At 41.8% G+C, this 144,179-nt stretch overlaps 1 protein-coding gene and 1 pseudogene across 3 annotated transcripts; one reads left to right on the forward strand and one right to left on the reverse strand.

The window, feature by feature from the left end:
- Window positions 1-19,864: 19,864 nt before the first annotated feature.
- On the reverse strand, window positions 19,865-33,403 carry LOC309549265 (eukaryotic translation initiation factor 1-like; annotated as a pseudogene). Its single transcript has 2 exons — window positions 33,269-33,403; window positions 19,865-20,243 (listed from the first exon to the last, which is right to left on the reverse strand). The product of its transcript is annotated as a eukaryotic translation initiation factor 1-like (transcript).
- A 4,140-nt stretch (window positions 33,404-37,543) lies between these two features.
- Window positions 37,544-102,616, forward strand: MSR1 (macrophage scavenger receptor 1). Of its 2 annotated transcripts, XM_082262264.1 has the most exons (10): window positions 37,544-37,590; window positions 38,223-38,341; window positions 40,177-40,284; window positions 44,597-44,943; window positions 47,934-48,120; window positions 57,632-57,694; window positions 59,568-59,627; window positions 60,023-60,115; window positions 96,735-96,917; window positions 102,273-102,616. In XM_082262264.1, exons 2-10 carry the CDS (start codon window positions 38,233-38,235, stop codon window positions 102,404-102,406), a joined length of 1,284 nt encoding a protein of 427 aa, XP_082118390.1. In that variant the 5' UTR covers window positions 37,544-37,590; window positions 38,223-38,232; the 3' UTR covers window positions 102,407-102,616. The 2 variants fall into 2 exon arrangements, with proteins under 2 accessions (XP_082118390.1, XP_082118391.1); XM_082262265.1 differs by lacking the exon at window positions 40,177-40,284.
- The last annotated feature ends 41,563 nt before the right edge of the window (window positions 102,617-144,179 follow it).

The following is a 144,179-nucleotide window of genomic DNA, read 5'->3' on the forward strand; positions in this document are numbered from 1 at the left end:
TGTTTGGAGGGCCTCGTGTGATTTGTACCCCTATGAGTTTTCTTATGTGTTTTTTTTTTCCATTTCTTTGCAGCCTCTTCTGCTCTTTGCCACCACCACCACCACCACCACCACTGTGTTTGTGCCATTAGGTAAGTGTTTGGAGGGCCTCGTGTGATTTGTACCCCTATGAGTTTTCTTATGTGTTTTTTTTTTCCATTTCTTTGCAGCCTCTTCTGCTCTTTGCCACCACCACCACCACCACCACCACCACCACCACTGTGTTTGTGCCATTAGGTAAGTGTTTGGAGGGCCTCGTGTGATTTGTACCCCTATGAGTTTTCTTATGTGTTTTTTTTTCCATTTCTTTGCAGCCTCTTCTGCTCTTTGCCACCACCACCACCACCACCACCACCACCACTGTGTTTGTGCCATTAGGTAAGTGTTTGGAGGGCCTCGTGTGATTTGTACCCCTATGAGTTTTCTTATGTGTTTTTTTTTTCCATTTCTTTGCAGCCTCTTCTGCTCTTTGCCACCACCACCACCACCACCACCACCACCACCACCACCACTGTGTTTGTGCCATTAGGTAAGTGTTTGGAGGGCCTCGTGTGATTTGTACCCCTATGAGTTTTCTTATGTGTTTTTTTTTTCCATTTCTTTGCAGCCTCTTCTGCTCTTTGCCACCACCACCACCACCACCACCACCACCACCACTGTGTTTGTGCCATTAGGTAAGTGTTTGGAGGGCCTCGTGTGATTTGTACCCCTATGAGTTTTCTTATGTGTTTTTTTTTCCATTTCTTTGCAGCCTCTTCTGCTCTTTGCCACCACCACCACCACCACCACCACCACTGTGTTTGTGCCATTAGGTAAGTGTTTGGAGGGCCTCGTGTGATTTGTACCCCTATGCGTTTTCTTATGTGTTTTTTTTTTACATTTCTTTGCAACCTCTTCTGCTTTTTTTGCCACCACCACCACTGTGTTTGTGCCATTAGGTAAGTGTTTGGAGGGCCTCGTGTGATTTGTACCCCTATGAGTTTTCTTATGTGTTTTTTTTTTCCATTTCTTTGCAGCCTCTTCTGCTCTTTGCCACCACCACCACCACCACCACCACCACCACCACCACCACCACCACCACTGTGTTTGTGCCATTAGGTAAGTGTTTGGAGGGCCTCGTGTGATTTGTACCCCTATGAGTTTTCTTATGTGTTTTTTTTTTCCATTTCTTTGCAGCCTCTTCTGCTCTTTGCCACCACCACCACCACCACCACCACCACCACCACCACTGTGTTTGTGCCATTAGGTAAGTGTTTGGAGGGCCTCGTGTGATTTGTACCCCTATGCGTTTTCTTATGTGTTTTTTTTTTACATTTCTTTGCAACCTCTTCTGCTTTTTTTGCCACCACCACCACCACCACCGTGTTTGTGCCATTAGGTAAGTGTTTGGAGGGCCTCGTGTGATTTGTACCCATATGCGTTTTCTTATGTGTTTTTTTTTTTCCTTTTCTTTGCAGCCTCTTCTGCTCTTTGCCCACTACTACCACCACCACCACGACCAAGTCTGTTTGTGCCATTAGGTAAGTGTGTTCTGTAACTGTTCACTAATTATACTGTATATGAAGAGCAATCTGCAAATCCTGTTTTTTCTGTTTTCTCTTTTGTCATTTCAGATTTAGGAGTTTGGGGCTCTTTGCTGCTGCTGGACAGCCAGATTCTCTGCCCACCTCGTGCTCCCATGGCCCCACCCACTGGAAGGATGAGAAGGGGCAGGGTGGCCAGGGGGGCCAGGGGGGCCAGGGGGGGCAGGGGGGGCAGGGGGGGCAGGGTGGGCAGATCGTCTGGCTCTGGTGTGAGGGAGGCTCCAGCTGTATCCATGAGGGAGTCCACCATCCCCATCCCGGAGGAGGAAGCCGGGGGAGGTGTTAACACACCAAGTGGACAAGCTGGCTCTTCTGACAGTAGTCCTGGAGCGGGTCCGTCCACCAGAGTCAGCTTGTCCACATTACCCCGGCTTCCCCGTTTCACCCACAATCAGTGCTGTGCCCTGGTCCACGCCTATATGGCCAGATATCAGGCGATACATGGGACCAGGGCCGCGTCTTACTCAGTAACAGAGAAGAACAGATTGTGGGATGAAATCCGGGATGCTGTAAATGCACTGGGTGAAGCACCTCGCCACCGTGACAGTGTGCGGAAGAAGGTCAACGACATCTGTGGGTCCGTTCGGAAGAAGCTAATTGCATGGGCTGCGGAGGGTCTTTATGACCGTCAAGGTCGGCTGGATGAACGTGCACGAAGTTCTCTCTGGGATTATCAATTACCTTTCTTGAACATCATAGGACCCGATACCATCTTTCCCAGAGAGGACTTAGATTCGGATGCTTTGCACCGAGGTAGGATATTATCTTGGATGTCAATTGTGTGAGTTGTTTGGAAAAGATTAACTACTATCCTATGTGTGACATTAAGAGAATGTGATACTTGCCCTTCCAATTGTCCTTTTTTTTTTTTCCCCAACCTGCAATTTGTTCATCTGTAGCACGGATCTCAGCCCCTCCACAGCCCATGCAGCTTGGCGAACCAGACGGACTCACAGGTGTTGACATCAGTGCTGACCCTCCTCCTGGTAGGTCCAATATCATACTGTGCCAAACAATGTAGATGTTTTTTTTTTGCCAAGATAGCTCATATTGCTATGTCCTTTACAGAAGATCCGCAGCAGGGAACACACCCAGTGCAGCTAGGCCTGGAGGAAGGTGTTGGTATGTCTAGTCAAATAATGTTTTTTTGAATCTTATTAACCCCATTAACACACATGTTTTTTCTTAGGAAAGAGTGTTGCCTTTTAGATGTTTACCCTGCAAAACACAGTTGACAGCATTAATGGGTGCCGTCATTAGTAGGCAGACCAAGCCTTCTTAACCTTTGGGAGGGTTTAGCAAGTGTCCTATGAGCCCAGGAAAGCACTTTTGAATGTTTGGCCTCAATGCTTCATTCATGAAGCTAGGAGGGCAATCTGGCCATAATCATTACTGACTAAGGTTATGTACTAAACATGTTTTTTTTTTTTTGTTTTTAAAAGAACATCAGGCCCCTCTTGACGTTGCAGCTGGAGTTGGATCAGGAGCTGGCGACGATTCTGCATCCAGTGCTGTGGTATGTGATATAAGGGAACAAGGTGCACATGTAACATTTCAATGGTAGCATTGATTTTGGACTAGATGTGGCTTACATTGTGTGTGTTAAATTAGTGCTATGACATTCTGACGATGCACCAGCACAACAAGAGTTCTATCTTGAACATCAGGGAATTATGTTATAATTTGGTGTTCCACTAATGTTCCAAAAACATCCAGGATCTTTAAAGTCCGGCCCGTCTTTGATTTTCCAGGTCCAAATTCATGGGTATCGTTTGGTTGGGTTGTCCTGTAGCCGATTGATGGCAAGATTTTAGACAACATACGTAGATGTATAAAGTCATTGGTGTAGTAACAGATTTACCAAAAGCATAAACAACCTACCACACCAGGGTTAATTGGGAACACCTTCATGTTGAATCTTTTTTGCCTTTGTCATATTAGTCACACCAATATAATATGTACCCATTATCAGAAGTGTTGCTAGCTTGGATAATCTTACAATGAACAAGTACTCATTAGAAGCACATCAAACTTTTCAACGTTCTGCTTGGGGTGTTAAGTTGTCAAACTAATCTGAAATATTTAGTCATGATGTTTGATAATGATTTGGTCTATTTCTTCTGCTTTCAGGTAGCCTTAGATGCAGAGGGATTGTCACCTACCCAACTTCGTCCATCTATGCTGGATGTAGCCGAGAGGCTGCTTGATGAGTATCAGGTCCAAAATTAGTTAAGGAGGCGTACTCAGCAATCTACTGAGGCAGTACGTCTGCTCGGGCTCATACAGGAATCTGTAGCAACAATGGTACAGGTTCACCAGGATATGTTACAGGTTCAACAGGATATGCGTAACAGCTTGGTAAGTTTAGCAGACCAGCATCAACGGGATCGGCAAAGTGTTGACACTCAGGTGCTGGCCACACGCCAATGCCTGTTTGGATCTGAAGATGCCCCATTGGCAGAGCCCTCCCAAACATCTCACTCACCTGCCACTGCAGGTTGTGGTAGTGGGAGGGTAATGCCAGTGTTGGCCACTTGTCAGGCAGCTGGGGATGGGACAATTCCTCCTGTAGCCACTCCTAGCACTTCACACTCCGTTCGGACTCCCACACCCCTCAATGAGCAATCCTCCTGCACAACCTCAATGCGCACTGGTTCCACAGTACCCCTTCCACCTGACTACATTCCCTCCACACCTTTATCACTTCACTCCTCCCCAGGCCGTTCTTCTTTTTTGTCACCAATGCGACATGTCGTTTGCCCCCGCACCGTGGACCACAACAAACAATCAACCACCACTCCCCACACATCTTCACAACCCTTGCACCACCAGCAGCATCAAATAGCCTTGGAGCAGCAACGATCCCATCTCATGGTAATGGCACACGTTGCCCAAATGCTTAGGCTGACCCCAGAGCAGATGACACTATTGGCCGAACATCTTCTGTCTGGGACATTTCCAACGTTCAACACCCTGCATCATCAGCAGCCTCAGACAGAAGATATGATCCTAATGGGCCACTTGAGCACAACTCTACAGTTAACCCCAGACCAGATGGAACTCTTGGCACACCATTTGATGGCAGGAAACTTAACAATGCTCACCACACTGCTTCAGGCACGACCACCAACTTGATTTTTTGTATTTTTGTTTAATTTGGTTTAGTTTTGTTAATGATTTACATTGGCCAATTTTTTGGGCCATTTTTTTTTTTTAATTTGAGGGTGGCACAATATGATTTATTATAGTGCTTCTTTTGGGGATGAAATAAAATTTTATGCAAAATGATTAGTTTGTGTTTGCTCTTTGGTTTTTTAGGAGTGTTGGTGGCCAAGTAATGGCCCTGGTTAATGTAGGCATTTATACACACGTGCTTCTCTATCTCCAAACATATGATTTCATGTAAATTTAGATAACTCAATGTTCACATAACGACCCAAGAAAAGGTCTCCCTTCAAATGTAGCTTCAAAACAAGTCTCAAGGCTAACATAAACCAAAGCCAACATACTAACAATTACAGACCACACCACTCAAGTAAACAAATACAACACAAAAGACATTCGATGTGTACACCAAAAAGAAAACTTGGGTAATAAAATAAATGTTTTAATAACACATGTGGGTGTCTACCAACTGTAGCGTACAAAAAATATATTACAATATATAATAGAATGAACTAAATTGCCAATGTAACATTTGTGTTGCAAAGAGCAACATACTTAAATTTAATTTAGATAAACATTTTAAACATTTTTTATGTTTTGACATCATTTTTTGGAAGGTTTTCCCAAAAACAATTCTTTTTTGTAAACATTTTTGGTTTTTTCCGTTGCCATAAAAACAACAAGGCTTATTTGTAAACATTTGTGGTTTTGTCCGTTGCCATAAAAACAACAAGGCTTATTTGTAAACATTTGTGGTTTTGTCCGTTGCCATAAAAACAACAAGGCTTTTTTGTAAACATTTGTGGTTTTGTCGGTTGCCATAAAAACAACAAGGCTTATTTGTAAACATTTGTGGTTTTGTCCGTTGCCATAAAAACAACAAGGCTTATTTGTAAACATTTGTGGTTTTGTCGGTTGCCATAAAAACAACAAGGCTTTTTTGTAAACATTTGTGGTTTTGTCGGTTGCCATAAAAACAACAAGGCTTATTTGTAAACATTTGTGGTTTTGTCCGTTGCCATAAAAACAACAAGGCTTTTTTGTAAACATTTGTGGTTTAGTTTGTTACCAAAAACAACAAGGCTTTTTTGTAAACATTTTTGGTTTTTTCCGTTGCCATAAAAACAACAAGGCTTATTTGTAAACATTTTTGGTTTTGTCGGTTGCCATAAAAACAACAAGGCTTATTTGTAAACATTTGTGGTTTTGTCCGTTGCCATAAAAACAACAAGGCTTATTTGTAAACATTTGTGGTTTTGTCCGTTGCCATAAAAACAACAAGGCTTTTTTGTAAACATTTGTGGTTTTGTCGGTTGCCATAAAAACAACAAGGCTTATTTGTAAACATTTGTGGTTTTGTCCGTTGCCATAAAAACAACAAGGCTTTTTTGTAAACATTTGTGGTTTTGTCCGTTGCCATAAAAACAACAAGGCTTTTTTGTAAACATTTTTGGTTTAGTTTGTTACCAAAAACAACAAGGCTTTTTTGTAAACATTTTTGGTTTAGTTTGTTACCAAAAACAACAAGGCTTTTTTGTAAACATTTTTGGTTTAGTTTGTTACCAAAAACAACAAGGCTTTTTTGTAAACATTTTTGGTTTAGTTTGTTACCAAAAACAACAAGGCTTTTTTGTAAACATTTTTGGTTTAGTTTGTTACCAAAAACAACAAGGCTTTTTTGTAAACATTTTTGGTTTTGTCGGTTGCCATAAAAACAACAAGGCTTTTTTGTAAACATTTTTTTTTTGGTTGCCAAAAACAAGGCTTTTTTTGTTTTTTTTGGTTTTTTTTGGTTCCCAAAAAAAGGGTTTTTTATAAATTTTTATATTTTTTTTGGTTGCCAAAAACAAGGCTTTTTTTGTTTTTTTTGTTTTTTTGGGTCCCAAAAAAAGGGTTTTTTTTAAATTTTTATATTTTTTTTGGTTGCCAAAAACAAGGCTTTTTTTGTTTTTTTTGGTTTTTTTGGGTCCCAAAAAAAGGGTTTTTTATAAATTTTTATATTTTTTTTGGTTGCCAAAAACAAGGCTTTTTATTTATTTTTATTTTTTTTGGGTCCCAAAAAAAGGGTTTTTTTTTAAACTGTTTTTGATTTTTTTGTTAGATTTTTGTTTATAATGGGCAACAATTACAAATGTGACATTTCTTTGTGTTGCAACGTGCAACATAAGTAAACAAACAACAAAAAAAAAATACTAGGATCTTTTTAAAGGTGTGACATTCCTAACGAATGGCTCCTTAGGGTCTGGATCCACGCCACAAAGGTGTTCCAAATATAGAATTCGGTCTCCGCACCACCTCATATAATCCAGGAGGACCTCGTAGGTGAGGTGGGTGTGCCCTGGGTAGAAAAAAACATGACAATTAGTTTTAGGCAAAATTATCCAAACAAGGATTGTAATTAATGTGCCTCAACAAATATGCTTAGGAGTCTATTGGTTGGCTTTTATCAACACTCTGAAGCAAATATGCTAAATTGCTGTTGTAAACCTTAAACTCAAACTTTCACAGCAAATTGTTCAAAAGGTTACATAAGATGGCTTGGAATGTTAGTAGCAGTTCCACCAAAGCTAAGTAAAATGCTTTTCTGCATGTAAACACAAGCAATCATTTTGAAGAATGTAAGGTGTTTTGGGTTCAATTGGTCAACACGATACATGTGCACACATTTATCTCTATCACCATTGGAATCTGTGGAGCGTTCTCTCTCACTCTTACTGTCTATAGATTGAACCTGACACATAGTAGAGACTCACCCTTAGGAATTTTGAGGGCCAGTTCTGGACGGAGCAGATGTGTCTGCTCCCCTGATCTCCTTTCCGCCATCCCAGCTGTGTTAAGTGAGAAGAAAAAGTTTATCAACAAATGGACTCACGCTAACTGTAGGTTACGCAGTCATGAAAACGCTCTAACACCCACTCATTACCCCTCCACATTTCCCTGAAAGTTTTATTTAGACATTGATATGGTGGTGATGCAGATTTGTACAGTGCAAGCGTCATTCTTCTGGGTGAAGCTTGTAGCGTTAAGGATACGTACTCCCTGCTTTTGTGCTGATTGTGTTTTTCTGATGTTTTTGGTGCCTCAGCCCTGCCTGTTCTAAGTGTTGGAAACATATCATTTTGGGAGGGCTGCGGAAAACTAATCAGGTTAGACTTACACTCTCTAGGTTTTTGGGGACAAGAGAAATAACAATCCTCCTTTTTACATGGCCCCTGTACACACCTCTAGGCACCTCCCTCCTGTTGTTTGACCCCACAGCAGGCAGCTTGCTATGGAGGCACATGAGATGAAGCCAAGCACCCTGTGCCTGTTCAGGCACTAGGCTGTGAGCCAGCCTTGCCCCCCTCCCTTCCAATGGTCTCAATGATTAGGAGTGACAGCATCAGGAGGCAATATTGGCATGCTGTCACCTCAGTTAAGGAGGAGGGGGAGTCTGTTCCAGACAAGTATTAGTGCAAAAATTTGGACCGTAAAAAATGGTCCCAGTAAGTCTTAGGGGGAATATGCACACCGATCACTTGGAATACTAATGCATAGAATGCATTCACATAAAGAACCCGCTGCCTTTAGAACAACTTGAAGCCTGAGCGGGGACATACACAGTTAGCATTTCTCCACTTACTAAGTAGACACATTACTGGAAAAGCACACAACTTACCATCATCAGGTTTTTTTGGGGCCCCTGAAGTGGATGGCGTGGCTGGCTCTGGAGAAACTGCACAAAAAGAACACAAATTGTGAACTGGAATGTGGTACATTACCGAGGAAGAGTATTTATGAAAGATTGACAAACACACATTTTCAGTGTTGACTAAATCAGGACATGATTAAATTACATTGTCCCCTAAAAATTTACAAGTACAAAGCACACCATTTCCAATGTAGAGAAACTAACACCAATTTAGAATAGGGTGGCTTGAGATAACTTACAAAAGATAACATGTCCTGTAAAGCTCCCCAAAACCACCTTTCAAACATGAAGGTTAAGCAAGAGTGTTTCATGACCAACCTTCCTGTCACATATAGCAAAACTACACTTGCTTTGACTCCAACTTAGATTATCCTAGATACACATCATCCTAGCACACACAATTCATGTGAGAATCTAATTTTAGGTACTTACAGACTAGTTCAGGGGAGCCTGGAGTGGGGGAGGATGGGGGAGACCCTACATGGGGGGATGGTGTCCCTTCATGGGGGGATGGCGTTGTATCTCCTAGAAACACAAAGACACAAATACAATCCTTGAACAAAAGCTATTTGATAAAGGCACACAGAAAGTAGTCTGGAAACATTGAAGGTAGTAGTTACAGTGGACTGGGTAAGCAGTGGCCCCTCTTCCCCAGTCCTCCACAACAAACATCCTCAATGTCAGCTGCTACAAAACCCCAATGTCAAAATATATATATTACAGCCCTTATATTTACCAGGACACATTGAACACACAAACACATGTAGAATACTTACTTCCCCTTTGAGGAGAGCCCAGGTCCTCATCCGAGTCGGACCAATTGGCCTCTTCTTGGCCAACAGTTTGTTCCTGGCCCGGATCCAGGCGACTTGGCCCTGCCTGAGGCTCCTCTCTTGCTGAAGTTACATCAACCACAAAAGAAAACAAAACAAACAATCATTCCTCCAAGTTCGACCTAATACACAACACACCAGCACATCCACATTACTTACAGGGGGCCTGAGAAGGCTGAGCCTCCACATCCTGATCACTGGTTTCTAAAATAAAAGAAAAACATTATATATTATTTATGGACACAAATAGGCAGTAACCTCTCATCATGCTAGCACCATACTCAATGCCCCTACAATTCAGAACATAGAAGTGCACTTACACCAATGAGATGCATTGACCATGTTTTAAAACAGGAGGGCACCATGCAAATTAAGCGGGCGCCTAAGGCCTCGCACCTACAGGGGCCTTGCGGCCAGTGGCGGAGCACCAACATTTCGAAGGGCGCAGTCAGGGAAATCTCCCAAGTAAAAGATTGCTTTCAATCCTCGGATCAAAAAGTTGCAGCAGTGTGCTGCAGTCCCTTCACTGCGTCTGCCAGGTGTCTGTTGTCCGCTGACACTTACTCCTCCTTCTCTGCCTGGGGATTGGCCGTCTGATCATGTTATCCTAAGATGTGGAGGAATCGGTAGGTGTGTACCTGCACCAGTAGGAAGTGACTGGCCGGTCAACTCACTCTGCTATCATCAGTTGTTGCTCTGGGAGGAGAGCTCCGCCCTGGACCCGGAACATACAGGTAACCAGGGCCAGACTTGATATTTTGCAGGCTGGTCATAGATTTGTTGTGTCCACTATGCAAAGTGGTTGAGTAGCCCCAGGGAATTTGGAAGAGTCTGAAAATGGTTGGTGGAGGAGGAGGAGAAGAAGGCCCTGGGTGGCTGGGGGACAAGGAGAGGGCCCCTGGGGGTTTTCTAGAGGAGGAAAGATCCACAATGACGCCAGAGTCAATTGCCAAGGAAGAGAGTGGAGCTGAGCAAGTCCTGCCTATCTGACATGAAAGCCAAACATGGTGTAGATGGAGCCCTTTGCCCTACACAATGACAGCACCAGAGGTGGAAGGTGAGTGGTAGCGGGTCTTTGACATTATAGAGCATATGGACTCTGTCCATTATTGGTAGTTTTGTTTGGAGTTGTCCTTTAGATGTTTAACTGTGTTGTTTTTGACCCGAGCTGTGAGGGACTGAGGTATGACAGCCCACTATGCTGAGACTTATAGTGCCCTAGAATGTTGAGGACTGAGGAATCCTTAGTCCCTAACAGAGGGCACTACAAGTCTTAGCATAGCAGGCAGTATTTCCTCATTCCCCTACAGAGAGGATTACAAGTCCAAGCAGGTAGCCTTCTGCAGTGGGACTTGTTGTGCCCTTGACTGTGGTGGACTGAGGAAGGGAAGTGTAAGAGGGTCTCTGTAAGCTCAGATGTATGGGGGAGCTTTGGGGAACACAGAGTTCCCTTTTACACCAGAGTCCCCAGCTTCCCCCCTCAAATAATGGTTCCCAAACTCTCCTTATATCAGAGTCTTCACACTTCCCTCTTACAGTGTAGTAAGTCTGGAGACTCCGATGTAAAGGGGGCTCTGTAAAATGTGATTAGAGATTAGAAATTTCTAACATTTTTATTTTCTACTTACGATCCACAATTTTCAGCTGCTCAAATGGCTCGCTGCCTCTGACTGCATATTGGAGTGTGGCCGTCCTCCTCCTCCCCTTCTTCACCAAAAGCACAAGAGGGTGCCGTCCGTCCGCTTTGGCTAGAAGCAGAAGAAAAATAAAAAACATAAAAAATACGAATGTACATAGTAGTATTAAAGGTTGTGAAGAGACACTTGATGGAGGTAGGAAAGGTAGGAGCGAGAGGGAGGGGGGGGGGGGTGTTGGTATTAGTGTTGTTGCATAGCTAAACACATGTCCACCTACCCAAAAAATTGTAACCTATCTGGTCACATGTAATGTATATTTTTACTTACCGGAGATTTGCTCCACAGCCTTTAGCAGGAGCTTGGGTGAGCGCCTTTTGGCATCACTCCAGGCCCGCTGCAGATCCACTATCTCAGGCAGAAACTGAAATCTCCGCTGCAGCCTCATCCGGAGACGACACATCATCTTGTGCTTTTGGTGAAGATGCGTATAAACTTTATCATACCCCCAGAGGAGGAGGAGCTGTGGAAAGAGCAGTGTATGTTTGAGTCCAAGTATGTCCAAAATAGTACAGTCTTCAAATAACATGCTAGGTCGTCTTTGAGATATTGTAGAACAAAGAATTCCATTTCTGGTGATACATATACATCGATGTCCAAATCTACCTCCATGACATAGGTTGCCCCACACTGGTGATTTCCTCTACATGATATAGCCATTTTCTCAATTGGCCTTTCATGACACACCCAGGGCCGCCATCAGGGGGGGACAGGCAGTCACTGTATTTACAACCTTATTGCTGTCCATTTAGCAGGGTGCAAGTAACTTTACACACATGTAGCATAGGTATCAACTTTTGTCACCATGTTAAAAGGACAGCAGTATGGGTAGCATTACAGTGACTGTTATTAGTCCAGGCTCACTAAACTAGCCAATGCTTGGAAAAGCAAGCCATGCAGATTGCTTTTCAGGTCCCTTTTAACACGAGCTGTCTGATTGGGTGTGGCTGTTAATTTTTGACGCAGACCTGATAAGCCCCTCAATTCTCCTTTATGGAGTGTTATATGTAAATGGGATTGCTTCATTTGAGATGCAGATTTAAACTGTGTATGGCCAGGCTGAAGGTACCCAAGTTGATTGGTCGATCACCTGGAGGACAACGTACAACCAGTCTGTCAGATTTTACACGCACTTATCGCTAGCATCTCTTGTAGCCACTAGCAATAATCACTGTGTTTTCCTGGCAGGGGCAGCACCAGGAGAACACAATGGCTCCGCAGGAGGGTTTCCCCTGTCTGTGTTGATGGTGGAATCAAGGCAAAATGTTTTTCCTGCAAGCCACGGGACAAACAAAGATAGTTTTTTAATGAATCCATGATTTTGCCAAAATGGAAAAAAAAAGATGTTTGCTTTGTATATTCTTAAGTTTGCTACATAACTAGAACATGTAACAGTGTTATATCATTGCAGGAGATTTCCCTTCACTTCCTGTCTTGGTGTCACCAGGACAGGAAGTGAGGGAATCTCCCGTGGGGATACAGCCAGCAATTCTTTCCTTTTATATATACTATGGACATTATAAGGCAACAATTGCAAGCTATTTCCCCACAGTGATATTCCCCTCACTTCCTGTCTTGGTGACACTAAGACAGGAAGTGAGGGAAAATCTCATGCAATGATATCACCCTACTAGAAATTGTAGTTCCGTCTAAAAAGTATACATAAAGTAAGCACTTGGTTTCCAAAGTGGCAAAATTATGGAGGAGTTAAAACCCCATAGTGTGATCGGGTAATCTGACGGTGTGTTCCTACACTCCTCAATGTGTCTGTTCATTAAGCTGTGCTGAATTATCCTTGATTCACAATTCCTGCAAGAGTTGCACATGGTATGTGGGAGATGCAAATTTAAGGTGGCATAATTATCCACACAATCACACATAATCCTTTTTAAAGGTCACCAGCAGAATTTAATGGCATAGTGGTTCACAGCAGTGCCATCATATTCCAGTTAGATCTGTAAATTAACAAAGCAATGTGATCTGGGGGTGTATTTAACTTGCAATGGACACCCCCATTCATTATCATATGGCAGTGTGAGATGGGTGTGTTGGGAATGTGATCCATTGAGACAAGTGATTATACACTCATGTGTTTCTTTTAGAGGTGATTTGTTCAAGGCAATCCTTTGAAGACATGACCATTCCAGATTTTTGTGATCACTGATTCCATCTCAGGTGAACCAATTAGCTGCTGTGTGCAGATCCAGCTTATGATGGTAAGAGTGTCAGACAAGACAAACGGGGCCGAGCTTGCAGTGTGTATGGATGTATGTAAGGCAATAATTTTTGGCATTATGCATTTAGGGAATATAATGTTTCTAATCTTGCATATATGAAAAGGGTCAATACATTTGTCTTTATCTAGATAGATTCCAAAGCGTCAGAGCAATCTGTCACAGATAATTGGGTTTCATTTTGTGTAAAAGTTGAAACGAATCAAATCTATCTATATACAGGCATAGCCCACTTTAAGTACACAATGGGACCAGGGCATGTATGGAAACTGAAAATGTACTTAAAGTGAAGCAATCCCTTTTTTCTTTTCTCGATGCATGAAAATACACCAGCTCCATTGTAAATTTTGGCCACATTGACATAGCCTTACTCCCAAACCATGTGGGAGCATGTTAAGGGGATCCAGGACTATGACATGATAGATTACCTAGGCAAGCTGGCCAGCCACAAAATGGATATGGTGTAGTCCTGGGTACCTGGGTACCCTGTCGTTGCTCCCTAAGTTTGTTATCCCTGTCACTTATGGTTTGTGAGCAGTGTCATGGCAAGCTGAACAAGCTGTGTCCTTACTCACGATTGTATATAAAGTGAGTGTACTTAAAGCAGGGTATGCCTATCTATATCTATATAGAAAGTTCAGAGATGTGAACCTGTTCCCTATTATATACACTAATATATGGTATATAACATATTCTATAATGTATCTAATGTATATATATTGTATATAATATATACATAGTATATATATTGTCTAATATATATATTTTGTATAATATATATTTTTTAGATACACATACATACATATATATATATATATATATACATATAATATATATATATATATATATACATATAATATATATATATATATATATATATATATACATATAATATATATATATATATATATATATATATACATATAATATATATATATATATATATATATATATATATATACATATATATATATATATATATATATACATATAATATATATATATATATATATATATATATATATATATATATATATATACATATATATATATATACATATATACACATATATATATATATACACACATACATATATATATATATATATATATATATATAGGGAACAGGTTCACATCTAGGAAGTTTCTATAACAGGAAGCTTCTAGATCACGTCTAATAGGCAGAAAGTGCATGCGCAGATCAGCAGACCAAAAGTTTCTTGCACACCCGCTAGATAAGCGACCCACCCAGCCACCATCCCCCATCCCCCATCCCGCACCCTGCACATTCACACCCCCTCCTTACCTTACACACAAATGCCACTATTTCGGCTGTAAACAGTGCAGGAGCCATGATGCACACTTACGACAGGGCCTGGACAATTTCCGGAAACGTGTGCACGCACCAAAAGTTTCGTTTCCGGTTTCATGTATAAATGTGAGAACGCGGTTTTGTATATTCGCGAATTCGCGAATAGTGAACATACACAACCATTAAGCAGATTTAACTTAGAAAAAGAAATACAAATACATACATTTGTGGACACCAGAAAACTTTATTTAGACACATGAAGACATTTTAAAAAAAAAATTGGAAACATGCTGTTTATTACATTTGTATTTTTCAAACCAAAACAACCTTTGTACAACATTTAGACCATATACATCGACAAAGAGCCCATAATCAACAGATGCATGTGCAGATTGACAGAATTATGTTAACAGCAATAAATACTTACAGAGAGTCAACACACAACACAGCCAAATCTCACCTCCATAAATAACAAAGGGCCAAAAATGTTACCCATAAAACATGTGACACACAAATATATTGGACCTCTTCGTAGGTCAAATCTTTCCTGATGTCTGAGTGAGCTATATATAATCCAAGCAAACACACCCAGAATGGTAACGCCCAGTCCAAAAATTAACTGTGTGTATCCTGTGTGTTTTGGAGCATGCTCAGTTGCCAAAACAAGGGAAATAGAAATGAGGAATAGAAATGTATGTAGGTGTGTATAGTATATGTGAATTGAAAAAATTCTCTCTTGAAGTTTGCTAGTCATTATTTAGAATGTTTAGATACAGGAATACATACATATATATACAATTACGTGAGAGAGAGAGAAATATATATTTAGGGAAACAATTGAAACACACCTTTTGGGATTTGAGAAGTGAGATTGTGACGATTGAACAGATATGTAAGCCAACAATCTGACTCATCACTCATGAACATCCCTAAATTTGGCGTGGCAATTATATCAGGCGTTCTTATGTGCATTTTGGCTGGCGTTTTCACAGGCGTTTTGACATGCATTTTTTGGGCAGGCATTGTTATATGAAATCACCTACAAAAGCCCCAAAAACAGACCACAAACACGTACATGTGAACGTAGCCCGTTTGGGGGCGTTTGAGGGGGATTTGTCCAGCTCAAGGATCAGCTCCCAAAACAGGCAAAAAATCCAATCCTATTCAGTTCAATGGCCCCTGTTCCCATGTGAGCATTTTGACGGCATGAGGAAAACACCCAACGCTCACTGAGAAATAGCACAATGATTAGGGAGTCTGCCTTCCTGCTGTAGGTTTGTAAGTTCGAATCCGGAAGGTGCCCTCTGTATGGGCAACACTTGGATATCTCCAATCCTCCAAATGTTGACATCATTAATTTTGTTCATGTTTGAAAAAGGCATGTGTATCAGCAAACTTTTAATCCAAAGACATGAACAAAATACAAAAGATGCCCCATAAAGTCAATATGTAGCAATATTGTGAGCTAAAGCTCTATTTGTTTGTTGGGCATACTTTGCTAATTAGCCAAGTATAAGGGATATATATATATATATACCTTCAGTTAAATGTGTAGTAAAATGGTAACACTTGGCCATACCCATATGGAAGAAAAGGTAGTATTTGCAATATATTTCTAAAAACATTCTTTGGAAACACATAAAATATTGTCAAAATTGTGACATTTCCTTGATATGTGTGAAATGCTAATAATCTTTCTTTGAAATATGTTTTACATCTATTTTTTTTCTATCTGACGACCAATTCCCCAATGTAATATTTTGTGGGTTTTTTCAGAGAATGTGGAGGTTCTATATAAACACTGTAGATTTGACTGCTATGATTTCGGAGTTAGCAGGAAAGGTGTATGGAATGTGATGGTGTTTACTAAAGGATCCCTTGTTGGAAGTGTGCATGTTTTTCCAATTCCGCCGGTTTTTGCCATTTTCTATGGGCGAGACAGTGGATTTGCAAGCGGTATTCAAAAAAAAATTGACCCAAAATCGCGCTGGCGAAATTTTTTGAGCCAATTTGACGTTGCGCATGCGCACATTCGCGAGTTCGCAGCTCGCGGCTGGAGGAGCTGTTTAACCTTTCCACACTTTCGCAGATATCTCTCTTTCTAAGTCAGTTTTTGAGATTTTTTAAACGCAAGTCATCTCCAAATTGACTTCCACACCTTCCACAGTGATTTGGGATTTTTGGGGGTACAGGGGAAATTTTGGCTAAACTTTAGTCGAGCTTTTAGCTGGCGTGGTTTTAAGTCGCGCTCTGACCATATTGCATCTTAATGAATCTCACACTAGGCGCTATTTTCCGCCCGCCGTTCTTTGAATGCCAATTTCAGACTTAAATAATCGCCGCTTCGCAAAATCACGCCGAAACGCCAATTCGCCGTACTATGAATCAGGCCCACATTCTCAGAGTGTTGTCTCTCTTTCTCCTGAGTGGAAATGGATCTAATATTAGCATCAACCTGCATGGGTTCAGGAGTGTTAGGCTGGCCATACACTATACAATTTTCTTATTCAATTTCCTTTAGATTTACCTTAAACTATGTAGTGCAAGGGCCTGCCTGATTGCATACAAATTGAAAATGTTTAGATTTGACCCTACATTACATGGTTTTGGTAAATCTAAAGGAAAGTTGAACAAGAAAATTGTATAGTGTATGGCCAGCCTTAGATTCTGGAAAAACTTTTGGATCCCTCTGACCAAACTGACTAGCATGCCACCATTACTTACAGACATTCTCAGTCTCTCCTTCCTCCTTTCTGTAAGTCTCTGATAGATTCAGATGCATAATTGGATGAAAGCCTTGAGATTATTAGGACTCTCCACTCTGGCGAACTCATCTTTTACATGCTCAGAGAGCACTTGGCAGAACTGATTTTTTTGCGCTGCTGCGTTGCAGGTGGTATCTGTGATCCGACATCTGAATTCTGCTGTGTACTCAGCAACAGAGTGCCTACCCTGCCACAAACTTTGCAACTTTGCTTCAGCAGTAGCACAGCGGCTGGGATCGTCAAAAACTACATCCACATTATCTATGTGAAAAAAAATTTGTGCACACAGTAAAGGTAGGGTGCTCCAACCAAAAAGTGCTATGTAGTAAAGTGCCAAAAAAGTCTTCCATCAATAATCCTGGCTACAATGCCAAGAATTCAGCTACAGTTGAGTCTAATTATTCATTAAACAGCTGTCCAGCAGACAGTTGATTATAAAAGGGTGTTACTTAACAAAGAAAACCCCTTCCCATTTCATGCTGTCAGCAATGGCACTACATGCAAGAGAAATGTCACAAGGCCTAAGAAGAAAGGCGAAGGCTACAAGAAGATCAGCAAAGCTTTACTTGTCAGTCAGAATATTGTAGCAAAAGTGATACAAAAATTTAACAAAGATGGAAAGGCAACCATCCCGCAGAGACATCCAGGCCATCCATGGAAGTTAACACCTTGACAGGAGCATCTTCTGATTAGAAGGGTTGAAAAAAATCGTCTTGCAAGTTTACTGCAGTTAGCTAAAGAAGTAGAAAACCAAACTGGGGTGATTGCTTCCAGTGACACAATACGACATACACTGCAGAGGAATGACATGCATCGGTGTCGGCCACGAAGGAAGCCTCTCCTAAAGCCCATCCACAAAAAAGGCTCCCTAAAATTTGCCAGGCCCAAGCTGAGAAAGAACAGGACTACTGGGACTCTGTACTCTGGAATGATGAGACCAAGATAAATGTTTTTGGAACTGATGGCTTCAAAACTGTATGGTGTTGCAAAGGTGAGGAGTACAAAGATAAATGCACGATGCATACAGTGCAACAAGGGGGTGTCAGTGTCCTTCTGTGGGGCTGAATGAGTGCTACTGGTGCCAGGGAGCTGCTTTTCATTGATGGTATCATAAATTCACAGATGTACTGTTCTATATTGAAAGAGAAGATGCTACCATCACTCCGTGCCCTTGGTTGTCATGCACTTTTCCAACATGACAATGATCCAAAACACACATCTGAAGCCACTTGCATTTCTGAAGAAGAATAGGGTGAAAGTGATTCAGTGGCCAATTATGTCTCCTGATTTGAACCCAATCGAACAGCTATGGGGAATTCTGAAGAGACAAGTTGAGCATCACTCTCCAGCCATCATCCAGGCTCAAAAAGAGGTAATTCTTGAAGAAAAGAAAACGATAGATGTTTCAAGATGTAGCCAACTTGTTCATTCTATTCCTAGAAGTCTTGGTTCTGTCCTTACAAATTATGGTGGTCATACAAAATACTAGATGTAGTAGTTATTGTTGTGGGGTGTATTTATTTTTGCATCAACTAATTTAAATAAAACTGAAGATGTTGTAATATAAGTTATATTATTAAACTTACTTTCATGTAATGAGCTAAACAAATGTTCTATAAAACTCTGATTTGTAAAAATTTTGGAAATCCTACTTGTGTTTATTGAGATGTTGATTAAAATCTTATTTTTCAAAGGGGTGTATTTATTTATGCTGAGCATTGTATATGTCAATTGTAGGGGGAGAAGGGGAGAGTTAGATTTTCCATTTCATGGATTCAGAGGAGGAGAAATAAATCCAGACTGACCAAAGATATCATTAAATACACTGATCCACACTATTAGTAGAATCATGGACATTTTCCAGAAATAAAGTGTCAGTTGTCTTGCATCAGTTAAGAACTATATTAGAAGTCATGCTTTTTGGAAGCTTTTCATATCTGGGATAATAGATATAAAAGATTTAAAGACTTGCCATCAATTTTGGGTTATATAAATACCAGTAAAATAGTGGGTAATTGTCCATGCTGTGATTACAATTTTCAGTGACTAACTTTTTTTTCCCACCTGCCTCAACGAGTCCTGGCCACCAATGATCCTACCATTGGCCCAACCCATCCCCCCCTGACCACCCCTCATAGCCCATGGCCACCGCAGACCCGCAGACCCAGAGATGCTCCCACCTAGCTGTCCAGCCATCACAACCCGGCACCCGTCAAATTTACTCAAATCCCCACACTTGCCCACTTCTTCCTGTCCTTAACACCCCAACTCTTAGGGACTACATACCCACACACCGGCCACTACATCCCACCCACCTTCAAATGACAATGCAGCAAGATAATCAATGTCATTCACTCTACCTGTCAGTGGTCACAATGCCATGGCCGATCAGCATTTGTAACATAAAGCTACAAAACAGGACTGGCTCACAATGACTAAAAGGTTTAAATAAGTTGTTCAAGTTCTTTAAAGAGGTAGATTATTCACAAGATAGTTAAACTTGTGACAATGGTTAGATCTTAATATTGCTACTCATTACAGAAAGAAATCATTGAAAAAGGTAAAAGCTGAGGTTACTTCTTGAACAATAAAATCCATGAATTTTCAGTTGATCTTCATTGGCCAGACCAACCTCCCTAACGGACTGCCAAGCATTCTTGTGCTGGTCACCTTGAAGATGGATCACATCTCCATATTCTGGGTGTTCAACAACAGTACCATTGCAATCTAATTTCTTCTTGAAAGCTTTACCTAGTTTCTTTTTGTCGCAGTCATCTGCAAAGCCTTTCACAGTTGTGATAGTCTTCCTGTCATTTCTTTGCTGGATTCTTATATGGACAGAATCCTCTGTCCTAGCTGGGAGACAGTCATCACCTTTACTTGCATCAGCAAAAGGGGTAGAAGGAGTTGAGGTTCTGGATAGCTGACTTATGTTAATATGGGAATTTCTTGGTGGGAACGGAGGGGGACTCCGGATTTAAACAAGTTAACAACTTGTGTAACACGTATTGACCAGTATGTTGTCAAGACTAAAGAATTTATACAAGATACCCAAGTAAACATCAACCTGCTTATGTCTTCTATATTGTTAAGAATTTGCAGAAAAAATGTATAATAGGCCCCAGACCCCAATACGGGTCTAGATCCTTCAGAGATAACGTTTTTCTATGTGTTTGACTTTTTTTTTTACTGTAGTTGCAGGTCAGCAGAGAGGGTTCTTGTGTTTTAAACTCCCTTACATCCATTTCAGCAGCTGCAAGTGCCAGGTTTCTCCAGAGATGATATGCTCTCCCTTCATTTAAGGCTTCCCAGCAAATGGTCCCTGTAGTCAAAATCCCAAAAGAAATAACTTGAATATTATCACATTCCCAGCCCTCACCACTGGGCTACACCCCCACCCCTGGGCTACACCTGGCTGATAAATGTTCATAACAGATATTGCCAACCCCTTTGACACAGACTACTGAGACAGGCTTAACATTACATAAAAGCCCAGAGCAAAAATGATCAAGGCAACAGGTGTGTAAAAGTACAGCTCCTAATAATATGCATTAAGCAAATCCCAAAGCATATCTTCTTTGCTACTTTGCATTGCATTTGTAAAATTACTGATAAACACAGTGGTGACAACTGCAAAGATAGCAGATCAAAGAAGAAGGCCATGGTAAACATTATCTGCACTTTACCAAAAAAGTCATATAGATGGATACAATAAAATGAATAACAATATAGTGCCAGAAGATGGAGACCTTTGGTCAGCAAGCACCCAACAGTATGCAGCACTTTACATACTCTATAATCACATCAGCTGGTGTCCTTAGGGTCCTTATCTCACATGTATACATACAAGTACATACTAGAACCAATTTAGACAGGAGCCAATTAAGCTACCATTAGGGAACCTAGAGGAAACCCCTAGAAACACAGGGAGAACATGCAAACTCAATGTGACTTTATTTACCAATCTGTAGAACAGTAAACAGATACATTCATTTGTATGTCCATTTTCATTGAACATATTATTTTAAATATAAACACTAGAAAGCAGATGGCCATGTTGCAGCAATTTCTACAATTAACAAATAATACAAAAAACAAAGTAATGTCACATTAAAAAGCTTTGGTTAGAAAACAAAAATCATCTTCAAGTCACTTGCTTATATTACAAAAATGTTGTACCTACATTATCTCCACTCAATCCTAACTAAACACACTTTTTGCTGGGTAAATGCTTTAAAAAATAAAAATAAAAAATTACAGGTTTATACATACCTGCTCTGTGTAATGGAATTGCACAGAACAGCTTCGGACCTCCACTTCTCAGGTCCCCTGCTGGTGCTCCTTGCTCCTCCCCTCCACTGAGTGGCCCCATAGAAAGCTGCTTTCTATGGGAGCACTTATGCGGGCTTGCTTACAAGCCTCTCACTGCCTGAGTCTATTGACACAGATAGAGGTACTCTGCCCTGCCTCTTGCTCCCTTATCACTTGCTTTGGTTGAGAGCAGCAGGAGCCAATGGTTCTCACTACGTCAGGAAAGCCAGAGAGACCAGGAAATGAGGGGAGAGAAGTGCTGCAGATGGGCACAGGGCTTGATTAAATGAGGGTTCAGTATGAAATAAGGGGAGGGGGGTTAGGGGGGGGGGGCTGAATCCTAAGTATTTTTTGATTTAATGCAAGGTATGAAGTAAGGTAAAAAAAATGCTTAGGTTTTATAATCACTTTAATTTACAAAATTGCTTACACTGTATATCAGTTTTTTCCACAAAAGTGTTCTGCTTTAGTAACTCATATTAGTACTAGTAGGGTTAATAGATTTACAGAAGTTAGCATTTCTGTAAATACATGTATCATCAACATTTAGAAATGGCAGAAGTCACAGGTCATTGCATAATATGCACAGTGGTTTATATTATTAACAATAAGCACATAATTTCTCGGCTGACTAAATTAGATTTTTATAACCAAAGGAGGAACTTATACTTGAAGTTTATTTTCATATGGAGTTGACGAGGAAACAAGAAGACACAGTTTGCACTTCAAATTGTATTACACAATAAATGTATGTATTATACCAGCAGCATCTAGGTAGTGTTCAGGGGCCTTATTGTAAAAATAAAATTGTTTGTTTTTGTATATTCAGCATTATTCTGAAGAATTCCACAGCACAGAGAAGATGATTTACTCAAGAGGAAATTTTCATCCTCAAGCAGGCGCTGTGGGCTTTTCTTTTTAATAGTAAGTCACCTGAACATGATTATTTTTTTAACTTAAATAAAGTAATACAAATTACTAATTTTCTAAAGTATATCTGACCCCTATTAACTAAATAAAACACAACATATTGCAGTTAGGTAGTTAGTATAGTAATGAAAAGAACTTTTATACAACTGTTACTTGTAAGTAACAGAATTCCGTTGATAGCAGCCTCTTGTAATACCTAGAACAACAGAATAGAAAAGGGGGGACCAATGCTTGAAGCAAGCCAGGCACTGCTGCAGTGCACATACTGCATAAGGACATATTTGTGAAGAGTGAGAGATTCCATGTCAAGCACAGAGGGCTATACTGTATGTGGATATATATGGAAAAAAAGAAAGAAAACACACATACTGCCCGGTCTTTCCAGGCAACACAATTAGCTAGTGACCTCTTGCTACATCCTGTCTCGATAAGTGGGATCTCTGAGTCTTTGGCATATGGACTCATCACAGATGGCCACAAAAACTATCCTCCAGGTATTTGCTACATTATAATTCCTCAGACAGGACATAAGACTGGTAATATATGCTGCTTCTCTCAGTGTAGTCAATTTCCTCTATTTAAATGTATATGTATCTGCTTGCCTGAAGTGTGCCTTTTGGACTGCTTACCCACACCCACAGACCTGTCAGATTGAGACCAGTTGCTATGTCCTTGCAGCTTCTGCCTCTTTATAGACTTGAATAGACTGCCTGCACGGTGCCACCTGGCGGCTCAAGCAGCATATACACCAAGCCCATTCAAAGACTGAGGCTCTCAGTATCAATGTGAATGTGGCTTTAGGATTGAAAGGGCTAAAAGAAAATGAAAACTAAAATATCCTGGTAAAGAAAAGTTTAACTAAAAAGTTATCACTTGGTTTCAAGCGTCCTCTTTTCATTGGATCCCACCATTTTTTTTCCTATTTTGTGTTCAGTGCAACGAGAGAATGGTCAGTTTTGGATAGCTGCTCAAAGCACGTGATGGTTCTCAGTACTACTCAGGTGATTACAGGATATGTAAGCTTCAATTCTTACTTTGCACTATAAAGAGAATTTGGAGGTTTTTACTTTTACTGCTGGAAGATTGAATGTAGCAGGAAATGACTCCTCTCAGCTCTAACCCAACCATTTTGTTTACTCAGTAGACACCTTTGTAAAGACATTTCTTAGTGCCAATATCTCCAGCAAACATTGTCCATCCACCCTACATTTTATGGTACCCCCCCCCTCCCTATGTCTATACTATGTTGTCTAGCAGCTACACCATCCACAGTAGAGTCTCTAGTGGCCCCCTTTTAACCAGCTACTGCATGGTTTCCATTCTTAGGCGATTTTCTACTACAAGAATACAATATCACATATCAGACAGCTTCCAGTTGCTTGAAATATATATATTTTTTAAACAACAAAGAGCCATAAGCCATGTCAAAATAAGAAAAAATGTACAGTTCGAAAAATGTGTTATATGGTTATGGTTATTAGGGGAAGCATCATACGTTTGTTAGGATGGCAACATACCAGACCCTGATTTAGGTTTTACCTTTAGAACGTTATGCATTCTCTGCAGAGATGTCTATAATATAGGATTTAAACATGCAGAGAGAGTAATGTTACAGCTCATCTATTTTACCCACATAAGACCAATTATTACCTTGTAAATAATTTAGTTTAATTTAAAAATATATGTTGAAATTCTAAAGCAGATGACTAAAAATAGGTTTATGTGTATGTACAGCTATATTTTCAGCAAGATAATTTTATGTATAAAAATGTTGGTTGCTTTAGATTTGTTTAGGTTCTATTTTGAGATTCAGTTGCTCATTTGTAGGATTAATACAGAATTTCTTCCTTTTTCTGCCAGGACTACATTAAAAGACTAATAAAATATGCTTTCAGTAATAGTAAGAATAGTTTAAAGAAGATGAATGCTATTTCATTTTTTACATATAGATATAAAAGGATTCAGCTTCAGTACATAGTCTTTATTTCTAAGAAGTTTCTATATTTGCTAGTAATATCCCTGAACTGAAATAGAGGGATGTTAACCATTTGAGTCCCCAGGCCTTTTACACCATAAACCCCCTCTCCCCTCTCAGAGCATTTTTTTCATTTTGATACCTTGCTTCCACACATTATATCTTAGGTTTTGTAGCCTACCCTAACGTATCATACATGTTTTTTTTTTTTTTTTTTTTCAGGACAGATGGGATTTTAACTTTGTAGCAAATTTGGATACATATACTTTTGCATTGCATTTTCCTGTAATTTTCCCCAATAAAACAGTTGTTTAATGTGTGCGCCAGCATATATTTACCCTAAAATATAATCAACAAAATCTGCTGATTGAAATGTTGGGAATAATTTATTTTTCTATTTTTTACACTTTTCCCTTTTAACTATTTTTTTGTTTCATTTTTTTTCAGGGTGGGTCTGGACAGTGGAGATCAGCAAGCAATAGGTCACTATAGCAGTGATCCACTGCTGCAGAGAGGGTAAAATGTTGGCGCATAACACATACCTAAATAGCATCACCATAGGACATAAAGTCCATGCATAGTCACTAAGCAGTTCAGTAAATGGAGATAAAATAAGCTGCGGATAACACCAAGGGCTGGAGAGCAGAGAGAAGTCAACTCTGTAATGCAAAAGTAAAAGAAAAAGCGGAGCGCCTCTAAGTGTAATAGGTTTAATAATCCACAATAGGACAGATGACAAATACTTGCTCACATTTAGAACAATGAAATAAAAGCTCATCTGAAATAGTGGCAATCCGATAATGGGAGTCAGAATCCAGGTATATCAAGTCCACGTCAGTAGTTAAGAGGAGGAAGCGATGTCTCTCCATATCACCGTTTATAGAGGATGCATATCCTCTATAAACTAAAATTTATAATGTAACATTTATTATTCATCGATTTATTTATACATGGTTTTATGTATGTATTTTTTATGCATATATATATATGCATATTTGTAGTACGTGACCCTATGTTGGTGTCTTTAGTGTCATCACTTTGTCATCACTTTAGAAATTAAAGGCAATTGGAACTCCTGGATGTGCGGCCGTTTCTTTTCTTATAAGCTCAGAGCTGGACTTCCACTATCACTGACAGTTGTCTCTTCTAGTGCCAGTGCCAGCAGGGTCCCTAGGAGCTACTGAGACTGACTGTTTTTTTTTCCCAGACAGCTCGTTAAAATGGCAACTGGGACTCAAGTGTTTAAAGGATAAGTTCACCACTTTTCACCAACAGATCACTGCCACCCCTTATCAGCTGCATGTTTTTCCTGTGCAATCAGTGAATATCGTTCTCACTAAAAACACAGCCATAGATTGTTTACTTGGCAGAGTGTGTGGGAGCTAGAAATAAGACAACAGCCTATTGGGATAGAGCTGTAAAATTGGAAACAGGAGAAGGGTGTCCTGGGTTCTGTAAAGCTCACCATACACTGTACAATCTAAATGTGCAATCTCCTTTAGATCTACCATCAACTATGTAGTGCAAAGACCTGCCTGATTGGATTTGGATAGATGGTGACTTCTCCTGTTATATAGTTTTGGTAAATCTAAAGGAAATTGTACTGAGATTGTACAATCAGATTGTATAAGTATATGGTGAGCTTTACAGAACCCAGGACATGAAAATGTAAGTAATGACCTCTTACCGTAAAGGAAGGACCATATAAAGCTCAAAAAAATAAAAATGTTCAATCCATAAAGTGCTCCAAGTGCTTGTCACCACCATGATATTAATCCATGCCAAGTAGCTAAATCAGCCTCTTACCAAACAATATGGACCATTAAAATAAAATGGTTAAGAGCGCTTGTTACAATGAGTCTCCTCATGCTGCTTGTCTTCTTATTACTCCGATGTCAACCAGTTACCAAAAGCATCAGCAGATAGTGTCAGATGTAGGCTTACAGGGGACATCATCAAGCTATGTGGCTGCTGGGATATCAGCGTTCAGAGACTGCCTGCTTGGAAACAACTCTTGGGATGTTTAAGCAATATTGTAACGGAGACCTTGTAAGTGCAATTCTATTATTAAAGAGGCATTGCTTTAACATATTACACTTTAAAGTTTGTCTTTGTTGCTTTACATTCTGAAACTGGTTGACGTTGGAGTAATGGGAAGACAAGCAGCATGAGGAGACTCTGATTGTAACAATAGCTTTTTACCACTTTATTGTAGTGGTCCATATTGTTTGGTAAGAGGCTGATTTAGCTAACTGCCATGGAGTGATATCACGGTGGTGATAATCACTTGGAGCACTTCATGGATTGAACACTTTTGTTTTATTAAGCTTTATATGGTCCTTACTTTAGGGTAAGAGGCCATTACTTCCACTTTTACTTCCACATGGGATTATATATTCTTCATCATGTTGGAGATTTTACACAATTAATTAACTTTTCTACATTATTTTTGCACTTTATGCATTGGGATTTTTTATTTATTGAGTTTTTTTATACACAATACATTTGTAGATGTATTATTGTTACATATTTATTTAGTGCCACACTATTTTTATTGATTTTTCTACAAATTTGATATCACAGATTTTTGTATAGGCAGCTTTGTCCTGGTATTTGTTCCCCCCCAGCTCAGAATTATCTTTGTTTTATAGAACCCAAGGCATACTTCCCCTGATTAAATTTTAGGGCCGGTTCACACTGGTGTGATGCGGGAAACCTTGCGAATCCAGTGCGGGTTCCTGCATCGCACCTGAATCACCGGCAGTTCACACTGCCCTCTGTGAACCACTGACATCCCTTATTGTGAATTAATGACACCCCTTTTTGTGAAATGGTGAAAATCAAACATACGCAAAAATGGAAATATCCAAATTTCTCAAAAAATCTAGAGGTTTTCATTGTTCCCTTACAGCTTTCAGAGTTAGTTTAAGACTCCCCAAACCATTTATTTCTGAAAGCACATGATCTGTAGAATGAAGGTGCTACTTATTTAGCTCTGAAGACGTCTAGCCAATGACAAAACGCGTTAGCTGGAACGCACGTCGTGAAGTCATACGGGCTTAGTGGAACGCAAGCTGGAACTACCGCTCTCCACTTGCAGCTCACGTGTATGACGGCGGTTTTTTGCTTGTTTTTATGGAGAATATTCACGTTTGCCTCACCGTTTGATACCATTTGTTTTTATTGAGCCTTCCTGATGTTTTTTACCTGTTTTTTATCACCTCACTGGGATTGTATTTGTTGGAGTGACCGGGGTTGTGTGTAATATTAAACCATTTCCAAATACTACTGCACTATCTGTTTTTTTTTTTATTCCTTTTATTATACACCCGTGATTGGAGGTGACCCAACAGGAGGATTACCATTCCAAGAAGGAGCAATTGTGTCTGAAGGAGATATACCTGCTTTGCAGACTACTAGCAGTAAGAGTGGTACTGCAGAGGGATAGCTCTATTCGCCAGGAGGGGACGCATTCGGACCTGGAGAGGGTCTTTTAAGCACGATTGGTCTTAATGTCGTATGGCATGTAGGACCCACATTTTCTGGTGAGTTTGAAATTTATCTATTTTCCACGGTGAAGGGATACCTGGAAAGAAACAAAGAAGCACCTGCACTTTAATTAATTTGGACTGATTTTTTCACTTAGAAGTCACATTTTGGTGGATGACACTTTACTATGGACTGTTTATTATAATTCATCAACTGTTTTTGTGCACATGAACTTTAGTTACTATTGATTCATTTTTTCAGATATTGTCATTTATCACATTACGGAGCACAGTATTAATTTTATATTTTATATATATTTTTTTATTTAATTAGCACTATATTCTAATATCCACAGTAAGTTTTTTTATATTGTGTTTTTATATTGTCATCTTTATTTCACTATTGTGGTTGATATACTTTAGCAAGCGCTATAGTTAATCACCATTCCCTGATTACTATATCTCATCGTCAGCACTAGCACTTTACTATAGCAGCTGCAATTTATTTATTCACTTTACCTATTTATTATATATTTTTACTATATTATCACTAGGTCCTCAAACACCTTTATAGGTCCCCTCATTTGGCGCGTGTAATATACCTTGTATATTTTTTTCTGCTACTTATTTAACGCCCTGCAATATTTGCACAAATGTTTATCAAACCATATATTTGCTAAAAATTCTCTAAATTAATTTTCAGCAGATATAAACACAGTATATTTCACAAAATTCCTGCTAAATTTCTACTAAACATAAAAGCTTAACCTGTATTGAGTTAATAAATAACAAATATTTGTAATTTTAAATTACGCCTTTGTGCAAAATGGTGAAAATTGAACGTACGCAAATTTCTCTAAAAATTTTAAGGTTTTCATTGTTGCCTTACAGCTTTCAGAGTTTGTTAAAGACCCCCAAACTCTATATTTCCTGAAAGCATAGGACCAGTAGAATAAAAAGAAGGTGCTACTGATTTTTAAGGCCCCACAATATTTGTGCAAATGTTTACCAAATTAATATTTTCCAAAAAATACTCTAAAATAATTTATAGCAGAAACAAATACAAAAAACTGAACATACACAAAACTATAAAAAAACAAATTTCTCAAAAAATCTGAAGGTATTCATTTTCAGCTTTCAGAGTTTTTAAAAGACCCCCCAAACTATTAATTTTCTGAAATCAAAGGGCCAGTAGAATAAATGGAAAATGCTACTGATTTTTAAGGACCTGCGATATTTGTGCAAATGATTGCCAAAACAATATTTTTGCTAAAAATGCACTAAAATCAATATTAGCATATACACACACAGCATGAGCTTCGAGTCGAATGTAAGTTCGACTTGAACATTGGCTGTTCGCTTGTTCGGCGAATGGTGAACAAATGGGCTTCTTCGCGGGATTTTCGATTTCCCGCATTATCATGGACTCTGACCTCTGATTCCAATTAATCACCCGCTGACCAAGGGATTTGAACCCACAAGCATCTCAAGTGCAAGCCTGGTATGCTACCACCTATGCCACCGTCAAGCCTGCTTAGGCTGAACAAACTCTCCCTAACTTCTATCTCATCCACTGTGTTTAAGCATTACTAAAATCACTGCATTTTTGCATTGGTTAATGTCCACCAGGGCAGTACCCAGGTGCCCATACACTTTTTGGGTCAATAACTAGCATTTAAGCCTTTAAAATTAGGACTTTTGATTTTTATGTTCGTGTCCCATAGACTTTAACCACTTGCCGACCAGTCACGTTGACTGTACTGCGGCAAAGTGGCTCGTTATCGTCTAGCGACGTAGAGCTACGTCGCTGGACTCCTCCCCTTATGGGCGGCGCACGCGCGCCGCCGGAGGCTCGCTCCCGCTGTTTTAAGTCACAGCGGGAGTCGGGCCAGGGGAGGAGCGGCGGTGATCACCGCCGCTCTTCCCTGATCATCTGGGAATCGAGTGTGGAGATCCGCCCGCTTGTGTAAACAAAGCGGGCGGATCTCCTAAGTGACAGGCAGGGTCAGATTGCAGGGTTCAGCATAGCTGAACCTGCGATCTGTCCCTGTGTCACTCAGTCACCTCCCCCCACACATGTCAGTAAGCACCAGACATACATTAACCCCTCCCTCTCCAATAAAATTAACCCCTTCCCTGCCAGTGTCATTTTTACAATAACACTGCATATTTATAGCACTGATTACTGTAGTAATGTCACTGGTACACCCAAAAGTGTAAAAAATGTCAGTCAAGGGTCCGATATTTCCACTGCAATGTCGCAGTCCCGCAAAACAATCGTAGATCGCCGCCATTACTCATTAAAATAAAAAACCCCAAAAATGACAGAAATCTTTCCCTTAGTTAGTAAATGCAATAACTTTTGCGCAAACCAATCAAAATACGCTTATTGAAATTTTTTTTACCAAAAATATGTAGTAGAAAACAAATTGGCCAAAAATGATAAAAAATTTTGATTTTTACATTTTTTTGGGGAGGGGGAATTTCATATAAAAAAAATGTGAAAAATATTGTTATTTTTTCAAAATTTTCGCTATTTTTTTGTTTATAGCGCAAAAAGTAAAAATCGCACAGGTGATCAAATACCACCAAAAGAAAGCTCTGTTTGTGGGGAAAAAAGGATGTAAATTTCGTTTGGGTATGGCGTTGCATGATTGCGCAATTGTCAGTTAAATTTGCACAGTGCCGAATCGCAAAAAGTGGCCTGGACGTAAGACAGCAAAATCCTCCGGTGGTAAAGTGGTTAATGGAGTTTGCATGTTCGCTAGAACATTTCCCCTGTTTGAGATGTTCTGGTGCAAACCGAACAGGGGGGTGTTTGGCTCATCACTGCTTATAAATATAAAAGATAAACCTGTTTTGAGTTAATAAATAGCAAATATTTGAACATTTTAAATTGTGCCTTTTTGAGAAATAGTGAAAATTTGACATACGCAAAAAAAAAAAAAAAAATTCTCTAAAAACCTGGAAGTTTTCCTTTTTCTTTTTTTTAATAAATCTTTATTGAATTTCAAACAATAAACAACATACAAATACACAAGTATATAAGTAAAATATAAATGTACATATACATAAAGGAGAAAAAAAACAACAGGAAAAAAAAAAAAAAGGGGGGGAAGGGGGTAATATCCAGTGTGTATCTTATACTTTTTATGTATATTTCAAACATGTCCTAGGCAATTGATTATAATATGTATTGGCGACGGGGAGATAATATAATACGTATTTACAATATATATTTCTCATTAATATCCAAAGCAAGTTTCCCTAAGCTTGAGGGTAATCCTTTTACTCTGAGTATAGATTATTCTTATATTCTCTCCATTTAGCCCATATTTTTTTTACCCCTATCTACCTGTCCCCTTGAGATGTACGTAAGGTCCTCCATCAGTGCCACAGAGTCAACCTTGCGGCACCACTGGCGGAAAGAGGGCGGTTCCGGGTTTCCCCATTTGGCTGGTATCAAAGCTTTCGCCGCATTAAGTAAATGTGGTAGGATAGATTGTTTATATGATTTTAGGGACTGTGTGGTACAATGAAATAGAACTGTCCATGGGTCTCTCGATAGATAGGAGCCCGTAACCTTCGTAATAGCGTCCAAAATAGTTTCCCAATGTACTTTAATAATTGGACACTGCCACCATATATGTGCATGTGTTGCCACCTGGCCACATTTTCTCCAACAGAGTGGTGATTGTAGTGGGAACATAGCGTGCAATTTTGATGGCAAATAATGCCATTTTGTTAGCAATTTATAGTTTACTTCTGCTGTTTTAGTTGAAAGGGATGAAGACACAGCCAGCTGGAGAATCCTAGTTCTCTGATTGTCTGACAAGGGTAAAACAAAATAATTTTCCCATTTTGCCAAATATCTCGGATAGTCTGGATAGTTCATGCCCAGCAAACCTTTATAAAAAACAGATATAGCATGCCAGAGTGGTTGCTGTGCATGTAATATCGTTTCAACAGGGTTAAGATCTGATATTTCACGTATAGGTTGTGGGAGAGAGCCCAGGAAACTCACCAGTTGGCCATATCTCCATTCATCCATCTGTGTAGCTTCCTGTGGGTAAATAATTTCTCTAAGTGTTTTAATTTGATTCTCTTTAAAGACATGATATATACAAAGCTCCTCTCCTGGCTTCCACTGTCTAAAACCCTTATCCATAAGGCCTGGAATAAACAAGGCATGGCCTGTTATCGGCATAAGGGGTGAGTTATAAGCCCACTTAAATTTTTTATGTATTGAATCCCATATAGCCAATGTGGAAATAGTAATTGGAGATACTGTAGTCTGAAATTACCTATATTTATTTGGAATCCATGGGGATCTAGATAAATCTACCCCACTTAAATCTCGTTCAATCTCCACCCAAAGTTTAAGATTGTTTGTTTTAACAAAATCCGCTATTCTAGCTAGTGCTACTGCCTGGTAATATAGTTTCAATTGGGGGGAGGGCAAAGCCCCCTTTTGTTTTAACAAGGTAGAGGGTCGTTTTAGCGACTCGGGGTTGTTTGCCTTTCCGGCAACATCTGGAAGACAAACAGAATTCGAGGCAATATAGACATTTTAATTATATTGATTTTGCCCAACCACGAGTGTGGAATAGATGACCACCGTTGGAGTAAATCTTTTATTCCATTTAACAATGGAATATAGTTATATCTATACAACATTGAAACTCTGGGGGTGAGGAAAAACACCCAGATATTTCAAACTTTTTGTTTGCCAACGGAAAGCAAAATATGATCTAATTTGAATAAAATCTGAAGGGGGCATGTTTACATTCATTATTTCAGACTTATTCATATTGATCTTAAAGTTAGAAACCTGCTGATAGTCTGATAATGCTGAAATTAAGTTAGGTAAGGAAACGAGAGGATTTTGGATGAAAAAAAGAATATCATCCGCGTAGGCGGCATATTTATGTGTAAACTGTCCTATTTGAACCCCTTGGATATCTACATTGTTTCTAATTGTGGCCAGAAAAGGTTCTAGAGACAAAACAAATAATAATGGGGACAGAGGACAACCCTGTCGGGTTCCGTTATATAAATGAAAAGTATCGCTAACTGAGCCATTCATTTTTACCCGGGCTGTTGGAAAGGAATATAGTGCAAATATCCTATTCAGCATCCTAGTTCCAAGTCCCAGGTGTTGAAGAGTAGCATTTAAGTAATCCCAGTCCACCCTATCAAACGCCTTCTCAGCATCTGTTGAGAGGAGTAGGGTGGACTGGGAGCTTACCTTAACATAGTAGATCAGGGAGACAGCTCTTAATGCATTGTCTCGAGCTTCTCGTCCCTGTACAAAACCTGATTGCTCGGGTGAGACCCATTTGGGTATCAGAGGCATAAGGCGATTGGCTAAAACCTTCGCCATTAACTTAACAAGGAGATAGGGCGATAACTAGTACAACATGAAGGGTCCTTCTCAGGTTTTGGCAAAACCACGATGTGGGCCTCAAGTGTTTCCTTCCAAAGCTGAGGGTGGACAGATACAGAGTTAGCATATGCAGTTAAATAAGGGAGAAGAATTGAACCAAATGTCTTATAATAATTTATAGTGAAACCATCCGGTCCCAGGGCTTTCCCCATTGGTGTAGATCTCAAAGCCAACACAAATTCTGATATATTAAGATCTTCCTCCAATACCGAAAGCACCCGAGCAGGTAGTTTCGGGAGTTTAGCCAGGGTCAGATAAGAATTAATTTTGTCAAGTCTGGCTTCCTTTGAGATGTGGAACAAACCCCCTTGTACATTGTATAGATCTGCATAGTATTCCTGAAAGACCTTGGCAATCTCCGGGGTGGAATGTACCCAGGTGCCCGCCCGCGTCTTGACCCGGGGTATAAAAGAGGTAGTGTGTTTAGACTGCAAAGAACGGGCCAACTGCCTACCGGGCTTATCTCCCCATTCATATATTCCGAGATCTTATGTGCATGGTTCTTTACCTCCAGATCAAGGAACGACCGGAGTTCATCTCTTTTATTTTCCAGTGCCTCTAGGTGTTTAGCCAATAAAGAGAGTTTATGTTGTGTTTCCAAAATTTTAATCTCAGACAATAGCTTTTCCATTTGTTGAGACCTTTCTTTTTTTTTTCCGAGCCCCCAGCTCTAGTAGTTGACCCCTTATGCTAGCCTTATGGGCTTCCCACACCACTGAAGTTGGTAAATCATCTCCAGTATTTTCTTTAAAATATTGTGTCAAAAGAGAGGATATTGAAGCCACATCCGTTGGGTTTGCCAAAAGTGAATCATTCAATCGCCACTGATATTGTTTTGAGTTAATAAATAACAAATATTTGTACATTTTAAATTGTGCTTTTTTGAGAAATAGTGAAAATTGGACATACGCAAAAAACAAAAAATTCTCTAAAAACCTGGAAGTTTTCCTTTTTCACTTACAGCTTTTAGAGTTTATAAAAGGCCCTCCAAACCATATATTTTCAAAAAAGTACAAGGCCAGCAGAATAGAAAAAAGGTTCTACTGATTTTTAAGGCACCGCAATATTTGCGCAAATGTTTATCAAACCAATTTTTTCACAAAAATTACACTAAAATCATTCATAGTGGATTCATACATGGCAAAATGTACAAAATTCCTACTGAATATAAAAGTTAAAACTGTTTTGAGTTAATAAATAATAAATATTTGTACATTTTAAATTGCACCTTTTTGTGAAATGGTAAAAACTGAATGTATGCAAAACTGTACATAAAGAAAAACAATTTACTCTAAAAATTCAGAGGTTATCAATTTTCACTTACAGCTTTTAGTTTTTGAAAAGTCTCCTCAGGTTTGGTTCACACTGATGCGATACGGGAAACCCTGTGAATCCAGTGCGGGTTCCTGCATCATACCTGAATCGCCGACAGTTCACACTGCCCTCTGTGAACTGCTGCGGGTGTCAATAAAAAGTTAATGACAGCCCCCAGAATGGTTTACAGATCGCAGTGCGAACTGTGAATTCAGACAGGAATCTAATTGCATCGGTGTGATTACCCATGCAATCAAATTCTGGTGCAGTAAAAAAAAAAGGGTCCTGCACGAGTTTGGTCCGAATGTGATGCAAATTCACCCATCCAGTTTGTATGGCTATATTTGCATCGCGCAGACATCGCATGTGATCTGCACAGCAATGCGGTGCGAATCGCATGCGATGTCTGGCATTGCACCAGTGTGAACCGGCCCTCAAACCAGACATTTTCTAAAAGCACATGACCTGTAGATTAAAAAAAATGCTAATGATTTTTTGGGCCCCACAATTATTGTGCAAGTGTTAATCATATCGCTATTTTCACAAAAAATACACTAAAATCATTATTAGTGCCCATAAACACAACATAACTTGCAAAATTCCTACTAAGTTACTACTAAAGCATTGTTCACATGTGACATACTAAAGTGTATGCCCATAGAGGGCCATATTTACCCGCACAGGGATGCACAGGTGTTCTGTGCATCCCTGTACAGGCAGTCCCATTTATGTCAACTGGGATGCAATGGCTGCACAGGCATAGCTGCTGTTCCCAATCTGACATCTGACATGTGTGGGTGCACAACCCTGAACGCAGACAGTGTGAGCTCAGGGACATGCCAGCTGACCTACATGGATGTCAAAGTGGGAGCGGTAGCTCTGTTCGTGCAGTTACTACATCCCAAATGAATTCAATAGGACTGCCTGCGCAGAGATGCATGAAACACCTGTTCATCCCTCTTAAGGTACGCTGTGTATGCCCAGTGTGAACAAGGCCTTAGGCCCCTTTCATACAAGCAGACCGATCGGGTCTGCCTGTCTGTTTTTAAAGCGAGTTCAATTGGACCACCCATTATTTTTTATAGAGAGGCTGATGTAAATGGACATGTTTCCATTTACACCTGTCTGCATCCGATCCGATCTGGTCCACTTAAAACAGACAGATGGGGATCCCATTCTCCATCCATCTAGCATATCGGATTGGATGGAAATGGACAGGTGGTCAGTTTCCATCTGACCACCCTATAGAGAACAGTGGGCTGTGTCTGTGTCCGTTCTGCATTAGCGGAGCAGATGTGGACCTGTTATTCGCCTGCTCAGTGGGGATCAGCAGAGAGATCCCCCGCTGAGCGGGTGGATCTGCTTGACAGAGTCTGCTCCATTTTTTATTTAGTTATTTATTTTTTACTTTTTACATTTATATACAGTATATATATATATATATATATATATATTTTTTTTTTTTTTTTAGGGGAGTTGTGGCGGGGTTCTTTGGTGAGATACCAGAGGTCTAAACAGACCCCCATATATTTTTTTAAGACAGAGAAAGGGACTTAAGAAAGTCCCTTTCTCTGCAGCACTTTACATGAATGAATGAGGAGTCTGTATAGAGACTCCTCATTCATTCATAAACTGACAGTCTGACATAGTAAACTCTTGGTTTACTATAATCAGCCGATCAGCTGTCGGTGGACAGAGAAGCAGGACCAGGACAAGGGGTGGGCAGGAGGAGGTGTTGCCCTGGGCACTGTGATATCATGTGAAGTGAGGGGGCAGTGTGAGGAGATTGAGGTGGGAGGGGATATGTGTTGGGAGGAGGAATTTGGGGGGCAGGAGGAGGAGAAGATACTGCATAGGAGCCAACAGTAGCGAGGGCTGCCTCAGTCCACTGTACTACACATGTTTACCAAGCCCCCCCAAGCCCCAGCTTAACCTACCCCCTGTCCACCCCCCCTCCCCCCACTAAGCCTGAAAGCTCGCCGGAGTGCCAGTCAGCAGCTGCAGGTGGCGAGAGGGAAAGGGAGGGATGCTGCCAGAGGGATGGATGGATCCGGGGTGCGGGGGGCGGTACAGGGGGGGACTCAGCCTGGCAGGGGGGACATGCTGAGATCCCTTCTAAGCACCTGCAGCACCTGAAGCCGGTGAAAGTGGCTAGAGGTAGCTGCTGGGATTGGGTTCGCTGGGGGGGGGGGGAGGTGGGATCGGGTGCCTAATAACTCTAAACAGTGGATTGTAATCTGCTGATCAGAGTTAGAGAATTGTTCAACAGAGTCTGCTGAATAATTCTGTTATAAGTTCATTGTCATTGAAGTGACCGTGAGCTTATAGGAGAGCAAGAAATGAGGTCCGTATGGCGTAGGGACCTGGCCAGCTGCAAGCAGTGCTGTAGGTCCGTACGCTGTACGGACCAGGCTGTAAAAGGGTTAACCTTGTTTTTTTCTGCAAACATAAGTTGCTTATCAGTCTTTGGGTTTTTCAATACATTCTGAGTCCTGACCTGCATCAAATATACAGCCAGTAAAGTCAAAACTCTTGATATTTTATTTGTTTACGGCCAGTAAAGAAAGTGAGAGATCGCCACTCAGAGTCCACATTTTTCTTTTAGTGTGGAATTTGAAGGCAATCCTTTATATAATGAACGTGCTTGTAATTTGCTTACATAGTAAATGTATAGACCACAAATGCTCTGTCATATGACAATATGAGTCATCCTTCTGTTATAAAGGAAAGAAGTCCCATTTAAAATCCTAGTTTCATATGGAAGTCTGAGAACGTTTCTTCACCGCTTCATCCTATTTCAGCGTGAAATAAAGGTGAGACTACTAAAAATTGGAAAAAGTTTTATCTTAGCTTCTATGCATCTAAATATGCAACAAAAAAGCTGTAGGAACTTTTTATTCTTTTAATTTTCATTTAATTCAGGATACTCACACAGCTTTAGTGCAAATTTTAAATTACCTATACACTTATATACTATATACTTATAACAGCAATGACAGACAATGTTGTATCAAAAGAGAGCCATTCATATTTATTGTGTGGTCAGTGCCTTACTTAATAAATGTTTCTATAGAGTTTACTTTCCTCATTAAAGGAATGGGATGCAGAGAGCTAATTAAATAGCCACAGCTAGCAGGAGTTCAAAGTGTAGAGTACAGTAATGGCAATGAAAAATACCTAATTTACATTCCCTTAAAATGGTAAACCTACAGTCCTCATTTTGTAATTCTGTAAGTTCACTGTAGTTCTTTTCATACCCTTTTCATACTGAGTTCTTTGCAGTGCTTCACAGAACATTTTGATATTCAATTTTTCAATATTTAGGCAATCCACAAACAAAACACAACATTTTCTGCTGAATCAATGTGATATTATAGGTAGACAGCATAATACTTCTGGAATATGCAACCACACAATACTTGTAAATTGTGTTATATTTTACAGTGATCTATATGGCAAGGTGGTCAAAAACACCTGAAAATAATGAAAACGTTACTTGCTTTGATCCAATTGAGGATCAGCAGTTGGATAATGTGTCACAGAAGTCCCTTCTTCCATCTGGTAAATATTTGTACTGTTTTAACATAATATAGTCTTCTTGAGTTTTAACATTATCAGTTGTTACATAGTTGGTGAGGTTGAAAAAAAGACTTCAGTCCATCCAGTTCAACCCATAATGTGTGTGCGTGTGTTTTTACTGCTAGCCGTACATTGTATACCTCTGAATGCTGTGGTCTTTAAGGTGCCCATCTAATAGTTTTTTGAAGCTATCGATGCACCCTGCAGATACCACTGCTTGTGGAAGAGTATTCCACATCCCTCCCGCTCTGACAGTAAAGAACCCTTTACGTAGTTTAAGGTTAAACCACTTTTCTTCTAGTTTTAGTGAGTGGCCACGTGTCTTATTGTATTCCCTTTCTCTGAAAAGTTTGTTCCTTATGCTATGGTCACCAGTACAGTATTTGTATATTGATATCATATCCCCTTTCAAATGTCTCTTCTCCAGAGAGAATACATTCAATGGTTGCAGCCTTTCCTCATAGCTTATGTCCTCCATTCTCCGAATTATCTGTGTTGCACTTCTCTGGACTCTCTCTAGTTCTAGCACATCCTTTCTGAGGACCTGTGCCCAGAACTGGACGGCATGTTCAAGATGTGGCCGGACCAGAGTCTTATAAAGTGGGAGAATAATCTCTTTATTTCTAGACCTAGTTGTAAACTAGATCTAAACACTATCTGTCTTAACAAAGGGTTATAGTTCTAGAAGCTGGGCTTTTGGGATTGTATATTAACCACTTAAGCCCCGGAGGATTTGGCTGCTCAATGACCAGGCCCTATTTTACGATTCGGCACTGCGTGAATTTAACGGACAATTGCGCGGTCGTGCGATGCTGTATCCAAAAAAAATTGGCGTCCTTTTTTTCCCACAAACAGAGCTTTCTTTTGGTGGAATTTGATCACCTGTGCGATTTTTATTTTTTGCGCTATAAACAAAAAAATAGCGACAATTTTGAAAAAATAACAATATTTTCAAATTTTTTTATATGAAATTCTCAAAAAAAAAAGTAAAAATCAAATTTTTTTAACATTTTAGGCCAATTTGTTATCTGCTACATATTTTTGGTAAAAAAAATCACAATAAGCGTATTTTGATTGGTTTGCGCAAATGTTATTGCGTTTACTAAATACGGGAAAGATTTATGTCATTTTTATTGTTTTCTTTTTAACTAGTGTGTTTTTACTCTGTGATGATCTAAGGGAGAATGACAGATGGCTGTGTTTACATCACCCGTCTGTCTTTCTCCCTCTGCTGCGGGAGTTCATAAATGACCGGCGGCCATCGGAGCCGCCGGTCACACGTGCTAGCTCACCAGGGAACGAGCGGGGATGGGAGCTTTGCCCAGCAGCGGCAGAGTGCCGCAGTATATGTAAGGTGGGCGGGGGTCAAGTGGTTAATATGGGAACAATCTTCAGAATAAGGCAGGCCATACACTGTGTGAATTTCTGTCCTGCAACCATGGGCTGCAACACAAACAGTGCTGACAGGGGAATCCCTCCTGCCTAGCAATTGTCTGTTCCTGGGGAGGGGCAAGCCATTCCCGATGGGAGAAGACAGTGATTATAACTAGCAGCTATAACAGCTACTAGCGGTAATCGCAGTAGAATCCAGCAGGCTGGTTACCCAAGCTAATCGATAGATCAACTTGGTACATTCAGCCTGCCCATCAACGGTTCAAATTCTTTCAAACCGGCCGAGATTTGAGCCGTGTGTTTGGCCAGCCTAACTTGCAGTCTGCCCATAGGCCTTTCATATGTATATATATATATATATATATATATATATATATATATATATAAATATAATTTTACACTACATTGTTTTTTTTTTATTTCAGGTATAACTACATCAAGAAATGAAAGGAAACTGACGTTTGCAATTGCTGCCATTGTTTTACTTTATATCATTGTACTTGGTCTTCTAGTAGCTACTCTCAGGCTAAAAGGTACAGTGCAGACATAACTACAGAAAAAAACATTAAAATTCCTTGCTGATTATTCCAATTAAAGCTTAAAGTAGAATTCCAGTTACAGCCTAACTAGCCTTAAACATGCTCCACCTAACACCTATGATAACTAACCTGTTAAAAAAGATATATATACTTACCTTTTTTCAGTTTGCTCAAATCACATGATCCCCCGTGTCAGCCAGTGGTGGTTGTAGTAGAGAGCAGGAAAGACAACAATGGCTGCACCATAGGAGCCTATGAGTGATGTCATTAGTCCCAGCTTTCACAGTTGGTTGGGCACTCTCTCCCCTGAAGCAACAACTTTCTGACACGGGGGATCGTGTGACTGGACTGGAGCAGGCTGGATATAGGTAAGTATATAATGTACACCTTTTTCTACACAGGTTAGTTAGTATAGGAGTTGGGAGGAGGGAAGGCTTTATCTGGAATTCTACTTTAAGATTTGTGTGCAGGCAATATTTGCCAATGCCTAGGGTGATGTTACAGTAATGACCTAGGTCATATTCTAAATAGTGAAAATAGAGAAATAAATAAGCCAGATTATAGTCATACATATAAAACACTTTAGGGACAGTCCTGACAAAGAACATGTAGATTTGCATTCTGCACCACAAACTAAAAAGACAGAATTCTCTTGGCTGGGCAAATATATGATTTCTTGGTAATTGCGGACATATTGCTTCCAGCCAACCCTATGCTTGTTTTATAAGCAGGCAGTAGATGTGGCATCATAAAGCAAACACTATTTTGGAAAGCCTGTACATGTAGCACCTGCTGCCTGCACACAGGGACTGAGCTGTGTAGAGGCTTTCTATCTCAGCAAACTTTGCTTCTTGCGCTCATAAACTTCTTTATAACTCAACACATCAGCAGCTGCTCCGAATTTCTTCACAACCTCCTATTAATTTTCTTCACCTGGATTGTCATTCCTATTCTCCTCAGTAAATCCGTTGTAACCGCTCTGGCTGCATTCTACCGCACATTTGCTCTTTTTCATCAGAATCCAGCACACTGGCAGTGATTTATTATCCCTTTTCTCCATCTGGTTACTGGCATTTGCTATTTTCAGTTGGCTGTCTATAAATTGTCTATCCCAAGTGTGGAAACACTAATCTCTATCTAAATGAATTAGTCACAGCCACTCTGACTCTGCCATGTCTGCTTGTCACATAGTCAAGCAGTGGGGTGGTATTATCTACTGTTTGTGGTGGATCTAACCATTTATGTTAGTCAGAAGTGGCTAGATACAATTGCATAGATTGGCCAACAGTCTCCTGTACAACTTGTTACTACTGCATGCACTGCAGTAGCTTAAAACTTTCTTCTTAAAGTTCACCTGTGCCCAGACTATGGACATGAAACTATTTCCATATTCTTAATGAACAGTAAAAGAGGTATAAAAAAGAAATCCCTGACCTCTTTAGCTGCTTTTAATGTGAAGTAATTCATTCTTTACCCTGCCAGAATTCTGTTTTTATAGAAAAACCTGCAAAGTATTGTGAAGTGCCCCGTTTGTCCTGTCATATGTTATATGCTTACCTGTCTCTCCCTACTTTTCTGATCATCCCTGGGAATAATCATATGGAAAGTGATCAGCTGCAATCATTTCTGAGTTCAGCACTATCATTCACTGATGTCTGCTGCTGTGGGTGAAATGTATTGAGCATAGAGTTGACTTCAGGGGTCTAATAGACCTCAGAGGTTTCTTTAAAGAGAACCTTTAACCTGTAGTGATGAGCTGAACATACCTGGGTTTGGTCCAGGGCAGTTTCAGCGAAAACATATTCAGGAGCTGAATCTAACCCCATTGGGGTTGATTTATTAAGGGCAAATAGATTGTGTACTCTGCAAGTGCAGTTGCTTCAGAGCTAAGTAAATGAGGGAAAGCTCTACTGACATCATCCAATCATGTGAAAGCAAAAATGCCTTTTTTGTTATTTGCCTTGCATGTGATTGGGTATTCTTTGTGAGATTTTACCTTATTTACTATGCTTTGGAGCAAATGCACTAGCAGAGTGCCACTGCATTTGCAAAGTGCACAGTCTATTTACCATTACTAAATCAATACCATGCTGCCATCATTGTCAAACAAATAGCATTGGGAGGAGGGGGGATTGTTACTGCCTTGGGGGACATGTATAAAAACTACACTTAAATTCCATTTGGTGGGGAGGACCAGTTTTAGCAATGCCTAACCACTTCCCGACCACCCGCTGCCTTTTTACTGCGGCAGGGTGGCTCTCCTGCGCAAACCAACGTAGGTCTACGTCGGTCACGCGCAGGAAGCTAGGGGAAGCCGATGCATGTGTCCGACGGCTCCGATTGCCGCCTGACACCCGCGATCATTCCCCACTGAGAGAAAAGGACGGTCAGCTGTTGTAAACACAGCTGACTGTTCTTCTACCTGGAATGGTCATAGAGCCCATGCGATCCTTCTATATAGGATCACATGTCTCTATGGTCATTTCAGAAGCCATGCCCCCCCCCCCCCCCCCCCACAGTTAGAATCACTGCCCTAGGCTCACATTTGCTTCAGAGCTTAGTAAATGAGGGAAAGCTCTACTGACATCATCCAATCATGTGAAAGCAAAAATGCCTTTTTTTTTTAGCATTGGTAGGAGGGGGGATGGTTACTGCCTTGGGGGACATGTATAAAAACTACACTTAAATTCCATTTGGTGGAGAGGACCAGTTTTAGTAATGCTTAAAGTGAAACTTTAAAATGCTAAATTCCTTGAAAACATCTGTGAAGATTAAGAAAAAAATGTGTTTTAGAGCCGGTACACACTATTACGACTTGCCGAAGTCGGAGCGACCTAATGTGAACGGGGTCTAAAAGGCTGAGCAGGTCTTATTTGTAAACAGAGCAGCCAGGCATTCTTTTCATCTGTACCAGAAACTTATTCTAGATAAGGATCTGATATAGATGTTAATCAGGGACCCCCACAAAAAAGTGGCATTGAGTTCTCCCTAATTCCCTTCAGGTCTGGTATGAGTTTTAAGAGGGACCCCCACAAAAAAAAGAGGTCCCCTCTAAAATCCACACAAGTACTTTCACATGACATTCGTCAAGTCATTAAATGTACTGAGAATTTTCATACGACTGTTCTACTAGTGTATCGCCAGCTTAAGGGGTACATAATACTCCACTTATTCACAAACAAAATGTAAAGTAAAAGAAAGACAAGTATTTTAAGAAAAGAAAAGCAAAAACAGTCCCACACTGTAAATCCACTGTTAAACATGTCATCCATGTCAATCACAATTCCTGCTGCAACCCGCCCTCCTGAAATAAAAAGACCCATGACGGTTCCCGACGCTTCAATCCCACTGAATGACAGCAACATTTTTTCAGATAGTAACAAGGAGAAATACCCCCTTTTTATGCCAGACCTCCAGTTTCACCAGCAGAAGGTTTGGCCAATTTGTGTGCATGTTGGCAGAACAGACTGGGTTTGAGCCAAATTCATATAAGACCAGAACCCAAAGCTTATCCCTATTAGTTACTGATAGAGCTTGTGAGCCTAGCTGCTGAGAGGAGGACTGCAGAGCTTTTTCTGTGAACTTTGAGGATTAATTACTCTACTCCACAGCTACAGTGGCCAGTGGAGCTTGTTTTAAAACATATTTACTGATTGCTACTAACAGAAATAAAACCAATAACAATCAATATGTTAATGTCCAGTGTCTATTTCGAAGCAGAACTTCTTAATAACTTTTTATATTCCTGTAGCGGCCAGCCCACATTGACCAGACCGGTCAGCTCAGTTAGCTACCTATGTGTAGGATGACCATTAAATTCACCACCCTGTAGTTCTTTAGGAAAATCCAGGTTGTAGATTTGGATAGTGTTGACAGGGATTACCTCAGCTCTCCTTGCCCAGCTTGCTGAGCAATCCTTTATAATTAAAAGGGAGGTTTATGCCCACTCACATGGCCTTTGCTGTCTCTTAAAAGCCAGCCCACAGACTGCCTTCATGATGGGCAGATGAAGGGGGTATTTTCTGCAATAATACATTTTTGCCCAACGATCACCTTTAACACCAAGATGTAGTTTTCAGCATTTTAAGTTCTTTTTCAGGTGACAATGAATATAAGACCACTCTATTCTAAAAATAGTAACTTAACGCATCTCTGATTGAAACAAAGTTATTTTAGCTATCTGGTTCCTTTCACTCTGTTTTTGGAATTTTTTCGTAATAACCAGTTTCTGGACGAAGATACCTGCGACTGGAAGTCTACACGTGAAATTTATAAATTATGTATTACTTTCTAATCTCTTTTGAAGGTCAGATCTCCCAGTTTGAAAAATACAAACACGTTTGCAAGGAAAAGCATGAAGGAGAAGATGGCAAAGAATCAGAAACAGGAAGCCTCCATGATTACTCCATTATTTTGAGCCAGCTTATACAAAACCTCTCTGACTGTAAATCACAAAATTCATTGAACTCAGCAAAACTGCAATCTCTAAATAAAATATTAAATGAGAGCATATCACAGAGTCAGGAAAAGGACAAACGCATGCAGGACATACAAAAAACACTGGGACACTTAACCACTACACTGGATGACAGCGACATGAAAATGGATTATATAAACATGACATTTTCTGAAAAGGTTCATATTCTTAAGGAGGTAAGAGCATTTGAGGACTAATTTAAAATGTTTAAGAACATTTTTTAAGAAAAAACATAAAACCTTGAATATATGAAGTGGATTTACAGGAATTATTCAAATATTCATTTTGGAAAATTAGTTTCCTCCTTCAAGGGACTCTGTTGTTTAAATTAAAAGCTGCTACTGTTATAATTTGCAGACACCTAGAGGTACCCACCAATACCTTTAGCAGTCTCTCAACTCTTCCTTTCATGGCCGAATATCAGCTCATTTTTACAGGCAAAGCTTGCCTTGCCCTACCTATCGTTTGTACATGCATAATGGCCAGCGAGGCTACTCATCATAGTGGTGAGCCAGTAAGAATGAGTCTGGGGTTTGGGAATAGTGGCAAGCTCCAATCTTACCCAAAAGAATCAGAACATTGCCTTTTAGAACTGGCCAGGATACTAGACTCATTGTCTGCTATACACTAAATATAACCACTATAGGTAGAATATATAACTCTTATTAATAAAGAGCAGCAAAAAAGTTTTTACCTAGGCATACCTAGAGAAGGAATCAAGTGGATTTTGGTCAAATTTGCTCATTACACTTACATCTAACATCTCTGAGTTCTTCAGCATTAAGTTTATATTGTGGAAAGCAACAACCAAATCAAATACACCTATATTAGAAAATTAACAACCCTTATTATGATTTAAAACATAGCGTAATTTGCTTAAACATGACTTAAATTGATATGTACATGTAAAAAACCAATCCAATTTTATAAACATTTATGGGTGCTTTTACAATACAATGTTATTAACATTCATGGATGTATTTACTTGCACAATTGTAAATGTTAAAAGCAAGTCTGACACAAAATTGAACTTTATATTTTAGGATTAGTGGTCCTTGAAATTATAGCATGTATTTCCAGATTATTATATTACTGGAGGAACCACCAACCCAGATTTCACCATCACTCCCCACCAAGCTGACAACTGCAATATGGGGTATACGTTGTAAATCTATGTTTAAAGTGAAATTCTTGCTAAAAGTTTGGAGTTAAAATTTCACCCTTTATTGGTTAACTTATGTTTTTAAATCAGCAAGCTTTTGGGACAACCTAGATCCCTTATTAAGGCTTGGATGAAGCTAACACAGTACAATACTCTATTACAACTGCAATGTTTAAAACAGTATTTCTCAACCATTTTTCAGTCAAGGCACCCTTTAAAATTATAGATATATTTCAAGGCACCCTTTAAAATTATGGATAGTCCTAAGGCAACCCATTTTAAAATGTAAAAAACGATTCTAATAGCTTAACATAATGCACCAACTTCCACACATGTAGGACACCCAGCGTTAGAGGTGACTTATTCTTCCAAAGCAAATACACTTTTGCGCACTGGTACTGACTAGTATTCCAATGTTTCTTTTCTCCCTCAGTTTTTCTCCATCAGCCAGCTAATGTCACCCCAGTGCTGAGGGACAGGGGCACAGGAGGGTCAAACAAGGATGCTGTGGAGGCAACAGACATCCTCCTTATTAACTGATGTCATTGGTTGTTAGAATGCCAGTGTCTAGAAAGTCGTAATGGTGCATGATGAAAACTTGTGGCTTTGTGTAACTAAAAGGCAGGCTTGATCCACCTGCTGGCTTCTATACAATTTTTGATACATTTTTAGGCATTTTGCCAAGGCATCCCTAAAGAAACTTCAAGGCACCCCAGGGTGCCTGGGCATCCTGGTTGAAAAAGACTGGTTAACAATATACTTTTAGGAAAACATATAGAACTTGATATAACCTTCAGGCAGCCCTAAAGAAACTTTAAGGCACCCCAGGGTGCCTGGGAACCCTGGTTCAAAAAGGCTGATTTATATAGAATTTGATATAACCTTCAGGCAGCTGCATTGATATCCCATTACAGTATGCATATACTACTATAGCTTGCGTTTTGTAAATTAATATATAACACTAGCTTATGTGAAATAGATACCATCAAAAATATTTATGCATTCTCATGTTCCCTTTTGCATATACAGCTTAGGTGTATTCATAAGGAGTTTTTTTTTGTGTTTTTTTTCAACATTCAGCTTGTTTTTATGGGGGAACTGGGGAGACATGGATGTGTCTAGGAAACACTCTCCTATTTACTCCCAGCATGCTGCATGGCCTTAGGATTCTGTGGACATGGCTGGGCACCATAATCAATAGGTATGGGATCTATAGTCTGGAATGCACAGCTAGATGACTGTGAAGGTCCACATTTATCCAGCTGATGATATATCTGGTAGTATTCACATTCTACTGGACTTATTCTGTAGTGTTTAAGATATGTTGCTGCTTATCAATGCAGCATCTTTGTTTCTAATGTTACATTGTATGGTATATGTATAGTATTATGGTAACATTAGAACTGACGAAACTGCTTGCATAAGCAACATGCCCAGTTAAATGTGACTAACTACTGCTAGCTTTATAGCTATAACAGAATGGATCATGACAGTTTTTTTTTTGCTCAGTCTGACCTCATAAGAAACAGTGCCACTCCAAGTGACTGTGTGTATACACATGGTGACTCCAACTACTGTGAGGTGCAGGCATCCAGAGGGCCAGTCTGGCCCATATCACACACTTACAATAAGAAAGGTAAAACAGCACACAATCTGCCCGGTAATACAAATGTAAAAACTGATTTCAGTTAGTCTACTCCAATGCCTCGGGCCTTTGATGCATTTCATCTGACTAAGTCTTTGGGAGGGTGAAACAAGTCAGAGGGGCATGGAATAAGAGGAGGCCAGCTGAGACCGGTTTTTACACTTCTGGACGGATTGATTGTGTGGTTTCTCCTTACTTATTGTAAGGTTATTTTGCTCATTATCTAAAGAGAAATACATGGAACTTCATTTCAGTATCCATACTTGTTCAGAAATCCCATCTACAGTATTTAAAGATATATAAACTTAACATACTTTATAAAACAACTTTTAAAACTCCTTTATCAATTCTTCCAAAAGGAAATTGGTCAACAGTATACATACTTTCAGAATGCATCATCAGATATTAACATTGTTAAACAGCAGTTTATGACAATACAACAAGAAATGAAAGAGGAAGTGAAAACACTGAATCAGATCACCAATGATCTTCAGTTAAAGGACTGGGAGCAATCTCTTACACTGAAAAACCTAACAACAATTCAAGGTAAATACATTTACAAGTCTAATTTATTTAGAGCACTGTCCATTTATAAAAACTCAGGCTATAAGTACTGTGTAAAAAAAAGAACTTCAGCAGATCATCTATAGGGTAGATCAATTCTACCAGCTGGAGCTGGAGAGAGTCCAGAGAAGGGCAACTAAACTAATTAGAGGATTGGAGGACCTTAATTATGAAGAGCGTCTGCAATCGCTTGATTTATTCTCCCTGGAGAAGAGGCACCTGAGGGGGGACATGATAGCAATTTATAAATATCTCAATGGTGATCTCAGCATAGAAAAAAATCTATTCAGTCGAAAGGATTGCATGAGGACTCGGGGGGCATACAATACGATTGGAGGAGACGTGTTTTAACCTCACGCAACGTGGGGGGTTCTTTACTGTTAGGGCAACAAGATTATGGAATTCTCTACCACAAGAGGTGGTTTCTGCGGGAAGTATGGTGGCTTTCAAAAGACTCTTAGACATACATCTCAAGGAGAAAAACATTAAGGGATATGAGAGATGATTACGGCCACACACACTTACACAGGTTGAACTGGATGGACTATTGTCTTTATTCAACCTCACCTACTATGTAACTATGTAAATTCATACATAGTGGTGAACTACTGTATTAGGGCTAGGAGTTAATTAAAGTGTATCTACAGTAAACCCCCAAGATTACATTTTATATATAACAGTCTTTACATGTTGTAATTGCATTATTTATTCTTTATGGATTTTTTCTCCTTTCCTTCCACCTGGTGATCCTGACAGTAACACACTTCCTGTCCTAGGGTGACAATGCTTAGCTACTTCATGATATCTATGGAGGAGCAGCATCATCACTCTAGGACAAGAAGTGTTTTCTGTATTCCGCTGAGAGAAATGGGCAGGTATGATGACACTACTAACTAATAAAAGTCAGCTGAGGCAGAGAGCACAGGAAGTAATGAGCTCACTTGATTTTTAGCAGTATAAACAGGTATCCTTGCACTTGTTGAACAGATGGAACAAAATGCTTTCAATAGTATATTTAATAAACCAAAAGGGGACAAGTAAGAGAAGTTCATTTTTAGGGTTTACACTTAAGGAATTGGTTAAATTGGAGCAAAAGTCCCACAAAAAACAATAAGTTAGAGTTTACTGGCAAAGGAGACATGCAACGTTTACTGTCTACAGCCCTGCCTCATTCCTGGCATTTGTAATATACAGAAAACAGACCTAGGTAGTATTAATGACATAATCTAGTGTGCTTTTGAAGTAGTTACATGATCAGTAGCTAAACAGCGGCTAAAGAGGAACATTGCTGCACCCAGAAGCAGCAGAAGAAGAGATTGCAGTGGTGGGTGGTGACCAGTCACTGTTGAAGCGCAGCGTAAGGCAAGTATAGTAAAATGTGCAAGTATACTGTACTTTGAGCAGGGCCAGTTTTAAAGAAATTGGGGCCCTAGGCAAGAATCAATTTAGGGTCTTGGCTGGAATATTGCAGGCTTTCTGACAGGACCCACTTCATAGTGTACAACATACTCTGCTTCTTTTTTGCTTTATAATTTATATCACCTAACAGTTAAACAGACATTTGAATGAATTGAATACTATACTGTATCTTAATATGATTTGGAATACTACACTACAAGAGCATTATTTAATGAGAAAGGACAGGAGAGAAAGGAAAACAGAAGTGGTGAAAATTTGGAGAAGGAACAAATATACATAGCACATGACCAATTAAAAAGCATGTTATACATTATATTGTTTAGAAGTAAACAAGAAGTTTTAGTTTAAAACTGATTGTCACTATATATTTCTTGCATATATTTTCTCTTTATTATTTGCATATATTGTGTGGAGAAGGTGGTGGACATTAATTAGGGGTCCCTAAACTTTTAAAACAAAAATTCAAATTACTGTCTGTCATAATGCTTGGGTGATGGACTGTGGTCAGTGACAGTAAAATAATGCCATGAATTGATAATCAGTGGGAGTAATAAATGCTTTTGCATCAGCGTTCATTGGAAGTAAAACATGCCTTTATGTCAGTTGTCCGTGGGAGTAAAAAATGCCCATGCATTAGTGGTCAACGGCAGTAAAACCTGCTCCAGCATCAGTTGGAGAAAAACATGCTCCAGCACCAGTGGAAGTAAGAAATGCCCCAGTGTTAGTGGACAGTGGGAATAAAAAAAGCCCCAATGTCAGTAATCAGTGGGAGTAATAAATGCTCTGGTGTCAGTAGGAGTAAAATTTCCTGGTCTCCCATGTGTCAGTGGTAGGATTAGTGTCATGTGATAGTGGGTAATGGTGCCCTATCATTGGTATTTGGTGGCTGGGACTATACAGGCACCATCCGGAAGGAGATTTATCTAGCCAATATTGCCAGTTACATTGTTAAGTGCTATAACACTTTGCATTCCAGCTACCGCAAGCGCCACTGCCTCTCTCCATACAGTGTCTTCCCTCTGTTCAACTTGCAACGAGAAAAGCCTTTTCATTGCAGAGGCTCATCTACAGCAATCAACTTACTCACAGACCATAGTTTGAGGACAACTGTTTTTAATTAAACAAACCATAGAAAGTGGAGTATTTTTTGGGGGTAAAAAGTCGAAAGAAACATTTAAGAGGAAAATCTGTTTTTGGATTTATTATAATTATGACAGTTTTCATCACATTTGCACTTAGGGGTTTTGAGGAGCAATAATACTAATACTAATAACAATAATAATAATACTTTGCTGCACTAATACCTGCATTTTACACACATCATATTATATACACACAAGCATATACTGTTTACAATTTGCACCACCACACAAACATGCACACAATCGGTACATTACCACACACAACACTGCATTAAATACATAAAGCTGCATTTGCACGGGTGTTTGGTCATGGTGAAAATCCCAGTCTGACAGCTGTGATCATATAGTCCTTACATTTCAATGACAGGCTGTTGGTGGCCACAACTATGTGTGAGGGCCCACACAGTCAGCGATTACCTGCAGCGATCACAGCTGGATGCACTTCAGTTAATTGCTGGCTGTGCGAACAACCACAAAAAGCTATGGCCACTGACAGCCTGACATTGCAGTGTACAGGATGGGAGGCGGCACCCATCCATTTCCAGCTGTGAAACCCAAAAGCAGTGATCCATAACTTGCGCGGATGCAACCTAAATATACATACAATCTGCACAGTACACACAATTTGCAATACATACATAAACATACACACAATCTGCACATTACACACAAACACGTGGTTTTAACATTACAATCATACACACAACACTGCATTATATTCATAAACAATCAAAGAATGTACACATACACACAAGCTGCACATTGCACACAAATAAACACATGATTCAAATGTTACAAACATAGTTACATAGTTAGTGAGGTTGAAAATAGACATCAGTCTACCCAGTTCAACCTATGATGAGTGTGTGTGTGTATAAGTGTTTATTTCAATAGTACATTGTATACCAGTGTTAATTTTGGCAGCAAATTTCAATTTAGTTTTAGTCTTAGTCTTAGGACTAAAATGGCATTTTAGTTTTAGTCCTATTTTAGTCTTCTGCAAGTGTTTTAGTTTTAGTCGTATTTAGTCGACTAAAACTCCAGTATATTTTAGTCGACTAAAACGCCCTACATTTTAGTCGACTAAAACTCATTTTAGTCATCTATAATCAAATGGGTGTAGTTCAATTGTAATTTGTAATGCATTATTTAAGCATTTCTCTACAATTTCCAAACTCATTATATACTACTGCTGGTCCTGGAGTGAAAAATCTAATATGTTATTATTTATGCTTTGAGCATGCACCAGTGTTAATTTTTGGCAGCAAATTTCGATTTAGTTTTAGTTATAGTCTTTTGACTAAAATGCCATTTTAGTTTTAGTCGTATTTTAGTCTTAAGACTAAAATACCATTTTAGTTTTAGTCGTATTTTAGTCATCTGAATTGTGTTAGTCGACGAAAAAGTTTTAGTCGGTTTTAGTCGACGAAATTAACACTGTTGTATACCCCTGTATGTCGTGGTCATTATGGTGCCCATCTAATCGTTTTTTGAATCTATCGATGCTTCTTGCTGATACCACTGCTCGTGGAAGAGAATTCCACATCCTTATTGCTCTGACAGTAAAGAACCCTTTACACAGTTTAAGGTTAAACTAGTAAATGGCCGCGTGTCTTTATAAATTCCCTTTTGCTGATACTTTTGTTCCCTATATTAGGGTCGCCAGTACGGTATTTGTACATTGATATCATTGATATTATATCCTCTCTCAAGCGTCTCCTCTCCAGAGAGAATAAGTTCAATGCTTGTAGTTTTTCCTCATAGCTAAAGTCATCCAGTCCCTTTATGAGCTTTGTTGCCCTTCTCTGGACTCTATCCAGTTCCAGCACATCTTTCCTAACTGGACGGTATACTTAAGATGCGGCTGGACCAGAGTCTTGTAGAGTGGGAGAATTATCGTTTTATCTCTGGAGTGAATCCCCTTTTTAATACATGCCAGTTTTCTGTTGGCTTTATAAAACAGGAAAAAATCCACTCTAGGTCAAGCAAAAGAACAAAAAGGTAAGCAACCACCTAACCAACTATGATACCAGTTGTTAATGGTCAAAATAAAGAAGAAGTAGGGCTAAATCGTAATAGTGCAATCATGTGTAGCACCCTCCTCATAGTCAGGTGCTAGGTTCAAAGCATTTTATGCTCCATCTGCTCATCAGGGGAGCCTGATCTATTAGGTTGCCTGTTGCATGTTCCCAGGTGTGATTCACTAAGTCTGAGGGAGTGTCCCCACTGCATCCAATAGGGGAGCAGGTTGGACAGTGGAGGAAACTTGGCCAGAGACACATTGGCTTTTGTGGGAGTCCCAGTGGGAGGGCACTCTTGCAGTGCATCCTGGGATTGCTCAGAAAAGCTGAGGGGACATGTGACAGGCCGTCTTTGGCAGGAAGCAGAGTCCCTGGAGGAGGTGGATGGCTGTCTCTCCTCCTGTCGCATGAGGAAGGTGGTCATAGGGAGTTGGCCTAGTGAACCAGATGTGCAGCTGAGCTGCAGAGGATCCTGTAAAGCTGACAGTATAGCTACTGGCAGAGTCTTCCGGGAAAAACAGTGTCCATGAGTACCAGGGGACTTGCCAAAGGATCTGCCCAGGAAGGGGACCACTCCAGTGAAGTCAGAAGATAAAGGGACAGCTCACAGAGTGTGTCAGAGTAAAGGGTGTAAAACCCTGAAGAGTAGGGAAAAAGGGGGTGCCAAGTAGGACCCTGAAGAGTGATTCACAGTACAGGGCAGTTACCTTAATTCTACTTCACTTTAGTGGCATGGTGAAGTAGCGGCCTTGCCGCATCCATATATAATAAGTCCCAGTAATAATTGTGCATAGTTTGTTTAGTTGGAGTATCCCACTCATCCCTTCTCCTATCCCAGTTCTCAAATAAAACAACAAAAAAAACAAAACCCCTAGACTGTTTTCTGACTGGCCCAAGGGAACCCATAACCAGCAGCAGGAACTCATAACCAGCAGCAGATGCTTTCCCCAATATAAGATGGCGTGGGGTGTATCGGCGTCCTACCGCTCCGTGAGCACGTCGTGTGACGAAAAACTAGTAGGGTGGGGCAAGAATGACGATCAACACTGCAACTCAGTAGTGCCTCGCATTCGAGGCTTGGAGACATAGCCGGAGTGAAGGAGATATATGCGAATAACTCTTGTGTCAGGTTGACACACAGAAATGTGAGTGTATTGCATTTATGTTCTAACAAACTATTGGAGTTTTTTACGGAATCACACTATTGGAATTTTTCCTTCTGCTTTCTTCATCCTTACCTTGTATTACCCTGAGAATAAAACGTCCATGGAGAATGTGGGAAGAGCCACTTTTGAAATTTAGACGACTTGCTGGAAATTTTATCTAATATTTAAGCGCAATTGCTGGTTTATAATTTTACCAGCTTCTCATCTGGTCAGTTAGTTAGGGGGATACGGTGGATGGAGCAAATTGGGTGTTTTTGCACAAGTGGTCACGGAAGATTTTGTATTGATTGAACCAATCAGCTTATACTTTGGCACCTTTTTCACTTGGGACTTTATGCACGGACTTTTTAAGTATATTTTTTATATCACTATATGAATTTATGAATTATTGCTGTTCATATGAATTTTATATTCATTTTATGATAGGTTGGCAATTTAAAATATATATATATTTTTTTTTTTTTGCATTAGCACTTTTTCAGCCCTGTACCCTTTGCACTTAGCACCTTTGGGAAGGAGTTTCCAATTTTTACATTTTATTCTTCTCAGATATTTGGTTTTTCATGTGATACACAGGCATTTGGATATATTTTTGAATTAGCACTTTTTGGCACTCAGCACTTTTGTGCAGGATTTCTCATTTTATATATTTTTTTTTACACCATTCCTATTATTATGTTCATGGGAATATAGTTTCTATATATTTTGTTTTCACACGGAACATTGGATTTAGTCAATTAGAGAAGGAAACTAACGGGGGCTGATCATTTTATTTTTCTATTACTGGTAACCTGCATGCTGCCACTTATACATATTAGATTATGTAGCTGTATGGAGCTATGTGCAGGTTGTTTTGTAAAGCACCGGGATGTACATGGACGTATGCCGCGACTGTAGATAGTGCTTTATGCAACCGCTGATGCATACCTTTGTTCAGCTGCATCTTCAAAGTGATGACTATTGGTGGCTGTCCGCAGCAGCTTTGGGTCCTGGAAAAATATATTTTCAGACTATGGATGCTGTACAACCCCTACAGTTACTGCATGTGCATAAGTCCTATAAAGGAAAAAAGACCAAAAATTAAAAAAAAAAACCTTTATAAATTCTATATGTGTTGTATTTTATAACAGGTGGGGGTTTGTCGTGCTTCTTTTAGGGCTCATTCATTCCAAGTGCATTGATCTACACTACTCACTGCAGGGACGCTAGAGAACAATTGTTCTCCATGTGCTCTGTTCACACCAAGTGCATTAGTGTGTGCTGCATAAAAATGAACTTGCACATTCTATGTGTTCCATATCAAACACTTTTCCAGATGCCAAAAATCCACACCACCCTTTATGTCATGTTTTAAACAGTAAACACTTACCGGGACATGCTGGCGATGCCAGTCAGATGCACCCACATACACTCATATGATATGGCATTGCCTGTCCCTACAATTGTATTGCTTGGGGGTCCTGGACTTCATTACCAAATTGACTACCATTCCTGTACCACCTAGGGTCAAGGTTTGCATTCTGGGACTTGGTAATGCGTTGGCTCACTCTACAGCAGCTTGCACCTTGTTGGGTCTCCTACTTTTTTAATGCGAGAAAGTTAATAGTGTTACGGTGGAGAGGTGATAGGGCCCCTACTTTAAATATGTGGAAAGCGTTAGTGAACTCTGTAATACCACTATATAAAGAAGCCTACATCAATAGGGGGTGCCCTCAAAAATTCACCAAATTTTGGAGTAATTGGGAGGCAGGTGACAGCAGGGCTGACTGTGATGATATTGTGACTGCTGTACATTAATCCATTTTATTCTTGTTGTTGTGGTTGGGGGAATGCCAGGCCACCTTTTCTTGAACTCTTTCTTTTAAAACTCACTGATTGTCCTTACTCTGATGTTCTTTCATCTTGTGGAGCACACAATTGACCTCCTTAAGGCAGAAGAATTTGCAAAAAAAACAGTAAACATTTTGATGTGTTGTAGCAACGCATCGTAGAGCATGAGCACAACATATACCAACGAGCAAGAATTATGGTGCACTGGTGTAAACAGGTCCTTACCCATGACAAGACTGACAAAGCAAAGTAGCCTAAGGTAGAGAAGGAGAGCACCTGAGCAATTCACTGATTGGCTTAGAAAAACCCTCTTTCATCCCCCTGGAGTGTTAAGCCAGGTTAATTTAAAAGCAGCTAACTTTTATTTGCACTCCATGATCACTGTGAGGATCCATCCTTAAATGTCACTCTGAGAGCAACCGTAGGTCTCTCAAAGGTATACACGTGCAGTGTTCACACCTGTGATTGGACATCACAGCAATGGCAAGGCACAAAGCCGCTCTGACTCTAAGCCTTTTGTCTGTGACCTACGCTGTCTAATGACAGTGGAATCACAGATATTGGCAGAGTGCCTGGCTCGCAAATCCCTTCTGTATTAAATAACTATTTTAAACATGGTATAAGAACAGGTTGGGAGGCGCAGTGCTTCTTTTTTCTCCCACGTATCCACATTGAACACCATTTGGCAAGTAGCTTAAAAGTCAAAACAGCTTCCATTGCATTCCAATTCATTGCAAACACATGAATAGTAATATTAATACCAAACTATAATAATTGTGGCAGGATGAGCCCGTGCCACTGTTTAATATGGTGGTTTATGCCAGATTTTTTAAGAAGCAAGCCCACTAATGGCACAGATGTTTGCTCCCTTCATTTAGGAGTCAGAATTAGAGCTCCTCCAGAGGGGGTCAGTGTGTGAAGGGAGCAGTGAGAGGTGCAAGGTGCAGGAGGAACAAAGCAGCAGGGAGCTGCCAGGAAAGACACAGAGCAGAGGTACAGCATCTGTGCATGAACACTGGGATGCATTTATTGGTCAACAGGACCAAAAGGTACTAATGGTCAGGTGGACCAAAAGGTATTATTCGGAGCAGTAAAGCTGACAAGAGAGCCAAGAGGCTAAAAGTTATGTTTGGTTTGTATTGATTATGAAAACCCGTTGCGTGGAAGGGCATACTTGTATCAACTTTTGACGTTCTTTCGAATAAAATTGGGAAGAAAAGCCCTGAAAACTACTTGGTGTGGAGTAAACTCAATGTTTTAGCACTACCACTGAGCTACAAAACCCCAACTTATCACAATATGTCCAAAAAAAAAAAAAAAAGTAATGTGTCAAAATTGAAACCTGGAGTACAGCACGTTATAATCCCGGGCTAGTAAGAATTATTTTAAACAAACAGATCTTAAAGGGTATCTCCACTTTCATGGGGAAAAAAATGCATATGAAGAAAAAACAATATAGCATATACAATTGAGACACAAATCATACTGTAATTGAAATCTTGGGGTTATTCAATAGGATCATCGTATCTAACATCCTTTCAGACAAGGAAAGTCACTTACATAAACACCCGAAGGATCGCAAAGTTTCCCCATTAACTTCCTTACAGAGATAATGAACTAGTTATCACCTAAGTAACCAATTCTGATTCTGGAATTTTAATGAAAAACAACCCTGGCTTAAAGCTGTTATGTGAACTTGCCCTGTCAGGTGATGTTAATCAAAAAGCCAGGTCAGAAACTACTAGGACCTTCTTGCAAACCTGCTAGATAGTAGCATCATGAAAAAGTATTTGATCTCATTTGTTATTAGTTGTTATTTGATATCTGTGCATGAATACGAAGCATGTTCAGCAGTTGTACCAATTTATTTCAGCTATCCCTTTTGTTATTTAAACTGCTGAATTTTATATTCTAGGTCCTCCTGGTCCCAAAGGAGAAAAGGGTGACAATGGCTTAGCAGGAATAATTGGAAGACCAGGTACATTTTTATGTGATGTTTTTGGAATGTTTAAGATTCAAATACTTCAGCACAGTTGGGAATTTCAAAGAAAGTTTTGTCTGTTCTGCATTAGTTACTAAAACCTTACAATGTCCTGGGGCCAGCTTGAAGCACACCTGTCTAGACAGATTCATAGGAGCGGTCTTCTTTTGGTCTCCTTCTGATATAATTTGTTGCTTGAATCTGGCTTCAGTACTTGGAGTCACTGGTCTGGAATATACTGTATATGCAGCAAATAAGGCCCTGTTCACACTTGTATTAGAAACACAGTAGGGTTGAGGTATGATTGCCACCTCATCCCTTTAAAAACAAATAATATTAATTACACGGGTGGCGAGGCTAATTTGATGCAGATAAGACAATAACTGTGTTTAATTACCACCCTTATCAGCCACAGAATCTGTGTAATTAATATGTGTTCGGTTTTAAAGGGATAAGGTGGTAAACCTAGTTTGGGGCATGATTTTGCCGCTCCCTGAATGCCTAGTAAAATAGCCTACAATGGATATAATGGAGAGCAGACAAAGCTGTTCACATTTGAAAAACATGTAGCGTTTGCCTTGCTTTGAATTTCCATGTGGCAAAAATAAAGCTACATGTTGAGTCTGGGGGGAGTTGAAGGTTGTCAATTCCTTCTGTTCAAGTCTATGATAATGCACATTTTTTACCATGCTTTAAACATGCATTAAATGCATCAAAAAAAGGCATGTTAAAGCAATATGTGTGTTGGTTTGCGTTTGTGTCAGCATTGGAATTTTAGACTGGTTAACATACAGTAAACTACACAATTTAGCAGCTCAGTGACCTCAATGTGGTAATTGCTATCACATGCAACTGCTAAGCAAATAAAAGTTTTTGAGAACCAGAATGAAGTATTGCGCAACAAATTATAGTTATCCAGATCAGTATATATCCTATTCTCTTATATGAATACATGAATGAGAGTAATTCATTAGAATTCTCAAAGCTATAAAAAAATTGTAACTACTGCAAGTGTTATTTTCTTACTTAAAGTAAGGTACACTAAAATGTTCAATTATATCAGCTATTGAAACGGACTGGACTCTAAAAGTTGACGTCCAAGCAGAAGTCATAAATTCATGCAGCTCCGTATTTATCAGTGTATCATTAAATTTATTTATTTATTTTCTATATGAAATTTGACTTGTTAGGAGCCATTTGCTGGTCTTGTACTGTAGAGCTCAGACGTGAAGCAGCACAAGGAACCGATAAATTGTATTGTACAGCTCAAATGCTTACAAAGGGAATGGGCGAGGGAACACAGAGGCTGATTTACTAAAGGATCTGAAAATGTTCATACAATTAATTATGTGAAGATTTACTTCAATTAACCAATCCTGCCAGATGATTTTTTTTTTTAACATTGTTCAGTGAATGAGCTGAAGCAGACTTCAGCCATTCAAACGTGTGTGGTAAAAACTACACCTAAAGTGCATATAAAAAATTGATATAATGTAAGTCCATATATAACATAAAAAGTCCTGAATACAAAGTGCATCAACAGATCATATATGAGTGAATAATAGGTGAATAAAGTCCCATACACCCCGACAAGAAAACTGAAATGGTGCAGTCTCTAAAGGATGACTCTTCCACATAAAAGCTCCCTTCACCACATGGACACCCAGTGTGTGGGAATGCTTACCAGAAGGCAAGACCCCTTGTGCAAACAAGTATTATAATGTTTTTCCCCAAAAAGTTAAGTTAAGCTAAGGTAAGATTCGCTTTGCAAATTAAATAGCCTAAACTCAATTAGTAAACCAACCCATTGATTTCTATTTTTACTTGATATTTAAACTTAGAAAATATGCTTATTTTATTGTATTTCCAGGACTTCCAGGACCCGCCGGAACAAGAGGACCGCAAGGTTATGCAGGAAGGGCAACTAAAGGTAGAAGCTGTAATGTCATGTTACAGAATAGTTTAGGAAGAAAGAAAGAGAGAGAGGGAAAGAAAGAAAGAGGGAAAGAAAGAAAGAAAGAGGGAAAGAGGGAAAGAAAGAAAGAAAGAAAGAAAGAAAGAAAGAAAGAAAGAAAGAAAGAAAGAAAGAAAGAAAGAAAGAAAGAAAGAAAGAAAGAAAGAAAGAAAGAAAGAAAGAAAGAAAGAAAGAGAGAAAGAGAGAAAGAAAGAAAGAAAGAAAGAGAGAGAGAGAGAAAGAAAGAAAGAAAGTGATACACAAACAACTCATGGTTTTGCATGGGACTGAGCCTTTGTTCCTATACCACTGTCAATTAAACATCACCTCAATCTATTAACAAAATATTAAAACTATTACATTTCTTAAAGGTGAACCAGGTGCCAAAGGTGAAAAAGGACAAAAGGGAGAAAAAGGAGAAGGAAATTCTGCAACTGTGGCTTCTACAACTCCTAGTAAATCTGGTTTGTGACATTCTATTACATGACAAGTCTATTTTTTTCTTCTACCATTTTTAGTAAAGCAAAATGAAGCTATGAATTTCAGAACAGTGTGAGATGTAACAGTATACAAATTGGAATACAGACCACATTTTCAGTTCTCTCTTCTACTGCACTTAGATTCACCAATCATAATGACAAGTCTGACCACAATATGGGGAAACTAAGACCATTGCTGAATTATTTACTAAGGTGGTAAAATGTGCAAAAAAATGATAAACAAAATGCAGTAATCCACAGCAACTATAATGTATGGTACTCAGCCTAGATTCTAGATGACAGGACTTTGATAAAAGTACATTACTATCGTTGCTGGTAAAATTTACTTTTTGTAAAACGTTCTTAATAGGATGTTTGTTATATTCAATCAAGTACAATATATAGATATCCTGAAGGACTTCACTTAAGTTGTTGTACTTTTTTGGTTATATTAATTTCCTGGTGTTGTGGTAAAAAGAAACATCCTAAAGCCCATCTCCAGGAAGCTTGAAAGTTATCCTTTGCAGTGGGGCTGCTTTAACCGCTACTTTAGTCAGGGGAGAGAAAAGCCCCCCACACACAGGCTGAATGTCAGGAGACATTGGCCAGTAAAAAAACAAAAAAAAAAACAAAGGTTAAGAAAGGACCACACATCGATGCTGTCCCTAATATGAGTGTGTAAGTGGCAACCTTAGCCTGGACTTCAGGCAGGCTATGCCCCCAACGCGTTTCATCTGGTCCCTTGGAGCTTACTCATGGGGGTGGAGATCCCAGGCACATGGGGAATATTTATTTATTTATTTTTTTTTATATTTCTTTATTAAAGTTTTATAAATACAAAGGTAAAAATGTGGTACAAATCATTTCCTTTTTCACATGATGTAAACATTTTATCCCCTCTAGGACCCCCCTACCCCCACCCCCCCACCCAAATCCCCCTACCCCATTTCCTTCTCTATCTTGTATCTAACGACCTTTCCAACTTTCTTTAAACTTTTGCCATGTCTCCCAAATTTCAATCCTGTTCTCATATCGTTCTTCTCCCCACACTTTTAAATATTCCAACTTTCTAGTTTTTTCTACTCGCATAAGCCATTCTTTATGTGATGGAGGTTCTATCTCATTCCAATTTCTGGGGATTAAACTTTTTGCTGCGTTTAAGAGATGTGGAATCAGTGATTTTTTATATTGTTTTATTGATAGTTGGGTCCCATGGAATAGGCAGACCCAAGGATCTTCCATTATTTCTATATTGGTAATTTTTTTAATTGTAGCTAATACATCCTGACAATATTTTCTAATTTTTGGGCATTTCCACCAAATGTGAGTCATTGTACCGATTTCTTGACAGCCCCTCCAGCAATTTTTTGAATTCTCCCCATGGTAATTCCCAACTTTGTCTGGGGTATTATACCATCGGGAGACCAGTTTATAATTAGTTTCTGCCGTACTCATGTCAATGGCGGAGCTGTGGATCAGTTTCAGACTTTTTTCCCATTGGAACCCTTGGCTATGTGCACCCAGTTCTTTTTCCCACTTTTCTGCGAATGGAGGTACCGCCAGCCTCTCCCCCTCATTAAGAATTTTATAAATATTAGAGACATTGTTACGCATTTTCTCCGATATACATATCTGTTCCATCGGCAATAATTCTTTTATCCCTCTAATCGGCTGAGGAAGGGAGTCCTCAACTTGTACTGGAGGTGGAGGCGAGATGGTAGGTCTTATTCCTTGGTTGGGAACATGTGGTTTCAGTAGCGACACGTGAAAGATGGGGTGTATTTTAAGATCTGCCGGTAAGGTGAGTTGAACTGCAGCTCTCCCAATGAGCTTCTCAATTGGGAAAGGTCCTAGAAACAAAGGCCCAAGCTTTTTACTGGGGATCTTTAACCTTAAGTTTTTCGTAGATAGCCAAACAAGATCCCCAATAGCATATTGAGGAGAAGGTCTTCTACGGAGGTCGTAGTACCTTTTTTGTTGGCTATGAGCATGTGAGATGGTGGTGTTAAGTAAGCCCAGAGAGTCTTTTATTTGGGTAAGATAGTCAGAGGCTACTGGGTTACTTTATGGCAGGATGCGTGGTGGAAGAAGTGTGGGATGAAACCCATAGTTTAGGTAGAATGGACTTTGCTTAGTATTACTGTGGGTTGCGTTATTGTAAGCAAATTCTGCCAGAGGGAGGAGGTCCACCCAATCATCCTGTAGGTATGAGGTGTAGCAACGCAAATATTGTTCAATGCACTGGTTGACTCTTTCAGTTTGTCCATTGGTCTGAGGGTGGTAGGGAGAAGTAAGTTTTCGCTCAATTCGTAGTATATGACATAGAGCTTGCCAAAACTTGGAGATGAACTGTGAACCTCGGTCAGATAAAAGAGTCTTTGGAATTCCATGTAGCTTGAACACATGTTTCACTAGTAATTCCGCTGTTTCCTTAGATGAAGGTAGTCTGCGAATAGAAATGAAATGTGCCATCTTTGTCAGATGGTCCACTGACACTAGAATGGTAGTAAATTCTTTGGAAGGTGGTAATTCTACTATAAAGTCTAAGGACACAACTTCCCATGGAACTTTGGGTATTGATAGACTGCAAAGTAGACCAGATGGTTTTGTAGTGTCAATTTTGGACCTTGCACAGATGTCACATGAGGAAACAAATTTTTGTACAGACGTCTTCATATCAGGCCACCAAAATTGCCTGGTGAGCAAATTGAATGTCTTAGTCATACCCATATGTCCTGCCATAGGTACGTCATGTGATAATTCCAAGATCTTGGTACGCATACCAGGAGGTATGTAGAGTTTGTCGTTAAAGTAGAGGAAGCCTTCTGCATCAGCACTTAGTTGTGGTGGTGGTGAATCCAGTCCTATACTGTGCAGTATCTCTTCCTTCAAGGAACGAACAACACCAATAATATGGTCATGGGGTATTATAGGAAGTGAAGGGATTTCGGCGCAGTTATCTTCGGTTAGCCGTGATAGCGCATCCACTTTTTTGTTTTTGTCTGCAGGCGTGTAGGTCACTAGGAAGTTGAATCTTAGGAAGAATAATGACCAACGTACCTGCCGGTGGGAAAGAGTCTTTTTGGTCTGAAGGTATTGGAGATTCTTATGATCTGTATATATGAGTATTGGCAATCGAGTACCTTCAAGTAAATGTCGCCAATTTTCTAGTGCCAGTTTTATGGCAAGCAACTCTTTTTCACCCACTGGGTAATTCACCTCTGGGCTACTTAGTGATTTAGAGAAAAAAGCAACTGGGTGGAGTGGTGAAGTATTCGTTGGTCGTTGGGAAAGAACTGCTCCTACAGCCATATTTGACGCATCTACCTCCAGGATGTATTGGAGGGATGGGTCTGGATGGCGTAGTATGGGAGCAGAAGTGAAGCTTGATTTTAACAAGCGGAAAGCTTTATTTGCTTCTTCAGACCATTTGAATGGTTTCTTTACACTTGTAAGTTGTGTGAGCGGTCTCACAATAGAAGAGAAGTTCTTGATGAACTTCCTATAGAAGTTTGAAAATCCAAGGAATCGTTGTAATGCCTTACGAGTTGTTGGTACAGGCCAATCCAGTATACACGATATCTTGCTCATATCCATCTTGATACCGTTCTTAGATATGATGTATCCTAGGAATAGTACTTCTTCCTTATGAAATAGGCATTTTTTCAATTTTACGTATAAATTGTGTGCGAGTAATCTGGATAGCTCAAGTCTTACATGTCTTACATGTTCGGACAAGGACTGAGAATAAATGAGTATATCATCCAGATATACCACAACACAAACATCAAGTAAGTCTCTGAAGATGTCATTTATGAATCGCTGAAATGCTGCGGGAGCATTACACAACCCAAAAGGCATCACTAGATATTAGAATAATCCGTATCTGGTTCTGAATGCCGTCTTCCACTCATCCCCATTACGGATTCGGATGAGGTTGTATGCCCCTTTTAGGTCCAATTTTGAAAAGTAGGTAGCTCCGCGCACTTGTTCAATGAGTTCGGGAATGAGAGGTAAAGGATAGCGATCCTTTATCGTAATGGTATTTAATTGCCTATAGTCAATAATAGGCCTGAGACTTAAATCCTTATTGCGGACAAAGAAAAGTCCTGCAGCTGTGGAAGAAGTAGAGGGTCTAATAAACCCTTTCGCTAAATTCTCATCCAAGTATTCCTTGAGATGAGAAAGTTCATCCTGAGAAAGAAGATAAACATGACCGGAAGGTAGTTTACTATTAGGGAGTAGATCAATAGAACAATCGTAGTCCCTATGGGGAGGCAATACTTGAGCATTTTTCTCAAGGAAGACTTCTGATACATCCTGATAACATGGTGGTGGTGAAATTTCATCTGACACCATGGACAGGATTTTTTTAAATGATTGGAGGTTACACGTGGTCTCGCAGTAGTGAGAGGGGAAGGTTAGAGTCCGTGTTTTCCAATCAATGGTTGGTTGATGTATGTGTAACCAGGGAAGTCCCCAAATAATGGGAAAATGTGGTGAAGGTAATACATCAAAAGTGGTGGTCTCGGCATGAGACTCGTTAGCAGTAGCAAGGAGTGCTTGTGTCTGATTGGTAATTGGACCAGAAGATAGCGGAATACCGTTAATAAAACTAACAGAGACAGGTTTAGATTTTGAAATAATAGGTATTTTATTTAAAGCAACAAAACTAGTGTCAATGTAGTTCCCACAAGATCCTGTGTCGATCATAGCCTTGGTGGTGATCCTATTGTGGTCCCACTGTAAGGTCAAATGAATAAAAAGATAGGGATTAGAAAAAGAAGTCGTTAATCCCCCCAGCAAGACATGTGAACACTCACCCTCTTTTTTGCGGACAAGGGGACAGACGCTTATCAAATGATCCGGGGAGGCGCAGTACATGCAGAGATTTTCAGATCTTCTCCTGGCTCGTTCAGTAGACGATAATGGTGGGCGTATGGTTCCTACCTCCATAGGAGTAGGGTCAACGGGCGAAACCCGAGAAGGATTGGATAATGGTACTCCCATTTTCTCAGCCTTTCTTTCTCGCAGTCGCCTGTCAATATTGATGCTGAGTTGTATTAAGGCATCCAAAGTGCCAGGTAAATCCGCTCGGGCGAGCTCGTCTTTAAAGGCTTCTGATAACCCGAGTCTGAACTGGGTTCGCAAAGATGCATCATTCCACCCTGAATCAAGGGTCCATCTTTTGAACTCTGCTACGAAGTCTTCAACAGGTCTCCTTCCTTTTTTTAAAAGCCCTCAATTGGCTGTCAGCAGTACTCTGCCTATTTGGGTCTTCATATAAGCTAGCGAGTTCTGCTAGGAATAAAGGATAGGAGTTAAGAAGAGGGTCATTTTTCTCAAAGAGAGAGTCTGCCCAAGCCCGTGGATCACCCGACAAATATGAGATAGTGGTGCAGACTTTAATTTGGTCTGTAGTGTAAGTACGAGGTTTTAAATTAAAAAGCAATTGACACGCGTTTTTAAATTCACAAAATTTTTTCCGATCACCTGTAAACACTAGAGGAGGGTTTATTTTGGGCTCACGAGGTTGAGCAGCAGTGAGCTGTGAAACACGGGCTATCTGCTGTCTCAAAGTCTGATTTTCATTTTTCACTTCGGCAAGGGAAAGGATTAATGCATCTACCTTTTGTGTTAGTTGTATCACATGAGTGGCTAATTCTGCTGAATCTATTTTTTTTTCTGGCTCATGCAATGTGTAACGCTCCGGCGTTTGTTTAGTGAACTAGATTTGCAGCTGCAGAATTTCCACTCGGTAGTCGTGTAGAGATGTGTTGAATCACCATATCCAACTCTCCAGACTCATCATTGTGGCCCAGCCTGCCTCAGCATGCAAATATACAGACACTTAGATAAGATGATCCTGGAGTGATAGGTTGTATACGATAGTATAGAGGTGATGTGCTGAAAGGACAGGCGTGAGTAGTGATAGCAATGATAGGCACTCAAATAGTAATGTTCAGGAGTGTTAGCAGATGGTGATAGATAGTATGCAGATAGGTTAGCAATCATGTACAAATAACAGGTGGTAGGGGACAGCAGATGAAGTGTACAGGAATTGCTAACTCAGTGCAAGGATATAGATGGTAGTAGACTCAAGAGCTAGCAATCTATGTAACAGTGCAGATGATAGAAATAGTAATGCATAGATAGCAACAGTCTTTATTATGCAAGAGTAGATAGTGTAAGTTGATAGGAAGGAATCCCCTGTGGGGTACTTATCACTAGTTGGTTTAGAGAGATGAGGGGTCCAGTAATGAGATAAGGATCAGGTAGCGAGATACAGGATCAGTAGCGAGATACAGGATCAAGTAGCGAGACTCCGGTCTATCCAGATACTGGGGAAATAGCTGGAGGCTTCGGCAGCGTCAGACAAGGCTGTATAGCAAGCGGTTTGCACGAACACCTTGTGAGTGAAAGCCGGCGATTGAAATAGCCACTCAGAGCAGCGTCTAGTGATGACGTCATGCGGCTTAAAGAGATAGGCAGGTATATGCGTTCCACCTAGCTGAAAAGGTGGGACGCAATGCGGAAGAAATGGGCTGGAAGGGTACCGAAGGTACCAGAATCTTACACTGCTGAGCTCTGATTACCGTGGTTAGTTTACGTGCCTCCATCATCCGCAGCTCTCCTCTCTCCCCCTCCCTCCCTGCCTGTCAGCTCCTGTGTGTGAGCTGTCTCCATTGCTTCCTCCTGCCGCTATTAGTGATAATGTAAACTGTAAAAAAAGTCACTGCCAGCCCTCTCTTTTATGCAGCCCTAATGGACAGTGTAAGCCTGCAAATACTTTTTTCAGACTCCCGTCTGCTCTCTTCCCCAATCTACGGAGTACTGTGGGGTGGGGGATCTCGGTCCCTCCCACTGTTCCCCGTAGATGGAGTAGTCGGAAGTCAGGTGGGCGACCTGAAGAGATCTGAAAAAAGGTTATTTAGAGGCATTGTTTTCAGCAAACACTTACACTGTGCATTATGGCTGCCTAAAAGAGAGGAACTAGCAGTGACACATTTTTAAATGTTACAAACACTATATTGTCAAAAGTATTGGGTCGCCTGCCTTTACTTACACATGAACTTTAATGGCATCCCAGTCTTAGTCTGTAGGGTTCAATATTGAGTTGGCCCACCCTTTGCAGCTATAACAACTTCAACTCTTCTGGGAAGGTTGTCAACAAGGTTTAGGAGTGTATCTATGGGAATGTTTGACAATTCTTCCAGAAGCGCATTTGTCAGGTCAGGCACTAATGTTGGACGAGAAGGCCTGGCTTGCAGTCTCTGCTCTAATTCATCCCAAAGGTGCTCTACAGTGTAACAGTGTAAATTTGCTGACCCCTCAAATTAACTCAATACACAGCCATTAATGTCTGAACTGATGGCAACAAAAGTGAGTACACCCCTAAATTAAACTGTCCAAATTGGGCCCAATTAGCCATTTTACCTCCCCGGTGTCATGTAACTAGTTAGTATTACAAGGTCTCAGGTTTAATAGGGGGAGCAGGTGTGTTAAATTTGGTGTTATTGCTCTCACTCTCTTATATTTGGTCACTGGAAGTTCAACATGGCACCTCATGGCAAAAAGACTCTCTGAGGATCTGAAAAAAAGAATTGGTGCTCTACATAAACATGACCTAGGCTATAAGAAGATTGCCAAGACCCTGAAACTGAGCTGCAGCACAGTGGCCAATACCATACAGCGATGTAACAAGACAGGTTCAACTCAGAACAGTCCTCGCCATGGTCGACAAAAGAAGTTGAGTGCACTGGCTCAGCGTCAAATCCAGTGGTTATCTTTGGGAAATAGACGTGTGAGTGCTGCCAGCATTGCTGCAGAAGTTGAAGGGGTAGGGGGTCGGCCTGTCAGTGCTCAGACCATGCACCACACACTGCATCAAATTGGTCTGCATGGCTGTTTTCCCAGAAGGAAGCCTCTTCTAAAGATGATGCACAAGAAAGCCCGCAAAAAGTTTGTTGAAGACTAAGGAGATGGATTACTGGAACCGTGTCCTGTGGTCTGATGAGACCAAGATAAACTTATTTGGTTCAGATGGTATCAAGCGTGTGTGGCAACAACCAGGTGAGGATTGCAAAGACAAGTGTGTCCTGCCTACAGTCAAGCATGGTGGTGGGAGTGTCATAGTCTGGGGCTGCATGAGTGCTGCTGGCACTGGGGAGCTACAGTTCATTGAGAGAACCATGAATGCAAACATTTACTGTGACATACTGAAGCAGAGCATGATCACCTCCCTTAAGAGACTGGGCCACAGGTGAGTATTCCAACATGATAACGACCCCAAACACACTTTCAAGATGACCACTGCCTTGCTAAAGAAGCTAAGGGTAAAAATGATGGACTGGGCAAGCATGTCTCCAGACCTAAACCCTATTGAGCATCTGTGGGGCATCTTCAAATGGAAGGCGGAGGTGCGTAAGGTCTCTAACACCCAACAGCTACGTGATGTCATCATGGAGGAGTGGAAGAGGACTCCAGTGGCAACCTGTGAAGCTCTGGTGAGGGTTAAGGCAGTGTTGGAAAATAATGGTGGCCACACAAAATATTGACACTTTGGCCCCAATTTGGACATTATCACTTAGGGGTGTTCTCACTTTTTTTGCCAGTGGTTTAGACATTAGTTGGCTGTGTGTTGAGTTATTTTGAGAGGACACATTTTGAGGGGACAGCAAATTTACACCGTTATAGAAGCTGTACACTCACACTTACAAAAATGTGAGGGGTGTACTCTTTTTTGTGAGATACTGTGTATGTGTATATATATATATATATATATATATATATATATATATATATATATATATAAAAAATCAATTAGGTTCCCCAATGGTTCACCCGGGGAGCCAATGCTTGCCACGGTAGGTCTACCCTGAATAGGAACATCATTTTTGTGTGTTTTGGGTAAATTATAAAATATTAGTGTCACAGAGTAGAAAGGATTTAAATTTCTGGCTTCTGGATGGTTCAGGATTCTAATGGATACTGCTTCATCTACTATGAATATTAAGCGTTGTTTGTAATTCTGGGTGGGGTCTGAAGGTATGCAAGTATAACTATCTGTGTCTGAAAGTTGTCTAAATGCCTTATTGAGGGAATTAAGTATACCCACTGCCCCTCCCTTGTCAGGGTTTTTTTTTTTTTGTAACAAAAGTGTTTATGGATGCTGTTAATGGACATAACTAGGGCCAGGGATCACATTCTACAGGCTTTTGAAAGGTGTCTAGTTGTTTGCCCCTAGTTTGTATTGGGTAAAAGTCTGACTTACATTAGGAGGGAGTGGTAAAGCGATCTGGAAATTCGAATTCCTGAATATCCACAGGTGTCCAGTGTACTCAGGTTGTGGATAAGGCAAAAATCTTGAAAGTCAAATTCAGTGGAGGGAGGCTAATGACTGTGAGGTCAAAGTGTTCAAAAAAGAGGAAGATTCTGAGTCTGAGTTTAAAAAATGTTCCTTGAAGGTGAGTTGACGAGCAAAATTGTTCACATCAACTAAAGTGGAGAGGTTGGTGCAAAGTTGAGACCTCGGGATAGGACATCTAACGTTTCTTTGGATAATGTCTGGCTGGAAAGGTTCAGGACATTAGAAATTTTGGGAGGGTTGATCAAACCAGAATGGGGATGTTATTTTGCCTTTCCTTATTTTTTTTTCTTTTGTTTGGATTGTTGTGGAGTTTGAGGTTGCTTGGATTGTTGTGGAGGTTGACTCGTTGTTGAGGTTGAAGGAGCAGAGGTTTCTCCTTCGGTGTCAGAAAAGCTTACCCTTTTGTGTGTACTAGTGTTAGCTGACGGTGTTCTTAAGATGGAGTGTCTTGACCCTTTTAATTTCTTTCTTTTAAAATGTTGGTTATGGGTTGTCCATCTGTACACAGTCCCCTCTGCGTAATCCGACTTGTCCCTTACAGTATGTCCAAGGTATTTATGAGCTGTCTGGTAGGTGGCAAAGCCTGTCCAGGTCTTGCTGTGTAGAATTAATTTATGCTTCTGGACATTCCAAACAGGTCTCCTTGAATTAACTAAAATCCTCATCAAACCTTTAGAGGGTTCAGCGAGAATGCTAGTCCATTGTACCCTGAATTCCAGGTTCTCCACTTCAAATGAGGGGAATTTTCTAATTCCTAATCCTATTGGAATTCTATTCTCCTTGAGGTATTCCCCCATCAGCTATGACTAAGCACCAGTAAGGCTTTGAAACGCGTCAGCTGCAGCTCATTCCTGTACCTTCTGTTGCTGTATGGACTGTTTATAAAATCCAATAAAGGTGATTGCATTGGAGTACGGCTGTCCAGATGTTTTCATTCACACAGTCCTCCAGATATGTTGAGGTTGTCAGTAAAAAGATTCCCAATTTAAGTTGGTGTGCATGAATAATATACTGTATAAAAATAATAAAGAGAGTTAAAAGATAAACGTCAGTGCTGCAAATTTATAACGAATAATCAATGTAAGTAGTTCAAGTATTTACCAAAAAAAGTTTTAGAAAGCTTCTGTTTAATTTTACACAGGTGCAACTTGTTTTGTCAGTTAGTGAAAACTCTGTGGATGGCCGTTGTGTTTCATAAAGCATGCAACAAGTGTGTTTAAGTGGCTGAGAAAAATGACAAGGGACTGTGTTTAGTGAATCACTGAATATTGTGTTGTAGATTTAGTAAGATAGCCAATTAATGAAACATACCTCGATACGGGGGGCCGGATTTAAAGAAACTGCAGCTTCAAACATCTATGACGTGTTTCAGTTTCGCCGCGTTCAAATCAATTAACTGGCGCTGCGGCGAATTGGCGAGTAAAACAGCAATAATGAATTCCGCCGTCAGCGGGATTCACTTACGATCGCGGCTTCGCCAATTCGCAAACTTATGTCTTCCTGCTTATAGCAGTTTCACATAGCGATGTGGGCTAGTGGATTAGTGCACACATCACATGTCTGTAATTCATCTCCCTCTGCTGTAGGTTCGAGGCTTACCATCTCCACCTACTTTTTTTATTTTCTTTTTTTGTTTATATTGCTAAAATGGAACGGATTACATCATATATATTGCTAAATAATGTTACACTCAGAAGCGCTTGCAAGCTTACACCATTTTAAGTGTTTTTTTGATCTTGTCTGTGTGTCGAATCGATCTTATGAAGGAAAGTACCAAAGGCAAGTGACCAAACCCCTACCCTACTTCAGGGCAAGATGAAACCTCACAATTTTACCATGGTCTTCTTCCCACATTCCATACAATGTTTAGTTCTTTAGCTATATGTGCTTTTTAGCCTTAACACACTCCATTTTTTCCACCATACAGCTTTATTCTGCACAATAGCTAAGTGCTTTGCAACTTCACTGCAGTTCACAACGTCATGGGTTCAAATCACATCACTACACTTGGGATCTCTTTTCACTCTCATTTTTTTAAACAGTTTTTTTAAACTATCTTGAATTTGGGGGGGGGAGGGGGGTGTCCTACCCAAATTTCAAGCACATCAATGGAAACAACACAATTTTGATTTTATGAGTGTGGTCCTAGTTTTATCGAGATGCAATTCTTTACATATTTACCATGGTTCTTACAATTTCTTGACCAATAAACATAGGTGTCTGATATTGGACTCTCTCCATATTTCAACAACACAGGCCCTCATAGTCCAACACTACATTTGCCTCACACCTCAACACAACACTGTCACATCCCTACTCTACATTACAACCCCTCACATCACCAGTACAAGCAGCATGCAAAGTGCAAAACTCCGGCCTTGGCAGCTTAATGGGCCATACACTAACAATTTGTCTAGACTTTTTCCTGTAGACTTAACCAAACCATATAATAGAAGCTCAAACCTCAACACTTTCAATTTGGATGCAATCAGGCAGGCCCTTGCACTACATAGAAAATGTCAATCGGAAGGATAAAGTCTTCTCTAAATCTTACAGTGTGGATGGCCCTTTTGTCTGTAGGCACCCACACAAAACAAAAAAACACATGTTCAATTCTAATGTATTTATTTATTTGAGAATGACAGCAGAAGGAGGGATGCAGCAAAAGAATATTGTCACTCTCCAGTCCGTGTGCCTTTACAGCGCCAGACCACGATCTTTGCTCCATGGCTACGGGATTCTGATGTCTTCCACAACTTCCGGCAGAGTTCAGAATCCATTCTGCACCTCTACCAGCTCATAGGGGACAGGCATGGCAAGGTTGCTGGGCAGCTTCCAAGCCACTTTCGAAGTTCCAGGGTGTTCATGTTGGTCATTGGCCATGTGCCTTACCAAATATCCACTGACCACAAAAGAAAATGAGTGGAGTCCATCAAGGTGGGTTTCTACCACCTACACCCGCAAGCAGTACCACTCCTGGAAAAATAAAACAAAGGATAAGACATTTCATTATGAAAATCACATCTTAATGCCTGTTTGCTTCATTCTGAACTTCATTTAATTTCGACATCACGAGTGAAATAACACATTTTATGCCAACTTACACAAACCAGAAATCATTAATGTAAACATTTGAATACACACCTGTGACGCCAGACAGCCCATCACCACAGGCTTCCCATGGTACGTGCCATGATTCCAAGATGTTGATGTTCTGGAAAATTACAACACCATAAGATACCAAGCAGCCGTTCATGTTATCAATAACTACACAGGTGGCATAGACACAAATAAACACCTGCCAGCTCTTCTCAGCCCTTTACACTATTCACAATACCAACATGTTTATGGTTAGAGGTGCATGTTTTTGCTCAAGTAACACAATTTTACCAATGTTGACTACACTTTATCTACAATGGCAAGTGTCATTGGCAGATGATAATCACCCTCTGTCTCCCTGTGAGTGGCACCTCTGCTAACTAGCTAATTAATACACATGCCCTATCTTGACCGGTTACAGTACTTACATGTAAAGTGGCTAGCAACCAGGGTATTCCGGGTGGCCATACCGGCAGCGGTGCTCCGCCGCCTGGGGGCCGCCGGCTGACGGACCTCTGGCTCCCTCTCCTCCGTCAGCTCCCAAGAATCATCCCGGGCAACGCACATGTTGTGCAACACGCAGCACGCCAGGATGATCTTGGAAGCCTTTGTAGGAGAGTACAGGAGTTCACCCCCAGGCCGGGCCAAGCAGAGAAACCGGGACTTGAGAAGACCTATGGTCAACTCAATGATACTCCGGCTTCTCCGCAAGGCCCTGTTGTAATTCCTCTCTGCTGGGCCCTGGGGGTACCTGATTGGAGCCATCAGCCACGTCAGCTGCGGGTAACCAGCATCCCCTGAAAAATAAGAAAAATATACATTAGTTATTCATATCATGTGACTTTAGATGACTCCTCAAAATGGGAGACAATTAGGCATTTTACTAAACAACCTGCTCGTCTGTTTGCAAAAAATCATATGAAACATCTCAACTCTGTCTAACTGCCTAAATCACTAATACAAATGGGAAAAAGGACACACAAAGTGGTGGGTTTCTCTTGCAAGTTACAACTTGGCCCCTATTCTGTTCCTATTACATTAGCCTAGGTCTTACTTCTGGAATACATCTGCAACTAGAGTGAGGAAACCAATATTGACTCACTTATGCAAAGTACTTTGGGGATATGGCAATACCATTGGAATCATTTGTAGGTTTTCTTTGGGTGGCTAGAGGACACCATTTACACATTGGTTAACCACCTTCATTGGACTCAAAGACAACTTTGCAAATCTTTCTTTTGTGAGCTGCTAAGCTGCTGATCTGGTTGTGTGTGAACAGCCTGACAACTAATAACACATCCATTTTAGGTAGGCTTTGCTTAAATCAGGGTGTACACCGATGTAGCTTATTCCTATGTCTATGTAATCTTACAGTTTATGTTGTTAAGACAAAATACTTTACCAATAAGCCACCCTTCGGGCATTTGTCCACTTTCAAACACCTCGTACAGAGTACTTGTTCTTAACATACTGGAATCATGGCACGACCCTGGGTGACCAGTGTTGACACTCATGATGCGCTGTTTGGCGTCACACACTAATTGGACGTTCACAGAGTGGTACTGCTTGCGGTTCCGGTATTCACTTTCGTGGCTCCTTGGGGGCCTAATGGCTATGTGGGTGCCATCGATTGCCCCTAGGATTTGCGGCATGTGTGCCCGCCGGTAGAAACCCAACTTGACTTCATTCCACTCATTTTCATTCTGTGGCCAGTGGATAAAATTGGGCACTATATCCACTATGGCATTAATGACCAACATGAACACCCTTGAAACTGTGGGCTGGCTAATGCCCATGATACTTCCCGAAGTGGCTTGGAAGCTGCCACGCCCTAAAATATACAAAGTGGCCAGCAATCTGGCCATGCCGGGCACCGCATGGCCGCGCTGTGTGTCCGGGTCAATTTTCTCTGCTATGAGCTGGTAGAGGTGTAGAATAGTTCCTCGCTCGAGCCGGAACTTCCTCCTGACATCAGAATCCCGCAGCTTGTCCAAATAGATCCTTGGAGCAAAAATGCGTGGCTGGCGAGGTAAGGGCACACGGACTGGAGGTGCTGCTGCTGAAGGTGCTGCTGCTGCTGCTGCTGCAGCTTCCCCACCTTCTGCTGCCTCCTGTGCCAGGGCCTCCTCAAACAAGGCACCAATAAATGCCAGCATTGCACCATCTAATGCGTCTGGGATATCGTCCTCCATTTTGAACGCGCAAATTCGCGAATGCGCAGATATATATAGAAACGGCCGCTAATTATCACACCTGTGAGCCAGCTATAAAAGGAGCACATGGCCAATATGGCTGCTGGATGTTATAGATCGATGTTTCTTATGTGCTAGCAAGACCCTGTGACCCACAACCTACATTATCTGGAGGTAAGACAATTGTATCTCTCTCTCCCAAAAAAAAGGAAGGAGACAATTTGTACTTATCTTGGGTGTGCTTAAGTTGTCTATGGTGAATCCCCTCCAACCCACAATAGCTTGGGAACCCCTCAAGTGTCTTTTAATCATTGGCAGTTGGCCCCATGTGCATGTGGTTTGGACATGTGTTTTCTCATGTTTGTTAAAGGTGTGCAGTCTAGATTTGGCATCTAAACCTGCCCCCTTACCTTCCCAGCTTCCAAAGACACCATTTTTGCTTTCCTGATAACTGTAATTTATTATGTGCACGTATGTAGGTCATGCGATTTCTCATGTATGTTTAATGTTTGCAGCCTCCTTTTGCCTATAAAGGATTACACCACCACCACCACCACCACCACTGTGTTTGTGACATTAGGTAAGTGTTTGGAGGGCCTCGTGTGATTTGTACCCCTATGCGTTTTCTTATGTGTTTTTTTTTTACATTTCTTTGCAGCCTCTTCTGCTCTTTAACACCACCACCACCACCACCACCACCACTGTGTTTGTGCCATTAGGTAAGTGTTTGGAGGGCCTCGTGTGATTTGTACCCCTATGAGTTTTCTTATGTGTATTTTTTGTACATTTCTTTGCAGCCTCTTCTGCTCTTTGCCACCACCACCACCACCACCACCACCACCACTGTGTTTGTGCCATTAGGTAAGTGTTTGGAGGGCCTCGTGTGATTTGTACCCCTATGAGTTTTCTTATGTGTTTTTTTTTTACATTTCTTTGCAGCCTCTTCTGCTCTTTGCCACCACCACCACCACCACCACCACTACTGTGTTTGTGCCATTAGGTAAGTGTTTGGAGGGCCTCGTGTGATTTGTACCCCTATGAGTTTTCTTATGTGTTTTTTTTTTACATTTCTTTGCAGCCTCTTCTGCTCTTTGCCACCACCACCACCACCACCACCACCACCACCACCACCACCACTGTGTTTGTGACATTAGGTAAGTGTTTGGAGGGCCTCGTGTGATTTGTACCCCTATGCGTTTTCTTATGTGTTTTTTTTTTACATTTCTTTGCAGCCTCTTCTGCTCTTTGCCACCACCACCACCACCACCACCACTGTGTTTGTGCCATTAGGTAAGTGTTTGGAGGGCCTCGTGTGATTTGTACCCCTATGCGTTTTCTTATGTGTTTTTTTTTTACATTTCTTTGCAGCCTCTTCTGCTCTTTGCCACCACCACCACCACCACCACCACCACCACCACTGTGTTTGTGCCATTAGGTAAGTGTTTGGAGGGCCTCGTGTGATTTGTACCCCTATGAGTTTTCTTATGTGTTTTTTTTTTACATTTCTTTGCAGCCTCTTCTGCTCTTTGCCACCACCACCACCACCACCACCACCACCACCACCACCACCACCACTGTGTTTGTGCCATTAGGTAAGTGTTTGGAGGGCCTCGTGTGATTTGTACCCCTATGCGTTTTCTTATGTGTTTTTTTTTTACATTTCTTTGCAGCCTCTTCTGCTCTTTGCCACCACCACCACCACCACCACCACTGTGTTTGTGCCATTAGGTAAGTGTTTGGAGGGCCTCGTGTGATTTGTACCCCTATGAGTTTTCTTATGTGTTTTTTTTTTACATTTCTTTGCAGCCTCTTCTGCTCTTTGCCACCACCACCACCACCACCACTGTGTTTGTGCCATTAGGTAAGTGTTTGGAGGGCCTCGTGTGATTTGTACCCCTATGCGTTTTCTTATGTGTTTTTTTTTTACATTTCTTTGCAGCCTCTTCTGCTCTTTGCCACCACCACCACCACCACCACCACTGTGTTTGTGCCATTAGGTAAGTGTTTGGAGGGCCTCGTGTGATTTGTACCCCTATGAGTTTTCTTATGTGTTTTTTTTTTACATTTCTTTGCAGCCTCTTCTGCTCTTTGCCACCACCACCACCACCACCACCACTACTGTGTTTGTGCCATTAGGTAAGTGTTTGGAGGGCCTCGTGTGATTTGTACCCCTATGAGTTTTCTTATGTGTTTTTTTTTTACATTTCTTTGCAGCCTCTTCTGCTCTTTGCCACCACCACCACCACCACCACCACTACTGTGTTTGTGCCATTAGGTAAGTGTTTGGAGGGCCTCGTGTGATTTGTACCCCTATGCGTTTTCTTATGTGTTTTTTTTTTACATTTCTTTGCAGCCTCTTCTGCTCTTTGCCACCACCACCACCACCACCACCACCACTGTGTTTGTGACATTAGGTAAGTGTTTGGAGGGCCTCGTGTGATTTGTACCCCTATGCGTTTTCTTATGTGTTTTTTTTTTACATTTCTTTGCAGCCTCTTCTGCTCTTTGCCACCACCACCACCACCACCACCACTGTGTTTGTGCCATTAGGTAAGTGTTTGGAGGGCCTCGTGTGATTTGTACCCCTATGCGTTTTCTTATGTGTTTTTTTTTTACATTTCTTTGCAGCCTCTTCTGCTCTTTGCCACCACCACCACCACCACCACCACTGTGTTTGTGCCATTAGGTAAGTGTTTGGAGGGCCTCGTGTGATTTGTACCCCTATGAGTTTTCTTATGTGTTTTTTTTTTACATTTCTTTGCAGCCTCTTCTGCTCTTTGCCACCACCACCACCACCACCACCACCACCACCACCACCACCACCACCACTGTGTTTGTGCCATTAGGTAAGTGTTTGGAGGGCCTCGTGTGATTTGTACCCCTATGCGTTTTCTTATGTGTTTTTTTTTTACATTTCTTTGCAGCCTCTTCTGCTCTTTGCCACCACCACCACCACCACCACCACTGTGTTTGTGCCATTAGGTAAGTGTTTGGAGGGCCTCGTGTGATTTGTACCCCTATGAGTTTTCTTATGTGTTTTTTTTTTACATTTCTTTGCAGCCTCTTCTGCTCTTTGCCACCACCACCACCACCACCACCACCACCACCACCACCACTGTGTTTGTGCCATTAGGTAAGTGTTTGGAGGGCCTCGTGTGATTTGTACCCCTATGCGTTTTCTTATGTGTTTTTTTTTTACATTTCTTTGCAGCCTCTTCTGCTCTTTGCCACCACCACCACCACCACCACCACTGTGTTTGTGCCATTAGGTAAGTGTTTGGAGGGCCTCGTGTGATTTGTACCCCTATGAGTTTTCTTATGTGTTTTTTTTTTACATTTCTTTGCAGCCTCTTCTGCTCTTTGCCACCACCACCACCACCACCACCACTGTGTTTGTGCCATTAGGTAAGTGTTTGGAGGGCCTCGTGTGATTTGTACCCCTATGCGTTTTCTTATGTGTTTTTTTTTTACATTTCTTTGCAGCCTCTTCTGCTCTTTGCCACCACCACCACCACCACCACCACTGTGTTTGTGCCATTAGGTAAGTGTTTGGAGGGCCTCGTGTGATTTGTACCCCTATGCGTTTTCTTATGTGTTTTTTTTGTACATTTCTTTGCAACCTCTTCTGCTTTTTTTGCCACCACCACCACCACCACCGTGTTTGTGCCATTAGGTAAGTGTTTGGAGGGCCTCGTGTGATTTGTACCCATATGCGTTTTCTTATGTGTTTTTTTTTTTTCCTTTTCTTTGCAGCCTCTTCTGCTCTTTGCCCACTACTACCACCACCACCACGACCAAGTCTGTTTGTGCCATTAGGTAAGTGTGTTCTGTAACTGTTCACTAATTATACTGTATATGAAGAGCAATCTGCAAATCCTGTTTTTTCTGTTTTCTCTTTTGTCATTTCAGATTTAGGAGTTTGGGGCTCTTTGCTGCTGCTGGACAGCCAGATTCTCTGCCCACCTCGTGCTCCCATGGCCCCACCCACTGGAAGGATGAGAAGGGCCAGGGGGGCCAGGGGGGCCAGGGGGGCCAGGGGGGCCAGGGGGGGCAGGGGGGGCAGGGTGGGCAGATCGTCTGGCTCTGGTGTGAGGGAGGCTCCAGCTGTATCCATGAGGGAGTCCACCATCCCCATCCCGGAGGAGGAAGCCGGGGGAGGTGTTAACACACCAAGTGGACAAGCTGGCTCTTCTGACAGTAGTCCTGGAGCGGGTCCGTCCACCAGAGTCAGCTTGTCCACATTAACCCGGCTTCCCCGTTTCACCCACAATCAGTGCTGTGCCCTGGTCCACGCCTATATGGCCAGATATCAGGCGATACATGGGACCAGGGCCGCGTCTTACTCAGTAACAGAGAAGAACAGATTGTGGGATGAAATCCGGGATGCTGTAAATGCACTGGGTGAAGCACCTCGCCACCGTGACAGTGTGCGGAAGAAGGTCAACGACATCTGTGGGTCCGTTCGGAAGAAGCTAATTGCATGGGCTGCGGAGGGTCTTTATGACCGTCAAGGTCGGCTGGATGAACGTGCACGAAGTTCTCTCTGGGATTATCAATTACCTTTCTTGAACATCATAGGACCCGATACCATCTTTCCCAGAGAGGACTTAGATTCGGATGCTTTGCACCGAGGTAGGATATTATCTTGGATGTCAATTGTGTGAGTTGTTTGGAAAAGATTAACTACTATCCTATGTGTGACATTAAGAGAATGTGATACTTGCCCTTCCAATTGTCCTTTTTTTGTTTTCCCCAACCTGCAATTTGTTCATCTGTAGCACGGATCTCAGCCCCTCCACAGCCCATGCAGCTTGGCGAACCAGACGGACTCACAGGTGTTGACATCAGTGCTGACCCTCCTCCTGGTAGGTCCAATATCATACTGTGCCAAACAATGTAGATGTTTTTTTTTGGCCAAGATAGCTCATATTGCTATGTCCTTTACAGAAGATCCGCAGCAGGGAACACACCCAGTGCAGCTAGGCCTGGAGGAAGGTGTTGGTATGTCTAGTCAAATAATGTTTTTTTGAATCTTATTAACCCCATTAACACACATGTTTTTTCTTAGGAAAGAGTGTTGCCTTTTAGATGTTTACCCTGCAAAACACAGTTGACAGCATTAATGGGTGCCGTCATTAGTAGGCAGACCAAGCCTTCTTAACCTTTGGGAGGGTTTAGCAAGTGTCCTATGAGCCCAGGAAAGCACTTTTGAATGTTTGGCCTCAATGCTTCATTCATGAAGCTAGGAGGGCAATCTGGCCATAATCATTACTGACTAAGGTTATGTACTAAACATGTTTTTTTTTTTTTTTTTTAAAAGAACATCAGGCCCCTCTTGACGTTGCAGCTGGAGTTGGATCAGGAGCTGGCGACGATTCTGCATCCAGTGCTGTGGTATGTGATATAAGGGAACAAGGTGCACATGTAACATTTCAATGGTAGCATTGATTTTGGACTAGATGTGGCTTACATTGTGTGTGTTAAATTAGTGCTATGACATTCTGACGATGCACCAGCACAACAAGAGTTCTATCTTGAACATCAGGGAATTATGTTATAATTTGGTGTGCCACTAATGTTCCAAAAACATCCAGGATCTTTAAAGTCCGGCCCGTCTTTGATTTTCCAGGTCCAAATTCATGGGTATCGTTTGGTTGGGTTGTCCTCTAGCCGATTGATGGCAAGATTTTAGACAACATACGTAGATGTATAAAGTCATTGGTGTAGTAACAGATTTACCAAAAGCATAAACAACCTACCACACCAGGGTTAATTGGGAACACCTTCATGTTGAATCTTTTTTGCCTTTGTCATATTAGTCCTACCAATATAATATGTACCCATTATCAGAAGTGTTGCTAGCTTGGATAATCTTACAATGAACAAGTACTCATTAGAAGCACATCAAACTTTTCAACGTTCTGCTTGGGGTGTTAAGTTGTCAAACTAATCTGAAATATTTAGTCATGATGTTTGATAATGATTTGGTCTATTTCTTCTGCTTTCAGGTAGCCTTAGATGCAGAGGGATTGTCACCTACCCAACTTCGTCCATCTATGCTGGATGTAGCCGAGAGGCTGCTTGATGAGTATCAGGTCCAAAATGAGTTAAGGAGGCGTACTCAGCAATCTACTGAGGCAGTACGTCTGCTCGGGCTCATACAGGAATCTGTAGCAACAATGGTACAGGTTCACCAGGATATGTTACAGGTTCAACAGGATATGCGTAACAGCTTGGTAAGTTTAGCAGACCAGCATCAACGGGATCGGCAAAGTGTTGACACTCAGGTGCTGGCCACACGCCAATGCCTGTTTGGATCTGAAGATGCCCCATTGGCAGAGCCCTCCCAAACATCTCACTCACCTGCCACTGCAGGTTGTGGTAGTGGGAGGGTAATGCCAGTGTTGGCCACTTGTCAGGCAGCTGGGGATGGGACAATTCCTCCTGTAGCCACTCCTAGCACTTCACACTCCGTTCGGACTCCCACACCCCTCAATGAGCAATCCTCCTGCACAACCTCAATGCGCACTGGTTCCACAGTACCCCTTCCACCTGACTACATTCCCTCCACACCTTTATCACTTCACTCCTCCCCAGGCCGTTCTTCTTTTTTGTCACCAATGCGACATGTCGTTTGCCCCCGCACCGTGGACCACAACAACCAATCAACCACCACTCCCCACACATCTTCACAACCCTTGCACCACCAGCAGCATCAAATAGCCTTGGAGCAGCAACGATCCCATCTCATGGTAATGGCACACGTTACCCAAATTCTTAGGCTGAGCACAGAGCAGATGGGACTATTGGCACAAGATCTTCAGTCTGGGACATTTCCAGGGTTCAACACCCTGCATCAGCAGCAGCCTCAGACACAAGATCTGATTCTAATGGGCCACTTTACCAGAACTCTAAGGCTAACCCCAGAGCAGATGGGACTATTGGCCCACCATTTGATGGCAGGAACCTTTCCATTGCTCACCACACTGCTTCAGTCACCACCACCACCACCAACTTAATTTCTTTTTTTTTTTTTTTTTTGGTTTTGTTAATGATTGTTACATTGGCCAATTTGTGGGGCCATTTTTTTTTTAAATTTGAGGGTGGCACAATATGATTTCTTATAGTGCTTTTTTTGGGGATGAAATAAAATTTTATGCAAAATGATTAGTTTGTGTTTGCTCTTTGGTTTTTTAGGAGTGTTGGTGGCCAAGTAATGGCCCTGGTTAATGTAGGCATTTATACACACGTGCTTCTCGATCTCCAAACATATGATTTCATGTAAATTTAGATAACTCAATGTTCACATAACGACCCAAGAAAAGGTCTCCCTTCAAATGTAGCTTCAAAACAAGTCTCAAGGCTAACATAAACCAAAGCCAACATACTAACAATTACAGACCACACCACTCAAGTAAACAAATACAACACAAAAGACATTCGATGTGTACACCAAAAAGAAAACTTGGGTAATAAAATAAATGTTTTAATAACACATGTGGGTGTCTACCAACTGTAGCGTACAAAAAATATATTACAATATATAATAGAATGAACTAAATTGCCAATGTAACATTTGTGTTGCAAAGAGCAACATACTTAAATTTAATTTAGATAAACATTTTAAACATTTTTTATGTTTTGACATCATTTTTTGGAAGGTTTTCACAAAAACAATTCTTTTTTGTAAACATTTGTGGTTTTTTCCGTTGCCATAAAAACAACAAGGCTTATTTGTAAACATTTTTGGTTTTGTCGGTTGCCATAAAAACAACAAGGCTTATTTGTAAACATTTGTGGTTTAGTTTGTTACCAAAAACAACAAGGCTTTTTTGTAAACATTTTTGGTTTAGTTTGTTACCAAAAACAACAAGGCTTTTTTGTAAACATTTTTGGTTTAGTTTGTTACCAAAAACAACAAGGCTTTTTTGTAAACATTTTTGGTTTAGTTTGTTACCAAAAACAACAAGGCTTTTTTGTAAACATTTTTGGTTTTGTCGGTTGCCATAAAAACAACAAGGCTTTTTTGTAAACATTTTTGGTTTTGTCGGTTGCCATAAAAACAACAAGGCTTTTTTGTAAACATTTTTGGTTTAGTTTGTTACCAAAAACAACAAGGCTTTTTTGTAAACATTTTTGGTTTTGTCGGTTGCCATAAAAACAACAAGGCTTTTTTGTAAACATTTTTGGTTTTGTCGGTTGCCATAAAAACAACAAGGCTTTTTTGTAAACATTTGTGGTTTTGTCCGTTGCCATAAAAACAACAAGGCTTTTTTGTAAACATTTGTGGTTTTGTCCGTTGCCATAAAAACAACAAGGCTTTTTTGTAAACATTTTTGGTTTTGTCCGTTGCCATAAAAACAACAAGGCTTTTTTGTAAACATTTTTGGTTTTGTCCGTTGCCATAAAAACAACAAGGCTTATTTGTAAACATTTGTGGTTTTGTCCGTTGCCATAAAAACAACAAGGCTTTTTTGTAAACATTTTTGGTTTTGTCCGTTGCCATAAAAACAACAAGGCTTTTTTGTAAACATTTTTGGTTTTGTCGGTTGCCATAAAAACAACAAGGCTTTTTTGTAAACATTTGTGGTTTTGTCGGTTGCCATAAAAACAACAAGGCTTTTTTGTAAACATTTGTGGTTTTGTCCGTTGCCATAAAAACAACAAGGCTTTTTTGTAAACATTTTTGGTTTTGTCCGTTGCCATAAAAACAACAAGGCTTTTTTGTAAACATTTGTGGTTTTGTCCGTTGCCATAAAAACAACAAGGCTTTTTTGTAAACATTTTTGGTTTAGTTTGTTACCAAAAACAACAAGGCTTTTTTGTAAACATTTTTGGTTTTGTCCGTTGCCATAAAAACAACAAGGCTTTTTTGTAAACATTTTTGGTTTTGTCCGTTGCCATAAAAACAACAAGGCTTATTTGTAAACATTTGTGGTTTTGTCCGTTGCCATAAAAACAACAAGGCTTTTTTGTAAACATTTTTGGTTTTGTCCGTTGCCATAAAAACAACAAGGCTTTTTTGTAAACATTTTTGGTTTTGTCCGTTGCCATAAAAACAACAAGGCTTTTTTGTAAACATTTTTGGTTTTGTCGGTTGCCATAAAAACAACAAGGCTTTTTTGTAAACATTTGTGGTTTTGTCGGTTGCCATAAAAACAACAAGGCTTTTTTGTAAACATTTGTGGTTTTGTCCGTTGCCATAAAAACAACAAGGCTTTTTTGTAAACATTTTTGGTTTTGTCCGTTGCCATAAAAACAACAAGGCTTTTTTGTAAACATTTGTGGTTTTGTCGGTTGCCATAAAAACAACAAGGCTTTTTTGTAAACATTTTTGGTTTAGTTTGTTACCAAAAACAACAAGGCTTTTTTGTAAACATTTTTGGTTTTGTCCGTTGCCATAAAAACAACAAGGCTTTTTTGTAAACATTTTTTTTTTGGTTGCCAAAAACAAGGCTTTTTTTGTTTTTTTTTTTTTTTTGGGTCCCCAAAAAAAGGGTTTTTTATAAATTTTTATATTTTTTTTGGTTGCCAAAAACAAGGCTTTTTTTGTTTTTTTTTTTTTTTGGGTCCCCAAAAAAAGGGTTTTTTATAAATTTTTATATTTTTTTTGGTTGCCAAAAACAAGGCTTTTTTTGTTTTTTTTTTTTTTTTTGGGTCCCCAAAAAAAGGGTTTTTTATAAATTTTTATATTTTTTTTGGTTGCCAAAAACAAGGCTTTTTTTGTTTTTTTTTTTTTTTTGGGTCCCCAAAAAAAGGGTTTTTTATAAATTTTTATATTTTTTTTGGTTGCCAAAAACAAGGCTTTTTTTGTTTTTTTTTTTTTTGGGTCCCCAAAAAAAGGGTTTTTTATAAATTTTTATATTTTTTTTGGTTGCCAAAAACAAGGCTTTTTTTGTTTTTTTTTTTTTTTTGGGTCCCCAAAAAAAGGGTTTTTTATAAATTTTTATATTTTTTTTGGTTGCCAAAAACAAGGCTTTTTTTGTTTTTTTTTTTTTTTGGGTCCCAAAAAAAGGGTTTTTTTTTTAAACTGTTTTTGATTTTTTTGTTAGATTTTTGTTTATAATGGGCAACAATTACAAATGTGACATTTCTTTGTGTTGCAACGTGCAACATAAGTAAACAAACCACAAAAAAAAAAATACTAGGATCTTTTTAAAGGTGTGACATTCCTAACGAATGGCTCCTTAGGGTCTGGATCCACGCCACAAAGGTGTTCCAAATATAGAATTCGGTCTCCGCACCACCTCATATAATCCAGGAGGACCTCGTAGGTGAGGTGGGTGTGCCCTGGGTAGAAAAAAACATGACAATTAGTTTTAGGCAAAATGATCCAAACAAGGATTGTAATTAATGTGCCTCAACAAATATGCTTAGGAGTCTATTGGTTGGCTTTTATCAACACTCTGAAGCAAATATGCTAAATTGCTGTTGTAAACCTTAAACTCAAACTTTCACAGCAAATTGTTCAAAAGGTTACATAAGATGGCTTGGAATGTTAGTAGCAGTTCCACCAAAGCTAAGTAAAATGCTTTTCTGCATGTAAACACAAGCAATCATTTTGAAGAATGTAAGGTGTTTTGGGTTCAATTGGTCAACACGATACATGTGCACACATTTATCTCTATCACCATTGGAATCTGTGGAGCGTTCTCTCTCACTCTTACTGTCTATAGATTGAACCTGACACATAGTAGAGACTCACCCTTAGGAATTTTGAGGGCCAGTTCTGGACGGAGCAGATGTGTCTGCTCCCCTGATCTCCTTTCCGCCATCCCAGCTGTGTTAAGAGAGAAGAAAAAGTTTATCAACAAATGGACTCACGCTAACTGTAGGTTACGCAGTCATGAAAACGCTCTAACACCCACTCATTACCCCTCCACATTTCCCTGAAAGTTTTATTTAGACATTGATATGGTGGTGATGCAGATTTGTACAGTGCAAGCGTCATTCTTCTGGGTGAAGCTTGTAGCGTTAAGGATACGTACTCCCTGCTTTTGTGCTGATTGTGTTTTTCTGATGTTTTTGGTGCCTCAGCCCTGCCTGTTCTAAGTGTTGGAAACATATCATTTTGGGAGGGCTGCGGAAAACTAATCAGGTTAGACTTACACTCTCTAGGTTTTTGGGGACAAGAGAAATAACAATCCTCCTTTTTACATGGCCCCTGTACACATCTCTAGGCACCTCCCTCCTGTTGTTTGACCCCACAGCAGGCAGCTTGCTATGGAGGCACATGAGATGAAGCCAAGCACCCTGTGCCTGTTCAGGCACTAGGCTGTGAGCCAGCCTTGCCCCCCTCCCTTCCAATGGTCTCAATGATTAGGAGTGACAGCATCAGGAGGCAATATTGGCATGCTGTCACCTCAGTTAAGGAGGAGGGGGAGTCTGTTCCAGACAAGTATTAGTGCAAAAATTTGGACCGTAAAAAATGGTCCCAGTAAGTCTTAGGGGGAATATGCACACCTATCACTTGGAATACTAATGCATAGAATGCATTCACATAAAGAACCCGCTGCCTTTAGAACAACTTGAAGCCTGAGCGGGGACATACACAGTTAGCATTTCTCCACTTACTAAGTAGACACATTACTGGAAAAGCACACAACTTACCATCATCAGGTTTTTTTGGGGCCCCTGAAGTGGATGGCGTGGCTGGCTCTGGAGAAACTGCACAAAAAGAACACAAATTGTGAACTGGAATGTGGTACATTACCGAGGAAGAGTATTTATGAAAGATTGACAAACACACATTTTCAGTGTTGACTAAATCAGGACATGATTAAATTACAATGTCCCCTAAAAATTTACAAGTACAAAGCACACCATTTCCAATGTAGAGAAACTAACACCAATTTAGAATAGGGTGGCTTGAGATAACTTACAAAAGATAACATGTCCTGTAAAGCTCCCCAAAACCACCTTTCAAACATGAAGGTTAAGCAAGAGTGTTTCATGACCAACCTTCCTGTCACATATAGCAAAACTACACTTGCTTTGACTCCAACTTAGATTATCCTAGATACACATCATCCTAGCACACACAATTCATGTGAGAATCTAATTTTAGGTACTTACAGACTAGTTCAGGGGAGCCTGGAGTGGGGGAGGATGGGGGAGACCCTACATGGGGGGATGGTGTCCCTTCATGGGGGGATGGCGTTGTATCTCCTAGAAACACAAAGACACAAATACAATCCTTGAACAAAAGCTATTTGATAAAGGCACACAGAAAGTAGTCTGGAAACATTGAAGGTAGTAGTTACAGTGGACTGGGTAAGCAGTGGCCCCTCTTCCCCAGTCCTCCACAACAAACATCCTCAATGTCAGCTGCTACAAAACCCCAATGTCAAAATATATATATTACAGCCCTTATATTTACCAGGACACATTGAACACACAAACACATGTAGAATACTTACTTCCCCTTTGAGGAGAGCCCAGGTCCTCATCCGAGTCGGACCAATTGGCCTCTTCTTGGCCAACAGTTTGTTCCTGGCCCGGATCCAGGCGACTCGGCCCTGCCTGAGGCTCCTCTCTTGCTGAAGTTACATCAACCACAAAAGAAAACAAAACAAACAATCATTCCTCCAAGTTCGACCTAATACACAACACACCAGCACATCCACATTACTTACAGGGGGCCTGAGAAGGCTGAGCCGCAACATCCTGATCACTGGTTTCTAAAATAAAAGAAAAACATTATATATTATTTATGGACACAAATAGGCAGTAACCTCTCATCATGCTAGCACCATACTCAATGCCCCTACAATTCAGAACATAGAAGTGCACTTACACCAATGAGATGCATTGACCATGTTTTAAAACAGGAGGGCACCATGCAAATTAAGCGGGCGCCTAAGGCCTCGCACCTACAGGGGCCTTGCGGCCAGTGGCGGAGCACCAACATTTCGAAGGGCGCAGTCAGGGAAATCTCCCAAGTAAAAGATTGCTTTCAATCCTCGGATCAAAAAGTTGCAGCAGTGTGCTGCAGTCCCTTCACTGCGTCTGCCAGGTGTCTGTTGTCCGCTGACACTTACTCCTCCTTCTCTGCCTGGGGATTGGCCGTCTGATCATGTTATCCTAAGATGTGGAGGAATCGGTAGGTGTGTACCTGCACCAGTAGGAAGTGACTGGCCGGTCAACTCACTCTGCTATCATCAGTTGTTGCTCTGGGAGGAGAGCTCCGCCCTGGACCCGGAACATACAGGTAACCAGGCCCAGACTTGATATTTTGCAGGCTGGTCATAGATTTGTTGTGTCCACTATGCAAAGTGGTTGAGTAGCCCCAGGGAAGTTGGAAGAGTCTGAAAATGGTTGGTGGAGGAGGAGGAGAAGAAGGCCCTGGGTGGCTGGGGGACAAGGAGAGGGCCCCTGGGGGTTTTCTAGAGGAGGAAAGATCCACAATGACGCCAGAGTCAATTGCCAAGGAAGAGAGTGGAGCTGAGCAAGTCCTGCCTATCTGACATGAAAGCCAAACATGGTGTAGATGGAGCCCTTTGCCCTACACAATGACAGCACCAGAGGTGGAAGGTGAGTGGTAGCGGGTCTTTGACATTATAGAGCATATGGACTCTGTCCATTATTGGTAGTTTTGTTTGGAGTTGTCCTTTAGATGTTTAACTGTGTTGTTTTTGACCCGAGCTGTGAGGGACTGAGGTATGACAGCCCACTATGCTGAGACTTATAGTGCCCTAGAATGTTGAGGACTGAGGAATCCTTAGTCCCTAACAGAGGGCACTACAAGTCTTAGCATAGCAGGCAGTATTTCCTCATTCCCCTACAGAGAGGATTACAAGTCCAAGCAGGTAGCCTTCTGCAGTGGGACTTGTTGTGCCCTTGACTGTGGTGGACTGAGGAAGGGAAGTGTAAGAGGGTCTCTGTAAGCTCAGATGTATGGGGGAGCTTTGGGGAACACAGAGTTCCCTTTTACACCAGAGTCCCCAGCTTCCCCCCTCAAATAATGGTTCCCAAACTCTCCTTATATCAGAGTCTTCACACTTCCCTCTTACAGTGTAGTAAGTCTGGAGACTCCGATGTAAAGGGGGCTCTGTAAAATGTGATTAGAGATTAGAAATTTCTAACATTTTTATTTTCTACTTACGATCCACAATTTTCAGCTGCTCAAATGGCTCGCTGCCTCTGACTGCATATTGGAGTGTGGCCGTCCTCCTCCTCCCCTTCTTCACCAAAAGCACAAGAGGGTGCCGTCCGTCCGCTTTGGCTAGAAGCAGAAGAAAAAAAAAAAACATAAAAAATACGAATGTACATAGTAGTATTAAAGGTTGTGAAGAGACACTTGATGGAGGTAGGAAAGGTAGGAGCGAGAGGGAGGGGGGGGGGGGGTGTTGGTATTAGTGTTGTTGCATAGCTAAACACATGTCCACCTACCCAAAAAATTGTAACCTATCTGGTCACATGTAATGTATATTTTTACTTACCGGAGATTTGCTCCACAGCCTTTAGCAGGAGCCTGGGTGAGCGCCTTTTGGCATCACTCCAGGCCCGCTGCAGATCCACTATCTCAGGCAGAAACTGAAATCTCCGCTGCAGCCTCATCCGGAGACGACACATCATCTTGTGCTTTTGGTGAAGATGCGTATAAACTTTATCATACCCCCAGAGGAGGAGGAGCTGTGGAAAGAGCAGTGTATGTTTGAGTCCAAGTATGTCCAAAATAGTACAGTCTTCAAATAACATGCTAGGTCGTCTTTGAGATATTGTAGAACAAAGAATTCCATTTCTGGTGATACATATACATCGATGTCCAAATCTACCTCCATGACATAGGTTGCCCCACACTGGTGATTTCCTCTACATGATATAGCCATTTTCTCAATTGGCCTTTCATGACACACCCAGGGCCGCCATCAGGGGGGACAGGCAGTCACTGTATTTACAACCTTATTGCTGTCCATTTAGCAGGGTGCAAGTAACTTTACACACATGTAGCATAGGTATCAACTTTTGTCACCATGTTAAAAGGACAGCAGTATGGGTAGCATTACAGTGACTGTTATTAGTCCAGGCTCACTAAACTAGCCAATGCTTGGAAAAGCAAGCCATGCAGATTGCTTTTCAGGTCCCTTTTAACACGAGCTGTCTGATTGGGTGTGGCTGTTAATTTTTGACGCAGACCTGATAAGCCCCTCAATTCTCCTTTATGGAGTGTTATATGTAAATGGGATTGCTTCATTTGAGATGCAGATTTAAACTGTGTATGGCCAGGCTGAAGGTACCCAAGTTGATTGGTCGATCACCTGGAGGACAACGTACAACCAGTCTGTCAGATTTTACACACACTTATCGCTAGCATCTCTTGTAGCCACTAGCAATAATCACTGTGTTTTCCTGGCAGGGGCAGCACCAGGAGAACACAATGGCTCCGCAGGAGGGTTTCCCCTGTCTGTGTTGATGGTGGAATCAAGGCAAAATGTTTTTCCTGCAAGCCACGGGACAAACAAAGATATTTTTTTAATGAATCCATGATTTTGCCAAAATGGAAAAAAAAAGATGTTTGCTTTGTATATTCTTAAGTTTGCTACATAACTAGAACATGTAACAGTGTTATATCATTGCAGGAGATTTCCCTTCACTTCCTGTCTTGGTGTCACCAGGACAGGAAGTGAGGGAATCTCCCGTGGGGATACAGCCAGCAATTCTTTCCTTTTATATATACTATGGACATTATAAGGCAACAATTGCAAGCTATTTCCCCACAGTGATATTCCCCTCACTTCCTGTCTTGGTGACACTAAGACAGGAAGTGAGGGAAAATCTCATGCAATGATATCACCCTACTAGAAATTGTAGTTCCGTCTAAAAAGTATACATAAAGTAAGCACTTGGTTTCCAAAGTGGCAAAATTATGGAGGAGTTAAAACCCCATAGTGTGATCGGGTAATCTGACGGTGTGTTCCTACACTCCTCAATGTGTCTGTTCATTAAGCTGTGCTGAATTATCCTTGATTCACAATTCCTGCAAGAGTTGCACATGGTATGTGGGAGATGCAAATTTAAGGTGGCATAATTATCCACACAATCACACATAATCCTTTTTAAAGGTCACCAGCAGAATTTGATGGCATAGTGGTTCACAGCAGTGCCATCATATTCCAGTTAGATCTGTCAATTAACAAAGCAATGGGATCTGGGGGTGTATTTAACTTGCAATGGACACCCCCATTCATTATCATATGGCAGTGTGAGATGGGTCTGTTGGGAATGTGATCCATTGAGACAAGTGATTATACACTCATGTGTTTCTTTTAGAGGTGATTTGTTCAAGGCAATCCTTTGAAGACATGACCATTCCAGATTTTTGTGATCACTGATTCCATCTCAGGTGAACCAATTAGCTGCTGTGTGCAGATCCAGCTTATGATGGTAAGAGTGTCAGACAAGACAAACGGGGCCGAGCTTGCAGTGTGTATGGATGTATGTAAGGCAATAATTTTTTGCATTATGCATTTAGGGAATATAATGTTTCTAATCTTGCATATATGAAAAGGGTCAATACATTTGTCTTTATCTAGATAGATTCCAAAGCGTCAGAGCAATCTGTCACAGATAATTGGGTTTCATTTTGTGTAAAAGTTGAAACGAATCAAATCTATCTATATACAGGCATAGCCCACTTTAAGTACACAATGGGACCAGGGCATGTATGGAAACTGAAAATGTACTTAAAGTGAAGCAATCCCTTTTTTCTTTTCTCGATGCATGAAAATACACCAGCTCCATTGTAAATTTTGGCCACATTGACATAGCCTTACTCCCAAACCATGTGGGAGCATGTTAAGGGGATCCAGGACTATGACATGATAGATTACCTAGGCAAGCTGGCCAGCCACAAAATGGATATGGTGTAGTCCTGGGTACCTGGGTACCCTGTCGTTGCTCCCTAAGTTTGTTATCCCTGTCACTTATGGTTTGTGAGCAGTGTCATGGCAAGCTGAACAAGCTGTGTCCTTACTCACGATTGTATATAAAGTGAGTGTACTTAAAGCAGGGTATGCCTATCTATATCTATATAGAAAGTTCAGAGATGTGAACCTGTTCCCTATTATATACACTAATATATGGTATATAACATATTCTATAATGTATCTAATGTATATATATTGTATATAATATATACATAGTATATATATTGTCTAATATATATATTTTTTAGATACACATACATACATCTATATATATACACATAATATATATATATACATATAATATATATACATATATATATATATACATATAATATATATACATATATATATATATACATATAATATATATACATATATATATATACATATAATATATATACATATATATACATATAATATATATATATATACATATATATACATATAATATATATATATATATATATATATATAATATATATATATATACATATAATATATATATATACATATAATATATATATATGTATATATACATATAATATATATATATATACATATAATATATATATATATATATATATATACATATAATATATATATATATATATATATACATATAATATATATATATATATATATATATACATATAATATATATATATATATATATATATATATATATATATATATATACACATATATATATATATATATATATATATATATATACACATATATATATATATACACACATACATATATATATATATATATATAGGGAACAGGTTCACATCTAGGAAGTTTCTATAACAGGAAGCTTCTAGATCACGTCTAATAGGCAGAAAGTGCATGCGCAGATCAGCAGACCAAAAGTTTCTTGCACACCCGCTAGATAAGCGACCCACCCTGCCACCATCCCCCATCCCCCATCCCGCACCCTGCACACTCACACCCCCTCCTTACCTTACACACAAATGCCACGATTTCGTCTGTAAACAGTGCAGGAGCCATGATGCACACTTACGACAGGGCCTGGACAATTTCCGGAAACGTGTGCACGCAGCAAAAGTTTCGTTTCCGGTTTCATGTATAAATGTGAGAACGCGGTTTTGTATATTCGCGAATTCGCGAATAGTGAACATACACAACCATTAAGCAGATTTAACTTAGAAAAAGAAATACAAATACATACATTTGTGGACACCAGAAAACTTTATTTAGACACATGAAGACATTTTAAAAAAAAAATTGGAAACATGCTGTTTATTACATTTGTATTTTTCAAACCAAAACAACCTTTGTACAACATTTAGACCATATACATCGACAAAGAGCCCATAATCAACAGATGCATGTGCAGATTGACAGAATTATGTTAACAGCAATAAATACTTACAGAGAGTCAACACACAACACAGCCAAATCTCACCTCCATAAATAACAAAGGGCCAAAAATGTTACCCATAAAACATGTGACACACAAATATATTGGACCTCTTCGTAGGTCAAATCTTTCCTGATGTCTGAGTGAGCTATATATAATCCAAGCAAACACACCCAGAATGGTAACGCCCAGTCCAAAAATTAACTGTGTGTATCCTGTGTGTTTTGGAGCATGCTCAGTTGCCAAAACAAGGGAAATAGAAATGAGGAATAGAAATGTATGTAGGTGTGTATAGTATATGTGAATTGAAAAAATTCTCTCTTGAAGTTTGCTAGTCATTATTTAGAATGTTTAGATACAGGAATACATACATATATATACAATTACGTGAGAGAGAGAGAAATATATATTTAGGGAAACAATTGAAACACACCTTTTGGGATTTGAGAAGTGAGATTGTGACGATTGACCAGATATGTAAGCCAACAATCTGACTCATCACTCATGAACATCCCTAAATTTGGCGTGGCAATTATATCAGGCGTTCTTATGTGCATTTTGGCTGGCGTTTTCCCAGGCGTTTTGACATGCATTTTTTGGGCAGGCATTGTTATATGAAATCACCTACAAAAGCCCCAAAAACAGACCACAAACACGTACATGTGAACGTAGCCCGTTTGGGGGCGTTTGAGGGGGATTTGTCCAGCTCAAGGATCAGCTCCCAAAACAGGCAAAAAATCCAATCCTATTCAGTTCAATGGCCCCTGTTCCCATGTGAGCATTTTGACGGCATGAGGAAAACACCCAACGCTCACTGAGAAATAGCACAATGATTAGGGAGTCTGCCTTCCTGCTGTAGGTTTGTAAGTTCGAATCCGGAAGGTGCCCTCTGTAAGGGCAACACTTGGATATCTCCAATCCTCCAAATGTTGACATCATTAATTTTGTTCATGTTTGAAAAAGGCATGTGTATCAGCAAACTTTTAATCCAAAGACATGAACAAAATACAAAAGATGCCCCATAAAGTCAATATGTAGCAATATTGTGAGCTAAAGCTCTATTTGTTTGTTGGGCATACTTTGCTAATTAGCCAAGTATAAGGGATATATATATATATATACCTTCAGTTAAATGTGTAGTAAAATGGTAACACTTGGCCATACCCATATGGAAGAAAAGGTAGTATTTGCAATATATTTCTAAAAACATTCTTTGGAAACACATAAAATATTGTCAAAATTGTGACATTTCCTTGATATGTGTGAAATGCTAATAATCTTTCTTTGAAATATGTTTTACATCTATTTTTTTTCTATCTGACGACCAATTCCCCAATGTAATATTTTGTGGGTTTTTTCAGAGAATGTGGAGGTTCTATATAAACACTGTAGATTTGACTGCTATGATTTCGGAGTTAGCAGGAAAGGTGTATGGAATGTGATGGTGTTTACTAAAGGATCCCTTGTTGGAAGTGTGCATGTTTTTCCAATTCCGCCGGTTTTTGCCATTTTCTATGGGCGAGACAGCGGATTTGCAAGCGGTATTCAAAAAAAAATTGACCCAAAATCGCGCTGGCGAAATTTTTTGAGCCAATTTGACGTTGCGCATGCGCACATTCGCGAGTTCGCAGCTCGCGGCTGGAGGAGCTGTTTAACCTTTCCACACTTTCGCAGATATCTCTCTTTCTAAGTCAGTTTTTGAGATTTTTTAAACGCAAGTCATCTCCAAATTGACTTCCACACCTTCCACAGTGATTTGGGATTTTTGGGGGTACAGGGGAAAATTTGGCTAAACTTTAGTCGAGCTTTTAGCTGGCGTGGTTTTAAGTCGCGCTCTGACCATATTGCATCTTAATGAATCTCACACTAGGCGCTATTTTCCGCCCGCCGTTCTTTGAATGCCAATTTCAGACTTAAATAATCGCCGCTTCGCAAAATCACGCCGAAACGCCAATTCGCCGTACTATGAATCAGGCCCTAAGTGTCAGATGTGCAGCTGAAAGTAAACAAAAGACAAAGAAACATAAGGCAAATGTATAAAAGCTCCAATCCTGTGTCCGAGTGAGATAACTATCCGGCTGTTACAATGTGTTTCAAAGACAGTGAATATAACACAGGGGCCGGGAGTCCACGCCAGAGGGTTAAACCCTAGGAATCAAGTGTGTAGCAAAGAGCAAACAAAAAACATAAAGCCAAAACATAAAAACTACACAGGAGTTGGGAGGAAAAGCAGTGTGTATACAAGAGGGATCTGGCAGTGCCAAGAAACAGATATAAGTCTTGGATAGGTATAAGCAAAACCGCAGAGCCGGGCTGGCTCACTGACATACTTACTACTGTGACCCAACATAGCTTGGTGTGCCACTTAGGCTCCCCAGAGCAGGGTTTTAATGCTGAGCTTCCGCCGCTGTCACTGAAGGTTAGGAAGGACTCCCTGTAGCTGCACATCGATGCTGTTCCTAAGATCAGTGTGTAAGTGTCAACCTCAGCCTGGACTTCAGCTTGGCCATGCCCCCAATGCGTTTCGCTCTGCCCCTCGGAGCTATACTAACTTTGCATAGTTAGTGCAGCAACTCTGACCAGAGCTGACAGCTGACACTCAGTGTGTACCAGACTTAAGAGTGCTTTTTATTTTTTTTATCAGATCCACTACCTTATGAGTACCCCTGTATTGTCCCTTTGTATCCTCACATCCAATGCAGGGCTATTGATCTTGACTACATCAGGACCTTAGACTGTTGGAGTGTAGGGGAGAGGATGCTGGGGGGACCAGTCTAGCAGCATAGAGAAGCAGAGGATTGGGTAAGTACATCTTCTTTAATAAATCCCCTAGACTTAAATGTTCAATTGACTCTTGCAGTGGGATGCGGATTTACTACAATGTCGAATTTCCAAGTTTCTCAGAGTAAGGCTTTATACTTTAACATTGTTTAAATTGTAAATAACTTCATTACAAAAAAAATGTAACACTGTGTAACAGTCATGGATTAAGATTTCTCAGTTGTATCTAAAATAGCAATATTTTTTCATGCTCACTGGTTAAAATGAGATTTTTTTTATATACTCTTGCATCTTTAAAATGTCTCCCTGTTGACCCACTGTACTCTAATGAAAAATTTGAGCAAGCAAATACTGTAGATGTAAACCTTTACTTACTTTGATTTTGTATTGGGTATTTAAAATCAGTTTAATATTTTCTTTGTAACTTCCATTCAAAATTAATTTCTGTCTATGTAAAAAATTACTTAGTCTGTCTACTTAAAAACCTTTCCAATGCCACTGAATTACATTAAAAGGCATTTTTAAATACACCTGCCTATAAATATATATTTTTCTATCTAAGACATCTTTTATTTCAATAAGTTTCCTAAATGTCTTAGTTTTTTTTTTTTTTATAAGAGCAGCTCACTGTTTAATAATCTTTTTTTTAATACATCTGTAAAATAATTAAAAAAAAATTAAGAAAAAAATAAGTGTTCTCAATCTGAGTAATCAAAACCTTAAATAAACAAAAGAGTCTACCATATATCAATTTTTTAATGTTAAGAATTAACTATAGTTGACAAAGTGGTGCACAGCATTTTAAGATATCTGATATTTTTTTCTTATCACCTCATTTTTATTGTAGAACCCACTGTTCGCCTCATTGATGGTTTTGGGCCTCACAAAGGAAGGGTTGAGGTTTTTTACAATGGAGAGTGGGGCACCATATGTGATGATCACTGGGATGAAAATGATGGAAAAGTGGTGTGCAAGATGCTGGGATTTTCTGGAGTTTCCCGGGTTTTTAACAAAGCATTCTTTGGTCAAGGTAAAATTTCAAATCATAATATACTAATAATGTACAGGTGTTTAAGCCATATTGGTTAATAGGTGCTGAGTCTACCCAAAATTAAAGATCTCTCTGCTGCTTTAGGCAGGGAGAACTCTGGATACTGGATGGCTGCATACTGAGGCCTAAATTTATAAACAGGCAAGTTTGCAGTATCACTGCAGATTTTAACGCAGAGCAGATAGTGCCCCAGATGGGCCCCAGTGTACCTAAACCGGAAAGCAAAAATGTTATATATTGCAGCTTACCAATCCTTAAAGGTGGTGACTGCATTAAGGTTCCTTAATTATCCTTTTTTTTCACCAGGTGCTCTTGCCAGTAAATCTGTTATTTTTTAACATTATTTAAGTGACTAAGCTGTCCAGCAAAAGTGTCAATTAGAAGGTTGAGAAAAACTTTATTGTTTTATTCCTACATACAGTAAACAGCACCATGTTGCAGCAGCAGTATGGTGTAATGTTCATGCGTTTTTGTTTGCGGATGGATTTACAGCTGCAGAATTATTACACTCAGTAGCCTTGTAGAGAATGTGTTGAACAACATATCCAACTCTCAGGACTTCATCACCGTGTACAGCCTGTTATATACTATATATATATTAATAGATGTTTAATGGAGGGATAGAGTATATGAGGATATATAGATGAGAGACAGGCTATTGTATGGTGAGCACTAGAAGTAGTATAGGAGAGTTGCAGGTGATGGTAAGCAGATAGGTTCTGATGTCAAGTATAGTGCAGATGGTAAGAGGACACAGATGGAGTATACTTTAGACAGAGTAACCTAGTGCAAGGATAGTTCAAGGTAGTCCCAAGAGCTAACAGTCTTATGCAGATGATAGTGAGTAGATAGATACAGGTAGTCTTGGTAATTGCAGTAGATGACAGTAGGAGATTGGTTTAGTAAGAATCCCCTGCGGGGTACTTATCACTTAGATAGGTTAGGAAATACAATGTCCAGAGGAGAGGGGTGATCCCGTAGCGGGATACGGATCACCAGCGAGGTTTCTGGCTTAGTTCAGCAAGGAAGGTATGTCAGCAGCTCCGACTTCTCAGGCGTAGGTGCGATGAACATGTGGGTTTGAACGAGCGATGAGTGAGAGCAAACTGGCGATTGAAATAGCCGCTCATAGCGGCGCTCGGCAGTGATGTCATCCGGTCTTAAAGGTGTATGCGTCCTTTGTATATACAAGATGGGATGCAAAGAGAGGAGAAATATAGGAACAAGGGTACCATAGGTACCGGAACATTACATATGGGTGGCCTCATGTCTGTTGCTGGAATTAAAAAGAGTCAGGCTTAATCCTTCTCCACCATTCAGGAGGAGCCGTGTAATTTTAGCAATGAATAAAAGGCTTCCTTTAATTGTGCTAGGTTGATATCATGACTAGTGATGAGCCAAACTGTTATTATGTTATTGGTCAGATCACTAGGTGAAAATAAATGGAAATAAGCCTAAAAAGTCTATTGCAGCTACCACATGTATGAATTGGATTTATTTTCAGATTATTACAATGCTCTGAAAGGGCCAGTGTCTATAGTTTACTCAATATTCAGTATACTAATTTTGCATATGTGTATTTATATATTTCTTCATATTTAATTGCTGACCTAGTTGTCCAGCAAAAGTGACAATGACAGTGGAGGAGACATACTTTGACCTCTCTAATTTTGGTGGTAGTCCTTTAAAAATGAGGACTATAAAAAACTGATATTAAGTATACATCAGTTATGTACACATTTTGAATGTAAAATGATGAGGATGATGATTTAACCACTTCCCACCCAACCTATTGTCAAATGAAGGCAGGACAGGACATTCCAGGTGAATATTATGATGTCCTACCTAAATGTGTCTCTCACACTCCTCACAGGCCACGCTGTGCTGCGATCTGTCACCGGTTGTGTCCTCCTGCTGCTGGTACCATGTTATCGCAGTGACCAGTCACAGCAGATCACTTGACAATTGTACACAGTGGATGGCTTCCTTTCATACCATTCATTGTGTATAATTGTGTTGCTAGCTGTGATTGGTCACAATGATCACAGGGTACAGACAGGCCAATCACAGTCAATCTGTACCATGTGATTAGCTGTGGCCAATCACAGATAATCACAACAATATACACTGAATGAATCAATTTAATTCTGTAAAAATACTTGTACCAGTGAAATTCACTGGTATCAGCAATCATAATGTGTAAAAAAAAAAAAAAAAATAATACTAATCCTGATCACTTCCACAGAGTAGTACAGTGTTACTATGTATCTCTCTGGTCACAGTGTGTTAAAAATGTAATAAAAAAAGAAAAAGAAAATTAAAAAAATGAAAATATATATATATTTTTTTTTACATACGGTCAGTGTCCCTAATCCCCACCACATCAGTTATATGATGACGCTGTACTGGTGACTGTATAAAAAGAAAAAGAAAACATTGTAAAAAAAAAAAAACATTTTAAAAAACTTTCTAAATTGTGACAAAAAATTACAACTTAAAAAAATGTGCCATGCCTCTTACTAATTACCTTAGACTGTCTACTTTCCAAAAATTGATAATTTGGGGGATTTTTGCACTATCCTGGTCATTTTGGGCCTCAAGAAATGAAATGGGCTGTCAGTACATCAGGAGTGATCAATTTTTAGATATATAAACCAAAGTTTGTGCGCTCTATAACTTTCCTACAGACTAAATGATAAACACTCATTTGGATTATGTTGACCAAAGAAATGTAGCAGAATACAGTTTGGCCTCAATTTATGAGGAAAGATTATTGTTTTGCAAAATTTTCTAACAAGTTAAAAAAAAAAACACTTTTTTTCAAAATTTTGGACTTTTTTTGTTTATTTAGCAAAAAGAAAAAACCCAGTGTTGATTAATTAACACCAAAAGAAATCTAAATTTGTGTGGAAAAAAATTATGTAACATTCATATGGGTAAAGTGTTGCACGACTGCGCATTTGTCATTCAAAATGTGACAGTACTGAAAGCTGAAAATTGGCCTGGGCAGGAAGGGGGTGAAAGTGCCCTGTATTGAAATGGTTAATGAATACAGAGCCGCCTTAATTTGTGTATTTTATATCTGCTTGAAGTTCAGTTCTAAAACATTGTGTTTTGAGCATTTGAACCACCTAATGAGCCCATAAACATACATGTGCATGTACTGTATATGTATTACACTCTATTAACCACATCCCGCCCGCCCTATAGCAAATTGACGGAGGGATTGTGGTTGTATTATCCTGACCGGACTCTGACTCCCTGCATCTCCGATCTCAGTGATCTGACGTAGGCTCTTTACCATGTGATCAGCTGTGTCCAATCACGGCTGGTCACATAGTAAACAGGAAGAGCCATTGATCGGCTTTCCTTAGTTCGTGCCTGACAGTAAAGGAGCGCCGATCGGCGGCTCCCCTGATGGGGGGGGGGGGGGGTCGGCACTGGTAATCAGATCATTGATTACCAGTGCAGACCCTGGGGGGGGGAGTGCCACTAGAACCACCAGGGATGTCCATCCATGACCCCAGGGATGCCCACCTATGACCCCAGGGATGCCCACTATGGCCACCAGGGATGGCAAGCAGGGCTCAGGGAGCCCCCCATTGCCCTCCCCATCAGTGCTGCCCACCAGTGCCCTCCCTATCAGTGCTGCCCACCAGTGCCCATCATTGCCAGCTATCAGTGTCGCCCACCAGTGTCCATTATTGCCCACCAGTGCCGCCTATCAGTGCCCATTAGTGCCCATTAGTGCCATCCGTCAGTGCCGATCAGTGCCGCCTATCAGTGCCCACCAGTGCCCACCAGTGCCACCTACCAGTGCCCATTAGTGCCACCTATCAGTGCCCATCAGTGCCACCTATCAGTGCCCATCAATGCCGCCTATCAGTGCCCAGCAGTGCTGCCTATCAGTGCCCACCAATGCTGCATATCAGTGCTACCTTTCAGTGCCACATATCAGTGCCTATCAGTGCCGCCTATTAGTGCTGCCTAACAGTTCCGCATATCAGTGCCACCCCATCAGTGCCACCCCATCACTGCCTCCTCATCAGTGCCTGTCAGTGCAGTCTCATCGGTGCTCATCAGTGCAGGAAAAAACGTATTTATTTACAAAATTGTATAACATAAACAAAAAAAACTTTTTTTTTTCAAACTTTTCGGTCTTTTTTTATTTGTTTAGCAAAAAGGAAAAAACCCAGAGGTGATCAAATACCACCAAAAGAAAGCTCTATTTGTGGGGGGAAAATGACATCAATTTGGTGTAGGTACAGTGTTGCATGACCGCGCAATTGTCATTCAAAATGCAACAGCGCTAAAAGGGGAAAATTGGCCTGGGCAAGTAGGGGGTGAAAGTGCCCTGTATTGAAGTGGTTAAACATCAATCCACCAGTTTCTGTAAAGTTGGACTTCATCATTATACATTCAAGCAGACTTAAATTTTGATATCTCAAAAATGTATTCTATTATTTTTTACTCTAAAATTCCTGCATGGAGCCCTAAATGGATTAGGTGAAAGCAGGTTGATGAACTCCATTATGTTGGTATAGTCAAAACTTTTTTTTTTTCTTTGGATAGAGTGGAGAAGGATTAGAACCTCTAAAGTTGATTGCTTGGTCCATTGTCACTGAGACAGTAAGTGATGGAAAATTCAAAACTTTACAGTGCCACCAGAACAATAAATAGGCATAGGTTTTACTATAGGGACACCTGTTTGGTAACAACTTTTTTTAAGAAGAGGATTCCCTCTCGCTTTTTAGAGATTTTTTAGAGTAGCTGCTAAACATAGGCTTCAGCCAACACCATTTATTCACAAATTTGCTTTGCAGCCTGCTGATTAATAAATGAGGTCAATGTATAGTCACAGTATAGTTTTCGCTCTTGTCATCAAGCTGCCATTGTTAGACTGAAAGCAAAGGAATCTTACTATCTTACACTGGCCCTACCACTTCCAGTCCTTGCCTTGCTGGGATTTAGAAAATGCTAATGTTCAGACAGATTCTGGTACTCATACTAGTTGTGTTTAAGATTACATTTTCTAATGGTCCCATTTGCCTGAATTTTATTTATTAAATTTATGAAGTGGAATCCCAACTTAACTTTCTTTTACTTTGGATATAGTCAGGAATGGTGGTTGCATTTTTACTGGTATCTGTTGAGAAGATTTGGCAGGGGGTTCTAACCTATACCACTCTATCCAAAAAAAAAACACACATTTAGGCTGGAATTCGATTTTAAGTGAAGATCTACTTTAACTGAAAACAAAAGATATTGGCTGCTAAAGTTTAGGCTTCTCTACAATATTTTCTCTGGTAACAATAACAATGGTTTTATTTGTAGGAAAGTTCAGAATATGGATGGATGATGTTAGATGCACTGGATATGAAAGTTCTATTACAAAATGTAACTTCAGAGGCTGGGGAGTCACAGATTGCTCACATGCTGAAGATGCTGGAGTGGAATGCATTAAATAAAGTAAATCATATTTTTTTGCCATAATTATGTAACCCAGAACAATTAAATATAAACTATTGTGTTTATACCCATCAGTTACTTATTTTCTTTTATCCAGAATATAAAAGAAAGATTCAAACCATATATGAGCATTTTATGTTGACATATTCATTTTCCAGCAAAAGGTTGACTGCAACTGAAAGCCAGTTAATTTGCATTAAAAAGAAACAAATCAAGAATATATGAACAAATTATAATATGTTTATTTGCATTTATGTGTATTATTATTGTTATTGTTGTTGGAATTCACAATAAAAATGCAAGCAGCTTATTATGTGTTGGTTACCCTAAATATTTTTTTCTATGTATGTTTACACATTTGTGTATCTTATAAGGCTTAGTCTCTATCACTTTTATGTACTTGTTCCATCTGAAGTACCTGGTTGATCCTGCCAGTCACCTTTCTTCCCTTTTCTTGACTGACCACACAAAGCACAGGAACTGGTCTGCGCCTGCGTGTTCAGTTTTCATCTTTTTGTTAGCAATTTGGAGGTACACTGTACAGACACATAGCATGACCGTATTTGGTAGTTTGATCCATGCCCCCCAATAAATCTCAGTCTGCATCTGGCACACAGCCCACCTAATCACACACCGACTCTTGAAAATACTTCCTGCACCAGCATAGCCTGCATCTTGCCTTAGGATGAACAGACTATGGAATACAGGCACAACTGTGTGTCTGCACAGTGTCCATCAACTTTGCCCCCCCCCCCCTCTATCAAGAAGAGATTCATGGTCACATGATAGAACTTTTTAATTCTGTAGCAAGGTAAGAAAGATCATATATGAAACTATGATCATATCTGAAACTAATGTTCACAACTACTTTAACTTATAAATGTAAGAAGGAGTACATAGAATAGGGCACTTGGAAAGGAGTAGCCATTACAAATGTTTGAAACAAACTAATTTCTTAGCATTCATCCTTTCTGTTTAGCAGAGGTGAAAACTTACAGAACGTAATTTGCCAATACCTGTTCTCCTATAGCATTTTATCATGGGTACAGAGGATCCTTAACAGTAGTGTGTATACAACTGAGACCTCTCCTTTCATTAATAATTTAAAAGCAAGTTTTAATGAGGTCCCTTTTGCTAGCTGGAAAAACTGGGGAATTTGACTAATGCACTTTTAATATCTAAGGTGTTCTGGTTTGCTGACCTTTACTGTATGGCTGTATCCTTACAATAACATTAATAAAAATAAATAACAGAATCAAATAGAAGAGTTTGTTTAGTATAGTAATGCATAATGTTGAAAGCAATTGTAATAATGTGTCCTTTGTAGGTGCCCTAAATATTTTATAGCACAATTCCACTCAATCAGTATAGAGAAAAAAAAGCAGTACAACGTATGAGTTGATTTTACTCTCTATTATTTCTGATTTCACTAGTGATCGACCAATATAATTTTTTTAATGCAGACACAGATACCGATATTTTGGTCATCGGATATTGGTTTCGGCCGATATCGACCGATATTTTCGGACATTAAAATGGGGGTCTAAAAGCCAAATTTGGCTGTTTTGAATAATGTCAGTTTTTTAAATTTGGTGCCGACATCACTTCCGGGTTTTTTACATGGAGACCCGGGTCTTCTCTTTAGCCGCGCCGGTGGTGGGGGTAGGATGGGAGACCCGGGCAAGCCACGGAAGGTGGCGGGAGGGGGACGTCCCCTCCCACTCCTTGTAATGACAGCTGAGAGGCTTCTCAGCCGCATCGGTTGTCATTACAAGTCAGCCGACCATCGGTTATGGACACCGGTACTGGGGTGATGCCTCTAGCTGCAGGCATCACCCCAGTACACCCCTAAGTGAAAATATCCAAATTGGGCCCAATTAGCCATTTTTCCTCCCGGTGTTATGTGACCCATTTGTGTTAGAAGGTCTCAGGTGTGAATGGAGAGCAGGTGTGTTAAATTTGATGTTATCGCTTTCACTCTCCATACTGGTCACTGGAAGTTCAACATTGCACCTCATGGCAAAGAACTCTCTGAGGATCTGAAAAAAAAAAGAATTGTTGCTGTACATAAAGATGGCCTAGGCTATAAGAAGATTGCCAAGACCCTGAAACTGAGCTGCAGCATGGTGGCCAAGACCATACAGCAGTTTAACAAGACAGCTTACACTCAGAACAGGCCTCGCCATGGTCGACCAAAGAGGTTGAGTGCACATGCTCAGCATCATATCAAGAGGTTGTCTTTGGGAAATAGATGTATAAGTGCTGCCAGCATTGCTGCAGAGGTTGAAGGAGTCAGCCTGTCAGTGTTCACACTGCATCAAATTGGTCTGCATGGCTGTCATCCCAGAATTAAGCCTCTTCTAAAGATGATGCACAAGAAAGACCGCAAACAGTTTGCTGAAGACAAGCAGACTAAGGACATAGATTACTGTAACCATGTCCTGTGGTCTGATGAGACCAACATAAACGTATTTGGTTCAGATAGTGTCAAACGTGTGTGGTGGCAACCAGGTGAGGAGTACAAAGACAAGCGTGTCTTGACTATAGTCAAGCATGGTGGTGGGATCGTCATGATCTGGGGCTGCATGAGTGCTGTCGACACTGGGGAGCTACAGTTCATTGAGAGGACCATGAATGCCAACATGTACTGTGACATACTGAAGCAGAGCATGATCCCCTCCCTACGGAGACTGGGCCGCAAGGCAGTTTTCCAACATTATAACAACCCCAAACACATCTCCAAGACAAACACTGCCTTGTTTAAGAAGCTAAGGGTAAAGGTGATGGACTGGCCAAGCATGTCTCCAGACCTAGATCCTATTGAGCATCTGTGGGGCATACTCAAATGGAATGTGGAGGAGCGCAACGTTTCTAACATCCAACAGCTCCGTAATGTTGTCATGGAGGAGTGGAAGAGGACTCCAGTGGCAACCTATGAAGTTCTGGTGAACTCCATGCTCAAGAGGGTTACGGCAGTGCTGGAAAATAATGGTGGCCACACAAAATATTGACACTTTGGGCCCAATTTGGACATTTTCATTTAGGGGTGTACTCACTTATGTTGCCAGCAGTTAAGACATTAATGGCTGTGTGTTAAGGTATTTTGGGGGACAGAAAATTTACACTGTTATACAAGCTGTACGCTCACTACTTTACATTGTAGCAAAGTGTCTTTCTTTCAGTGTTGTCACATGAAAAGTTATAATAAAATATTTACAAAAATGTGAGGGGTGAACTCATTTTTGTGAGATACTGTATATGTATCAGACCTATATACTTCTACAGTGCTCAAACCATTCCCTGTACTACAGAAAAAGCGTGATCTGCCAACCTCAGAATATTTCCAGTACCTTAGAATTACTCATATTCCAACTCATCCATAGGCATGGAAATTCTTGATTGAAGATAACCCACATGTTAAAGGCATCTCCCTTTTTTATCAACTACTACAAGACAAACTAGCATTTACTAAGCTAAACTCTCATGTAAAAAGGGAACAAGACTTGGAGACCTCCTTTTCAGGGCTACTAAATCTGCCAGGCTATGGGAACGTTCCTATAAGATTATTTTCCATTCATACAGAACCCCTCATGTACTCCATACAATAGACAATTCCATCTCATCTCTATGTTGGAGAGGATGTGGCTCTAAAGGCACACTCTTACACATACTGTACTTTGGTCATGTAGCACCCTGTCCACCTACAACTGATCCAGGAAATTACCTACATCCATATCAAACCTTCATGAGAACTTACTGTATTAAATACAGGCATAGAAAATATCCCTCATCAATTTAAATGCATAGTTATCCACATTCTTTTATCTGCAAGATTGGTCATCGCCCGCAACTGGCATTCCAGCTCATGTCCTACCAGATCTGAAGCAATCACACTTACTCAGACAAACAGTGCCTATGAATGCATGTTTGCTTCCAGTAAAGGATGCCTCCATGCTGCCCAAATGGAATGGTCCCACTGGCTTACCTGATACAATGAATTGTATATTGTCATTACTTAATTATCAGGTGACTATAATCCTTTTTTCTTTGTATGTAACCTTACTTCAAGTATGGTGGCTACTAGTCTCTTTATGAATTATTATAACACCATTGTTACTCTGTTATTCTATCCAAAGAAATGTTATGGTATTGCCTGCGACAGACATTATGCTTCTTTCTTTGTATTAACTATTTTGGCATTGTTCTCTTGTTGTATATACCTACAAACTTCAATAAACAATAATAAAAGTAAAAAATAAGTCAGGATTCAGGAACCACTTACAAAGAAAAAGGACAAATATAACATGTTTAACCTGCCATTAAAAAACACCTATAAATCCATTGTATTTTGTTTTGGCTGGAGTTGCCCTTTATATTAATATGTCCTTTTTCTCTTTTGGTTGTAATCATGCCATCCAGCTAATAGACATACTTTAAATAAAGCACCAAACAAAATTGAGACTAGATTATTTTTTTTCAACCCCATGCTTAAAACCGATTTTCTGTATCAGTAACTTGTTGAAGAAAATGTTATTTATTCAAGCTTCACCAATTTATTGTAATTTCCAATTATTTAGTGAGCGTACTGGACTAATAGTTTAATAGCGATTTGAAACCATTAAGCTATTTAAAATCATTAGTGAAGGAAAATGCTGTCTAAAGTTATCCTAGGATTACAAAACGCAGCAGTTAGATGGAACTGAAGTAATTTGAAAGCAGTGATTTGGCAAAACCTGTTACCTCAGATGTGCAATACAGCACAGCGGGACAGCTGGGAATGCTCCGTGTATTGTTTTCAGGCTGTGTGGAGATTTTTTTTTACAGAACTATTCAGGAAATAAGCAATTCCATATATTGCAGGTGCAAGTTGTAATTATAACACTAATTCATGTCTATAGCATTTATGGCTTTGATACTATAGACTTCTATAAACTAGAGTAGGCATGGAACATATTGGTATTAGAAGATGACTGTATAAAAGGCATTATGTATTTATAAAATAGGTAGATTAAAAAGATTTACATTCAAATGATTTCCACAAAATGCCATCTTTTCTGCACATATTCAGCTTTCTGGTGTTCTTCCGGTGTGGTGTGCAATAATGGAATAAATGTTTATTTTTAAGCCTTTGGATATAAGCTAAAGGGGGCATGCACAAGATAACAAATTAATATTGTCTGAGGGTGGAAAGATAATTTAATGCTTATCTTCACTTTTTCAAGAGAGTGTTTATATGTGGAGAGCAGACCCCAAGCATCTATTTTGCAAGTCTAACCCTTTTAAAAAAAAAATAGCTCTTAGAGGACTTTGGAATGAACCAAAAATCATTACAGAATTTTAATTCCACAGTATTCATACACAACACTCTTCTACTCATTTAAAATGCAATTGTAGTTTTGGTAGTTAGTGCAGTTTAGTATTGTGTACTGCTATATAGCATGTTCATAAACCATTAACACTAAAATACCTGACAAAGTATTTCTTCAGGCATTTCCCAAGTAGATACACCCATTCTCCCATCTGCAGCACTGGTGTACCTGTTCAATGCATCCATATCAAAGCATGATATGGATTAGCTACATTGAACTCTAAACCTTGTGTACAGGACGCCAAGGTTGGGTCCTGGACAGTCGCTATATATCTCCTGTGTTTGGGTTGTGGTCTCTTTAAGGGAAGTTGGGAAATGTTCAGGGGGTCACCCAAGACGGGTGAGAAATTCCTGGAAATAGCTAAAATCAGGAGGACTGAATCGCAGTTCTCTCTGTGTTGAATAGAGCGATATTTGGGACCCGGAATTTGGGGGGCTCTGTAGTGATATTCGGGTGGGAAAGAGCCCCCACCCCTGACCATAAGGGATTCCAGCACACACAGGGTTAAGACCCATGAGAAGCAGTCCTTAAGAGACAGGAAGCAGCAATAGGTGAGTGTGGGGGAGGAGTAGTTTGGTGGTTGCACCTGTCTGAAGGAGCTGCAAGTTTGCTGGAAGCTGCTGAGAGGTCTATTAAGGACTGTTACAAACCTTGGGGTGAAGACCCATCCACAAAACCGTATGTGCCTTTTTTCTTGCTTTATTCCTTTGTGCTGAAGAAAAGCGGACTTTATTTTGTGTTTGATTTATGCACTGCTGGAAGCCTGTTTAAGTTTGCTGAAATAAAGCCTTTTTGTTTATGTTTTAAACGGTTGTGCACTCAATCCGGTGGAGCTAGAACCCCCAAACTTTACAACTGGTGTCTCGGATGCGGGCAGAGTGCATTTTGCAGCCGCAAAAGCCGTTTAAAACCAAAAACTGACATTTAAAGAGACAGTATACCTATGGCATGTCTTGGGTGAAAACAGCTCAGGCACTGCAAACAGCAGGCATGGAGGAGGTTATTAAAGCACTGGTGCAAGCCACTGTGACCCAGCAGCAAGCCTCAGTAGAGGCAAACCGTCGCCATGAGGAAGCAATGGCTCAGCAGCAGCAAGCCCTGGCACAGGCTGTAAAGGCACAACAGGAAAGCACACGGTTGCTAGCTGCTCAGTTTACTGCCCAGCAGGAGTCCACTCAAGCACAGGTGGCTGCCCTGCAGGAGGCAGTACAGCGTTTGGCTCAGGGACGAGAGCAAGCAGTCATTGCCGATGGCAACCCAGTATCTGTGAGAGCCAGCCATTACTTGCAAAAACTGACCCCCAGTGATGATGTGGAGGCTTTTCTCACAACTTTTGAGAGGATAGCGGAGAGAGAGGGGTGGCCCCGTGACCAATGGGCTGGCATTATCTCCCCTTTCCTTACTGGTGACCCGCAAAAAGCCTACTTTGACCTTCCAACTGAGCACATCAGCGACTATGAGCGTCTGAAGGCAGAGATCTTGGCCCGCCTGGGGGTGACCACAGCTGTCCGGGCTCAGAGGGTGCACCGCTGGAGGTACAAACCTAATCGGCCACCCAGGTCCCAGATGCACGAACTGGTACAGCTGGTGAAAAAATGGCTGCAACCAGAGAAGCTGACAGGCCCGCAAATGGTGGAACGGGTAGTGATGGACTGGTACCTGCGGTCCCTACCAGATGACCTAAAGCGCTGGGTAAGCCATGGCGACCCTGCAACCGCTGACCAGCTGGTAGAGTTGGTCGAAAGATACACTGTGGTGGAAGACCTGCTCGGGCCTGCCAAGCATCGGGAACCCACACATAGGGCAACCAGGCCAGCCACAGCACCTAGGAGAGAAGCTCCGCCAGACATTGTCACCCACAAACCGGTATCTTCTTCAGCAGAACCACGGAGGTTGGTTCCTGTCCCAAGGATGGGAGACATACAGTGCTGGCGATGTCGGTCCTGGGGGCATACCCGGGCACAATGCCCACTTCAGGAGGAGCCTATGGAGTGTGGGACTGTTCGGAGAAGCTCTTTTTATGTGCAAAGAGCATGTGCCACCCATCTTGATATAGCGACCGGACAGTTTGAATGTGAACTATGGGTGAACCACCTTCCTGCCAAGGCTCTGCTGGACTCTGGTAGCATGGTAACGCTGGTACATACCAGGGTGATCGGAAGACTCGGCCCAGTAAGTAAGACTCTACGGGTAGTATGTATCCATGGGGACACCAGAGAGTACCCCCTGGTGCCAGTGACTGTTGCCTATGGTGGTACCTCTGTGACACAAGAAGTCGGGGTGGTAAGAAATTTGATACATGATGTCATAGTGGGGCGGGACTGCCCACTGTTTTTTGAACTATGGAACCAGGTACAGTGTGAACAGCCTGGACAACCAAGGGGACTGGGGACCCTCGGCCTCGAAGGAACAGAGTCTGAGGGGTCCGGGCCTGAAATCCCCACAACACAACCCCCTGATGGGGAGGTACCTGTCACTAACAATGACATTGCAGAAAATGTTAAAGTGGACGATATTGTTTCTGTTTCAGGTCACAAGACCGAGCTGACCTCTGAGGGGGGGGAAGTCTCCCCGTTATAGGTTATGCTGGGAGAGGATGATGAGGAACTCTCCCCACCACAGTCCCAGGTTGAGGAGAGTGAACGGGAAACCTCCTCAAGGCCAGTGCATCCAGACCTGGACATATCTAGGGGTGCGTTTGGCACCGCTCAATTGCAGGATCTTACCTTGGTCAATGCTAGAGAGCAGGTTTCTGTTATTGATGGGATCCCACAAATACCAGGTGCAGACCAGAGGTTTCCTCATTTTGCATTGAAAGATAACTTGGTTTATCGAGTGGCTGAAAGCCGAGGGGAAACGGTCGAGCAGTTGCTGGTTCCCCAGCCTTATAGGCGGATGCTTCTCGATCTAGCACACAATGATGCACTGGGAGGACACCTGGGGGCAGAAAAAACAGAGGCCAGGGTAACTGACCGGTTTTACTGGCCAGGGGTAAAGGCCGAGGTTAAAAGGTATTGTGCGTCCTGTCCGACTTGCCAGTTAACTGCCCCGGTGTCCCATTACAGAAACCCCCTGGTACCCTTGCCAATTATCGAGGTACCATTTGAACGAATTGCAATGGATCTCGTAGGACCCCTGGTGAAGTCAGCAAGGGGGTACCAATATATACTAGTCATCCTAGACTATGCCACTAGATATCCAGAAGCAGTCCCTTTAAGGAAAACTTCCTCTAAGGCCATTGCCAGGGAACTATTTCAAATGTTTTCCCGAACGGGGTTCCCCAAAGAAATATTGACGGACCAGGGCACCCCTTTTATGTCCAAAGTGATGGCGGACTTGTGCAAACTGTTCCAGATTAAGCAGTTGCGGACGTCCGTCTATCACCCGCAGACTGATGGCCTAGTCGAGAGGTTCAATAAAACTTTAAAATGCATGTTAAAAAGAGTGGTCCAGAAAGATGGGAAGGATTGGGATATGTTACTCCCTGCCCTGTTGTTTGCCATCCGGGAGGTTCCACAAGCATCAACGGGTTTCTCACCGTTTGAGTTAGTGTATGGGCGAAGGCCCCGGGGGTTGCTAGATCTAGTAAAGGAGACATGGGAAAGTGAGTCTTCCCCACACAAAACTGTGGTAGAGCATATCTCCCAAATGCGAGAGAGAGTGGCTAAGGTAATGCCGTTGGTGAGGGAGCATCTGCAGAAGGCTCAAGATGCCCAAAGAAGGGTGTACAACCGGTCGGCTAAAATCAGACAATTTCAAATAGGAGACCGGGTGGCCGTCCTAATACCAACGGTGGAGAGCAAGTTCTTGGCCAAGTGGCAAGGTCCGTTTGAGATAGTGGAAAAAATGGGGGAAGTGAACTACAAGGTACACCAGCCTGGGAGTAGAAAGCCATACCAGATCTACCACATAAATTTGTTGAAACCCTGGAGAGACAGAGAACAGGTGTCTGCAGTGATAGGTGTCCAGTCAGGGGACCCTGCAGGGATTGACCTAGTGCAGGTTGCTGCTACCCTGTCTAGGCCCCAAACCCAACAGGCAAAAGAATTTCTGCAAAGAAATAGGGACATGTTTTCAGGGTTACCTGGTCTCACCAATGTCATCGAGCATGACATTGTAACCGAGCCCAATGAAAAAATCCGGTTAAAGCCGTATCGTATCCCAGAAGCTCATAGGGTGGCAGTGTCTGAGGAGGTAAAAAGAATGCTTGAGCTTGGTGTCATTGAAGAGTCGCAGAGCGAGTGGTCGAGTCCAATTGTGTTGGTGCCTAAACCCAACGGCACTCTTCGCTTCTGCAATGACTTCAGAAAGCTTAATGAAATCTCCAAGTTCGATACATATCCTATGCCCCGGATAGACGAGTTAATTGAGAGGTTGGGTCCAGCCAGGTATATCACCACGCTTGACCTCACAAAAGGGTACTGGCAGATTCCCCTAACCAAGGAGGCCAGGGAGAAAACAGCCTTCTCCACCCCGGAAGGCCACTTCCAGTACAAAAGGATGCCATTTGGTCTGCACTCTGCCCCTGCCACATTCCAACGGGCCATGGATAAAACTTTACGTCCACATCAAAGATATGCTTCCGTCTACCTGGATGACATAGTCGTCTTCAGCACTGATTGGGAGTCCCATCTTCCCCGGGTTCAGGCAGTCGTAGACTCCTTGAGAAGAGCAGGGTTCACCATCAATCCAGAGAAATGTGCAATTGGGATGGAGGAAGCCAAGTACCTAGGGTACATTGTGGGTAGAGGGCTGGTTAAACCCCAAATGAATAAGGTAGAAGCCATACAGGGCTGGCCCCGTCCCCTAACCAAAAAGCAGGTCAGAGCATTTTTGGGCATAGTTGGCTACTACCGGAGGTTTGTCCCCAACTTTGCCACCATTGCTGCACCATTGACTGACTTGACCAAAGGTAGAAAGGCAGTGATGATAAAGTGGAGCGCGAATGCCGAAGAAGCTTTTCAGAAGCTTAAGGTGGCATTATGCCAACATCCGGTGCTCGTAGCTCCCGATTTCTCCAAGGATTTTGTAGTGCAGACAGATGCTTCAAGTGAAGGATTAGGAGCGGTCCTCTCTCAAGTGGTCAATGGGGAAGAACACCCCTTGGTTTTTCTGAGTAGGAAGCTAACGACAGCAGAGAGAAACTACGCTGTGGTGGAGCGAGAGTGTCTTGCCATCAAGTGGGCTTTGGACTCCCTACGGTATTTTCTCCTAGGTAGGAGGTTTCGCCTGGTGTCAGACCATGCCCCATTGACCTGGATGAGACAGAACAAGTACACCAATGCCAGGGTGACAAGGTGGTTCCTTTCTCTCCAGGAGTTTAATTTTGTGGTAGAACACAGACCCGGGAGACAGCATCAGAATGCCGATGCCCTCTCCCGAGTCCACTGTATGCTGTCGTGTGGTGCCTCCAACACCTCCGCGTTGAGGCAGAGGGGGGGGATATGTACAGGACGCCAAGGTTGGGTCCTGGACAGTCGCTATATATCTCCTGTGTTTGGGTTGTGGTCTCTTTAAGGGAAGTTGGGAAATGTTCAGGGGGTCACCCAAGACGGGTGAGAAATTCCTGGAAATAGCTAAAATCAGGAGGACTGAATCGCAGTTCTCTCTGTGTTGAATAGAGCGATATTTGGGACCCGGAATTTGGGGGGCTCTGTAGTGATATTCGGGTGGGAAAGAGCCCCCACCCCTGACCATAAGGGATTCCAGCACACACAGGGTTAAGACCCATGAGAAGCAGTCCTTAAGAGACAGGAAGCAGCAATAGGTGAGTGTGGGGGAGGAGTAGTTTGGTGGTTGCACCTGTCTGAAGGAGCTGCAAGTTTGCTGGAAGCTGCTGAGAGGTCTATTAAGGACTGTTACAAACCTTGGGGTGAAGACCCATCCACAAAACCGTATGTGCCTTTTTTCTTGCTTTATTCCTTTGTGCTGAAGAAAAGCGGACTTTATTTTGTGTTTGATTTATGCACTGCTGGAAGCCTGTTTAAGTTTGCTGAAATAAAGCCTTTTTGTTTATGTTTTAAACGGTTGTGCACTCAATCCGGTGGAGCTAGAACCCCCAAACTTTACACTTGGTATTCTCTATACGTTACTGTGCTTTCTCCATACAGCATGCATTTACTGAGCTTCCTGCTGAGCTTTAGTAACTCTGTAATAAAGGAGTTATATGGTCCCAGCATACACATTTTATTGTGAAAGCAGTAAAAGCAATTGCTATTTTGACAATTTATCATTTATCATTATAAAAATCTCCTTCCATGTTGTGAGTACTGCCTGTCTGCTGGCAATTTCTTTCTACAATGTCCCGGACTCCCTGCATGCTTTGCAGCTTCTCTTATGTTGTTTGATTTCTAAGGACTACTTATCCCATGGTACCTTGCTGCCTGCGAGCAGGGATTCCTGTACTACCTCCTGAAACTCCTCCTCTCAACAGCTCTGTAGTTTAGAAGGCAGGCTCTGTGAAATGTGTGACACAGCAGTGCCTACTTACACATCATAGTGAGTGTGTCACAGAATTTAAAGAAGTAAATGCATTGGATCTTTACAAACTTCAAGACCATTCATATTAATGAGTAGGAGGCAAGGAAACAATTGAAATACAATGTGGAAATGTATGATTTTACATTTTGAACATAGATACAATTTAACATGTACATCAAAAGAGGTTGAGAGATACTAAGTTAACAGCATTAAAATCAGGTATATTCTCTAATTCAAAGACAAAAGCATCCAGATGCTGCCTTATTGTTTGGCGATAGACATGAGGTTGGTTAAGGTCTTGATATTTCATGGAGATTTGTGTTATTTTCAGAGGAAAATACTTCCAAAGTCCAGGCAATCCTTATTCATTAAGTGTTTGATTCTTATCAGACTGGACAAATTAGCATGAATACATTTGGATAATTCAAAACAAAATTAGCATTTCACATATTGCCTGACTTACAACTCAATTCACACATTCTGGTTGTAAGCCTCATTAAAGCTTTCATTATAGTTTATCATTTCTTATCCATTAGATGCATAAAAAATATTTTTACAGGTTTTATTCCATTACAAATACACTTCTCAAATAAAAAAAGAAACACTGTTCAATCAGAGTATAGCATCAAGTCAATTAAACTCCTGGGATATTGATCTGGTCAGTTAAGTTGCAGAGGGGGTTTATAATCAGCTTCAGCTGCTTGGGTGCTAATAAATTAACAACAGGTGTACTAGATGGGCAACAATGAGACAACCTCCAAAACAGTAATGGTTTTACAGGTGGAGGTCATGGACATTTTTTTACCTACTCATTTTTTCTGACTGTTTTTCACTAGTTTTGCATTTGGCTAGGGTTCGTGTGACTACTGGTAGCATGAGGTGATACTTGGACCATATAGAGGTTACACAGGCAGTCCAAATCCTCCAGGATGGCACATCAATACGTGCCATTGCCAGAAGGTCTTCTGTATCTTGCAGTACAGTCTCAAGAGCATGAAGGAGATTTCAGGAGACAAACAGTTACTGTAGGAGAGCTGGGCAGGGCCATACAAGGTCCCTAACCCATTAGCAGGACCGGTATTTTCTCCTTTGTGCAAGGAGGAACAGGATGAGCACTGCAAGAGCCCTACAAAATTACCTCTACCAGGCCTATGGTGTGAATGTCTCTGACCAAACAATCAGAAATAGACTTCATGAGGGTGGCCTGAGAGCCCGACATCCTTTAGTGGGCCCTGTGCTCACTGCCCAGCACCGTGGAGCTTGATTGGCATTTGCCATTGAACACCAGAACTGGCAGGTCTGCCACTGGTGCCCTGTGCTTTTCACAGATGAGAGCAGGTTCACCCTGAGTACATGTGATAGGCGTAAAAGGGTCTGGAGAAGTGATGGAAAAAGTTATGCTGCCTGTAACATTGTTCAGCATGACCAGTTTGGTGGTGGGTCAGTGATGGTCTGGGGAGGCATATCCATGGCAGGATGCACAGACCTCTACAGGCTAGACAATAGCACCCTGACTGCCATTAGGTATCAGGAAGAAATCTTTAGACTCATTGTCAGGCCTTACGCTGGTGCAGTGGGTCATGGGTTCCTCCTGGTACACGACAATACCAGGCCTCATGTGGCAAGAGTATGCAGCCAGTTCCTGGAGGATGAAGGAATTGATGCTATTGAATAGCCCCCACACTTGCATGACCTAAATCCAATAGAACACCCCAGGGACATTATGTTTCGGTCCATCCAACGCCGCCAGGTTGCACCTCAGTCTGTTCAGGAGCTCAGTCATGCCCTGGTCCAGAAAATAAAAAAGTGCTGTACTCAAATAAGTGTACCTTGGAATGACATGGAGGCGCAATGACATGGAGCAAACTCAGTACAACCCGACGTGTTTTGTTCATCGGACGCATCAAGTCGTACTGAGTTTGCTCTATGTCATTGCGCCTGTTGGATACCATCTGTGATCACACTTTCTATGCCTGTACTTGAACTGCTCATAACTTCAGAGTGGATGTAAGTCTTCTACTTTTTTAATAAAGCTCTTTAAAGATTGTTTTACACTATGAGGGGATTTTTATTTTTATAGACGAGACTCGATGTGATGAAAGGGATGTTGACAGTTATCCAGAGACTACTGCCCTAACCATGTTTTTAATACCCCTATGCTTGAACGACTCTTTGCCGCTGGCAGTTGAGTCCAGTGATACTTGTAAGCCTTTTGACTCTCTTTCTTGGGTGGTGGATACACCTGTCCTGGTGGCCCTTCAATTGGAAAATGGAACCTTCCTTTAGAAGTGGTCTCTGTCCTCATCTTGTATTCCTGTCTGAACACACAATATCAGCCTGATATTCACATTTCTGTGGACTTTGTTTATATTTTGGTTTTCGTATTCTTTGTATATTTCGTACTATTCCAGAACTTAACGAGTCCCTAAAAATTAGAAACAAAGGCTTTGAAATGACAGCGCTCAATTCTTTTAGGATGCATGGGTGGATGCCATCTGGTCCAGGCGCTTTATCAACCCTTATTCTGTCTAAATATATCTGGACCATAAGCAAGGGAATCTCCAGAATATGGAGGTTTCTGGAGAACTGAGAGCACCAAGTTTAAATTCCACGGCCGCAAAAGAGACCATATAGGTGGAGTTATATTTCATAAAGGCTCAAACTAAAGAGTGCGTGGCTAGGGGTTGCCGAAAGAAGATTGCCAAGGCAGACACCTGGCTCTTGATGGTACTCAAGGCCAACTTCTGCTCAATGCCCCATTGAATAGAGGCTAAGATACGAGCCACAGAAAAGGATTGAGGATGAGCGCTAATCGACTCACACCAAGAAATGTACGCTGTCCATGTACAATGGTATATCTTGCTGGAAGATGACTTCCTCGCCTTCACCATAGTAGGAACCACTAATCCAGACAAACCTCTATCCATAAGTACCTGGCTTTAATTAGCTAAGCCATTAAAACCAGTGACTGTAAAGCAGGATAGTAGATCAGCCCTTGAGACAACTGGTCGTCTCTGAGAGGAAGCCCCCAAGGGACGTTTACAGCCACCAGGAAGATTAGAAGATCCTCACCCTTGATTCCTCACAAAAACTGTAAAAGAAGAAGCCTGAGTTAAGGATGATACTGGCCTTTGGATGTCTGCGGCATTTACCAGATTAACCCATGACCTTGCCACAAACCTCCTGTGGAGCTGAACCTGCTAAAGGAGCTGCATGTAGGACTGTGCAAACAGAACTGTCTTGAAGGTGGATATCACCAGACTCAGAACCTGTATGCAAATCAGGAGAGAGAACTGTCTGTGTGACAGCAGCCAGTGAATCACGGCCTGTGGTTCCTGAAGATTGTCCAGAGGAAGGACCACCCTGGTCAGAATTAAAATCAGAACTAGGTAATTCAATTCACTTGACAGGGATAGGGGGGTCCTTAGGTAGTTCAGACATCACCTGAACCTTAGCAGGAATTAAATCTACACAAGGAGACTTAGGACAAACTTTGCCCCCCTTTCTGGGTACCCCCAAAAGAATAATTTGGTGGATCCCCTTGAATCTCATGTAGGAGGTCCACGAGGCTGGAAACCAGCAACGATGTCCCCCACCCCAATAATGGGTGAGGGCAGACCTTCATGCTGAAGGGGTCTTGTCTGGGGGTCCAGAGAAGCTAGCTCAAGACTTACCAGACCAAGGTTGCTTGGATTCTCCCGGTGAAGATTTGAAAGATCTATTTCTCCTATTCTCAGCCCCAGAAGCACAAAATTATTTTCTATGGGCTGAGGAGGGACTGCGGCAGGAAGGTACTCTTCCCCCTCCTAATACCCTTAATGATGTCTTCCAGGGTAGCCCCAAACAGGTGATTGCCTTGAAAGGGCAGATCAATGAGAGCTTTTTTAGAGGCTTGGTCTGCAGACCAATAGTTAAGCCACAACGTGCACCTAATCACCACCGCTGAAACAGAAAGTTTTGACAGCACAGGAACTGTATCCAAAGCTGCATCAAAAATAAACTGCAGCCCATGGACCAATTGGTCTGCTAAATCACTATAGGCAGCAGAAACCTGCTCACTCCCCAGGCCCTGACACACCAGGGCTGAGGCAAAGACTGGACGCAGTCCCGAATCAGCCATAGTAAACATGCTGCGTGCCACAACCTCCACTTTTCTGTCAGCTGGGTCCGGGGAATCCTCTACTGAGATCATGGTTGCTTTATTCAATCTGGAAACAGGAGGGTCTACCATGGGTGCACTAGTCCACATTTTTTAAAAGTGATTTCTCAAAAGGGTAACGTACAGCAAAAAATTTGGGGGCCACAAAGGGTAACTTTGATTCTTCCCATCGCTTATAGGCAAACCTGTCAAAATAAGGCACATAAGGATACACCTTTGGAGTGCGAGGTGACTTATGCATACCAAACGACACATCCTCCATTTTTAAAGTCTCATGCACTGCAGTAATAAATGCTTCTACCAGCATTTTTTCTTTCACCGCTGCGACCAGGAAAGAATCATCCTCACTATCAGACGGATCAAGGGGTGTGATATTAAGCCCCCCCTGGACATGCCGTGTTCACGGCGGCATCAGGCTCAGAATCAGATGAGACAGACTGAGCATGGGAAGGCTGGGGGTGCTTCCTCCTGTCCCTTTCTCCACACGTCACTTCCACCCGGGACACTAAGGACTGCAGGACCCCTGTCAGTACAACCATAGGAAGCTGGGAATCCGAAGGACCTGCCACCTCCATGGGGGGGAATCAGTGGGGGAAATGTGATCATGAGGCTCCATAAGGAAAGGAAGACCTTCCAGTACAAAGCAATCTTTTGGCACCGCTAAAGGATTCCCCCAAAGCTCAGGGTACCTATAAGCAGAAAGAGAGATAACAGGGACCCCCAAGGATTCACCCTACCAACCGGAGGATTGCTGAGGACCCAGCAACACCATGGACATCCCTTTTCATATGTCCCGGGGACAGTAAGAGGAAACTGAGGAGGAAAAGGAAAAGGAGGAGCTTTAGCATCCCAACGAGGCTTCAGTCGTCTCCAGCGTCTCGCAGACTAAGGTAAAATGGCCACTGTGACATCATCGGTACACAAATATGGCCACCAGCTGATGACCAGCCAGACCATTGGGAAAATGGCTGCCATTACGTCATCGGACTTCTCCAACATGGCCGCTGGCAACTACAGATGCTGAAGCATGCTGCCAGGATCTTCCCTGTGCCCTCTGCAACGCTGTGCCCTCTGCAAGGGGCCCCTTAACTACACCTACACTGCAACTAGTTAGGGCATGCACCGAGGGGTCTCCTACACTGGGACCCCTTCAGACTACCAGGATGGGATGAACACTATCCCAGTACCCTTTCAGATTGGGAACAGCGGGGGAGACCCCAGGAGTCTACGCTGCATCCTCTGCACTGAGACCCCCACCAGACTCCAAGTCCAAACAGGGGGGAAAGGGAGTGGGGAAGCCCAGCTCACTGAGGGATTTCAGGATGGGAGGAGGGAACTTGCAGGCAGGTCTGACTGTCCCTGGAGGTAACCCACTTCCACCCCAAAGAACCACCAAAAGGAGAGAGAGGGGGCTGTACTAACCTTTCCATGGTGCAGGTAACGCTCCAGACAGAACTCCTCCTCACCGAAGTAGGGGAGTTTTCAGCCAATGGATTGCTGTGACTCAGACCCACGCCTGGTCGGATGCGACCCTGGAAGACGTTTAACAACTTAGGGACCAAGCCTATTTCTGACACATATTGTTTACAAGGTAAAATCTGTATTTTTTGCTAGAAAATTACCTCGAACCCCCAAACATTAACGCAATTTTTTTTTTTTTAAAACATACACTTCATTGAATTAAAGAAAAATGAAACAGTAAAGTTAGCCTATTTTTTTTTTTTGTATATTGTGAAAGAATATGTCATGCCGAGTAAATATATACCTAATATGTTACGGTTTAAAATTTCGCACACTCGTGGAATCATGACAAACTACGGTACTTAAAAATCTCCATAGGCACACTTTAAAAATTTTTAACAGTTACCAGTTTAGAGTTACAGAGGATGCATTTTTCTAGAATTACTGTTCTTACTCTGACGATTGCGGCAATACCTCACATGTTTGATCTGAACACCGTTTACATTTGCGGGTTCGATTTACATTTGCGTTTTCTTTGGTGCGCGTGCTCATGGGGACGGGGGGCTTTAAATTTTTTTTACCTATCTATTTAAATTACATTTTTATTTTTTATTAAAAAGTCTGATCACTTTTATTGCTGTCACAAGGAATGTAAACATCCCTTGTGACAGTAATAGGCAGTGACAGGTACTCTTTATGGAGGGATCTGGGGTCTAAAAGACTGCAGACCCCTCCACTACATTTCAAAGTATTCAAAACACCCAAATCTGCATTTTTAAAAACTGACAGTTTTTTTAAATCGGTGCCGTTGGCAGTCGAGTAAACCAGAAGAGGCGTTGTGACATCACTTCCTGGTTACATGATCAGAGACCCGAACTAAGTCAAATTCCGGCTTAGTTTGGGACTCTAACCAGCCAGCAGACATGCTGCCCGGTTGCTCGGGTCTCCCGGTGGGACAGGAGACCCAGTGCAGAGCAGCAGAAGGTGGCGGGAGGTGGAGGAGTACGTCCCCTCCCGCTCCCTGGGATAATGGCCGAGCAAACCAAAAAAATAGTACCGGGATGATGCCTCTAGCTGCATCCATCATCCGGGTACAATCACAGGTACATCAGATTGCGGAAAGTGGTTAATTTGCTGGCCAGCCTCTGTACGTGAGGCAATGTCGCAGCCAACCTAGCGCTTAGCTGCGGTCTGCACACGCTCGCTGGCTGGGGGGACCACTGGATCTAGATTATCCAGCCCATCACCCAGGCCAGCAGTTGATTGTAGATCTCCCAAAGGAAAAAACAAAAAAAGTAAGGAAGGAGAAAAAAAATGCTAGGACCAGAGATCTCAGCCAGTGCGTTTCGTACAGGGTGCAAGGTTCAGGGGTGCATTTTGTACAGGGTGCAAGCTTCAGAAGTGTGTTTCGTACAGGGTGCAAGGTTCAGGAGTGCGTTTTTGTACAGGGTGCAAGGTTCAGAAGTGCGCTGTACAGAGTGCAAGGTTCAGGAGTGCATTTCATACAGAGTGCAAGGTTCAGGAGTGCGTCATGCAGGGTGCAAGGTTCAGGAGTGCATTTCATACAGAGTGCAAGGTTCAGAAGTGCGTTGTACAGAGTGCAGGTTCAGGAATGCGTTGTACAGGGTGCAAGGTTCAGGAATAGAGTTGAGCGGACACCTGGATGTCCGTGTTCGGCGGGTTCGGCCGAACTTGAAAAAAAAGTCCGGGTCCGTGTCCCGGACTTTTGCCGAACTTTTCCCGGACACCGAACCCCATTGAAGTCAATGGGGACCCGAACTTTCAGGCACTAAAATGGCTCTAAAACACCAATGGAAAGGGCTAGAGTGCTGCAAATGGCAGCAAAATGTAGTTAAGAGCATGGCAAGTGCTTTGCAAACAAATGTGAATAGGGAAATAACTTAAAACAACCCCAGAAAAATAAAACAATGTTCTTCATCTCTGAAGGACGAGGCCCATATGGAGTAGGAGGGAGGTTGAGGTGGTGGTGGATGTGGCGGTGTCATAGGCGTGCGCACAGGGTGTGCCGGGTGTACCTGGGCACACCGTAATCACCTAGCGCACATTAGCATTATCGCTCTGTTTGCCAGTGAGGAGATGGGAATGATCTCCCTCGGACCTGCTCTGCTCTATTTCACTTTGCCAGCAGGGAGAGTAATGTATCGGGGCATGTACATGTAGGCAAACACATGCATGTGTATTTAAACTTTGGGATGCACACCCTAATGCAATAGGCTGCGCACACCTATGGGCGGTGTAGGTGGAAGCGGCGGTGGAGGAGGACCAGGGCCGGATTAAGAGCATCATGGGCTTGGTGCTGAGGATTTTGAAGGGCCTTAAGGGCCGTGCCTTGGCATGCACCCAGAGGAGGAAGGGTGCAGCCATGCATGCCTAATTCAACATGGGATGCTGTCTCTGAAGCCCATAAACACATCCATGCATCGGCAACTGTCCCTCCTTGTCCGGCCTTCGTGCTGTGTGGGGAGGTTCTGAGGGAGCTGCCTGGGGAAGCGAGCATAGAAGCCAGACTTCTGTGTTTACAAGTGACAGAAGAGCGGTAACAGTGAATATGGCCAACCCGGGGCCTATATTAAGGTAGGGGCCTGGAGCTGCAGCTCCAATAGCCCCTACATTAATCTGGCCCTGAGGAGGAGGACGAGGTAGCCAACACTGCTTCTTTTCACAAATTTTAAATGAGGGTACACCCCAAAAGAGTGAGAAAGAGCAAAAATGGAACAATGGGTGGGTAAGGTCGGTATCCATTGCTATTCTGCACAAGGTACGGAAAAGTCCCATGGGATCCATGCCTGGTTCATTTTAATGAACGTGAGCTTGTCCACATTGTCTCTGGACAGGCGGCTGCGCTTGTCTGTGATAACGCCCCCAGCCGTGCTAAATACCCGTTCAGATAATACACTGGCTGCAGGGCACGCCAGCACCTCCAAGGCGTAAAGGGCAAGCTCAGGCCATGTGCCCAATTTGGAGACCCAGAAGTTGAAGGGGGCAGACCCGTCATTCACTACATGTAGGCGTGTGCACACATACTGCTCCACCATGTTGGTGAAATGCTGCCTCCTGCTAAGACGTTCCATATGAGCTGCTGGTGCTGCTGTTTGTTGTGGCATGCTGACAAAGCTTTTCCACATTTCGGCCATGCTAACCCTGCCTTCTGAGGTGCTGGCGGTGCCCTGGTTGCGTTGGCGACCTCTTCCTCCTCTGCCTTGTGCTTCCACTGTGGCCCCGCTGTCAGGTGGGAATGCCAGCAGCATCGCGTCTACCAGCGTGCGCTTGTACTCGCGCATCTTGCGATCGCGCTCCAGTGAGTGAATTAAGGATGGTACGTTGTCCTTGTAACGGGGATCCAGCAGCGTGGCCACCCAGTAATCAGCACAAGTTAGAATGTGGGCAACTCGGCGGTCGTTGTGGAGACACTTCAGCATGTAATCGCTCATGTGTGCCAGGCTGCCCAGAGGCAACGAAAGGCTGTCCTCTGTGGGAGGTGTATCGTCTGTGTCCTCTGTATCCCCCCAGCCACGCACCAGTGATGGCCATGAGCTGGCCTGGGTGCCACCCTGCTCTGAAAATGGTTCCATCTCCTCCTCCATCTCCTCCTCCAGCTCCTCCTCCTCATCCTCCAGAACTGTGCCCCTGCTGGACAATTGTGTCCCTGGCGTTTGTGTGTGCAGGAACCCACCCTCGGAGCCCCTTGCGAATGACTGCCCTGAAAGCCTTGGAAATGTTACCTCTTCATCCTCCTCCTCCTCCTCCTCATCCTGTGCCACATCCTCTTCCATCATCGCCCGAATTGTTTTTTTAAGGAGGCATAGACGTGGGATAGTTAAGCTGAGAACGGCGTCATTGGCACTGGCCATGTTGGTGGAGTACTCAAAACGGCGCAACAAGGCACACAGGTCTTGCATGGAGGCCCAGTTATTGGTGGTGAAGTGGTGCTGTTCCGCAGAGCGACTCACGCGTGCGTGCTGCAGCTGAAGCTCCACTATGGCCTGCTGCTGCTCGCACAGTCTTTGCAGCATGTGCAAGGTGGAGTTCCACCTTGTGGGCACGTCACATATGAGGCGGTGAGCGGGAAGGCCGAAGTTACGCTGCAGCGCTGACAGGCGAGCAGCAGCAGGGTGAGAACGCTGAAAGTGCGCACAGACGGCCCGCACTTTCTGCAGCAGCTCTGACATATCGGGGTAATTTTTAAGGAACCTCTGCACCACCAAATTCAGCACATGCGCCAGGCAAGGGATGTGCGTCAAACCGGCTAGGCCCAGAGCTGCTATGAGATTTCGCCCGTTATCGCACACCACGAGGCCGGGCTTGAGGCTCGCTGGCAGCAACCACTCATTTGTCTGCTGTTCCATGCTCCTCCACAACTCCTGCGCGGTGTGTGGTTTTTCCCCCAAACAGGCAAGTTTTAAAACTGCCTGCTGTCGTTTACCCCTGGCCGTGCTGAAGTTAGTGGTGAAGGTGTTACGCTGACCGGATGAGGAGGCGGTAGAGGATGAGAAAGCGGAGTAGGAGGAGTTAGGAACAGGAGGTAAACTGAAGCGCCCTGCAATCCTCGGTGGTGGAAAGACATGTGCCAAATTGCTATCCGCCTCAGGCCCATCCGCCACTGCATTTACCCAGTGTGCCGTTAGGGAGATATAATGCCCCTGACCGTGCTTACTGGTCCACGTATCGGTAGTTAGGTGGACCTTGCCACAGATGGCGTTGCGCAGTGCACACCTGATTTTTTCCCCCACTTGGTTGTGCAGGGAAGGGATGGCTTGCCTGGAAAAGTAGTGGCGGCTGGGCACGACGTACTGTGGGACAGCCACCGACATAAGGCTTTTAAAACTGTGCGTCTCCACCAGACGGAATGACAGCATTTCAAAGGCCAAGAATTTTGAAATGCTGGCATTCAGGGCCAGGGATCGCGGGTGGGTAGGGGGGTACTTCCTCTTCCTCTCAAGTGTTTGGGAGATGGAAAGCTGAACGCTTCCACGGGACATTGTGGAGATGGTTGGTGACCCAGGTGGTGGTGTTGCTGACAGATCGTCTGTTTGCGGGGTGGCAGGTGCCGGTATCACTACAGATGTGGATGGAGGGGCCGAGACTGCAGCAGAAGAGGAAGCAGGATGAGCCGGAGACGTTTCTTGGTTTTGAAGGTGTCTACTCCACTGCAGCTCGTGCTTTGCACTTAGATGCCTGATCATGCAGGTTGTGCTCAGGTTGAGAAGGTTTATGCCTCGCTTCAGGCTCTGATTGCACAGGGTGCAAACCACTCGTGTCCTGTCATCAGCACATTTTCTAAAGAACTTCCACGCTAGAGAACTCCTTTGAGCTGGCTTTGGCGCGCTCGTTCCCTTGCTGGGTTTGGCAGTAGCAGGCGTATTGTCTAGGGCACGGCCGCTCCGCTTCTGCACCCTGCTCCCTCTTCTGCTGTGCTGGTGGCTCTGTGCGACCACCGCCTCTTCGTCCAAACTACTCAGGTCACCTGCATGACGTTCATTCCATGTGGGGTCGAGGACCTCATCATCCTCCACATCATCTTCCACCCAGTCTTCACTCCTGCCCTCCTTGTCGGTCTCCACAATTCTGAACGCCGCAGCAGTTGGCACCTGCGTTTCGTCATCATCAGAGACGTGCTGCGATGGTCCTTGCATGTACTCATCTTGAGAAATAAGTGGTTGGGCATCGCTGCACTCAATCTATTCCACTTCTGGGGCAGGGCTAGGTGGATGGCCCTGGGAAACCCTGCTGACAGAGTCATCAAAAAGAAGAAGAGACTGCTGTATGGCTTGGGGCTCAGACTGCTTGCCTGATTTTCAAGGGGGTGAGGTGAAAGACGGTTGGACATCGGCTGCAGGTGCCAACTCTGACCTTTCTGCAGTAGACTGGGTGGGAGACAATGTGAAGGAACTGGAGGCACTGTCAGCAGCAAACCAATCTACTATCGCCTCTACTTCTTCTGGCCTCATCACTTCTAGAGGCGTATGAAGCCCTACCAAATAATGATGCAGGTTCTGTCGCCTACTCACACTTGAGGAAGGTGTTTCACTTGTGCGTGTAGCTGGCACAGATCTACCACGTCCTCTCCTTGCAACAGGAGCTCTACCAGCAGCCCCACGACCCAGGCCACGGCCCCTAATTGACGGTCTCCTCATATTTATGTAATTTATGATCTTGCCCTAGAAAGGTGTTTATTGAATAGCAGAACAAAACAACAACAGTATCGCACGGGTGTATCTCACAGTCAAATATGCAAACTATGCCGCAATTTAATGTTTTTTACCCCAAAAGGGTGTATATTGAATAGCGGAATAGGAAAAACGATAAAAAACGGTGTATCTCACACGTACAAACACAGACTAGGCCCCGATTACAATTTTTTGTACCCTAAAGGGAGGGTGAGGAAGAGGAGTAGGAGGAGTTGGGAACAGGAGGCAAACTGAAGCACCCTGCAATCCTTGGCGGTGGAAGGAGATGCGCCAAACAAATTTAAAAGGTGTATCTCACACGTACCGATACAGACTATGCCGTAATTTAATTTTTTACACTCCAAAAGGGTGTATATTGAATAGCGGAATAGGAAAAATTTTATAATACGGTGTATCTCACACGTACAAACACAGACTAGGCCCCGATTAAAATTTTTTGTACCCTAAAGGCAGGATGAGGAAGAGGAGTAGGAGGAGTTGGGAACAAGAGGCAAACTGAAGCGCCCTGCAATCCTCGGCGGTAGAAGGAGATGCGCCAAACAAATTTAAAAAGGTGTATCTCACATGTACCGATACAGACTATCCCGCAATTTAATTTTTTACACTCAAACAGGGTGTATATTGAATAGCGGAATAGGAGAAATTTTACAAAACGGTGTATCTCACACGTACAAACACAAACTAGGCCCCGATTACAATTTTTTGTACCCTAAAGGCAGGATGAGGAAGAGGAGTAGGAGGAGTTGGGAACAGCAGGCAAACTGAAGCGCCCTGCAATCCTCGGCGGTAGAAGGAGATGCGCCAAACAAATTTAAAAAGGTGTATCTCACATGTACCGATACAGACTATCCCGCAATTTAATTTTTTACACTCAAACAGGGTGTATATTGAATAGCGGAATAGGACAAATTTTACAAAACGGTGTATCTCACACGTACAAACACAAACTAGGCCCCGATTAAAATTTTTTGTACCCTAAAGGCAGGATGAGGAAGAGGAGTAGGAGGAGTTGGGAACAGGAGGCAAACTGAAGCGCCCTGCAATCCTCTGCGGTAGAAGGAGATGCGCCAAACAAATTTAAAAATGTGTATCTCACATGTACCGATACAGACTATCCCGCAATTTAATTTTTTACACTCAAACAGGGTGTATATTGAATAGCGGAATAGGAGAAATTTTACAAAACGGTTTATCTCACACCTACAAACACAAACTAGGCCCCGATTACAATTTTTTGTACCCTAAAGGCAGGATGAGGAAGAGGAGTAGGAGGAGTTGGGAACAGGAGGCATACTGAAGCACCCTGCAATCCTCGGCGGTAGAAGGAGATGCGCCAAACAAATTTAAAAAGGTGTATCTCACATGTGCCGATACAGACTATCCCGCAATTTAATTTTTTACACTCAAACAGGGTGTATATTGAATAGCGGAATAGGAGAAATTTTACAAAATGGTTTATCTCACACGTACAAACACAAACTAGGCCCCGATTACAATTTTTTGTACCCTAAAGGCAGGATGAGGAAGAGGAGTAGGAGGAGTTGGGAACAGGAGACAAACTGAAGCACCCTGCAATCCTCGGCGGTAGAAGGAGATGCGCCAAACAAATTTAAAAAGGTGTATCTCACATGTACCAATACAGACTATCCCGTAATTTAATTTTTTACACTCAAACAGGGTGTATATTGAATAGCGGAATAGGAGAAATTTTACAAAACGGTGTATCTCACACGTACAAACACAAACTAGGCCCCGATTACAATTTTTTCTACCCTAAAGGCAGGATGAGGAGTAGGAGGAGTTCGGGACAGGCAGGAGGCAGACTGAAGCACCCTCAAATCTTCGGCAGTATGAGATGCGCCCCAAAAATTGGAAACGTGTATCTCACACGTACCGACACAGACTATCCCGCAATTTAATTGTTTTTACCCAAAGGTGTAGATTGAATAGCGGAATAGAAAATATGATATCAAAAGGTGTATGTATCTCACACGTACCGACACAGACTATCCCGCAATTTAATAGTTTATACCCAAAGGTTTTGATTAAATAGCGGAATAGAAAATATGATATCAAAAGGTGTATGTATCTCACACGTACCGACACAGACTATCCCGCAATTTAATTGTTTTTACCCAAAGGTGTAGATTAAATAGTGGAATAGAAAATATTATCAAAAAAAAGGTGTATGTATCTCACACGTACAGAACCAGACTAGGCCCAAATTACTATTTTTTGTACCCCCAAAGGCAGGATGAGGAGTAGGAGGAGTTCGTAACAGGCAGCACCCTCAAATCCTCGGAAGTATGAGATGCACCCCAAAAATTGTAAAGGTGTATCTCACACGTACCGACACAGACTATCCCGCAATTTAATTGTTTATACCCAAAGGTTTTTATTGAATAGCGGAATAGAAAATATTATCAAAAAAAAGGTGTATGTATCTCACACGTACAGAACCAGACTAGGCCCCAATTACTATTTTTTGTACCCCCCAAAGGCAGGATGAGGAGTAGGAGGAGTTCGGAACAGGCAGCACCCTCAAATCCTCGGAAGTATGAGATGCACCCCAAAAATTGGAAAGGTGTATCTCACACGTACCGACACAGACTATCCCGCAATTTAATTGTTTATACCCAAAGGTTTTTATTGAATAGCGGAATAGAAAATATTATCAAAAAAAAGGTGTATGTATCTCACACGTACAGAACCAGACTAGGCCCCAATTACTATTTTTTGTACCCCCAAAGGCAGGATGAGAAGTTGGAGGAGTTAGGAACAGGCAGCACCCTCAAATCCTCGGAAGTATGAGATGCACCCCAAAAATTGGAAAGGTGTATCTCACACATACCGACACAGACTATCCCGCAATTTAATTGTTTATACCCAAAGGTTTTTATTGAATAGCGGAATAGAAAATATTATCAAAAAAAGGTGTATGTATCTCACACGTACAGAACCAGACTAGGCCCCAATTACTATTTTTTGTACCCCCAAAGGCAGGATGAGGAGTAGGAGGAGTTCGGAACAGGCAGCACCCTCAAATCCTCAGAAGTATGAGATGCACCCCAAAAATTGGAAAGGTGTATCTCACACGTACCAACATAGACTATTCCGCAATTTAATTGTTTATACCCAAAGGTTTTTATTGAATAGCGGAATAGAAAATATTATCAAAAAAAAGGTGTATGTATCTCACACGTACAGAACCAGACTAGGCCCCAATTACTATTTTTTGTACCCCCAAAGGCAGGATGAGGAGTAGAAGGAGTTTGGAACAGCAGGACCCTCAAATCCTCGGAAATATGAGATGCACCCCAAAAATTGGAAAGGTGTATCTCACACGTACCGAAACAGACTATCCCGCAATTTAATTGTTTATACCCAAAGGTTTTTATTGAATAGCGGAATAGAAAATATTATCAAAAAAAGGTGTATGTATCTCACACGTACAGAACCAGACTAGGCCCCAATTACTATTTTTCGTACCCCCAAAGGCAGGATGAGGAGTAGGAGGAGTTCGGAACAGGCAGCACCCTCAAATCCTCGGAAGTATGAGATGCACCCCAAAAATTGGAAAGGTGTATCTCACACGTACCGACACAGACTATCCCGCAATTTAATTGTTTATACCCAAAGGTTTTTATTGAATAGCGGAATAGAAAATATTATCAAAAAAAAGGTGTATGTATCTCACACGTACAGAACCAGACTAGGCCCCAATTACTATTTTTTGTACCCCCAAAGGCAGGATGAGAAGTTGGAGGAGTTAGGAACAGGCAGCACCCTCAAATCCTCGGAAGTATGAGATGCACCCCAAAAATTGGAAAAGTGTATCTCACACATACCGACACAGACTATCCCGCAATTTAATTGTTTATACCCAAAGGTTTTTATTGAATAGCGGAATAGAAAATATTATCAAAAAAAGGTGTATGTATCTCACACGTACAGAACCAGACTAGGCCCCAATTACTATTTTTTTGTACCCCCAAAGGCAGGCTGAGGAGTAGGAGGAGTTTGGAACACTCAGCACCCTCAATTCCTCGGAAATATGAGATGCACCCCAAAAATTGGAAAGGTGTATCTCACACGTACCGACACAGACTATCCTGCAATTTAATTGTTTATACCCAAAGGTTTTTATTGAATAGCGGAAAAGAAAATATTATCAAAAAAAAGGTGTATGTATCTCACACGTACAGAACCAGACTAGGCCCCAATTACTATTTTTGTACCCTCAAAGGCAGGATGAGGAGTAGGAGGAGTTCGGAACAGGCAGCACCCTCAAATCCTCGGAAGTATGAGATGCACCCCAAAAATTGGAAAGGTGTATCTTACACGTACCGACACAGACTATCCCGCAATTTAATTGTTTATACGCAAAGTTTTTTATTGAATAGTGGAATAGAAAATATTATCAAAAAAAGGTGTATGTATCTCACACGTACAGAACCAGACTAGGCCCCAATTACTATTTTTCGTACCCCCAAAAGCAGGATGAGGAGTAGGAGGAGTTCGGAACAGGCAGCACCCTCAAATCCTCGGAAGTATGAGATGCACCCCAAAAATTGGAAAGGTGTATCTCACACATACCGACACAGACTATCCCGCAATTTAATTGTTTATACCCAAAGGTTTTTATTGAATAGCGGAATAGAAAATATTATCAAAAAAAAGGTGTATGTATCTCACACGTACAGAACCAGACTAGGCCCCAATTACTATTTTTTGTACCCTCAAAGGCAGGATGAGGAGTAGGAGGAGTTCGGAACAGGCAGCACCCTCAAATCCTCGGAAATATGAGATGCACCCCAAAAATTGGAAAGGTGTATCTCACACGTACCAACATAGACTATCCCGCAATTTAATTGTTTATACCCAAAGGTTTTTATTGAATAGCGGAATAGAAAATATTATCAAAAAAAGGTGTATGTATCTCACACGTACAGAACCAGACTAGGCCCCAATTGCTATTTTTTGTACCCCCAAAGGCAGGATGAGGAGTAGAAGGAGTTTGGAACAGCAGCACCCTCAAATCCTCGGAAATATGAGATGCACCCCAAAAATTGGAAAGGTGTATCTCACACGTACCAACATAGACTATCCCGCAATTTAATTGTTTATACCCAAAGGTTTTTATTGAATAGCGGAATAGAAAATATTATCAAAAAAAGGTGTATGTATCTCACACGTACAGAACCAGACTAGGCCCCAATTACTATTTTTTGTACCCCCAAAGGCAGGATGAGGAGTAGAAGGAGTTTGGAACAGCAGCACCCTCAAATCCTCGGAAATATGAGATGCACCCCAAAAATTGGAAAGGTGTATCTCACACGTACCGAAACAGACTATCTCGCAATTTAATTGTTTATACCCAAAGGTTTTTATTGAATAGCGGAATAGAAAATATTATCAAAAAAAGGTGTATGTATCTCACACGTACAGAACCAGACTAGGCCCCAATTACTATTTATTGTACCCTCAAAGGCAGGATGAGGAGTAGGAGGAGTTCGGAACAGGCAGCACCCTCAAATCCTTGGAAGTATGAGATGCACCCCAAAAATTGTAAAGGTGTATCTCATACGTACCGACACAGACTATCCCGCAATTTAATTGTTTATACCCAAAGGTTTTTATTGAATAGCGGAATAGAAAATATTATCAAAAAAAGGTGTATGTATCTCACACGTACAGAACCAGACTAGGCCCCAATTACTATTTTTTGTACCCCCAAAGGCAGGATGAGGAGTAGGATGAGTTCGGAACAGGCAGCACCCTCAAATCCTTGGAAGTATGAGATGCACCCCAAAAATTGGAAAGGTGTATCTCATACGTACCGACACAGACTATCCCGCAATTTAATTGTTTATACCCAAAGGTTTTTATTGAATAGCGGAATAGAAAATATTATCAAAAAAAGGTGTATGTATCTCACACGTACAGAACCAGACTAGGCCCCAATTACTATTTTTTGTACCCCCAAAGGCAGGATGAGGAGTAGGAGGAGTTCGGAACAGGCAGCACCCTCAAATCCTCGGAAGTATGAGATGCACGACAAAAATTGGAAAGGTGTATCTCACACGTACCAACACAGACTATCCCGCAATTTAATTGTTTATACCCAAAGGTTTTTATTGAATAGCGGAATAGAAAATATTATCAAAAAAAAGGTGTATGTATCTCACACGTACAGAACCAGACTAGGCCCCAATTACTATTTTTCGTACCCCCAAAGGCAGGATGAGGAGTAGGAGGAGTTCGGAACTGGCAGCACCCTCAAATCCTCGGAAGTATGAGATGCACCCCAAAAATTGGAAAGGTGTATCTCACACGTACCAACACAGACTATCCCGCAATTTAATTGTTTATACCCAAAGGTTTTTTATTGAATAGCGGAATAGAAAATATGATATAAAATTGGTGTTATTTATCAATAGCACATGTGAACAGCAGTGTCTTATATCAGTCAGCTCTGCTGCAGGCTATGGAGGGAAAAAAAAAATTCCCTGATGGAAAAACGCTGCACACAGTGACTGATGAAAAAGACTTTTCTCCCTCCTCCTCAGTGGGCAAAAAAGATTGTTTTCACTGCACCCCACACACAGCAAAATCGATGTGGACCAGCTCTGCTGCAGGCTATGGAGGGAAAAAAATTCCCCTTTTAAGTTTGTAATTTTTAACTAGATTAGTACAGACGATGCCACAATTTAATTTTTTTAACCCAAGGGTGTATATTGAATAGTGGAATAGAAAAAAGTGTATAACTTTTGAAATCACTCAATAATAGCACATGTGAACACAGCAGTGTATTATCACAGTCAGCACAGCAGCACTGAAGGAAAAACGCTGCACACAGTGACTGATGAAAAAGACTTTTCTCCCTCCTCCTCAGTGGGCAAAAAAGATTGGGTTCACTGCACCCCACACACAGCAAAATCGATGTGGACCAGCTCTGCTGCAGGCTATGGAGGGAAAAAAAATTCCCCTTTTAAGTTTGTAATTTTTAACTAGATTAGTACAGACTATGCCACAATTTAATTTTTTTAACCCAAGGGTGTATATTGAATAGTGGAATAGAAAAAAGTGTATAACTTTTGAAATCACTCAATAATAGCACATATGAACACAGCAGTGTATTATCACAGTCAGCACAGCAGCACTGAAGGAAAAACGCTGCACACAGTGACTGATAGAAAAGACTTTTCTCCCTCCTCCTCAGTGGGCAAAAAGATTGTGTTCACTGCACCCCACACACAGCAAAATCGATGTGGACCACTGACACCTGCCTATCTCCAGCCTTTTCCTAAAAGGATTGATAAGATCGGTCACTGCAAACCCCCCCCCCCCACACAGCAAAATCGACTGTAGAACACTGACCCTAAAAATCAGCAGCCTCGCCCTAAAATGCCCTACAACTCGCCCTGCCTAAAACACTCTGACCTGTCCCTCAATTCTATCCGGACACAACTGATTTTTGCCTGTCTGTCCCTAATCAGCAGCCAGCACGATGTGTGCTCTGTCTCTGAACTACAGCATAATGACGCAGCGGCGCTGGGTCTCGAACTTATAAACACTTGGTCACATGCTTCAGATGGCCAATCACAGCTACTAATACATTTGTAGGCATGGCTGGGATGGTTTAAGGCACACCAGTTAAACGCTTGTTGATTGGCTGTTGAAAGCCCGCCATGAAAAGCGCGCCAATGCATACAAAACCCGGAAATAAAATGACCGAACACGGATTTTTACCCGAATATAGAGTAAAGTTTTCGGGTCCGTGTTCGGGTAACAAAAATCGAATTATTCGGTACGAACACGAATAATACAGTCCGTGTTCATTCAGGAATGCATTGTACAGAGTGCAGGTTCAGGAATGCATTGTACAGAGTGCAGGTTCACTAATGCATTGTACTGAGTGCACGGTTCAGGAATTCATTGTACAGAGTGCACGGTTCAGGAATGCATTGTACAGAGTGCAGGTTTAGGAATGCATTGTACAGAGTGCAGATTCAGGAATGCATTGTACAGAGTGCAGGTTCAGGAATGCATTGTACAGAGTGTAGGGTTCAGGAATGCATTGTGCAGAGCGCAGGTTCAGGAATGCATTTTACAGAGTGCAGCTTCAGAAATGCATTGTACAGAGTGCAGGTTTAGGAATGCATTGTACAGAGTGCAGGTTTAGGAATGCATTGCACAGAGTGGAGGTTCAGGAATGCATTGTACAGAATGCACTGTTCAGGAATTTGTTAAACTGCAAAGACACCAATGAATTAAACATTGCACACTTACTTCCTAAAATCTTGATTAGCAACATACAGGAGACGAGGGAAGAATGCAGGCATCAGATACATAGATAATAAATGAGAGCACTGTGAACAAAGGAAGTGTATATTGCGCTCAGCACTCAAAATCACAAAAAAACAAAAACGTGCTTGTGTGCATAAAGAGCTGATATTAAACCATAAAAAGCAGCAATGCAATATTCCAGGTAAAACCAGCTGTGTAATAAATATAATAAATATAGTCCTTCTTAAATTAATTCACGTGAATAAATAAATAAATATGATAGTCCTTAAAGTGCTCAGTGCAAAGTGATATCTCAGCAAACCGAGTAAACTTGAACTTGATGTAAGGAGCCTTCACCAATATACCTCCACCCAGTGCTCAGATTAGGTACTCCTTACCAGAGATAATTGACCCCTTAGTTACAGGGGGTCAAATTCAGCATTGATCTCCACAAAAAAGGCTCCAGGCTATCCTTATCATGATATCCTCATCGGCAAGATCAGGCTCAGTTAGCATAGGAAGCTCCGGGGTCAAGGATATCCAAATGCGGAAAATAGAAAGGAGACTCCAATAGTGTAATACCATCTAAATACTCTGGGTTTATTGATAAAATTGCACTTACTACAAGACGATGTTCAAAACGCCTTCATTCCAAATACAAAAACTTGCAGGTCTGGTGGATGGAACGCCACTCCGCGCCTGCGTTTCACCAAACCGGAACTCTACGGTCTCACGCTCCCGACGCACGTTTCGTCAGGCGTGCTGACGTCATCAGGGGATCCCCTGATGATGTCAGCACGCCTGACGAAACGTAAAGATACCCTGATGACGTCAGCACGCCTGGCGAAACGTGCGTCGGGAGCGTGAGACCGTAGAGTTCCGGTTTGGTGGAACACATTCGCGGAGTGGCGTCCCATCAGTTTTTGTATTTGGAATGAAGGCGTTTTGAACATCGTCTTGTAGTAAGTGCAATTTTATCAATAAACCCAGAGTATTTAGACGGTATTACACTATTGGAGTCTCCTTTCTATTTTCCACATTTGGATATCCTTGACCCCGGAGCTTCCTATGCTAACTGAGCCTGATCTTGCCGATGAGGATATCATGATAAGGATAGCCTGGGGCCTTTTTGTGGAGATCAATGCTGAATTTGACCCCCAGGAACTAAGGGGTCAATTATCTCTGGTAAGGAGTACCTAATCTGAGCATTGGGTGGAGGTATATTGGTGAAGGTTCCTTACATCAAGTTCAAGTTTACTCGGATTGCTGAGATATCACTTTGCACTGAGCACTTTAAGGACTATCATATTTATTTATTTATTCACGTGAATTAATTTAAGAAGAACTATATTTATTATATTTATTACATAGCTGGTTTTACCTGGAATATTGCATTGCTGCTTTTTATGGTTTAATATCAGCTCTTTATGCACATAAGCACTTTTTTTTTTTTTTTGTGATTTTGAGTTCTGGGTGCAATATACACTTCCTTTGTTCACAGTTTTTCACGTTTTTACGTTTTTTATTGCAGCTCGCACTGTGGAAGTAATTCCCATAACTTTGTATGCACAAATTTTGTTGGTTTATTAGTTATTATTGTCAGATATCACCCTTTGCGCAGTTCTTTGTTTGGGTCATACCAAAATTTTCTAAATAAATGAGAGCAGCCTATAGCAGGACATTCAGCAGTATAAACCTCTATGCAGCACAGCCAGGGACTGGTGGGCAACCCATCGGGGCATATGGCTGCAATGAGAGTGAGTGTGAGAGTCCATGAGTGGAGCTGTCAAATTGAAGATCTGATGTCGGGAAGGGCATGGCCAAAGTGCAGGGCCCTGCCCCTTTGTTCCCTGCATAGACAAAACAATTGTCATTTATACATTGGTGGGTGGGGAAGAAGGTGGCAGGGGGCGGGACCAACTACTGCATGTGCACCCACAGCTCTGTATAATCAACCTGAATTATATACAGCTATGGGTGCACATGCAGTAGTTGGTCCATCCCCCTGCCACCTTCTTCCAGGCCCACCAATGTGTAAACTCTGGCTGTTTTTTCTATAGACTTAAGAAAGGGGTGGGGTCCCACATATTGGCCCCGCCCTTCCCAACATCAGAGTTTCAATTTGACAGCTCCACTCATGGACTCACACTCACTATCATTGTGGCCGTATGCCCCCCTGGCTTGGGACTGTTGGGACTCAAGGAATGCTACTCCACAAGTGATGGACAATGGAGGGGAGAGAGGGATGCAGAGAGGGAGGGAGGGAGACAGAGATTGAGGGTGAGTGCTGCCCCCCACTGCCTATACTGTAGGTAGCGCCAGCCCTGAGTATAGTTTAGTGTTAGTGTAGTGCAGTGTTTAACAGCATTACATTACATTTAGTCCCTGTCTGCAGCCTTTTTTTAAAATGTTAGCCTCAGTTTTTTGTACTGCCATGCTGGCGTTCCCCGTTTTTATTAATATATATATATATATATATATATATATATATATATATATATATATATATATATATATATATATATTTTTTTTTTTTTTTTTTTATTGGTTTTAAATTCCTCTCAGTGGCAGTCCTCAATTTAAAGTGCACGAAACATCACTTTTAATTCAATAAAGTGCATCCAATCACCCATGTCCAAGTATCTATTAAATCTGGGTAATAACCCCCCCCCAGTCATGTCTGCGAGGTCAACAAGGATAGGCAGATGTTCCCATGCCACTAAGAGGGAACCAGCAACAGGCAAAGGTAGACGTGATCCATCCTCAGGAACGGCATGGCTTGTTTGTCTGTGTTTAGTGATGTTGCCTGTGCTACCCAGCCACAACATGCAGAGGAGGTGGACTTGTTTACTAAACCATCCTCATCCTCCTAATCCTCTGTCATCCAAGCCGACACTAGTTTGCAGTCCACCGCAGCTGCCAGAGTGGCCTATTCTGCCTCCTTGTCTACAGCTACTCCTGCCATAGCCCCAGCATCATGTGCTGAGGAGTCAGCTGAATTATTTTAATAGTCAATAAACAGCATCAGCCACTTGCTTCTTGAGGATGCACAGGTATTATTTTATTCTGTTGTTGGTTCTGAGGTTGAATAATATGAGCCTACAGATAGGGGAGAATACTGATAAACAAAAAATTGGCAGTCCTGTTCCCCCAGCCGCAGTATATTGCCAAGTTGGCTCAAGTGATGATGAGAATTGAGGGGATGATGATGATGAATTCACTGATTCGGCTCGAGTACCTGATAGAGTAAAGTGAGGGTGAGGCACAACCCCAACAAGGCAACCATCATGGAACAGTAGAGAGGAGCCACCCTATTCTGTTAAATTGTGCCATATTTATCTCCCGGCCCACTTCCCACAGCTCAGCTCTGTGGACATTTTTAGCACATGTGCAGCTGATCGCACTGTTGTAATTTACAAACAGATCAAGCATGGAAAAAACACCAGCCATTTGGGTACCACATGCATGACAAGGCATTTAACCTCCCACCACTTAGCCTGTTGGAAGGAGCACCTAAAAGCCACATAAAAGGGACACAATTCTTCTTCTCCTCACTCCTCACCTTTTATCTCTACCCCAGGTATATCTTATGACCTCTCAACAGCCTCCACTGAGCAAAGGGTGGCACAGATCCTTGCAAAAAGTCTGTCAACAGCACACCACCAGATATAGCAGGCAAATGTCTCTTCCCCAGTTGCTGCAGTTAAAAAAAAAAACCTCCCAGCCACCCACATGCCCAATATCTGAATTCCAGCTTCTCCAAATTGTTGGCTTTACAACTCCTGCCTTTCCTTCTGGTGGATTCTGCACTTTCCGAAATTTGCAGAATGTGCTGTATCACAATGACAGGTTCCCAGTTGCTAATTCTTTGCACGTAAGGCCATTCCAGCTCTGCACCATCACGTGGAAGGCAATGTTTTGGCATCGATGGGCAAGGCAGTAAGCATCAAGGTCCACATTACTGCTGACCCATGGTCCAGCAAGCATGGTTAGAGATGATATTTTCCATTTACAGCACACTGGGTAACTCTGCTTGCAACTAGGAAGGATGCAGGACAGGGCTCATCGCTGAAGTTTGTTTTGCCACCACGTCCCCATACAGCAGGTGGTGGTGATGATACGAGATTTGTCAGCTCCACCCCCTTCACCTCCTACATGCCCTCCTCTGCTGAATTGTCCTATGAACCATCAGTACCCCCTAAGCTTTCAAGGGGCTATTCAATAAATTAGGCTAAAAGATGCCATGCAGTGCTTTAGCTGGTCTGTCTAGGGCACAGGAGCCACACTGGAGAAGAGAATCTTTCAGCTCTGCAGGGGCAGGCCCAGAGGTGGTTAATTGCACAGCAGCTTGAGCCAGGAATAGTGGTGTGCGATAATGGCACTAAACCTCTGCCTGCCCCTCGACAGGGAAAGTTGACACATGTAACATGCCTGGCCCATGTCCTCAATTTGGTGGTGCAGCATTTTTTAAATAGGTACCCAGGATTGGAAGATCTGCTGAAGCAGGCCGAAGAGTCTGTAGCCATTTCAGGTGGTCATACAAAGCCAGTGCTTGGTTGTCTGAAATTCAGTTGGAATTCCACCTGCCTGTAAACCGCCCAATTTGTGACATGCATATCACTTTGGCAATGCTGCAGTGGCTGCACATGCAGCAGAGGGTTATCAACAAGTATTTGTGTTAGTATGGCACAAGCACAGGCTCAGGGGAGCTTGGCTTTTTTTCCCCACGGCAATGTCTGCTAATAAAGGATGCATGCACTGTAATGTCACCATTTGAGGAGGCCACAAGGATGGTGAGCCATGACAATGCATGCATCAGTGACATGCATCGCGTTCCTACTGGAGCATACTCTACGTGGCATTATGGTCAGGAGGCAGAGAAGCGGGAGGAAGAGGAGGACTTCCTTTCCTTACAAGGCCTGCTTTATGCAGACACCATTCTTGCCACAGAACACACAAGTGGAGAGGGAGGAAGAGGGGGATTCTGGCAGTTTTGGAGGCATTGAAGCAGAGGATGATATACATCAATATTTTTCAGCCCCCATAAACCTTGGGAGTAGTACGTGGCTGGGAGGAGTTAGTTCCATATACTGTAATAATCAATGACCCAAAGACTCTGCTTTTCGTGTCTCCACACATTTGTGGTGCATGGGCTCCCTTTTCCTTCAATGCCTGCAAAAGGACCCAAGAATTCGTGGAATTAGGGAAAAGGATCAATATTGGTTGGCAAACCTCCTTGACCACCATTACAAGGGGAAAGTCTCAAAACTCGTCCTGCTTTCACAGAGGTTGCACAGGATGAAATATCTTGAGGACACCTTAAAGATGATTTTATATAACACCTTTCCAGACTCTAGTAGGTTACAGTTTCATGAAAAAAGTCATTTTGAGGCTTTTGTTTTTCAAAGGAGGAGCAGTGTAGAAGGGGACTAAGTGATGCATTTTAAAAAAAAAAAAGAAGAGCTTTCAAATAGATGATCCACTGGGTTACTGGGTCATGAGTAGGGTTGAGCGAACCCGGACTGTATTGTTCATGTTCGTACCGGACATTTGGGTATTCGGTACCCGGACCCGGACCCGAACCCAGACATTTCACTGTATGTTCGGGTACTGTCCGTTGTTCGGTAACATTATTTTAATGTTTTGGCGTGGTTTTAATGGCGTGTTTTCAACAGGTGCAAGGCAGCCAATCAGCAAACGTTTAACTAGTGTGCCCTAGAAGCCCTCACAGCCATGTCTACTAATGGCATGGGTGTGATAGGCCAGTGCAGCATGTGACCCAGACTCTATATAAGCTGGAGTCACACAGCGCCGCTCATCACTCTGCTAATACTACTGTAGGGAGAGGTTCCTGACTGCTGCTGCAGAGGGAGAGATAGGACTTTACTATAGGGCGAGGCTGGAGAGATTGCTTGTAGGGAAAGCATAGGAGGAACAATCTGCTTTATCATACAGCGATCTACATTGATTTGATTTTGTGTAGTGCAGTGAACGATTTTTTTGCCCGGAAGGAGAGAGGAGTTTACTGTAGGGCAAGGCTGGAGAGATTGCTTGTAGGGAAAGCATAGATAGGAACAATCTGCTTTAATCAGACAGCAATCTACATTGATTGTATTGTGTGGGGGTGCAGTGAATGATCTTTATGCCCAGACCTGAGCCAAGTGAGGAGGAGAAGGGAGAAACAAAAAATTTTTATCAGTATGTTAGGCGTGCGGTGCTGCACATTTCATGCATCCTCAGTGCATATGTGTGTGCTTAATCTGCATTTAAAAAAGAAAAAACATTTTTTCCTTCATATTTAACTTTAAAGACTGTATGTCTGACAGGCATTGCTTTTCTAACCTGCCTTTCAAAAAGCACCAATGTGAGGGGAAAATAATTATTTTACAGTATTTACGGTAAAAAAATTATTTTTCAGTTTTTCATTCAAATGGTTTATTTATTTTATTTTTTTTATTCAATAGCGGAATAGAACAACAGTATTCAACCTGGCTGTTAGGGGTGCGGTGCTGCACATGTCATGCAACCTTAGTGCATATGTGTGTGCTTAATCTGCATTTAAAAAAGAAAAAACATTTTTTCCTTCATATTTAATGTCAGACAGACATTGCTTTTCTAACCTGCTCTTCAAAAAGCACCAATGTGGAGGGGCGTGGCTGCCAGCGCGAGAGATGGCTGCCTTGTGAGTCAGCTCCGCGAGCCACCAGGGACACGAGCCGCAACGAGGGCACTTACCGACCGCATAACTAGCGGTGCCGCTGCCTAATAGCCCGCTGACCACGTCGGGATGACCCGCAGGAAGAAGGACGCCGGACAGCTTAATAAACTGTCCGGTTTCTTCACCTCACAGGCGCATGGACTCCGCCAAGATGGCGCCGGCGGGAAAGGTCAGGCACGGAGCTCCAAGCAAGGAGCCGAACCGCTCACCAAACTGCCTCTACTCCCGCCTCCGCATCCTCAGTGCAGGATTATTGGGAACCCTGACAGCGGTCAGTCCTCGGGGTCTCCCTCACCACCCTCGCCGACATCTCGGAGCCCGGCAAAAAGCAGGCAGAGGAGGGACTCACCACCAACACCTCTAGACAACTCAGGTATGGAAATCTCTCATCACCACTCATTGCCAGAGATGCAGGCATTACCTGCCACTGTTACATCAGGTGCTGCATCCTCAGGGGGGAACCCTATCTCGGAGGCTTCCATGAGGGAAATGCTTTTTTCACTGAGGGCATCCATGCAAGCTGATATGCAGCGTAACACAGATCGCATCACTGCAGAGATCTCTGCTCTGGGAACCAGGATAGATCGAGTGGAGCACTCGGTACAAACGCATGCTGATACCATTAACTCAGTCATAGATAAACTAAACAATCATTCGGATGAAATTTCCTGGCTGAGAAACAAAGTAGCCGACCTGGAGGATCGCTCCAGGCGTAACAACATCAAACTAAGGGGTATACCCGAATCGATCGTTACTGATCAGTTACAACAATATGCAACAGCTCTCTTCAAGCTGCTGGTGCCTTCACTGTCTGAGTCCGAACTCCTCATAGACAGGATTCACCGTTTGCCTAAGCCCACCTTCTTGGAGGGCAATGTACCTCGCGATGTTTTGCTCGGAGTCCATTTTTTCACCGTAAAAGACAAAATCATGCTGGCTTCCAAACAGCACGGAACCTTGCCAGAACCCTATAGTAATGTGTTACTGCTGCCGGATCTCTCCAAAATCACACTGCAATCAAGGCGCAACTTATCTACCATTACTAAGGCCCTGCGCAACCACCAAATACATCATAAATGGCGGTATCCTGCGACGCTCTTGGTGACACAAGGGGGCTCCACCACAGCCATTAGAACGCTGGATGAGGGACTCTCCTTACTGAGAAGATGGAATATCCTGCCTGCTGAACAAGCTGCAGCTGTGGCCTCCCCGCCCTTACGCTCATTGGAAACCGAGTGGCATGAGTCTTCCCGCAAAAGGCACTCTAGGCCCTCTTCCTCACATCCTAGCCCCAACCGCAACTGACCTTCACATATGTGTCTCAGGACTCTGAATGTTACCCATTCACCTGGCCCCTCTCAATTCTTTTTGCGAGTTTTGTGGCTCTCGAGCCGCCTAGACGGCTCTTTTTTTATATCTTCCTAAGGTTATATTTTCTTTTTGTTTTTTTTTCTCATGTTTCTCAACTTTCTTGAAAATCGACACTGCCGTTCTCATGGGTGACATCGACTGCCTAACGCTCTTTTTTCTGACTGATGACCATTAAGTTGCTATCGGTGAATGCCAATGGCCTAAATCACCCGGCCAAGAGGAGATCCCTTTGTAAGGAAGCTTTGACCCGCAGAATTGACATCTTAGCGGTTCAAGAAACCCATTTCCGAGCAGATTCTTCACCATTTTGCGGAACTACCCCCAAACCATCTTTGCATCCAGTGCGGATAAAAAGAGAGGTGTGATGTTGGCCTTCAGGGACACACTGACGGTCCAAATCCATAAGACGGTTCTAGATCCTGAAGGCAGATACATACTGGTGACCTGCGACATCAACAATCTGCCACTTACCTTGGTGAACTTGTATGCACCGAACTCTCATCAAATACGCTTCATACGCAAAATCCTCAAGCAAGTATCGACACTTCTATACGGGCATCTTTTACTGTGTGGGGATTTTAACGCCGTTGTCGACCCCGGGCTGGACTCATCTGCGTCCCCCCGGAGTCGACAACAGCCCCTTGGGCGGGTGTTACATGAGGAAAAGTTATTTGATGTATGGAGATGTCACCACTCTATGGAGCGGGATTATTCGTTTTTCTCCTCAAGGCACTGCTCATATTCTCGTATAGATATGTTCGTTGTTGATCTATTTTTATTAGACAAAGCCTCCTCCTCTGCTGTCCATGACATAACGTGGTCTGACCATACACCTGTGGAATTGACAATAGAGGATGCGGCGAGGTGTAAAAGCTCATATGTTTGGAGATGTGATGCTCATATGTTGCAAAATACGAAGTGCCAGGCGCACATTTCTAAACAACTGCAGGACTTCATCCAATTTAATGAGACCTCTGTCTCCGACCCGTGGGTGCTGTGGGGTGCACAAAAGGCCTTCATAAGAGGGGTGTGCATCCAGCAGCAGGCGCGGCTTCGCGGGCTGAGAAAGGACAAGATATCCCAGCTGACCCTGCAAATACACAAGTTAGATGCGGACAACAAGACTGCCCCTACTGAATCTAAATCACATGCTATCCTTAAATTGAGACAGGAACTTCATCTCCTGCTCTTGGAGCTCTCCCACAAACACTTTAATTACCTTAAACAAACTTACTACTGTCAAGCTAATAAAGCAGGCAAATTTTTAGCATCTCAAGTTCGGCGCAAGCAAGCGAAATCCCGAATTCCCTACTTAATTCACCCCACAACAAAAACCAAAATCATTCATCCTCAAGCCATTGCGGATGAATTTGCTGCGTACTACAGCGCCTTATATAACCTCAAAACTAATACCTCTGAAATCCAACCATCCGAGGAAGAAATACAGAAATTTCTTCACAAGGTATCCTTGCCCTCTCTCTCTGAACATCAATTGCACGCTCTCAACTCCCCAATAACGGATGCGGAGGTCTGCTCTAGCATTGCTTCCCTGCCAAAGGGGAAATCGCCCGGCCCAGACGGGTTCACCAATGAGTTTTATCAACTCTTTACCCAACATATTAGCCCCACTATGACAGCTGTTTTTAACAAGGCTATGTCCACCTCCTCTCTTCCACCTGATATCCTGAGAGCACACATAGTTACTCTACCTAAACC

The sequence above is a fragment of the Pelophylax lessonae genome, assembly GCF_965119305.1.
Source record: "Pelophylax lessonae genome assembly, chromosome: 1".
Lineage (NCBI taxonomy): Eukaryota > Metazoa > Chordata > Amphibia > Anura > Ranidae > Pelophylax > Pelophylax lessonae.

Coding starts and splice junctions, on each gene's coding strand:
- MSR1 (XM_082262264.1), top strand. CDS start 38,233: ATGGCAAGGTGGTCAAAAACACCTGAAAATAATGAAAACGTTACTTGC. Junction 57,695..59,567: donor AGGAATAATTGGAAGACCAG/GTACATTTTTAT, acceptor TTGTATTTCCAG/GACTTCCAGGACCCGCCGGA. Junction 96,918..102,272: donor CAAAGCATTCTTTGGTCAAG/GTAAAATTTCAA, acceptor TTTTATTTGTAG/GAAAGTTCAGAATATGGATG.